This window comes from Trichosurus vulpecula, chromosome 6 (genome assembly GCF_011100635.1).
Source record: "Trichosurus vulpecula isolate mTriVul1 chromosome 6, mTriVul1.pri, whole genome shotgun sequence".
Taxonomy (NCBI): domain Eukaryota; kingdom Metazoa; phylum Chordata; class Mammalia; order Diprotodontia; family Phalangeridae; genus Trichosurus; species Trichosurus vulpecula.
The window spans coordinates 21,492,796-21,636,974 of NC_050578.1; the positions used below are offsets into that span (position 1 = coordinate 21,492,796).

The window sequence follows — 144,179 nt, forward strand, 5'->3', positions numbered from 1 at the left end:
ATATCATAGGAATGGATACAATGAATATTTTTCTTATGAATATGTATATATGTGTAAATTTCTTTTTTTTTTCAAAAAAAATCTAAATATATGACCTCATGAGCTAGAAGGGACCACAAAGATCTAATCCAATTTTCTGATTTGGTGATTACTTACTGTCACTTTTATCTTCTTATATTTATTGTAAATTCTATATTTTTATAAACTTTCATGTATTTGTTTCCCAGAATAAAAAAAAGGAAGAGAGATTTCAATATCAAAGTTACAAGCATTAGAGATAATGCATATTATAGTATAAACTTGTGACAAAATATGAATAATAGGGATTAATTTGTTTTAATTTTCATATCCCATATATGAATTAAATCTGCAATAATTTAATTTCCCTGAAACATGAACTCTTGCCAAAAAGTCCTTCCAATTCTATGAGGTTTAACCAGTCAGCTAATAATAAAGTATAATTTGAAAGCTGACATAAAATATTAAAAATATACAATGAGAGTCTGCAAAATTGACAATTCCACATGATAATATTTGTAAATGAGAGCACAAGGTCAAATTCTTGAAACTTTAAATATCTAATAAGATAAAATGCATTAGTGATAAATGTGAACTCATACAATTAGGTTCTAAAAATCAAGTATACACTTATGGGGGCTATGGAAATGGCAAGACCACAATATTCTTCAAAAAGAATTGAAGATTTGGTAAAATTGCAATTTCTTGAAGTTAGGAAACAAGAAAGGTCAAATATCTACTCTACTCCTTTGCTGTGTGACTTTCAACAATACATATATAGAGGCACACATACACATATGTACAAATACATACACATATATGTCTGTATGTGTGTGTATGTGTGTGTATACACACATACTCAGGGTATCCATTTCCTCACCTGTAAAATGAGAGGATATAAATGAACTAAATGATATTCAATGTCCTTACAAAGTCCAGATCCTACTAACCAATGGATAGAAGTTATGCTGATACATTTTTGTTGTTGAGTCATTTAGTTGTATCTGACTCTTTGTGAACCCATTTGGTGTTTTCTTGGCAAAGATACTGAAGTTTTTTGTAATTTCCTTCTCCAGCCCATTTTATAGATGGGAACCTGAGGTAATTGTGGTTACATGACTTGCCCCAGGTCACAGAGCTTGGAAGGGTCTGAGGGCATATTTGAATTCAGGAAGATGAGTGTTCCTGACTCCAGGCACAGCACTCTAGCCACTGTGCCACCTAGCTGCCCCATTAACTAAATATCACTCACATCTATTCTGGTTTGTCATTTGAACATGGTGGTACTCAGGTCAAAGAAATATGAAGACATTAGAGCCGATTCATTCCTGAAATATGTGTATGTCAAGCTAAATACATGCCATACCATTCTCTTTTGAAGTAAGAATAAAGTGTTCCATACCCTGCAAAATTACAGTACATGAACAAGTCAAATGTACTTTGCAAAGTACTGTGTAAGGATGCAAACTCAATTCTATTTATATTGATTGTGTACAGTGGAAGAAGTTTATTCTTTTTTATTATTATTTTTTAAGGAAAGAAGGGAACCAAAAGCCATTTTTTTTTCTTTCTGTGCTTTTACTGTGGGAATCAGAATATATGTATGAATGGACTGAGGAGTTCTCACATGCATGAAGATAAGTACCTTAGAATGGGAAAATATGGCTGAAGGACCAAACAATTTAAGTATTTTTTGGCTCCACCCTATACTGTGAATCCTCAACTTTTATGGGTAATGCTCCTCAAAAATGTCTGTGAAGTCCAACTTACGGGACTTAGGAGAAATAGGGGCTCAGGTTTCTGTGACTACCCCAAACTGTTATGTTTCTATAGAGATAGCTGAAAATACACTTTTCTGTGTACAGTTCTTGATAGCAAAACATTAATTCTGATAAGATGCATTTTCTTAACATAGTAACCATGAAATAACCCATACAACACAGGGGAGAAGAGAGGCAATGCTTAATACGATGGGAAGAGCAGGTGCATGATGTTAGAAGGACCCAGATGTAAAAAAAAAATGGGGGGGAGGGGCAGCTTGCCATCTCTAATCTCCATTTTGGCTCCATGCTTGCTCTGTTCTCAGAAGAAAAGCAGATACCTGGGATGAATCTTGGCCCGTTTGAGCACCAAACTCCTCTAAGGGCATTCATTCTATCTGCAGGAATATACATATGGGAGTATGCCCTGCCTGGGACACTTACTGACCCGATATGCATTTTACTAAAATCCAAGACTATGCAAAAACACCCAGGACATTTCAAATTTTAGAAATAAACTCAATTAAAATCTCATCTAACATCAACTTATTGATCCCAAACATCAGAGAGAAAATGAATGAAATTAATATTTTGAATCTCCCTTAGCACATTTACATTCTTGGATCTATTTTAATGCAAGTAAACTTTGCAAGTATATTTTCCATGCTTAAATAGTAGCATGTGCACATAAGCACAGAGACACACAGACACATGCGTATCACTACCAAGGATCAGAAATTCAATAGGGTAATTTTCTCAACATAGAATGAGAGTAAGACATTTTGTAATTAACTATTCTTGTCTACTTTAGCTTATGCAGATGTAAGTTATCTAATTGCTGCTTTATTAGCTCAACTTAGATTGGATGTCTTCTAATGGCATCTGCATGGTTTGTGCTTCACTCACATTATAGGACTCATCACTGCAGTCTGTATAGGAAAACTACTTTGTCCTGAGTTTCAATGACAGGAGAAAATTACATACTAAATGTATACACATGAATTCTTATATGTTCGTACATCAAAACTAGAAGTGCTTAGGGAAGTAGGAGCTTGAATAACCTATTCTTTGTATGTTATATTTGCTATGTACATTCATACATATACGTGTGTATAGATAGATCCATGGGTAGATAGATGGATGGAAGGATGGATAGATTAAATAGAGAGATAGACAGAGAGACAGACAGACAGACAGATAGATAAACGTCAAACAAGTTATCATATATGCCTAGATCTTCCGGAAATAAGAATTAATTATAATTCACGAGAACAGTTAACAAAGTCCAGAGAAATTTATTAATTTGTTTACAGCACTTTGAATCTGTAATATAAAAAGTGGTTTGGGGAACAGCTTTGGATTTGTGGATCTATTGATTTCCATGATGCTCTTCATAAAAATAGACAACTGCTTTTGATGCATAAACTGCTACTATGTTACTTGTTTAGTCTATTGATTCATGTGCTCTGACAAAGCCCTATATGCCAGCTGTTCTGGGACTTACTGAAAAATGAGATGTCATTTCTGTGTAGAGAATAAGGAGTGGATTTAAATGTGTAAAGTTAGCTTCATCTTTTGTTTATTATAACTGATTGTTCTTCTAACCAAAGTACCTTCTCTAACAAAAGACTATTACCACTTGGAAAGGAAATGGAAACTGTTTCAGCCAATACAATAACTATTTGAACTACTGGATTAAAATGAAAGGAAATCATTTTTTCTAGGGTCCATGAAACAGCATGTGTCTTTTTATTTAAATGGGTGTCCATGATTTTAATACAGCAACATAAGCTAAAGTTTATTGTCCACAGAAACAAAGCAAAAAAAAATTATTGTAAAAAAAATTCAGTGCCAAAAAATTTCATTCTTTATCATTGACAAAATAAAAGAAAATCACAAGAAACCTTAAGACAAAGTATAAATAATATTGACATATTTTTTACATATCATATGCATATGTATTATATTTTATATAGATTTTATATGTAATATATTACATATAATACATAAATATATTTATTTCATCCATTTATGAAGATTTTGAAGTATATTATCATTATCTTCAAAGCACAGGGCTCTGCATGTACTCATTAATACATATTTATTGAATTAATGAAGGAGGGGATGGATCAGTGGATGATGAGGACATGGCATGTGACAAATATTTAAGTCATATATTATTTGCAAGGATAATATTCACCAAAATATTTATAGCAACCTTTTTTTCCTGCTAAGAAAGAATTAGAGAAAAATAGACACTCAACTGGGGAATGACTAAACAAGTTGTGGTACATGGAAGGAAAAACTACTGACCAATAAAAAGCAATAAATGCATAGAAGCATGGAAAAATATATATAATCTAATTCAAAGGAAAGTAAGTGTAGTAGTAATCAGGGCGGGTCTTTTATATGTTCTTTTTAAGTGCCCTTTATGATTGTGGTCTTTGTTGAATGGGGCAGGTAAAATGCCCTTTTTGTCTTGGAGTATTTCTCAGTAGTAAGACAATGTAGTGGTAATCAGGGCAGGACATTTTTTTCTTCTCCTTTGGAATGCTGAGGTAATTAAGTACCTTTGATGAGTCTTGCCTTTCAAATGTAATGGCCAGCAAAATGGAACTTTTCACTGTTCTTTGTTTGAGTGTTTTTGGGCACTGTGGTAATCAAGTGCCCCAGGGCCCAGAGATGGGTATATAAGATTTGAGATTGGTGTTTGACTTTTGGGGATCACTGATGGAAGGAGTGTTGAGATCCTGGGCAAGCCATTGTAACTGCCTCCTGGCTTTGCTATCCCAGATCCTTTGGTTCTTCTCTGGTGACTATGAATTGTGATTTGTCTGTTTATAGTGTCTCTGTTTGTAATTTGTTTATATTTGCTCTGAAGTTCAGGGTGCTGGCTTTTCCCCCTGAACTAAGTGAATGATGTATGTATGTGTGATTAAAGTGAGATTGTTAAACCCTTAAAGTTGCTGCCTTAGAAAAGCAGATCAAAGAACCTGTGCTGGCAGCTCTTGTTGCTAGTCTTGTTGGGTCTTACACCTCAACAGCTGCTGCTAGCCAAATTTGTTGTTGCAGTAAGGCGAAGTGGGCAATGAACATCCGGGATGCTTACCACAATGTAACTCAAACAACAGCAACAACAAAAGAATGGAAACTGAAGGCTATAAAATTATAACTACCAAAACTTATACTGTAATACAAGGAAAATTAGGAACCCCTGAGTAACCCCTAGCTACTGATGAGCCCCCTAGGATCCGGTGACTCCTTCCTAGAATGTCAATAGATAGGACCATCCCACTGAGAGATAACTTGATAGACCCTTCCTGGGAGATATCCCTGGGACTCTGGGACTCCACCAAGGAATGTAAATGAGATTATCCCACTAGTACAATAACCTGACTGAATCTTTTGATCAGCCAGGACCTTTGTTCCTCTTCCCCCCTACTCTGTACCCCCATATCCTATATAAGCCAAGCCATCACCCCAACACATTTGCCATTGATTTGTGGTGCCGTACCCCGATGGCCGCCGGCTAATAAATTCTCCACTTAAAACTTATACTCTGTGGTGTGTCTCGCTCGCTTCTGGTACAACAATACCAAATAGGAAGTAATGTAAGATATCTCCCATAACTTCTTTTCAGTGGTGGGAGACAGGTGTGTGAATAATTGTTTATGAATGTCAAATTATTTGGATATGTAGGTTAGTTTTCCTGCATTTTTTTTGGCATAAAAGATGGATCTCTAGGAAGCATGTAGGAAATATCTGGATATATAGGTGAGTCAATTATATTATATAAAATATATCAATAAAATAAAATTAATTATTAAAAGAACTGGCATGTATATACTAGGATAAATTTTATGAAATACTTTGCATATATGTTTTAATTTATGCAAAACAGTGACCATCTGACACATTATATCCATCTCACAGATGATGGAAAGGAATCCCATTGAAATCATTTACATTTAGTCTCATTGCTAACATTGGTGGTGAGACTTAAACTCATCCTGATTCCAATTACACCATTCTTTGTCTCATCATTACCCTTAACTTCTCAAAATCAAATCATAGGGCTTTTCTGAAGCATTTGTCATTTCCTCCTCTTAGATATGGAATTATTGTTCTCATATTTATCTGAAAGATTTCATCTTTTTCTTTATATTTCCATGTTTCTTATTGTATAAATAATACAATCATATAAAGACAAAACACACACACACACACACACACACACACACACACACACTTAAGCAGAATTGGAGGTGACATCACAGAACTAGTCCAACATATACTTTGACTAAAATCCCTTTAGCAACATCACTGTCAAAGTATTATTAAGTTATTACGTTTGGGCTTAAAACTCTCCAGTGGTGGAAAATTCACTACTTCTAGAGGTAAGGTTATTCTATATTTGGTATATTTGGATAGCTCTAATGGTTTGGAATGGGGTTTTTGCTTGTTTGTTTTGTATTTGTGTTTGTGTTTTTCTTTATATTGAACCATAATCTACCTATCAGAAATTCCACTAAATTACTCCTAACTTTTGCTATTACTGAAAGTAAGTATTAGTCTTCTTTTATATACTAGTTTTTCAAATTCTTCAACATAGCATCATATCCTCTCTAAGTTTTTACTTATTCAGGCTGAACATTCTTAGTTCCTTTAATTAATCCACTTAATAGAATATTTTTACAGTACTTTGGAGTAGCCAGGTGGCACAGTGGATAGAGTGATGGGCCTAGAGTCAGAAAGACTTATCTTCCTGAATTCAAATCTGGTTTCAGACACTTACCAGCTGTATGACCTTGGGCAAGTCAAATAACACAGTTTGCCTCAGTTTCCTCATATGTAAATAGAACTAGAGATGAAAGGCAAACCACTTCAGCATCCTTGCCAAGAAAACCTGAAATGGGGTCATTAAGAGTTGGACATGATGGAAAAGACTGAATACCAAGTTGCAGTACCTTTGTCTCCCTGGAAGACTTCTTCTGTTCTGTTACTACTACTACTGCTGCTGCTGCTGCTGCTCTGTTACTACTACTACTAGCTAACAATTTTATAATGTTTACTACATGATAGCTACTGTGCTAATCATTTCACAATTATTATTTCTTGCCCCAATTCCAGGAGTGATGTGGTAGGTGCTTTTATTATCAACATTTTATAGATGATGAAACTGAGGCAAACAGAGACTAAGTGATTTGCCTAGGGTCACACAGGTAGTAAGTAGCTGAGACCACATATGAATTCAAGTCTCCTTTGGCTGGTATCTTGCCAAATGAAAAATCTAATAGAGCCCCTAGATCTCAACATATTACCTCATATGGAGTCTGATTAGGGGAGAATACAGCAAGACCACCACTTAGATATGTGACTATGAGTACTCAAGAAATCTAAGATTATATTAGTTTATTTTGTCTCCCATGCTACATGGAAGCCTTATGCAGAGCATGAAATTCATTAAAAATCCTAAATCGCTTTCAAATGAAGAGATTTCTAAAATTCCTCATTTATCTCCTATTCAGTTCCACCTTATTAGTTCTGTTCTACCATTCCAGATTGTAAAGAAGTGTGAGGAGCCTCATTGCATCACTGATGTTATTTGCCATACTTTAAATTTCATAGGGAATAGGGATAACAAGAAGAAGAAGAAAAATGACAATGTTTATATAGCTTTTACTATGGGCCATGCGTGTGCTAAGTACTTTACAATTATTACCTAATTTGAACCTCACAATAATTCTGGGAAGTAAGTGTAATTACTATTATCCCCATTTTGTAGGTGAAGAAACTATAGCAAACAGACATTTAATGACTTGCCCAAAGTTAAAGAGAAATTAAGTATCCGAGGCCTGGTTTGAACTTGGGTCTTCCTGAATCCAAGCCTGACCTTCTGTCTACCTGGTTTTGTTAGTAATAAGATCTCCAAGTAAAGGAAAGACCTTCTATCGTTTTAGCTTGGCACTTTTTCTGTAATATATCACCATTTTGAGTCATCTTAAAATTTTATAAACTTAAGCATCTATGCTTACTTTTATATATATACTAAACGTAATTGTTTTACATGTCTAATAAATTCAAAAATATTGATTAAGAATCAACCAAATTTAAATCTTTAACTGCTCTTGGAAAAAAAATGAAAAACCGAATAACACATAGTACTTATCCTCTTAAGGATCACAGTTTCAACAATTATGAAAGTAAATCATAATAATTACACGAAGGACACAATTATCATCCCACGGGAAGATCAGGAAAAGAACGATACCTTGAATATTAACTATGATTGCAATTATTGAAGCTAATGGTCCATAGCATTGGAATTTGTAAATTATCTAAACAAATTCATTCTCACCTTTGCAATACCCTTTATGATTTATATACTTTTCTGATTTATGTTTGACTTCTACCTGCAGCCTTCTAAAAGAAATTTGGCATTCCAGTTTATGGTCTTTTTCCTTGGTTCTGATATCTCCAAAGCAGAATTTTTTTTTAAAATTTATGCTCATTCTCTATTATTTCTATCATCTGATCATGTTAGTTGCCCTAATTTTCACTTTCCCTTGTCCCTTTTTTATTGTTTATTTTTTGATATTTTATTTGTATTTTTCAAATTTCAGGTAAAAATAATTTTTACACTCATTCTTTAAAATTTTGAGTTCCATTGTTTGGGGAAGTGGAGCTAAGATGGCAGAGTGAAAACAGGGACTTAACAGAGTTCTCTTACAAATTCTGCCAAACACCTTTTTAAAAAGTGAAGCTGAGAAGATGTGAGAGAGGTAGAAGCCACTGAGAGACCAAGTGTGACAGATTTCAAGGCCAGGAGAGTCCCCAGTGTCTACTGGATGGATCTGTTGGCCAGGAGAGCACTGGGCACATGAAACTGCACTGACAACACCAGAGTGGGAGGGGGAAGGGTACCCAGTCACCAGATGAGGTTAGGAAAGCACTGAGCATGAGGAATTAAACCATATCAGAGCTAGAGTGGGAGCAGGCCCAGGGCTGAATTCCTAGCTGCAGTGGCAATCCACAGGCCTCTCAACCCAGAACAAGAGTCTGTTGAAGCAACTGGAGACAGAAACACAAAGACTTCAACCCTGGCATCAGCTACTCTTGAGGCTTTCAGTCAATAATCAAAAGGTTTGAAAGTCATTGTTGAACTTCTGGGAGCCATGATGACCAAATAAAATGTAGGGGTCTCATTCCTCCCTTACTTTAAATGGCCCAGAGAATACTGCCCTGGGAAAAACCCTGGAAGAGAGAAGCCATAAGTGGGGGTTCAGCTGGGGAGGAGGCTGGGGAGACTGGCCCCTCCTGTGGTGGCAGAAGAAGACCAATGAAGGAAGGGAGGCATCCTAGCAGGCTTCACCTCAGCAAAACAGCAGGAGTTCCTGAGCGCCAGGCAGGTGGGGCCCACAAGCACCAAAACCAGGACCCCACACATGTCTTTGCACTGCCAAGGAAAGTAGCGGACACCAGTGCAAACAATGACTGAGACTACCCAAGCCATAGTGCAGCTTTAGGGGAATAGATTTCAGTCAGATGACCCACTCCCCCACAACCCATGTTGTGACCCTGGGGGGAAACTCAGAAAGGCTTCACTGGGCCTTGATCCTTGGCACATACCAGCCACCTTCAGCTCAGCATCAGGTGAGCATTAGCATTATATACCCTCTAGCTGACAAAAGCAGAGGCCACAGTACAAAAAGCCAGTAACCAGGCCCCCAGTTACCAGCACAAGAAGCTTGGGATAGAGCCCCCTTGGCCCCAGAAGCAGAGATCTGCTTTAAGAGACAGGAAAAAGACAACCACCATGAAGAAGCAATCCAAAAAAAAAAACCATTGATTTTTACTATGGAGGCAGGGAGATCAAAATACCAGTGCAGAAGAGGACAGAATTGATGCTATACCCACATATGAAACCTCAAAAGGGAATATGAACTGGCTTCAAGCCCAAAAAGCATTCTTGGAAGACCTCAAGGAGGACTTTAAAAAAGGAACAACAACAACAACAAATAAGAGAGTAAGAGAAAAAATGGAAAACAAATCAGTGATGAGAACAAATCTTTAAAAAGTAAAATTGGCAAAATGGTTAAGGGGGTACAGAATCTAATTGGAGAAAATGACTCCAAGAAAAGTAAAATTAGTCAAATGAGAAGGACATACAGAAGCTAAATGAAGAAAACAATTTGTTAAAAACTAGAATTGGGCAAGTAGAAGCTAATGACTGTATGAGACATCAAGAATCAGTCAAACAGAATCTAAAGAATGAAAAAGTAGAAGTAAATTAAAAAAAAAATCAGAAAAACAACTGACCCGGAAAATAGATCCAGGAGAGATAATCTAAGAAGTATTGGTCTTTCCAGAAAGCCATGATGAAAAAAAAGAGCCTGGACAGTATTTTCCAAAAAATTGTCAAGGGAAAATGCCCCAAGGTCCCAGAACCAGAGGATAAAGTAGTCATCTAAATAATCAACCCATCATCCACTGAAAGAGATCCCAAATTGAAACTCCAAGAAATATTGTAGGCAAATTCCAGAATTATCAGCTCAAAGAGAAAATAGTGGAAGGAGCCAGAAAGAAACAATTCAAATATCATGGAACTATAGTAGGACCTTGCAGCTTCTACATTAAAAGATTGAGGGGTTTAGAATATGGTATTCTGAAAGGCAAAGAAGTTTAGACTAAAACCAAGGATAAACTACCCAGCAAAATGGAGCAAAATTTTTCAGGCAAAGGAGATGGACATTCAATTAAATAAGGGAATTCCAGACCTTCCTGATGAAAAGGCCAGAGCCCAATGGAAAATTTGATCTTCAAATACAAAAGTAAAGAGATAAATAAAAAGGTAAACAGGGAGAAAAAAAGAAAACTTGTTATTCAATAAGGGCAAATTGTTTACATCCTTAGGATTATATAGTTTTACATATGTGTTATATATATACATATGTATAGTATATGTATATATAATATATATTGCATATATTATATATATAAACACATACATACATATATGTGTGTGTATATATATACATATATACATACATATGTGCGTGTATCAATCTTGATAATGGCATAGTTATTACAACAATGAAAAGGGATATCATAGACAGGGGGTATGAGAATAAATTAACTGATACAATGATTAAAAAACATAATTAAGGGGTGCAAAGGGATTGTTCTGGGAGAAGAGGTAAGGAGGAGGTATAAAACAATAAATTACATCACATGATGAGGTACAAAACATATAATAGTTGAGGGAAAGAAAGGAGGGAGAAGAATAGTGTTTGCACTTTACTCTCATAGGATTTGGTTCAAGGAGGGAATAACATGCTCTGATAAGTACAGAAATCAAACTTGTCCTACAGGCAATAAGAGGAGAAAGGGGAAAGAAAAGGGGAGGGATAGTTACAAGGGAGGAAAGAAGTAGTAAAGAGAAAAGGGTAAGATAAGGGAGGGGGATTGTTAGGGAGGGAAAATCGATTGAGATAGTTGAAAAAGCAAAACTCTTTTGAGGAGTGAAAGAGAGAAGGGAGAAATAAAAGTATAAACAGGGAGGGAAATAAGATGGAGAAAAAGACACAGATAGTAATCATAACTATGAATGTTGGGGGATGAACTCTCCCATAAAATGGAGACAGATAGCAGAATGGATTGAAAACCATAATTCTACAATATGTTGTTTACAAGAAACACTTTTGAAACATGATGATACATGCAGGATAAAGGTAAAAGGTAGAATATATTATGCCTCAGGTGAAGTAAAAAAAAACAGGGGTAACAATCCTAATCTCTGACAAAGCAAAAGCAAAGATAGATCTAATTAAAAGAGATAAGGAAGGAAACTATGTCTGCTAAAAGTCACCATAGACAATGAAGCAATATTATTACTTAATATGTATGCACCAAGTACTGTAGCATCCAAATTCTTAGAGGAGAAATTAATGGTGTTACAGGAAGATATAGAGAGCAAAACCATACTAGTGGGGCACCTTAACCTCCCCATCTCTGAACTTGATAAGTCTAACCTCAAAACAAACAAGAAGTTAATTGGCTGAATAGAATTTTATAAAAGGTAGATATAATAGACCTCTGTAGAAAACTGAATGATGATAAAAAAGAATAAACCTTTTTTCTCAGTGGTACATGGTACATACATAAAAACTGACCATGTACTAGGGCCTAAAAACCTCACAATCCAGTGCAGAAAGGCAGAAATAGTCAATGCAATCTTTTCAGATTGTGATGCAGTAAAAATCATTTGTAATAAAGGGCCATGGAAAGATAAACTAAAAACTAATTGGAAACTAAATAATCTAATCCTAAGAAATGAGTGGATCAAACAAAAAAAATCATAGAAACGATCAGTAACTTCATATAATATAAATGCAATTAAAGATCTTCCCCACCTATTCAACAAGGCCTTTTTATTATAACCTCTTACTAGATGGGAGGCCCCAGGCTCACACCATTTTGCTATTTAGGTTATTAGAGGTGTGAAACTCTCAGGGCCCTAAGGAGAGTTGGTAATAACAGAGCCAATTGTGTTTGCACTGAGATCTGGGAAACCAGATGATGGGTAGGACTATATATAAAGAGAGTCCAAAATGTGAGAGAAGCAGAAGTGAGAGCAGCAGAATTGAGAAGAATTGAGAAGTGGACACCCATAAGACATTGAGGCAGCCAGCTTTGAGAGAGACTGTAAAGCAGAGGGTGCAGAGAAGAGGGTTGAAGAGATCAAAGAGCTAAGAATCTACAGCATTGAGAGATTGGAGACTGGAGAATCCAGGTTATCCAAGAGACTGGAAAGACTCTGAGAACTTCAAGGGCTTTCAGTACTGTGGAGAGGACACAGGCAAGCAGACAGTTAGGATTGATGAGTGATTGTTAACAGGAGGGCTCTGTCAGGGGGGAACATTACAAGATGACTTGATTCCATGCTATAATATCATGTTATAATTTCCTTGTTGCTACATTGAGGTGGGCTTATTGGTTTTGGAATATAATTACTCTTATATAAAATTGCAGTTATTGGTCTTGGGGTGGGATTCCCTGGTGTCTAAATAAATATTACACTTCCTCTGCCTTCTACCTAGATAAGTTTTCATACTTTGTGATTCCAAACAATTCAGGCATGTTCATGGTTATTCTTGACAGCATGAATCTTGTCTTACTGATACATTTCATTGAAGAGAATGACAATAATGAGACAGCATACCAGAACTTTTGGGAGGCAGCAAAAGTAGTTCTTAGGGGAAATTTTTTTTTTTTAGATCTACATCCAGTCCTTTTATTTTTTTTAATTTTTTTTTTGGTCTTAGCATATTTTTTTTTTATTTTTAAAATGTGAATGATTTTATTTATACTACTTTCCTAACAGTGTTCAGAGAAAAGCATTTGTCAAACTTAAAGATGGTCTTAGCACATTTTAATTTTCACAATACTTTGAATTACAAATTTTCTCCCCATTTCTACCCTCCCCCCCCCCACTCCAAGATGGCATATATTCTGGTTGCCCTGTTCCCCAGTCAGCCCTCCCCTCTATCACCCCCCTCCACTCTCATCTCCTTTTCCCTTCCTTTCTTGTAGGGCAAGATAAATTTCTACACCCCATTGCCTGTGTATCTTACTTTTTAATTGCATGCAAAAACATTTTTTTGTTTGTTTTTGAACATCTGATTTTAAAACTTTGAGTTCCAAATTCTCTCCCCTCTTCCCTTCCCACCCACCCTCCCTAAGAAGTCGAGCAATTCAACCTAGGCCACTTGTGTATCATTATGTATAACCCTTCCATAATACTCATGTTGTGAAAGACTAACTACATTTTGCTCCTTCCCAACCCATCCCGCTTTATTGAATTTTCTCCCTTGACCCTGTCTCTTTTCCAAAGTGTTTGCTTTTGATTACCTTCACCCCCATCTGCCCTCCCCTCCATCATCCCCCACCTTTTATTTTTTTTTCTTCCTCCCTCTTCTTTCCTGTGGGGTAAGATACACAACTGAGTATGTATGGTATTCCCTCCTCAGGCCAAATCTGATGAGAGCAAGGTTCACTCATTCCCCCCTCACCTGCCCTCTCCCCTCCTCCCACAGAACTGCTTCCTCTTGCCACCTTTATGTGAGATAATCCACCCCATTCTATCTCTCCCTATCTCCCTCTCTCAGTATGATGCTCTCTCATCCCTTAATTTCATTTTATTTCTTTTAGATATCTTCCCTTCATCTTCAACTCACCCTGTGTCACACATATATATACACATAGATATATACATACATACACATTCACTTATATATATACATAAACATATATATATATATATATATATATATATATATATGTATGTATATATATATATATGCATATTCCCTTCAGCTACCATTAGGGGAAATTTTATATCTCAGAATGCTTACATGAATAAAATAAAGAAGGAGATCAATGAATTGGGCATGCAACTGAAAAAGAGCAAATTGAAAATTCACAATTAAATACCCAAATGCCCAAGAAAATGGATGAATATTTACAAAAATATAAATTTCCCAGATTAACAGAAGAGGAAGTAAAATACTTAAATAACTCCATCTGAGAAAAAAAATGAACAAGCCATCAATGAACTACCTAGGAAATAAAATTCTCCAGGGCCAGGTGGATTTGTAAGCAAATTTGCTCAAACATTTAAAGAACAATTAGTTACAATACTTTATAGACTATTTAGGAAAATGGTAAAGAAGCCCTACAAAATTATTTTTATGACACAAATACAGTACTAATTCCTAGCAGGGAAGGCCCAAATAGAGAAAGAAATTTATAGGCCAATATCCCTAATGAATTTAGATGCAAAAATATGAAATAAAATATTAGCAAAAAGACTAAAGCAACTTATTATGATATTAATACACTATGTCCAGGTAGGATTTATTCCAGGAATTCAAGACTGGTTCAATATTAGAAAAAAACTTTTAGCATAATTGACCATATCAACCACAAATCTAGCAGAAACCATATGATTATCTCAATAGATGCAGAAAAACCTTTTGAGAAAACACAACACCCATTCCTATTCAAAACACTAGAAAGCATAGGAATAAATGGAGTCTTCCTTAAAATGATAAAATGATACCTTAAATCATAAGCAAGCATTACATATAATGGGGATAAGCTAGATGCATTTCCAATAAGATCAAAGGTGAAACAAGTATCCTTATCATAACCTCTATTATTCAATTTGGTACTTAAAATGTTAGCTTTAGCAATAAAAGAAAAAGAAATTTAATCGAATAGGGTATAAAAGAATAAACTAAGTTATCACTCATTGTAGATGTTATGATGATTTACTTAGAGAATCCTGGAGAACAAAGTAACAAACTACTTGAAACAATAAATAACTTTAGCAAATTTGCAGGATATAAAATAAACCCACATAAATCAATGGCATTCCTATATAATACAGACAACACCCAACAACCATAGATAAAAAGAGAAATTGCATTTAAAGTTACTGTAGACACTATAAAATGTTTGGGAGTCTACCTGCCAAGACAAACCCAGGAACTATATGAACACAATTACCAAACGTTTCTCACACAAATAAAGTCAGAAATATATCAGTTGCTCATGGTTAGGCTGAGCTAATATAATAAAATGGCAGTTTTACCTAAATTAATTTACTTATTTAGTGCTACACCAATCAAACTACCAAAAATATTTTATAGAGCGAGATAAAATAACAACAAAATCCATCTGGAAGAACAAAAGATCCAGAATATCAAGGGAATTAATGACAAGAAATGCTAGAGAAGGAGGTCTAGACATACCAGATATTAAATTCTATTATAAAGCAGCAATCATCAAAACTACTTGGGACTGGCTAAGAAACTGACTGGTGGATGAGTGGAATAGGTCAGGTTGACAAGACACAGTAGTTAATGAATATAGTAATCTGCTCTTTCATAAACCTCAAGAGTCCAGCTTCTTGGATAAGAACTCACTATTTCACATAAACTGCTGGGAAAACTGGAGAAATAGTATGGCAGAAATTGGGCATAGACCAATATGTTACTCCAAATACCAAAATAAAGTCAAAATGGGCTCATGATTTAGGTATACAGACTGATCCTGCAAACAATTTGGGAGAGAAAGGAATAGTTTATGTGTCAGATGTATGAAGAAGGGAAGAATTTATGAAAAAACAAGTGACGGAGAGCATTAAGAAATGCAAAATGGATAATTTTGATTATATTAAATCAAAGAGTTTCTGTACAAACAAAGCTAATGCAACCAAGATTAGGAAGGCAGCAAAAAATTGGGAAAAAATTTTTACAGTCAGTGTCTTTGACAAAGGCCTCATCTCTAAAATATACAGGGAACTTAGTCAAATTTATAAGAGTAGCTGTCATTCCCCAGTTGAGAAATGATCAAAGTTTATGAATAGGCAGTTTGCAGAGGAAGAAAGTAAAGATATCTATAGTCATGTGTAAAAATGCTTCAAACCACTATTGATTAGAGAAATGCAAATCTAAACAACTCTGAGGTACCACAACTCTCCTCTCAGATTGGCTAACATGACAAAACAGGAAAATCATAAATGCTAGAGAAGAAGTGGGGAAATTGGAACACTATTGCATTGCTGGTGGAGTTGTGAATTGATCCAGGCATTTTGGAGAGCAATTTGAAACTGTGCCTAAAGGGCTATAAAATTGTGCATACCCTTTGACCGTACAATACCACTGCTAAGGCTATATCCCAAAGACAGCATAAAAGGGAGAAAACTTCCTATATGTACAAAAATATTCATAGCAGCTCTTTTTGTACTGGCAGAGAATTAGAAATCAAGGACATGCCCATCAATTGGGGAATGGCTAAACAAATTGTGGTATGTGAATGTAATGTGCTATAATAATGTGCTATTGTGCCATAAGAAATGTGGAGCAGGTGGACTTTATAAAAACCTGGACAGTCTTACATGATCTGATGATGAGTGAAGGGAGCAGAACCAGGACAATATTGTACTCAACTACAGATACATTGCTTCTTTAATGACTAACTTTGATAGACTTGGCTCTTCTCAACAATGTATGCCCCCATTAGTTGTAGGAGTAAATATATTTCTCTGATCGCAATAAAAGGTGAAAAGTGTTTGATAAATCAAATAGGTGGAATTAATGGATTCCCTTTTCCTCTCCACTACCAGAATTCTTCTTTTTTTAAGATTGACTAATTTTTCTTTTTCAAATTTAAAAAAATATATATATTTAATTATTTATTCTTAATTTTAAACATTAACTTCTATAAGATTTTAAATTTTGAATTTTCTCACACACCCTGTCCTTTCCCCTCCCCAAGATGTTGTACAATCTGATATAGGCTCTACTTATACATTCATATTAAAAATACTATCACATTAGTCATGATGTAAAGAAGAATTAGAACTAATGAGAACCACAAGAACGAAGAAACAAAACAACAAAAGAAAAGGAAAGGAAACAGTATGCTTCCATCCACATTCAGACTCCAAAGTTCTTTGTCTGGATGTGGATAGCATTTACCATCATGAATCTTTTGGAGTTGTCTTAGTCGCATTGCTGAGAAGAACCAAGTCTATGAAAGTTAGTCGTCACACAGTGTGGTTGTTACTATGTACAATGTTTTGGTTCTGCTCACTTCACTCAGCATCAGTTCATATAAGTCTTGGCAAGTTTTTCTGAAATCTGCATGTTCATCATTTCTTATAGGACAATAATCTTCCATTGCATTCATATGCCATAACTTGTTCAGCCATTCCCTAATTGATAGATACCCCCTCAATTTCCCATTCTTTGCCACCACAAAAAATGCTGCTAGAAATATTTTTGTACACCTGAGTCCTTTTCTGATTTTTGTGATTTCTTTGGGATACAAACCTAGGAGTGTTATTGCTGGATCAAAGGTATGCATAGTTTTAGAGGCCTTTGGGCATAATTCCAAACTATTCTCCAGAATTTCTGGATCAGTTCACAACTCCAACAATCAACTAAATTTTCAAGAAACGTTTTTCTTTTAGTGATTTCTTCCTCATCAAATTGTGTTATTTGCAAAGATTTGTGTATTCTTCCCAAAGGATATGAGCTTCAAGTTACTGACACTTTTTTGTCTTCATGGAACAAGTGTTGAATAAGGTACATCGTACCACAAGATTTTCAATGTTGTGGGATTTGTGTGTATGTGTGTATGTGTGTGTGTGTGTGTGTGTGTGTGTGTAAATTATGTACAAGAATGTGGAAGGCAAAAAGAGTAGTTTAATTAATTAACAAGTACTTTTAAAGCCTTTACCATTTGGCAATTGGGAGGCAAAGAAAAAGCAAAAAAGCAAAATCTCTCAAAGTTTACATTCCAATGGGGGTGACAACAGATATAAATCAGAAAATACGGTATAAATACAGAATGTATGGAAGATAACTTTAGAAGGTTATGGTAGCATATTATTCAGATTTTGGTTTGAGAATATCTCCTTATCAAGTACTCAAGCAGTAACCACTCAGATGATTCAATCATGCAGATGATGATGGCCCATATCAATGGTTAAAAGTAGAGAAATGGATTAAATGGAAACACCTTAAATACTAGGCAAGTCATCATTCATAAGCCATTACAAAAGGAAGTGAGAAAGTCTGGAGTATGTCAGAATATATATTTCATTCAAATCATAGAGGTCAAACTAATATATTAATTAGGTGATATTTCATTTTCAGCTCACATTCTGAAGAAAATAATTTATAATAAAGTTTCCTAACTGGCCTTGGGATCCTGGACATAAGGCAGAGAACCGAGGTTGGAACCTACACCAAATGTACTCCCTCAGACAAGTAATTTTTCTCATGTATTAGCAGAGTCCTCAAGATTAAATTCTCTCAAGGGTCTTTCATTTCTAAACTTCTGATTTGATAATTTTTAAATCTATGTACAATTTATAAAATGGATTGCTTTAAGCAATTTCTGATAGCAACACAATCAAATATACAGGAAAGTCCTCAAATATAATAATAATGGTACTTTCATGTAGTGATTTAAGATTTGTAAAGCATGTTGTATAGCTTACCTCTTTTGATCCTCATAATAACTCTGTGAGTTAGATAGGCGCTGTTGTTACATCTGTTACAAATACAAATACTGAGGACAAGAGAAGTTACCTGACTGGTTTCAGGGTCACACAACTGCTAAATGTCTGACACAGAATTTGCACCTAGGTTCTCCATATTCCAAGTTCAGCCATACATAAACTATACCTCACTTCCCTTCAGATGTCCAAAACAGAGAGTGGGTAACAGTTCTATATAATTTAGCATTTTACAAATTAATGGTTAGTTTTTTCATTAATGGTTATAATAGACAAATATAGGTCACACATTTGAAGTTAGCTAGAAACACATATACCTGAATTGAAATATATTTTGCAATAATCTACTCATTTGATGGGATTTTTCATATTGATTGTTCTGTTGTACTTTCAAATAGGTTTTGAATCAGCTCTTTTAATGTAATTTGGATATAAATTGCTATAAAAGGTCAGTGAGGCAATGTAGGATATAAAGGTACCAAAGCAATAATAGTGTATTGCATTTCATCAGATAATCATGCATCACACATCCTTCAGAAAAAAATGTTTCAAATAAATAGTAATATATTTATCAACTTTAACTTCAAAATACCTTTTTCCAATGGCATTTAAAGGATTACAAAGTCTGAGAATTAATCAGACTTTATTTCCATGGCAATTACAAGTTATATTTGTTGATTACAGAGTGAATACATCTAGAGTTTCCGTGGATTCCAGTAGAACTTATGGAGTTTTGAACTCTTAAAAAAAGATAAATTTGAATAAAATTATGTGCTCATTCCATAATTAAACTGAGCATTATATGTAAGAACTCAGTATATGATTTAACATTTTGTCAAGTACAAAATGCAAAAAAAAATCCTACAACATTAATCCCAAGGTTACATTATGATGTAAAACAGAATAGAATTAAACATGTTCAATACCTAAAGCACCAAGCGCAGACTTTTGTAATATTCAAACTGGTTTAATTATGTCCATGAGTTTTATAAATAAATTAGAATACATTTTTGTCCTGGCAGCATAGCATAGTAAAAAACGAACCTGAAATGAGCATTGATAGCTTATTCTTCACGCCATCTTTACCCCCATATCTACATAATGTTGGGGTCTTCTCTTGTAACAGGGAAGGTCAGTGTTGAGCTTTTGAATCAGGAAAGCATGAATTCAAATCCTACCTCAAACCTTAATAGGTTTTTGATCCTAGACAAGTGACTTAATCTTTCTAGGCCTCAGAGTCTTCATGTGAAAAAGTAAAGCACTGAACTCAAAGCCCTCTATGATCCTTTATAGTTTAAATTTATGATTTGATGAGATATTCGCTTCATTTCTTAGGTCCTTCATCTACAAGGGACACAATATTTTGTACTTCAGGGAATTATTGTGAACAAAACATTGTGTTCATTTAATATTATAGAAATCTAATTATTATTGGAACACACACATTGTTGGAAGAATATTGAGAACATTAAAAATACATATAAATTATAATCCAAATAAGTTAACAGTTTAAAAAAAAAGAAGTTAAAACTTTCCACATGAGAGATTTTCCTTAAGAGTCTATATTTTTCATAAGGACGAAACACCACACAAAGGCAGATCTGAGCATTTAGAAAAATATTAATTGGTCATGCCAGGATAATGCCAAGCCAATATAATGAATATGATAATTCTACCTAAATTAATATATTTTTTCTGTGACACACCAGTCGAACTATGAAAAAAGTATTTTATAGAGCAAGAAATAGTAATAACAAAATTCATCTTGAAGGACAAAAGTCAAGAATATCAAGGAAATCAAAGAAAAATATAAAAGAACGTGGACTAGCCATACCAGATCTCAAAGTGTATTATAAAGCGGTGATAATCATAATAATCTTATTACTGACTAGAAAATTGACTGGCAAATCAGTGGAATAGATTAGGTACAGAATACATAGCAACAAATAACCATAGTAATCATTTGTTTGATAAATGCAAAGAAACAGACTTTTGGGATAGGAAGTCACACTTCGATAAAAAAAATAATACTGGGAAAACTGGAAAGAAGTTTGGCAGAAAACAGGTTTAGAACAACAATTAATATCCTATACCAAATAAGGTCAAAATGTGTAAATGATTTAGACATAAAGGGTGATAACATAAGCAAATTAGGGTAGTACAGAATATTTTATCAGATAGATCTATAGAGAAGAAAAGAATTTATTAACAAAAATAAGAGAGCAATATAGGATTTAAAATTGGTCATTTTGATTACATTCTATTGAAAGGGTTTTTGCACTAACAAAACCAGTTCAGCCAAAATTAAAAGGAAAGCAGAGCACTGTGGGGTGGGGCAGGGAGGATAGCAAGTTTTTTTTTTTTCTGACAAAGGCCTCATCTCTCAAATTTGAAAACCAATTCAAATTTATAAAAATTCAAGTCATTACCCGACTGATAAATGGTCGAAAGAAAAGAACAGTCAGTATTTGGATTAATAAATCAAAACTATCTATAGTCATATTTTTATAATGTTGTTAATTTATTTTTAGTTTTAACATTCACTTCCAAAAGATTTTGAGTTCCAAATTTTCTCCCCATTTTTCCCCTCCCCCAACCCAAAGACAGCATGTGTTCTCGTTACCCATTCCTCTTATTTGCCCTCCCTTCTATCTACCTCCCCCCTTATCCCCTCCCCTTCTATTTGCTGGTAGGGCAAGATAGACTTCTATACCCCATTGCCTATGTATCTTATCTCCCAGTTGCATGTAAAAACATTTTAAATTAAAATTTATTTATTTTTAGTTTACAACATTCAGTTACACAAATTTTTGAGCTCCTAATTTTCTTCCCCTCCCTTACCTCCCTGCACCATACCCTAGATGGAATGTAATCCAACAATGGTTCTATATACACCTTCACTTTAAACATATTTTCACAAGAGTTAAGTTGTAAAGAAGAATTAAAACCCATGGAATGAATCACAAGGAAGAAGAGACAAAATATAAACAAAAACCAGAGAGAGAGAGAGAGAGAGAGAGCAAATAATTTGCTTCAATCTGCATTCAGACTCCATAATTCTTTCTCTGCAGATAGATAGATTTTTTCCATCATGAGTCTTTTGGAGTTGTCTTAGAACCTTACATTACTGAAAAGAGCCAATTTATCAAAATTAGTCATCACAGAAGCAATGTGTTTGTAATTGTGTACAATGCTCTCCTGGTTCCGCTCCCTTCTCTCATCATCAGATCATATCAGAATCCCCAGGTTCTTAAGAAGTTCATGTGATCCTCGTTTCTTAAAGCATGATAGTATTCCTTTACATTCATATCCCACAACTTGTTTAGGTACTCCCCAAATGATGTGCATCCCCTTGATTTCCTATTCTAAATGACCACAAAAAGAGCTGCAATAAATATTTTTGCACATATGGGTCCTTGATCCACATATATGATCTCTTTGGTAACCAGCCCTAGAAGTGGTATTGTTGGGTCAAAGGGTCTTCACATTTTTATAGCTCTTTGGGCATAGTGCCAAATTACTCTCCAGAATGCTTGCATCAGTTCACTACTCCATGAAAAATACATTAGTGTTCCAATTTTCCTATATCTTCTCAAGCATTTATGAGTTTCCTGTTTTGTCATATTAGCCAATCTGGCAGGTGAGATGTGGTACCTCAGAGTTGTTTTGATTTGTATTTCTCTAATCAATAGTGATTTAGAGCATTTTTCATGTGACTATAGATATCTTAATTTTTTCTTCTGAAAACTGCCTGTTCATATCCTTTGACCAGTTATCAATTGGAAAATGGCTTGTATTCTTAAAAGTTTATTTTGATATATGATGTAAGGTATTGGACTATACCCAGTTTCTGCCATACTATTGTTGAGTTTTCCCAGTATATTGTTTTTTGTCAAATACTGACCTCATATCCCAGAAGCAGGAGTTTTGGGGTAAATCAAACAATAGTTTACTATAATCATTGACTATGGTTTCTTGTGCACCTAAACTATTCCACTGATCCACCACTCTCTTTCTTACCCAGTACTAAGTACTTTTGATTATTGCTGCTTTATAACACAATTTAAGATCTGGTATAGCTAAGCCTCCTTCCTTAGCATTTCTTTTCATTAATTCCCTTGATATCCTGGATCTTTGTTCTTCCAAATAAATTCTGTTATTATTTTAGCTAGCTTTATAAAACAATTTGTTGGTACTTTGATTGGTATGGCACTCAATAAATACACTAATTTAAGTAAAATTGTCATTTTTATTATATTAGCTCAGCCTAACCATGAAAAATTGACTTTTTTCCAATTATTAAGATCTGACTTAATTTGTGTGAAAATTATTTTGAAATTGTGTTCATATAGTTACTGAATTTGTTTTGGCAGTTAGACTCCCAAATATTTTATAGTGTCTATATTAACTTTAAATGGAATTTCTCTTTCTTTCTCTTACTGTTGGGCTTTTTTAGTAATCTCTAACCAAATCATTGTATCGTCTGCAAAGAATGATAATGTAGTTTCTTCTTTGCCTATTCTATTTCCTTCAATATCTTTTTATTTCCCTGTTGCTAAATCTAATATTTCTACTACCAAATTTAATAATAGGGATGATAATAAACATCCTTGTTTCACCTCTGATCTTATTGGAAATGCATCTAGCTTATCACCATTACATGTAATCCTTGTTGATGGTTTTAGGTAGATGCTACTTATAGTTTTAAGGAAGACTCCATTTATTCCGCTCTCTAGTGTTTTTAATAGGAATGGGTGTTGTATTTTGTCAAAAGTTTTTTCTGCATCTATGGAGATAATCATATGGTTTCTGCAAGTTTTGTTGTTGGTATGATCAATTATGCTATAGTTTTTTTAATATTGAACCAGCCTTGCATTCCTGGAATAAATCCTAACTGGTCAATGTATTATTCTTGTGATAAGTTGCTGTAGTCTTTTTGCTATTTTATTTAAAATTTTTCCATCTATATGCATTAGGGAAGTTTGCCCATAACTTTCTTTCACTGATTTCACTCTTCCTGGGTCAGGTATTAATACTATATTTGTGTGACAAAAAGAATTTGTGAAGACTTCTTTTTTGCCTATTTTCCCATATAGTCTATAAAGTATTGGAATTAATTGCTCTTTAAATGTTTGATAGAATTTGCTTATAAATTCATTAAGCCCTAGAAAAATTTTTCCCCTAGGGAGTTCATTCTTGGCTTATTCGATTTCTTTTTCTGAGATGGTGTTATTTATTTTACTTCCTCTTCTGTTAATCTGGGCAATTTATAATTTTGCAAATATTCATCCATTTCCCTAAGATGATCACATTTATGGGCATAAAATTAGGCAAAATAATTCCTAATGAATGTTTCAATTTCCTCTTCATTGGAGCTGAATTCGCCTTTATTTTTCATTTTTGATACTGGTAATTTGGTTTTCTTTTTTTTTTAATCAAATCGACCAAAGGTTTATCAATTTTATTTTTTTTTCATAAAACCAGCACCAAGGTATATTTATTAGTTCAATTGTCTTCTTGGTTTCAATTTGATTAATCTCTCCTTTGGTTTGCAGTATTTCAATTTGGTATTCATGTGAGAATTTTCAATTTCTTCTTTTTCTAGTCTTTTCAGTTGCATGCCCAATTCATTGATCCCCTTTTTATCTATTTTATTCATGTAAGCATTAAGAGGTATAAACTTCCACTAAGAACCACTGTCACTGCATCAGATAAGTTTTGTCATGTTGTTGTCTCTTTATTGTCATTCTCTTGAAGTTATTGATTGTTCCTATGATTTGTTGTTTCACCCACTCGTTATTTAACATTAGATTATTTAGTTTCCAATTAATTTTTAGTCCATCTTTCTATGGTGCTTTATTAGAAATGATTTTTATGGCATGATATTCTGAAAAGCATTCATTGACTCTTTCTGCCTTTCTGCACTGGACTGTGAGGGTTTTATGCCATAGTGCAACATCAATTTTTGTGTATGTGCCATGTAACACTGAGAAAAAGGTATATTCCTTTCGATCGCCTTTCAGTTTTCTACAGAATCTATCATGTCTACCTTTTCTAAAATTCCATTGGCTTACTTAACTTCTTTCTTGTTTATTTTGAGGTTAGACTTATCAAGTTCTGAGAGAGGGAGACTGAGACTCCCCCACTAATATAGTTTTGCTGTCTCTTTCTTCCTGTAACTCCCTTAACATTTCCTCTAAGAATTTAGTTACCAGTTGTTCCATATATGTAAAGTAATAATATTACTTCATTGTCTACGGTGACTTTTAGCAGGATATAGTTTCCTTCCTTATCTGGACTTATTTCTATTTTATTCAAAATCCATATTTGGCCTTGAAGAGTTATACTCAGTTTTGCTGGGTAAATGATTCTTGGTTTTACTCCTAATTCCTTTGACCTCCAGAATATCATATTCCAAACCCTTCAATCCTATTAGTAGAAGCTGCTATATCTTTTGTATATACCATTTAGATGTTGTACTAAGTATATCATTCTTAAGATTAACAAGTATCATCCTCCCATATATAGACATAAAAAAATTTGCCTTTATTGAATAACAAAGTTTTTTTTAACCTTCTTTTTCTGTTTACTTTTTTATGCCTCTCTTGAGTCTTGTATTTGAAGAAGAAATTTTCCACTGGGCTGTGACCTTTTCAACAGGAAGGTTGGAAAGTCTCTCATTTCCCTGAGGGACTTTTCACTATTTCATTTCACTATGCTCAGTTTTTCTGGGTAGTTGATCCATGGTTACAGTCCAAGTTCCTTTGCCTTTCAGAATATCATGTTCCAGTCCCACTGATCTTTTAATGTAGAAGCTGTGTTATCCTGTGTTATCCTGACTATAGTTCTGCAATTTTTTAATTATTTCTTTCTCGCTCCTTCAAGTATTTTCTCTTTGACCTGATAATTCTGTAATTTGACTACAATATTCCCTTGAATTTTCAATTTGGGATCTTTTCAGGGGGTGATTGGTAGATTCTTTCAATGACTATTTCACCCTCTGGTCTAGGGCCTCGGAGCACTTTTCCATGATGATTTCTTGTAAGATATTGGCCAGGCTTTTTTTTTCCATTGTGGCTTTCTAGTAGACCAATAATTCTTAGATTATCTCTCCTGGATCTATTTTCCAAATCAGGTTTTTTTTTCCAATGAGATACTTTACATTTTCTTTCATTCTTTAGATTTCGTTTGACTGATTTTAATGCCTCATAGATTCAATAGCTTCTACTTCCCCAATTCTAATTTTTAACAAATTGTCTTCTTCAGTTAGCATCTATACCTCCTTTCCATTTGTACACTTGTACTGTTCAAGAAGTTATTTTCTCCAAGTTCTGTACCTCTTCATCTATTTCACCAATTTTTTTTCCATTTTGTCCATTGTATTTTTAATAGAATTGGTCTATTTTTCTTTTACCTCTTTTTAAACCTTGGCTTTTAAAATCCTCCTTGAGCTCTTCCAAGAAGACTTTTTGGGTTTGAGACCAGTTAATATTTCTTTTTGAGGTTTCAGATGGGGGTATAATGTCAATGCTATCCTCTTCTGGATTTGTATTTTGATCTTCCGTGTCTCCATAGTAATATTCTATGGTCTTTGCTTTTCTGGTTTGCTTCTTCATGATGATTGTCTTTTTCCTGGCTTTTAAAATAGATCTCTGCTTCTGGGACAGAGGGAGCTATATCCCAAGCTTCTCGTATTGGGAGCTAGGGGCCTGTTTCCTGGCTTTGTGTGCTGTGACCTGTGGTTTTGTCTCCTATATGCTATATAATGCTGCAGCTCACCTGGTGCTGAGCTGGAGCTGGCTCATGTGTGCCAAGGATTGAGGCCACGTGAAGTCTTTCTGAGTGTCCCAGGGGCTTCACTGAAGCTCACACAGTGAGGTGTGGGGGAGGGGAGGTCTGGCTGCTGGAAGTCTCCTCTTAACCTAGGGCTGCTCTATAGCATGGGTAGCCTGGGAAGTCATCTGCATTGATGTCTGACAATCTCCCTGGCTGTGTGTAGGCATGACTTGGGCCTTGGTGTTGATGCTTACTGGCTCCGCCCTTCTGGGGTTCAGAAACTCCTGCTGGTCTGCTGAGGTGGGTTTTACTGTGTAGCCTCCCATTTTTCACTGGTCCCCTTGAGCCACAGGAAAAGGGACCCATCTCCCTAGCTTCCTGTCATAAAAGACTGCTGTACCTCTACTGCTGGCTCCCTTATTTCAGGATTTTTCCTGAAGCAATGTTCTCTGTTTTTTTTTAAGGTGAACTAGGGGAGGGGCATAGTGAGAGAACTTACAGTTTACTCCACCATCATGGCTCTCAGGAGTTCAAAAACTGTTTTAACATTCATTTTTTTAAACAAGAAAATGGCTAAGTTTATGTCAGGGGCAGGCCAAAAAGGAGTGGATGTTGTCATCACCTCCTGAACTTAAATGTAAACAGAAAACACAATGATCTAGGAATTCTCTTTAACTGAGGACATGCAGGCACCAATACAAGCTCACCATGAACACTAAGGCTTAGCTAGTGTTTCTCGCATTATAACCCCAATGACATTCTTTTAAGAAAAACATTTTTTTTTAAGAGGGAAGGATCATAGAATCCTGTTTCTGAGAACAATGTTCAATGTTCACATTTTGACACAAATGATAAGACCAGGGATGGAATCTTTAGCTGCTGCAGTCACTTGGACAGGAAGTCTGGCTATCTTGGGAAGACTCTTCTCTGAGCTCTAGATGCCTGCTCTGGACTCCAAGCCCTGGGATCTGTCCAGACAGAGGACCTTGGCTGCTTCTGGAGGAAGACATTTCTTGTGGGTTCCAAACAACATGTACCAACCACCAGGACTGATGGAGACAGGCATGATTTAGACATAAGCACAGAGTCATTCTAGCTGCCAGGATTAGAGTTACTAAGGAAGAGTAGCTCCTTTATTCTTTCTTCTGTATGAGCTTTTCTGTGCTGAAGCCACCTGTTTTCCAAATAATACTGAATACAACTTTCAAACTCTTTTGGGGTATAATTGTAAACTTGGATGGGAACAAAGGGGTCTAGGTCATCAAAACCATCCTTTCCTAGCAAGTCCTGGGGCAGATAGGCAACTCTGGCTTTAAAGAGAGAGCCAGTCTGGCTCAGACTCACCATGATAGCCCCTCTGTGCCAATCATTGGTTACTATTTTCTTCACATTATGAATAAGTGTCCATTCCTCTGGGGCAACCAGGTTTTTGTCTTCTTTATTCAATGTGGTCCTCCCCCAGAGAGTATTGACACTATTCACCACCACCAGAAGGCAGAAGGAACCCAAAGAACTTTGCCTGTTAAGTTCCTTCATCACAATTCCAACAGCATCACATTTTTCACTCCCTTTAGGCCCTGCTCAACTACTTCTCCAAGGGGTGTGCCCTCCTCTATGCTTTCCCGTTTGTTCCAGATGTACTTCTGTTGGATTTTGATCTGGTTCAGGAACCTCTCATTTGAGGTTTTGAAATTCTTTAGGCAGGTTGTGGCTTTCAGGGGTTGATCATAATGTTCATTGTTGTAGGCAGACTCCAGACAATCCTGACAATTTTCCACCCAACAGTGAGCATCTGGAATGTGCATTATCAGCCAGTTCTGTTTTGCACAGAAATTAACTGTGTGACAAAGAGTAAGAGTTTTTCCTGTGCCCTTCCGTTTCAACAATTAGGCCAGCAGCTGCTGTGGGGGTGTAAAACCAACAACAACCAGCACACAGGTTGTTTTAATCTGCTTTACTAAGGAAAGCAACATTAAGGGGTTAACAATCTTACTTTAATCCAGTGTACACATATCATTCACTTAGTTCAGGGGAAAAGATCAGCCCCCTGAACTTCGAGGCAAATGCAAACAAATTATAAACATCAACACACAGGCCTTGTCTGATTCAAATCTCAATACATAGTTACCAGAGTTTAACAAAGTCTGAACACTGGGGTTTTCTTCAAAGCTGGGGAGCTCGTATAACAACAGCTTGCCTAAAGTCACACATCACTCCTGTTGTGGCTCAGAGCTCTGAAAAAAAAGCCAACCTCTGGTTTTATATATCTTCTTCAGGGTCAAAGGTGAGACACACATGCTACTCACCCATGTGACATAAAATCGTCACAAAAATGCAACTTAAACCCAAATGGTTTAAAAGCCTCTGATGTCACAAATACATCACTCAAACCCATGTAAACTAGACTTTCCCTTGAGGCAAGGTCATCAAAGACTCCTAATTTAATCAAGGAAACAAAGGCCAATTCTTCAAGGGCACTAGGTTGAATAAGTGCTAAGAGCACATCTTGATCGGCAATACACTCTCTTACCCTCCCAATATCTCCTCCCCCTCCCCTTTCCTGTAGGGTAAGGTAGATTTCTGTGCCCAATTGAGTGTGCATGTTATTCCTTCCTTAAGCAAAATCCAATAAGAGTAAGGTTAACTCATTCCCTCTTATCTCTCCCCTCTCCCTCTCTATGTTAAAATTTTTTTCTTGCCTCTTTTCCATGAGATAATTTTCCCCATTCTACCATTCCTTTTCTCATTCTCTCACTGCATTCCTCTCTCACCCTCTTAATTTCTTTTTTTAGAAAACATTGCTTCATATTCAACTCATCCTGTGCCCTCTCTCTCTCTCTCTGTATACATATATATATATATATATATATATATATATATATATATATATATATATGTATATATGTATATGTATATATATATATAATCTAGACCTAGATATATTCCCTCCAAATACCTTCATACTGAAAAGGTCTCATGAGTTATAAATATCATCTTTCCATGTAGGAATGTAAAAAGTTCACTTCAATGAGTCCCTTATGATTTCTCTTTCCTGTTTACTTTTTTATGCTCTCTTTATTCTTATATTTGAAAGTTAGTTTTCATATTTATTTATTTATAAGTTAGTTTTAATATTATTTATTTATTTATATATTATATATAATATACATATTATATATTATATATATATATATTATGTATTTATTATTTTATATTTATTAAGAATGCTTGAAAGCCCATGAAACCCTTTGACTTAGCAATACTACTACTAGGTCTATATCCCAAAAGAGCATAAAAAATGGAAAAGGTCCTATATGTACAAAAATATGTATAGCAGCTCTTTTCTGGTGGCAAAGAATTGGAAATTCAGGCAATGCCTATTAATTGGGGAATGTCTGAACAAACCATGGTGTGTGATTATGATGGAATACTCTCATATTATAAGAAACAATGAGCAGGATGCTCTCAGAAAAACCTGGAAAGCCTTACATGAGCTGATGCAAAGTGAAATGTACTGTATTAAATGTAACAGCAATATTGTAAGATGATGCCCTGTGAATGACTTAGCTATTCTCAGCAATACACTGATCCAAGAGAACTATGAAGGACTTATGATGAAAAATCTTATTCACCCCCAAATAAAGAACTGAGAGTATCTGAATAAAGATTGAAACATACTTTTTTACTTTATTTTTTCTTGAGGTTTTTTTTTTCCTTTAGTCTATGTTTTTTTTTTTTCACAACATGACTGTCATGGAAACCTTCTGCCTGACTACATGTGCATAACCTATATTGAATTGCTTGTCTTCTCAATGTGGCTGGGGATGGGGGAGAGGGGTTGTAAAGGGAGAAAGAGAGAGAATTTGGACCTCAATGTTTTAAAAATCAACGTTAAAAATGGTTTTTATATGTAATTGAAGAAAAATAAAATAAAATATTATATGTCAAAAAGAAGAATGCTTGAAAGTCCTCCATTTTATTGATATCCATTTTTTTTTTCTGCTGAAGAATTATACTCAGTTTTGCTTGGTAAATGATTCTTGGTTTTAATCCTAGCTCCTTTGACCCCTGGAATATTGTATTCCAAGCCCCTCAATCCCTTAATACAGAAGCTGTGTTATCTTGTATTATCCTGATTGTGTTTTCACAATAATCAAATTGTTTCTTTCTGACTGCTTGCAATATTTTCTCCTTGACCTGGGAGCTCTGGAATTTGGCAACAATATTCCTAGGAGTTTTCTTTTGGGGATCTTTTTCTAGAGGTGATTGGTGGATTCTTTCAATTTGTATTTTACCCTCTGGTCCTAGAATATCAGAGAAGTTTTCCTTGATAGTTTCTTGATAATTGATGTCTAGGCTCCTTTTTTTTATCATGGCTTTCAGGTAGACCAATAATTTTTAAATTTTCTCTCCTGGCTCTACTTTCCAAATCAGTTGTTTTCCCAATGAGATGTTTCACATTGTCTTTTATCTTTTCATTCTTTGGGTATTGTTTTATAATTTCTTGATTTTTTCTAAAGTCATTAGCTTGCATTATCTCTAATCTAATTTTTAAGGAATTATTTTCTTCAGTGAGCTGTGGGACCTCCTTTTCCATTTGGTCAATTCTACTTTTTAAGACATTCTTCTCCTCATTGGCTTTTTGGACCTCTTTTGCCCTTTGGGTTAGTCTATTTTTAAGGTATTACTTTCTTCAGCATTTTGGGAGTCTGTTTTAGCTAGCTTTTGCTTCATTTTTCATGATCTTCTTGCATCACCTTCATTTCTCTTCCCAGTTTTTCCCCTACTTCTCTTCTTACTTGATTTTCAAAATCCTTTTTGAGCTCCTCCATGGCCTGCAAACAATTCATATTTTTCTTCGAGCTTTTGGGTGTAGGAACTTTGTTGTCTTCTTCTGGTTGTATATTTTGGCCTTGCTTGTCACCAAATCAAGATTCTGTAGCCTAATTTTTTTTTCCTTTTGTTTGCTCATTTTCCAGGCCAGTGACCCAACTTTTTAATTCCTTGCTAAGGTAGAACTCTGCTTCCAGTGTGGAGCATGTAGTGTCTCAAGCTTCAGAGGTTTTATGCAGTTTTTTTCAGAGATATTTCTAGGGATCTGTAAATTTTCAGTTTTTCTAAGGTTAGATGATCAAAGGAGAGGCGAGTGTGAGGAGGATTCCCTCTCCACAGCCACCACAAGTTGTGCCATGCCTGTACTCCTTCTAGCCCCATGTCTTTGACCCAGATCCAGGCATGACAAAGCAAGTGAATCCTGTTTTAGTGCCAGCAAAGAGATCCCTGAAATTCCTTTCTGATCAGCCACTCAATCCCCCCACTGTCTGTGGGCTGAGAGCTCTAGAAGCAATCACTGCTGCTGCTGCTGTTGCCATCACTGCTACCACACCAGGGGTGGGCCCAGACCATGCTCTTCTCTCACCCAGGTCCAACAGAGCTTTTCCACTGACCTCCTTTGGCATTTGTGGTTTGAGAAGTCTGGAAACTGCCACAGCTGCCAGCGATTCAGTCCCCTGAGGCCTGCTCCAGGTTTACTAGGGCCCAGTCTGTGCTGGCACAGCCCATATTAGACTGAGCTCCTCTCTCAGATTGTTGCAATAGACCTTTCCTATAGACCTACCAAGTTGTCTTGGGCTAGAACTGCTTCATTCTATCATTTTGTGTTTTCTGCTGCTCTAGAATTTGCTAAGAGTCATTATTTAAAGGTATTTAGAGAGGTTTGGGGGATAGCTCAAGCAAGTCTCTGCTTTTACTCCACCATCTTAGTTCCAACTGCTATGGTCATATTTTTTAAAAAAATGTTTTAAATCACTATTGATTAGAGTAATAAAAATTAAAACAACTCAAATTTTAATTTTATTTAATTAAAACAACACTTCTCACATATCAGATTTGCTAATATTACAAAAAAAGGAAAACTATCAATGTTGGCAGGGATGTGAGGAAGTTGGGACACTAATGCACAAGTGGTGGAATGCTGAACTGATTCAACCATTATGGACAGAATTTGGGAATTGTGACTAAAGGATAATAAAATTGCATACTCTTTGACCCAGCAACACCACTACCAGGTCTCTATCACAAAGAGAATAACAAAAAAAGATTTTTTTTTCAAAAGACCTATATGTGCAAAAATATTTATAGCAGCTCTTTTTTTGTAATGGTAAAGAATTGGAAATTTGGGACATGTCCCTTAATTGGGGGATACCTTAAGAAGCTGTGTTATGATTGCAAGAGAATAGTATTGTGCTAAAGCAAATGATGAACAAAATGCTTTCAGGAAAAAAAAAAAAACAAACTAGAAATACTTGTATGAACTAATGCAAAGTGAAGTGAGCAGAACCAGGAGCTCATTGTACACAGTAATAGTAATATTGTATGTTCATCAACTGTGAAGAATTTAGCTATTCCCAGAAATACAAAGATTCAAGACAGTTCTTAAGGACATATGATGAAAAATGTGATCTATCTCCAACTGATAGAATCTACATGCATATAAAAGCATACTTTTTTTAATTTTTCTTGTGTTTTTGATTATTTTTAGCTCTTTTTTTTATCACAACATCACTAATATGGAAATATGTTTTACGTGACTGCACATGTACAATCTTTGTCAAATCACTTATTGGGGGAGGGCAGAGAGAATGAGGAGAGAATTTGCATGCAAAATTATTTTTAAAAGGTTAAAATTGTTTTTACATGTAGTAGAAAAATAAAATATTAAAATTCAAAAAAGATGACAAAATAAAATAAATATCTTTTGTTTAAAAAATAATCTGTACTTTTCTTAAATATAGTTCCAAATTATATAAGATCAGTTTGTTCTTCTGTCTATCTAACTCAAGAAAGAAAAAACCACTAGTATTGTCATTTCATTTATATAGATTTTTTTTGGTTTTGTACGTTCATTATATATGTGTGTATTGTGTATATATATGCATGTATCCATGTATGTGTATAATATATATGTATGTTTTTTATATAATGAACATACTAATGCCATGAATTTATTTGGTTTACATTGTTTCAGTTTCATATATTTGTTTATAACATTGCATACTATACCTATATATAATTAAAATTGAGTTTATGTAACATAAATCACAAATTATATATTATATATATACATGTGTACATGTATATATGTATTGTGCATATACATGCACTTTTATATTTCCTTTCATTGAGTGTCTCAAAAGTATTTTTATAAAGAACACATTTCCAAGAATAAAAGTACTTATTGTATTTTCTCCCTTAGTACTTGAAAAATCCCTTGTAACTGGAGGCTTTCTTGGCAAAGAAGTGAGCACTTCCATTAATAGCCTTTGCTGAATCAAGTGGGCCAATGAATTCCTGTGCCGGCCATTCTTTTCATTGGCTTCATCTAGGAGGCATTTCGAAGTGGAAATTGCTATTAAGAGCTCTCATCTCTCTCACCATACAAAAGAGGCATTCTTAAGGGAATAGAGAAACTATGTAACAGTGGAAGTTGTCTAGATACTGTATTATTTAATGATTATTTTGTACATCAGAAAGGAGGAAGTAGAGGACAAATAACTAAGATTTATATTTATTCTTCAACCCATATGTCTTTTTGCATGTGTCAGCATGAATACCTTGTAAATAACTTGCATTGGCATACTGCTTTGCCATTTACAAAGTGCTTTCCCCTATATTAGCTCTACTATCATAGTCCTTCGAAACCATTTATAGGGCACTGAAATACTCTGAGCAAGATGTTTAAAGCCTATTTACATTATTGTTTTCATGGTTTTGATGGTGATAATTAATAATAAACTTCTTTATGGATGGAGAAGCGGAAGTACAGAGAGGTTAAGTGATTTGCTGATTGCCTTGGAGGCCTCAGCCGTAGAGAGAGTGTTAGACCTCAAGAGTCCCCAGAGTTTCCAACCCATTAAGCCACACCATGTTTCAAATGAAAATATATAAATATAAATACACACACACACGCACACACACAACCTAATTTCCCTGCTGCTAATGATTTTACAACATATGTGTGTGAATGCACTATAGTTATTATCAAGCCTTGTTTTTTAGAGATGTTAAAGAAGAGAAAAAAGTTGGAAAGAAGACAAAATAATTAGTTCATTAAGTTTCACTTATGAATTTACTAAAACATAAATACAGTAAAGAGTTGTATCAATAAAAAATTCCCTTATAATCAAGGCTCTTGCTTTCAGCCTTGACAAAAAATATAAGAAGGTAAAAGGCAAACTTTTAGAACCAATATTATATAGCATACCACAGATTTACAACAGCACTTAATTGAGAAGTACCAAAAATATGAGCTCGCACAGTGTTTATTATTTGTTGACTATAATTATATAATTGTTTCTTAGAGCAAAATGCAGTTTTAAAAACTTTTATATATTAAGGGACCTTCAATAAAAATGTTAAAATCCTACAAGATTCCAATATTGACACAACCCAGATATTTTTGTTTTATCATACCTTAATTATTAACATTAAGAGAAGTATACAAGGAAATGTGTGATCACCAAAGGTTCTTAGCATTGTCATAAAACTAGTCTACCAAAAAGGTAAAATAGAACAGGAAATCCCCTTAGAAGATAAAATCCTCTATTTGTACTTCCTTGAAAATTATATTATGTTCATTTTTTCAAGTCCTACATCATAAAAAAGCCTTCTAAAATTCACTATCACTAGAAATGATTTGATCTAATTCTCAATATAAGAATGCTCAAGCAGAGAAAGAAAACAATCCTGTTGTCCAGATTATGACACACAATTAGTTGGACAGCATATTGAATTGGTCCACCATCATATTCATGTCCAATAGACACTGCAGATAAATTACAGAATAAAATTGGACCAGAGTATGTACTGTAAAAGTTGGGGAAGACCAGAGTGCTTGGAAAAGCTGTGTAGTAGCAAATCATGAAAGACCTTAAAGGAAAATTAAAGCAACTGGAAAGATCTACAGAGCCTACAAATAAGCTATAACGCACTATAAACAATGAAAAAGTATTAGAATGGAAAGAGTGGTAGATTTTGAGTCAAAGAACTTGAGATTAAATCACAGTTTTGATGATAATTAACTGTTAGCACGTGTGCAAATCACTTAAGTACCCTTGGACACTCTATTTTATTTTATTTGTAATGAAGCCTCTAGACTCCATTCTCAGAATAATGTTTTAATATAGTAGAAGGAAATATTAAATTTCAGCTTGTGTTTGACAATAAAGATGCATTATTTCTAACCTAAGTTCACAGACCCCAGGTTAAGAACTTCTCTTTTAGAGTAAATAGATTCTATAGCATAAAGAGCATTGGGTTTGAATAACGGCTCCACCAGTTATGATGTGTGTGATCCTGAAGGAATCACTTCATCTCTCTAGGCCTTAATCTTCTTATGTGTAAAATAAGGTGTTTGACTAGAAAATTTCAAAAACCCCTTCCAATTCAAATTTCAATGATTACATGGGCAAATATCATCAAAATAATATTGAAGAGCAAAAGATTTAATTAAATAATAAGACCTAGTTACATAATTAGGTACATTGAAATTAAGTTTCCTGCAACACTTTCAAAAGAACCAGTTTTCTAAGATTGTTTTCATTCTATTAATATATATGTCCACTGTTTTCACTTTCTACGTTGAAAAAATTATCCCATCACAATCTCCTTATTGAAATGTCGCTGAACAAACATTGTAAACATTTAGTGTTTGATAAGGGAGAGAGGGAGTGGGGAAAGAGACAGAGACAGAGAGAGACACACAGAGAGAAGGAGAGGGAGGGAGGGGGAGAGAGAGAGAGAGAGAGAGAGAGAGAGAGAGAGAGAGAGAGAGACAGAGAGACAGAGAGACAGAGAGAGACAGAGACAGAGAGAGAGACAGAGAGAGAGAGAAAAGGAGGAAGGGAGAAAGAAAAGGAAATGGAGGGAGGCATAGATGGATAGAGAATGAAAGAGGAAGATAGAGAATGGAAGGAAAAAAGGGAGGGAGAGAAAGAAGGGAGAAAGAAAATCCATTTTTGTATGCTTTTCAGATGGGAAAAAATATGTTCATTGACCCAACTTATGAAATTTTCTGAAGACGGACTTAAACAAACAACTAATTCTACTTCACATATACTTTCATATATTTAGAGGATTGGTGTTTATTTAGCCTGTTTTAATGTCTTCCCCACCCAAGTAAAGTATTATTGATTCAGAAATAAGAATGATGCTGTTGTGAAGTAGCTCTTCCTTCATAATCCCTACTGTAAAATCTGTGTACCTTTCCCGGTTCTCACTGGACAGATCCCAAAAACAGGATTGAGAATTTTGATAAACCATCCTTCTATAAGCCATTTTAAAATCAATATGTACCTGTGATAGAACCTGAAATAAGAGTACAGGGTACTTTGTGATCCAGGAGCCAGGTGCTAGTGCAATGGTTATGCCTTTCTGAGGTCAAGAACATTTTGTATTCAATTATTTCTCAAATGATGACAATCTATCTCAATATTTCCAATCTTTCCAAGAGACATTCAGAGACATTAACTGATTAACCATGAGTATTTTCTATACACTTGTGGTTTGAAGTGAAATCTTGTACCATAAAAATGAGATGTTATATTAGATATTTATTCTTGTTGATATTCTCATTGACATAAAAGAGACATGAAGAGCCCAAACACATGATTAGGATAGACAAGGATACAATTAAAGACAAGAGATATCAAGAAGAAAGTCTAAATAATTAGTTTCAAAACAAAGCATTTGTTCTAAAGGAAGAGGAGACAGCAGAATGCATTACTTTGCTTTAACAGGAATCATCATAAATATGGTAAGGGAAAATTTTGGTGAGATTGACAATTTATTCATCTCATTGGAGATGAGTAGAGGATAGTGAAAATAACTAGAGCTGATGATTTGTGTTAATTAAGGGACTGAAGTTTGCAATTATAGTAAATTTTGAAAATCATTAGATAAATGCAGAAAGTTTAGAAACCACAATTCCTGGTCATCAGGCAGCCATCCCCCAAAGGTCTTATAGCTTTAAGAACTTATTATGTAAATGTTTTTTCCACAAAGTATCAGTCTCTGACAGATTATCTTTTAAAAAATACCCTTGTCCACCGTGATAATGGTCCCCTTCCAATGGAAAATCCATCCATAGTATTTCTTCAGCCCTACTCTTCATTCCTATGCTTCTTCTGAAAGATTAAATTTAGAATGTGAGTTCCTGGAGGGAAGAAAGGCTCTTCTTTTGTTTTTGTTTTGTCTTTCACTGTATCTTTAGTGCTTAGTGAAGTACCAGGCACAGTGTAACCACTTAATAAATGCCTGATGACTGATTGGTTCCCCTACAGTTAATAAAACTCCCCTTCTATATTAGAGCTCTTGCTATCACATTTTTTCTACAATCTGATGCTCCCTGAAACCTAGCTTTCTCCTGAAGACAACATAAAACCTGGTTACATGTTTTCTTAGACCCCATCTTCTGCAGGAAACCTTGTCCTCCTAACTAATAGCACCTTTCTTTCTCATATTGCCTAGTATGTACACTCTGTATATCTTGTACCTTTGTCTTTTTCATAAAAATGTAAGCTCCATGGGGCAAAGCAGAGTTCTTGGCCTGTAGTAGAGGCTTAATAAGATATTGGAATTATTATACTACTTGTTTCCACTACTACTTTCAGCCTCTCCCTCTACAATCATTACTCAGAAATCACTGCATTAAAAATTATCCTATTCTATTCACACCCAGTTGCTGTCATCTATAGCTCCTCAAATCCTTCTTTCTCTTCTCTATAAGTTTAGTGCCTGACTGTCATCTCTTCCTCTCCAATCCTTGATGTCTTTGAACATCCTGGCTTCTAATTTCTTCAACTTCCTTCTTTCCAGTATTATTTGGACCACACATAGACATTGTTTTATATTAGACATCCTTTCCTCTAACTCAACTTACACAAGGCACTAAGATTATTAATTATTATGAGTAATTAAAATTTAAGTCTGGTGGTGTCAATAAGGGGACTGGATGATGTGACAATAGAGGCAGAAAAAATGTATGTCTGGGTTTTCCTTTCATAAACTATTCTATTGGTGGTAAAAAAAATCAATGGAAAATAGGAGATTACATTAATGGTATGATGATGATGGATACAGCTTAAAAATAAAATAGGTAAAGCTTATGTCAGAGGTACAAGTGAATTAGTGGACAGTAAGAGAAATGCAAAGATAATGAAAATAGTGTCAATAAAATATTAATACCCAAAAGAAATCAAAAAGTTCAGAGACAAAAAAGTATTATTTTGTTACTAATCTAAAACTGCATGTGAAAAAATTAAAGTATGTAGCAGAAGATCACAGATTTATACAAAATCCTGTGTTGTTAATTTCTGTATACTGGAATGCTTATATTTATCATTTATTCTTGGGTTAATAATTTTAGAAAGGGTGGGAAAAACCATATAGATGAGCCATGTTGTGTACTCCATCAGTGCAACTTCTGCTCCAGTTTGTGGGTGATGGTGTTATGAGGGAGAGTATTGTATAGTAGATGGATTATTGGGAGTGCTCTGTGGTATGAAAATCAAAACACATGAATAAAACATTTTTTCCCTAAAGAAGCTACACTATCACCACAACCCACAAACTCTTCTGAAACAGATAGTCCTAATCACTTAATGCTAAATCTATATATCTCTCATAAGCCTTACATGACAAGGTAATAATGATTGGATTTAGCATTTTCATAAACTCTGCTGTTCTATGCCACCTTAGCTGCCCTGTGATCAGGTATATGAACCTAAAATAAAAGAAACAGGAGGCTGCTTGAACTTGTGGTCAGATGTGGGTACAATGGTCACAGCTTTCAGAGGCCAGCACCACCTTGCATCCAATTAGCTCAAAAATGATGAAAATGTGTTTCGATTCCTACCCTCTCTTGGAGAGAGTGGCCTATGCAGTAATTCATTTAATAAGGCCGTTTCCTCTACTCTCTGACCTTAATCTCCTTTCACTCTACTTCTTTCCATGCCCCAATTGCAACAGAGATACACATCCCCACATGAGGCAAGTGAGAACTTCTGATTGTGATCTGAGAGGTAGAAATATTCTTAAGATATCATATAATAGTCTAGTTAAGTGTCTTATTTTATATAGATGATGACATTGTCTCAAAGAAGTCAAGTGAGCTCACTACTACCTCTGTGACATTTTTATGACTATTTCTGAGGTTTTTCTTCAACATATCATATATAACTTTTGGATCTTTGGTATCCATATATCTCTGTCTCAATGTCTTTGCTGCAGTTGCTCAGCCTCTTTGCCTCTCGACCTTATGTTTCATCCTTCCTGCTTCTGTGAAACTGGTTGCCTTATCCCTTTCCCCAGTATAGCTGGGATTCCAGATTCATTAACAGTATCTGATCTTTCTTACCTACATAACCAAAAGTTTAAATGTATAATACATTATCATGTACACAGACAAATTATAAAGTAAGAAAGTTTTATTAAACTAAGCAAAAATTAAATATCCAAAACAGTGTTGCCTCCCTTTCAAAGTAGACATCTTGGCAAAATAGACATTTATTCTTGTCTTGCTATCATTTGGGAACTTCTCACTAGTGAATGCCCTCAAGGCATTTTTGGAATCACTACAATAAAATATAATTCTTGTCCTTTAGTGGAAGCTTCATTTTTAGAAATGACCAAAAAGTCATGCAAAATTAAACAGATAGAAAAAGGTTGGGTAATCAAAATGTTCACTTAAAAATGTACTTCTAAAGTAATGAGACTAATTTTGGGCGGTGTCTCTAAAATAATTCCCAAGAAAACAAGCCAAAAAAGTTTCTCAATTATTCCAGAAGCATTATAAAGTGTGGCCTCCATTGACAAGAATCATTTGGATATATATGTGCTGATAAGTGTGTTAGTTTTTAAGGGTCAGTCTTGTGATTTTATGGTTCCAAAATCACATATTCACCCAATGTGCGAGGGTATTGGCGAGTGTAATTAATGGTGGTAAAATATCATGTGATATCCAAAGTCAACGTGATTTCTCAAGTTATAAAGCTACTGCTGCCTGGTCGATTTTGAAAGTAGCCACTGTAACAAATCAACCTTATAAAGGGAATGTGACATCTGAGACTAAGGTATTATGGTAGGTTTCCTTTTCTGTTTCTCAGTTTCATTCTTTGCAGATTTAAAATTGGATAATAGTTTTGTGCTGGTAGGTAATTTTGTATATTTTATAGTGCACAGATGTGTCTATGTCTATTTCTGTGTTCAGTGAGACATCAAACTGTTTAACGTAAAGATCCATTTCTGACTTTGGATCAATAAACTACAAAGAAGCATTCAATATTTTTATTAGGACTTCTAAATGATGTAGACATATTTGAATTGTAATTAAGGCTCCAATGCTATTAGGAAGTCATGTTATTTGTTCTCTCCCTTTTTCCTTCATTCTTTCCTTCTTCTTTCTTCTTTCCTTTCTTTCTGATTATTATTTATACTGTTGCAACATCATTAAGTATTATAAAGAAAATAACATAAAGGTATATTTTCATTTCCTTTCCAGACTACCTTGCTTACACATTTATTTGCTTTTATTAGCTTTTAAAAAATTAAATCTTTTATTTATTTTTAGTTTTCAACATTTACTTCCATAAGATTTTGAGTTTCAAAATTTTTACACATCTCTCTCCTCCACTTACCCCAAGATGGCATGTATTTTGATATAGGCACTACATATATATTCATATTAAAATTATTTTCACATTAGTCATATTGTAAGGAAGAATTAGAACCAATAGGAGAAGCCACGAGAAAGAAGAAAGAACCAAAAAAAGAGATAAAGAGAACAAATAATATTCTTCAATCTGCATTCAGACTCCTTATTTCTTTCTCTGGATGTGGATAGCATTTTCTATCATGAAGACTACCATGAATTTCTATCATGAAGACATGGAATTGTCTCAGATCCTTATATTGTTGAGAAGAGCTAAGTCAATCAATGTCTGTTATCACACAATGTGGCTGTTACAATGTACAGTGTTCTGGTTCTGCTCACTTCACTAAGCATCACTTCATGTATGTCTTTCCAGGTTTTCCTGAAATCTGCTTGCTCATCATTTCTTATAGTGCAGTAGTATTCAATTACATTCACATACCGCAACTTTTTTAGCCATTCCCCTATTCATGTATATGCCCTTAATTTCCAATTCTTTGCCACCACACAAAAGGGCTGCAATAAAAATTTTTGTACATATGGGACCTTTTCCCATTTTTGTGATCTCTTTGGGAAAGAGAGCTAGAAGTAGTATTACTGGGTCAAAGGGTATGCAAATTTTTATAGCCATTTTATCATAATTCCCAATTATTCTGCAGAACGGTTTCATCAGTTCACAACTCCCCCAACAATCCTTCAGTGTTCCAATTTTTCCACATCTCCAGTATTTATCATTTTCCTGTTTTGTCATGTTAGCCAATCCGATAGGTGTGATGTGGTACCTCAGAATTGTCTTGATTTACATTCCTCTGATCGGTAGTGATGTAGAGTATCTTTTTCATATGATTATAAATAACTTTAATTTCTTCTTTGGAAAATTGCATGTTTATATTTGACCACTTATCAATCAGGGAATGATATATTCTTATAAATTTGACTTAGTTCTCTATATATTTTAGAAATGAGGCCTTTATCAGACACACTGGTTGTAAAAATTCATTCCCAGTTTTCTGCTTCCCTCCTAATTTTGGTTGCATTGGCTTTGCTTGTGCAAAAACTTTTCAATTTAATCAAAATTAACTGTTTTGCATTTTATAATGTTTTCTATCTCTTGTTTGGTCACAAATTCTTCTGTTCTCTATAAATCTCACAGGTAAACTATTCCTTGCTCTCCTTGTTTGTTTATAGCATCAGCATTTATATCTAAATTGTGTACCCATTTTTACTTTATTTTGGTATACAGTGTAAAATGTTGGTCTATGCCTAGTTTCTGCCATACTATTTTCCAGTTTTCCCAGCAGTTTTTGTCAAATAGTGAGTGCTTATCCCAGAAGCTAGACTCTTTGGGTTTATCAAACATTAGGTTACTTAGTCATTGAGTACTTTGTCTTGTGTATCTAACCTATTACACTGATCCACCACTGTATTTCTTAACCAGTATCAAGTAGTTTTGACGATTGTTTTTATAATACAATTTACGATCTGGTATGGCAAAGCAAGTTTACAAATTTCAATCATCAAATAAATGATAATCTAAACAAGAAATTGCTAAAGAAACCTTGTTACAACAACTTTTTAGGACCTGATCACTTTAAGTCCATGGGGCCATTAAGAAATAGCAACCAAGTGTCTCTTTTATAATCTGCAAGCCTTTTTCTACAAGAAGGAGTAACATGTTTCCTTGACTCAGATGATATATTTAGAAAAGAAATTATGATTTTTTTTCTCTTTTGCTGTAACAGTTAAACATTGCATTTTTCATTGTGATCAGGAATGATGGAATGACTACTGCCCCTCTCTGGCAGCTATGAACAGTTTTCCATGCATTATCTCAATATTTGAATAGTCTTGAAACTTTGGATAGTTCCAACAAGTCATTACTGAGAGCAAAAAGTCATCTGGATATTCTGTTGACTTGAAGGTCTTGTGGACAATTGTCAAAGGAGGATTCAAACTTCAGAAGCTGCCCACAAGCAATCTTGATCCACCAGTAATAAACTGAAGAAATAATCTCTGCTGCTCATTATCAAAACTACTGAGGATCTCAAACAAGTACTTAACAGCTTGACTGTCATTTGTATAGCCACGACTGGGCCTGCAGCATTCCATCAGTGTCTTTGCATCCCAAGTGTCTGCTTTATTGCCACATAGAAGCTGATCCAGTTCCTCAGGATAGAAGTACTGAAGATGGCTGAGTGGGAAGTATTTTTCCCTTAATTCCCTTTAAATTCTGGACCTTTTATTCTTCTAGATGGATATTGTTACTATTTTTCTAGCTCTGTAAAATATTTTTGGTAGTTTGATTAGTGTGGCACTGAATAAGTAAATTAATTTAGGTAGAATATTCATTCTTATTATATTAGCTTGACCTACGCACAAACAACTCATGTTTTTCTAATTATTTACATCTGACTTTATTTGTGGGAAAAAGCATTTTGTAATTGTGTTCATATGGTTCCTGGGTTTGTTTAGGCAGGTAGATGGCCAAATATTTTATAATGTCCAAAGAAACTTTAAATAGATTCTCTCATTCTGTCTCTTGCTGGAAAAGTAGAATTTTAAATAGTGATAAATGTTCTAAATATGCTGGAAGTTGAAACAAGGAACTGGGGATTATGAGTAACTCAAATGAATGGTTTAGTTCACTGATTATCTATTTATTAAATATTCAAATATGCATTACTATAACCTCTATTTTAATACATTTGAAAAGTTAGTCACTTCCTCTTCAACCCACATGTAAAATGATTATTTCAGTCCTGGGTCAAAGTTATTTGATTCTACGTTTATGAAAATATATATTCAATGTCAATATGTAGTTGGCCAACCTTTTGGGAAATCTGTGACATAAGAGATTCACTGGCTCACTGATCCTCAGTTTCTGGTTTGTTTTCATCCTCCCTATCTCCAAAAGAAGGGTATTAGACCAAAAGTTGTGAGACCATGTTAGAAATCCTGGCTCTGACAGCTAATATCATTGTCATCTTAAGCATGTCATTATTTTTACTGGACCTATTTTCTCTTCTGGAAAATAGGAACACCTTGTACTAACTGTTCCACAAGCCTTATTGAAAGAAAAGTTCTTTAAAACCAATGTAAATTGTGAATTCTTATCATCAACATCATCATCATCATCACCCAGTTCTCTGGCAAGCTTTAACTCTTCTGGTATGTGGCACAGAGTCAGGAAGACCTGAGTCCAAATCTAGCCACAGACACTTACTATTGGTTTTTCCAACTGTAAAATGAGGATAATAATGGCACTTACTTTCCAGGATTATTGTGAAGATTAAATGATACAATATTAATAAAGAGTTTAGCACAGTTATTAGGAAATAGTAAGCACTATAAAATGCTATATTGTTAGCTTTATTATTGTGTTATTATTTTTATTACTATTTCATAAGATGTTTCCCAGGCTTACTTCCTCATGCTACCTATTTATGCCCTGAAATTTCACTGAACCACAGGTTTCATTATTTTTTTTTAATTTTACTCACTGGTGCATTAGTAAAGTTCCAGGAAATGAAGTGAGTGATCAGTTGTCTAAGATTGAATAACAAGGGTCAGTTAAGTAAAGTTTAGATAAAGTTATAAATATTTAGCTTATAACAAAATCAAATATTTAGTGAATTTTTCAAGTAATGTCCAGAGTATTCCAGAGTAGAAATTTATAGCAATATTTACCCTTAAATGATTACTAAATCATATGACATCAATCTGTACCCAATTATTACATTTTAGATAATTAGAACTTCAGATAGTGCAAATTTGAATATGAGGCCAGGGGAATTCATTATTCACACTAAATGGGACCTAGGTGTAATCCTAGGGGATTTTTTTCCCTGAAAATTTTACCTTCATTAATTAAAAACAAATATAAAAAAAATCTATTCTAATGAGCCAAGAGAAGGGAAGAGGAGTTATCGAAAAAGGCAGATGTTGATGCACAAAGAACTCATCAGGTAATTTAGATTTTTTAAAGGTATATAAAAGGAATCAGAGACAAGTAACAGAGAAGAAATGGAACAGGAGGGGGCAATGGCATATGTGATCTTAGATTAGCCTCAGGAGCACTAGCATGCAGAACAGGGGCAGGATGGCAAATAATTCAGATGACAAACAAAAGAGAATATTTAGGTATACTGAGAAACTAAAATCAAATAACCTATATGTTATAGATTTTGTGGTGAATAGGCTGCTGGCAAGTGAAATAGAGAAAAGCCAGAGCTACTCCATTCTCCTTTACCTTTTATTTTCCCTTCCAGAGAGAGTAGTCTATTGCTGGTAAGGATTTGAAACTCAAGATGGGTAAAAATATACATATTAAGAAAAGCTCTCTTTGTCAATGATGAGTACAAGTGGCCTGGACATCATGGGTACTAGCATGTGTGATTTTTTAGTCAATGTCAATGAATTTTTGAAAGGTTGTTAGATATTTTATCTTGTTTTCAGGATTAAATAAGAGATTATGTTTAAAAACAAGGGCTTTCACAACAGAAGACAACTTGCTCTCATTAAATTCATTGCACAATTGCTCAAATTCAATCTAGACTTCTACTGTCATCACATTTAATTCTGAGCTAAACTCAAAGTCTATCTGCTAGGCCAATCCAGGAAAGGTGCTCTAATGAATTAACTCAATATGCTGCCTGTCCAACTTCATGCCATAATGCAGGCAAGATGCATTCTTCATAAGCTAAAAAGAAATCCTGTTGAGATTCCTAGGCTTACTTTTTTGAATACCTGTGGGTCTTATTCTAGAGGTACTTTGGAATTGTAGTGCTCAGTGACAGCATCCCAATGTTGTTTGTAAACAGGAGCTTCAACAGTAGTTCATCATCCATAAGAACTATTTCAACTTCTTCCTAACCCAGACCATAAATTAAAAGGAATTTCATATGGATTTACCATTTCTCTTTAGAGTCATAGAATATAGACATAGGATCACTCCTTAGACTATGGGAAAGAATGTTTTAGAATAAGGAAATCAAATCTTTAAAACTAGATTGTTATCCAGAAATATAAAGGTCAATGCTGTATAGAAATGTCATCAATGCCCCAAGTTTTTAGATGTTCTCCTTTTAAGAATTGTAGATATTTTGGAATTTGGCCCTTTGGAATAAGCAGTTACAATTTCTCCAAGCAGTGTTTAACAGTGGTAATGGATCTCCCAGGACAAAAAGGATTAATACAATATTCAATTTCAGTTCCAGTGATTTTCCTTTGGGTCAGATTCTAATCTTAGATGGGAAGCTGTTTTTGCCTCCACTGCTGTGCTCGCATGATTCTAGCCTTGTATAATGAAATATGGCCCCCCAACTAGGCATGCTAATAAAGTCTTATCCCACATAGGAGTGAAAAATTAATTTTCATCTCCTAGCAGAGAGTAGTTTCTGTTTATTTTGTTACATGTGTGTCTGTTGGATGCCTTGGCCCAGTTTTTTTTTTTTTGGCCATGACATGGAATAAAAGAAGAGTTCTTTTATCAAAAGAATTTTTGATTCAACTTTACCTACCTTTTCTTTCCCTAATGCAATCTGTATTGGTTGTTATATCAACTCAAATACCTTGCCTAGGCTCTATATTAAAATACAAAGTTATTAATGGACATATTCTTGATTTCCAAACCTAATCAGAGTGATTCATCAAGGAAAACATAGGATAAAGGCACAAGGGATAACTTATAAAAAACAATAGATTCATAGCTTCCCTATAATTTCTGGAAGTTTTACTTCAAAATAGAAATTTTCTTGTCACTATATTTTCCCTTAAGCCTTGGCTATACAGAAAAAAGAGGAAATATACATAGCTATGTTGATGCAACTATATAGATAGTGCCTAGCACAGTGCCTGGAACATAGTAGGCTCATAATACACATTTACTGATTGACTGATTAACATGACCAACATTTATGAAATAACTATTTTATATAATTTACAATTCTAGATAGGATATTTTAAATAAATATTAACAAAGCAGAGACTGAATTTTTACTTGGAGGATAAACTCATCTCTGTCACAGCAGCAAATCTATCATGATGTATAATTGTTTAGAGACATAACAAAATATTTTTGGCTTTTACTCATAGACATTTGTGTTTGGAATATAGGTAATGCTCTCAATCCATATTTGTTAGAATGTCATCTTATTATTGCTTATATATTACTTTAATGAATTTGTTACATAATCTACTGAATTATTGAAATTTGATATAACCACCAGATTAGAATCGAAGGAGAGAGTTAAAGAGAGTCCAGAAGGACACACAGACAAGTAGGGCAAGGTTGGTAAGAACATATTAAGTTTAATATCTACTTAAATGGAGACTAATGATCTTTATTGGCATATAATAGGGGAAAATAATTCTTTATACTGTTTTAATTTCATCTTCATTAGTAATGTATTCACTCTTTTCATTTTTAATACTAGTGATTTGATTTTCTTCTCTCTTTTTTAAATATCAAGCAATGGATTATCTATTTTATTGCCATTTTTTATTAGAATACCAACTCCTAGGGTTGTTTATTAATTCAATGGTTTTTTGCACTCATTTTTTTTATTAATCTCAGCTTCAATTTTTAGGATTTTAAATTTAGAGTTTAATGGGGAATTTTTAGTTTGTTCCTTTTCAAGTTTTTTTTTAATTAATGATCTTAAATAAATCCTCTTTTTCTGCTCTTTGTATGTAGGGATAGTCACAAATCTATGTAGTGACACTGGACTCACAGTGAAGAAGACTTCATCAATCAATCAAGTAATCAACATGTACTGTTTAAACACCTGCATGTGACAGACACTGGGGGTGAAAACGTAAAGAATAAATAAGTTTAAATCCTACCTCATATGCTTACTAACTGTGCAATGCCTGAAAATTCATTTGATTTCTCTTCACCTCGGTGTACTCATCTGCAAAACTGGGATAATAAGAGAATCTGACTTCCACAATTGTTTTGAGGTATTGAAGAAGTAATATATGTAAAGCACTTTGCAAACTTTAAAGCTTTTAAAAAGATTAACATTATCATCATTAAAAATAAATTAATAATTATCCACAATAATTATTACAATAACATAATTATCACTATTAATAAATTAAAGATAAACAAAAGTAATAATAATGATAATGCTAATAACATTTCAAACTTTAAAAATCAGAAAAGAAAAACATCAGTAAGAGAGTTATGTTCTAATGACCTGGTTTAGATTGCTCACATTGCTGCTCTCTAGCTTGAACAACTTAATTTACCTTCTTGTGCCTCAGTTTCCTCATATGTATCATGAGGAGTTTGGACTAGGTAATCTCTAGAAGCAGTGGTTAGAGTATTTCACTTAGAATCAGAAACACCTGGTTTCACATCTCATCTCAGACACTTACTAGCTATATGATCCTAGCTAAATTGGTTAATGTCTTTAGGCTTCATTTTCTTCATATTTAAAATAAGAGGCTTGGACTTAATGGCTACTAAGATGTCTTTTAGTTCTAAGTCTATGATCCTATGATCCTTTGACCTTAAATCTAATCATGTTTCATCACATAATATATATTATGAGATGCAAGGTATTCTTCAATAATCTGCCAACAGCTATAGTATCATAAGATCTTGGTAAGGATTGTAGGGAGTAATCTAATTCAACTTCCTCATTTCAGAGATGAAACTGAGGCCCAAAGATGCTAACTGACTTGCTCAGAATTTCACAGAAATTAAGCGCTGGAGGCAAAATTCTGGTCCTCTTCTTCCAAACCCATCACACCACACTGACTCCTAGAAACTTTGCTGGTAATCCTTGTTGTGTCACAAACATGTTCATTAACAATATAGGTTATTTCAACTCAGTTTTCACAATAATAAGATGAAGTGTCTCAACTAGATAATTCGGAAGATATTTTCTAGCATTTAAATCACATGGTGAGAAGACCTTCACAATGAATAAATATGTTCAGATGATGTTTATGGAAAGAGAAACTAAAATATGGGATGGGTAAAGGATTTGCCTATGACCATAAAGAATCTTAGTACCAGAACTTGTACTTAGAATTTAGATTTTTTGGTTGAACCCTGTATTCTCCTAATTTTTTTTGGCAAAATTTTGATCATATCCATTGTTGGCTACACTTCCCTTTGGGTGAAATCCAGGACTCTCTCTTGGTTGAGCTGAGTTACTTTGGTCCCAATAAGAGAGCTTCTTTAATCCATTATATATCCTCACATGTGTATTGTAACAACAATGTGGCTTGCTGCTCCTGTGGCTGTTCAATACCAATAAGCACCAGCACACAGAAGGGCTGCCAATATACATTCTTTAATCTGCTTTCCCAGGCAAAGCAATTTTAAGGGGTTAACAATCTCAGTTTAATTAAACATACATATATCACTGACTTAGTTCAGGGGCAAAGATCAGCCCCCCAAACTTCAGGGCAAATACAAAAAGAAATTACCTTGTCTGACCAAGTCACAATAGTTACCAGAGAAGCACCAACATCTGGGTTTCAAAGCATGGGTGGGATGCTATTTCAATGCCTTGCCCAGAGTATTGTCATGCTTTCAAAGAGTGTACCCCCAAAAGTGAAACACTAACCTTCCAATATATATACTCTGCTCAGGGCCCTGAAGACTGGGGCCAACTTTGCATTCAGGTTGTGGGAAAACACTAACACCAGGGTGTGGGAAAGCTTTCCAATCACTAGTACCATATCATATACATATCAATGACTCTCAGTTGTCTAGGTGGTGAGAAACATTCCAAGACAAAAAAGGTCCCACTTTACCTGCCCCATTCGAACAAAAGCCAGACTCATTAAAGATACTTGGTTGCCTTAGCATGCCAAAAGAGAAGAACAGCAAAAAATCCTACCCTATATATTTTTTTCTGATTTCTACTTTTTCTATTAACTTGGATAAATGGGTTCGTTTGTTATTTTCTATGTGTGTTCAATTAGAACTGATGTCTGCCAGGAATATGGTCAAAGCTTGTTTATAAACCTTGGAATACCTTTCTCCCCATTAATGAAACCTAAATAAGGAATTCTGCTTGAACATATGTTTGTGTGTATGTATATACATATATTATATATGTGTGTGTATCCTCTAAAGTAATAATAGTTAAGATAGGAGATAGATATAATACTAGCCCAGTACTCCCTCTCTCTTTGGAGAGCAGAATGGTGGCCTCTGGCCCCAACCTCCTGTTTCTCATTCTGATTGAAATTAAATTTTTCTTTAGAGAAGCTCAGGATGGAGGAGGAACAGCTAGAGATGTCTATTTTTGTCACTCTGCAAGACACACATCTAGATTTTCACAATATAAGCTTATATTGGCAAACAGTATAAAGGAATCAAAAGATCACATAATTTGAAGTTGAAGGTTATGGGTATAAATCCTAGCTCTAATAGCCTCTGTGACTTAGAACAAGTCACTTGATTTATATGAAACACAGTTACCTTATCTGTAAAATGAGAGTGTTAGATTATATGACATCTAATTCTTGGATCTTATGACACTTTGTTCAATGCATTACACTTGACTCTTCGGATAGGTTGGATGGGTACAAAGATAAATAAGGGAAAACAAAAGCAATCAAATTTATATAGTATCTTAAATTTTGTAAACCACTTTATGAATATTATTTCATTTTATTCTCACAACAGCCCTGGGGTGTAGCTTCTCTTATTGTCCCCATTTTATAGATGACAAAACTGAGGTAGACAGAGGTTAAGTGATCTGCCCAGGATCACACATCTAGTAATGGTCTATAGCTAGATTTGAATAAGGGTCTTCCATACTAAAGGTCCAGCACTCTAACCACTTTGCTGCCCATATACTGAAGTATAAAGTATTCAAATACAATACAAAATACATTGGGATGGGTAGTAATTGAGAAATTCCAACAGTACTAAGCTTGCAAGTGAAAGAGATCATAATTTAAGAAGTAGTCATGCTTTTTCTTTTCCAGCTGATTTTTTTGACCTTTTGCCTTTGGTGTAAAACTGGATTTCTGAAACTATGTAGAGATGCCTAAATTATTCTTAATGCTAGGATCTGTGTTTTGTTAGAATCCATTTTTTAGCAGCTAGACTCCAAATTAAGATTTTGTTCATTAAAAACCAAAACAAATCTTTTGATTCTGCATTTTCCCAAAAGTATTTTGTTCATGGAAAGGTTGTTTGGGTTGTTTTTTTTTCTTTTGTTTTCTCAAGAAACATTTTGTTTCCTTAGGCGCAAGGATCCTCCACATTCCCACTTGATTTGTCAGTAGAAAAAGGAGGGGCTTTTTTTCCTGGCATAGCGGGCACAGCAGGTCCTCATTGAGGACTTAATCATGGGCGGCTATTGATTACAAATTAGTCCTGGTTTGGAATCTAAACGATTAGGAAAAGAAATGAATGTGTTTTATGACAATACCCACAAAGTAATGCAGTGGCAATTAAGGAAAATAGAGAGGGCCCATAGATTCTACAGCAAAAAATGGTAAAGTATTAGAACTCTAGGAAAATTAGCTAAAATTGAAAATATTAATATCTACCATTTCTATGGTATTTATAGTGTACAAAGCTCTCTAAATGATCTCATTTTATAATCTCAAAATCTCTATGATGTAGGTACTCTAACTTTTGTTGCCACTTTACAGATAAGGATACTGGCATTCATAGAGAATGGCCAATATTCTCATAGTTGATGTGAGAAAGGGAATTTCGACCAAGGTTTCAACTGACTTTAGCTAGTATTCTTTGTAATATACATTGTATAATGTAGCATGAGGTTGTGGAGAAGATACTGGATTCAAAATCCAAGTACCTGAGTTTGATCTCTTGGCTCTGCCACTAACTACCTTGGTAACCTTGGCTAAATCACTGAACCTTATGGGGCCTCATTTTTTTCTCATCTCTAAAGTGAGTGAGTTGGATGAGATAATCAAGATTCCTTACAGCTCTAAATCTATGATTGGATGATAATGTTCCCTCTCAAGCATATTATGAAGAGAAAGTCTCATCTGTATATCTGCATTTAGTCCCAGCCTTATAAGACAAAGGGAATTAGGTACACAGGTAATAATGTAGCTTAATTTCAGAGGCAGGAGAGCTGCCATGGGCCCTAAACATCTCTCCTGGTATTGTGGCCTTGGCCTGAAAGGCTTCTGTCAGGTCCATCCATTATCATCTTCAAAAATTAAATATACTTATATATTCAACAACCTCAAGAGAGGTTTCAACTGAGGCTGAATAGACAGAGAGTTGAGAGCATGCTACAAAGCTCAGAACAGACAAACTTTGGCAGGTCACATAGAGAAGGGAGTCAGTATAAAAGAAGACAATAAAATGAGGATAAAGACAGGCACATACCAAGGAAGGAGAAATGAACTTTTTGTTTGTTTCATTTCTGGCTTTGAGTTTTTTTGTATTATTGATCTATGTTGGAGCTAGAAAAATCCTTAGAAAAGATCTAGGGCAAATATTTCATACTACAGATTAGGAAATTTAACTTAGTCATTCTACTAACCTAATTTTCACATGAAAGGGATAGGAATCTTAGGACTCAGAGGAAGCTTTAGAAGTTAAACTCAGCAGTAGTATTAATGAAAATCTCATTCAAAAGAACTGTGAAAAAATAGAATTTTGGGGACTCAATAGAATCTTAAAGACAAATCATTAGCAGTGATATTTAAGAATATTCCAAATCATTAATAAAAAGAAAAAAAGATATAAGCAACAACTTAAATACTTGGAGGAATGTATAGTGCTCATGGCTGGGTCATACCAATGAAAGAATTAAAAAAAAACATAATACTACTAAAGTTAATTAACACATTTAATGCAACAAAAAAATCATACAATCAAAGTGATGCTTTAAAAATTTTATAACATAATTATCAAAATTATTGTGGAGGAATAAAATCATGAATATTGAGGTACATGATGAAAAAACATAGGAAAAAAGAAGGAAAGATGCTTCCAGACATTACACTATTTTTATAAAGCAATGACTTACAAAACTAGGGTAAAAATACTAGTTTAAATATAGAAAAGCATATTAACAGAACAGACTTGATGAGAAATTAGCAGATATAAAGGAGATCAATAACCAGTGTTTGATAAACCTAAAAAATAAATTATCTAGAAAATAACTCCCAATTTTAAAAATAATTGCTAGGAGACCTAGCAAGCAGTCTGGCAGAAATTAAGCTCAGACTGACATCTTATATTATTTTTGTTGCTGCTCAGTCATTCAGTCATGTCTGACTCTGTGATCCCATGGACCATAGCACACCAGGCCCTTCTATCCTCCACTGTTTGTCAAAGTCTGTCCAAGCCTATATAATTGCTTCCATGACACTATCTATCCATTTCATGCTCTGCTGTTTCCTTGTTTTGCCTTCAAACTTTCTCACCACCAGGTTCTTTTACAATGAGTCTTATCTCATTATTTGCCCAAAGGATTTAAGCTGCAGCTTCAGTATTTTTCCTCCCAATGAATAGTCTGAATTGATTTCTTTAAGTATTGAATAATTTGATCTCTTTGTTATCCAAGGGACTTTCAAAAGTCTTCTCCAGCATCACTGTCTTAAACCATTCTTTGCAAATGAATTCCAAATGTATAAACAACCTGAATATTCAATATTGTACCCACAAAAAATAGAAGAGATCATATAATTTTCATATCTATGGGTAGAGGATGGATTGTTAACCAAAAAAAATGTACCAAGGTAATTTTAAAAGGGAGAAATTTTGGACTGCCTGATATTGGAAAATTTTACATAAACTGAGTCAACATGTCTAAGATAAAATGAGAAGTTACCAACTGGGAAGGGAAAAATCTTTGTATCAAATATCTCTGACAAGACTTTGACAGCCAAGATAAATAGATGACATGTAGGTATATACCCACATACACATGTATAAATACATGCTTATATAGATCTAAAGGGAGATATAGATATAGGAATAAATATAGAGATCAGATAAAGAGAAATAGATATAATGAAGAACATATTGTCAATGGATAAATAGTCAAAGATGATAAACAGATCTCAAAAAAGAAAATTATTGAAATTATGGATTCTGGCAGAATATTCTAAGTCACTAATAAAATGAGATATACACATCAAAATAACTCTGAAATAATAAAATAATAATGTAATAATATTAATTATTGTGCTAATAATAAATATTAAAAATAAAAATAACAAAATAACACTGTACATTCAGAAAACTGGCCAAGACGCAATTACATTTGATGAACATTTATTAAGCACACCTATGTGCCAGGCACTGTGTTAAGCACTGAGAATTATAAAAGGGGTAAAAGGTAGAACCTGGCCTCAAAGAATTTACAATTTAATGAAGAAAACTCAAAAGAGTCAATGTTGGAGGGGCAGTATAAAGCATACTATTTATTGTTGATGCAGCTATTAATTGGTACAACCATTCTGGAAAGCAATTTGGAGTTATACAAAGTAACTGTTCTTCACTGAAGAGATTTCAGAGCTAGATATATGACCTAAGTAAGTAACTAATAAAAATAAAGAATCTGTGTTCAACAAATATGAATAGCGAAGAGAAGTATTTAATAGCAAAGTATTAGAAGCCATATAAATACTCATCGATGGAGCAATGGCTAAGCAAATTTTATTCTATTGTAACAAAATATGATTGTTGAAATGTTGCTGGTAGTGGTAGTTGCCTTTCACTCTCAAAGGACAAAAGTGACATCACTGTGTTGGAACAAGGTACAATGTGTGCGACTGTGTCTGATCAAACCAATTTTAGCTCAGAAAGCTCTAACACAGGTGAGGCACAAACAGTGCATATAAACGCTTGGAGTGGTGATGTCTCTAAAATTATACATCTCATGCTTCTTTTGAGCTAATGCAATTCTGATTTGCTCATAGACCACAGGGCCTTCTTTGATGCAGGCATGCCATGTTATGCAGTATTATGCCAATGTCTTCCATATCACACAATCGCTTCTAAAGTTCTTCAGAGAGACTTTGAAAGTGTCCTTGCAGCAGTTGTTCTCATAACCATGTGAGTCCTTGCCTTGTGTGAGGGCTCTGTAAGATAGTCTCTTAGGCAAATGTACATTTGACATTTGAACAACTTAGCCAGTTCAAAGGAGTTGTGCTCTTTGTATTAGAGTTTGAACAGTTGTCAGTTTAGCTCAAGAAAGGACTTCAGTGTTTCATACCTTATCTTGCCAGGTGATCTTTGAAAAGGATAGAAATAGAGAGTCACAGACAGATTTACATGAATAGATACAAAGTACAGTAAGCAGCACCAGTAAAATAACATTCACAATGACCATAATGATATAAATGAAAAAAAAACAAACACCCCAAAACATTTGAAACTCAATCTGGCAAAAGAATAAGGGAAAATTTGGGCCCGAAGAAGATATGTGATAAGAATCTTATCCTGTTTCTTCATATATATGTGAGTTGACTTGTATGGAGCATTGCCTGTAATATTTGTTCAATAGTTGATTAGTGCTTTTTTTGTTTTTTTCTGAATTATTTTGTTTTTATCTTCTCCTTAAAAATCTTAGTTATATAATATTGTATGCTCTGGTCCCCCTTTATGCATCCCACTCTTTCAGGATTCTTTTATCTATAGAAATTAAGGTATCTCTATTATCTCAATTGGCCTAACCCTCAATGTTAGTCCCATTGTTAGGAAATGAAAGAGGTGGTGACTAGCATGCCAAATTCATTTAACCACTTTACATTACTAATCATGGAACACTATGGTTTCAGGAGAATTTAAATTCCAAATGTCTTAAAGGCAATGGAAAGTTACACGGTGGGAATGAACAGTCTGTAGCATGTGTTACAGTGGAAAATGCTTCAAGGGACCTATCTTTGAGTTAATGGGAAAAAGGACTAAATATATTGCTTTGGGAAAGGCACTTCATCATGCTTGACCTCAATTTTATCAACCATATATTGAATATGCTAACATTTTACTTATAAAACAATTGATTCTATTGACATATTTTGTTTATATTTCTTCTGGTACTTCCCCTGTATCTTGGAGAGTCATTGTGCTTATACCAATGAAAATCTATTATTTTATAAATAAAATTCTTCTGAAACCATAGTGTTCCATGATTTGCTTCACTGGAATTTGTTGGTGTTATACAAATGAGCTTTTGTGTCAATGGGCAGTTTGGGATCATCAAAAGTATTGCAGTTTTCCAAAAGCACTGATGAAATGTCCACAAAATTCTCTATAAGATAATTCTGAAATCTTTATACAGTTAGTAAAAAAAATCTATTTTCTTCAAGAATTATGTTAAGAACCATACAGAAGAGCTGATGATATGTTTTATACTGGTCAGAATTTTTAAGGTTATGGTTTGAGACAGGAGACAGGCTTCACATTTTAAAGCAATCAAAAGCTTCTGACAGATGTAAGGAGCTGTCCGGATTTGTCCAATAATCAGCTGGGCAATGGTTTCATTTTGTTTCTTAGTAATCTAATGTATTAGCTTTGACCTAAATGACATCAATGTTTCCTGTGATAAAATTTTCTGAACTACAAGTGGATCCTTAAAATATAACGCTCAGTTTATGATATTTTATGTCTGCATATATTACAGTATATATATACACATATAATATATATATTCTTCAGAAATTTAAACTTCAATAGTCCTATCAATATTAATGTGAGATGTTCAAGTAGTTTGCATTTCATGTGCTTTAGTAGGATTAACACTTAAAAATTCTACTTAATTTTTCTTTATTGCTAGAGCATTGAACTTGAGTCAAGAATTGTACTTATATCCTTCCTTTAATATTTACTAGCTATGCAATACTAGGAAAGTGACTTAAATGCTATAATCCTCATTTTTCTCATCTATAAAATGGTGGCAAAATAGTACAACTACATAACTCAAAATCTGCTGTAAAGAAAATACTTTTAAAATTCATAAATGTAGACATGGGAAAGTTGGAAAACTAATTAATTGTTGGTGGAACTGTGACCCGATCCAAACATTCTGTAGAGCAATTTGGAACTAAGCCAAAAAGGCTATAAAAATTTGCATACCCTTTGCCACAGCAATACCACTGCTAGATCTGTATCCCAAAGAGATCATAAAAAGGGAAAAGGACCCACATGTACAAAAATATTTATAGCAGCTCTTTTTGTGGTGGCAAAGAACTGGAAATTGAGGTGATGTTCATCAATTGCGGAATGGACAAACAAGTTGTGGTATATGAATGCAATGGAATACTATTGTGCTATAAGAAATTATGAAAAGGTGGACTTCCGAAAAACCTGGAATGTCTTACATGAACTGATGCTGAGTGAAGTGAGCAGAACCAAGAGAAAATTGTACACATTAACAGCCACATTCTGTGATGACTGACTTTGATAGACTTAGCCCTTCTCAGCAATGCAAACACCTAAAACAATTCCAAATTCTCATGATAGAAAATGTCATCCACATCCACAGAAAGAACTATGGAGTAGGAATTCAGAGTGAAGCAGACTATTTTCTTTTTTGTTTTGTTTTGTTTTGTTTTGTTTTTCTCTTTTTGTTGTGTTCTCCCATTTATTATAATTTTTCTATGCAACATGTCTAAGGTCAAAATGTGTTTAATAGGAATGTACATGTAGAACCCATAGCAGATTGCATGGCATCTTGGGGAAGGAGGAGGAAGGGAGGGAGAAAAAATTTAAAGCTGGTAGAATTGAATGTTGAAAAATAAAAATAATTAAATAAAAAAATAAATTAGCAAAAAAATTATAAATGTAAGCTCTTAATATTATCACTAACAATGAGGTCAAAGAAAATATTAGGAAAGTGACTTAAATACTATAATCCCCATCTATTTTAATAAAAATTAAGATATTCATGGATATAGGCTATATATCTAAAATTGCTGAAGCAAACTTGAACGAGGAATTCTATCAAGCAAAGCAAACTAAAACTAAGCATTTCTTCTTTATCAACCAAGAATTAATATGGGGGAAGGGTTGGAGACAAGATGTCAGAGAGAAGTATGGAAGTTGCCTGAACTCTACCCAGTTTTTCTTGGAAATAACATTAAATCAAGCCTCTAAACAGATTCTGTAGTGACAGAACCCACAAGAAGATGGAGTGAAACAATTTTCCACCTTAAGATAATGTAAGAGGACTTCAGCAAATGTCTTTCTCACTTGAGGAGAAGGGGAACACAGCAGAGCCCAGTGCACACTGTGTCCAGGCAAGCCAGGGGGAGGCTCTTAGCCTGAGCATAGGCCAGCAACCAAGGCCCTTCAGTCCTGGTCCAGCAGGCTAGTGAAACAGCAGTGCAACTGTGAGGCTTCAGGCCCGGCATAGAAGGGAAATTGCAAGCCCTGTAACCCTGACACAACAGGCGTAACCAGGCCAGGCCACTGCAGTGCATGGAGCAAGCTCCAAGTACCTGAGACTCCAGCATGGAAAGCCAGTGACCAGGCCCCTGACTTCAGTGAAAAAGCTTGGGACAGTGCTCCCTGGTCCCCAGGAGCACAGCTGAACTTTTAAAGTCATGAAATAGGCAACAAAAATGGGCATGAAACAGAAAACAGCTCTGACCATAGAAAGCTACTATGGTGACAGGGAAGATCAAAACATAAATTCAGAAGAGGACAATACTGTCAAAATGCCTACATATGAAGCCTCACACGGGAATGTGAATTGGTCTTGATCCCAAAATTTCCTCTTGGAGATATCAGAAAGGACTTTAAAAATCAAGTAAGAGAGGCAAATGAAAAATTGGGAAAAGAAATGAGAATTATACAGGAGAATTATGAAAAAAAGAGTCAACTGCTTCAAAAAGGAAGCACAAACATTGAATGAAAAAAAATTCCTTAAAAATACAATTAGTCAAATGGAAAAAAAATTCAATGAGAAAATCAGTTCCTTTAAAAGTAGAATTGGCCAAATGGAAAAAGGAGGTATAAAAGCTAAATGAAGAAAATAATTTCTTAAAAATTAGAACTGGGCAAATGGAAGCTAACAACTGCATGAGACATCAAAAAACAGTCCAACAAAATTAAAAGAATGAAAAAAATAAAATGTAAACTAATTCATTGGAAAAACAACTAGCCAGGAAAATAGATACAGGAGAGATGATTTAAGAATTTTTGGACTACCTGAAAGCCATTCAAAAAAAAAAAAAGAGACTGGATGGCATCTTTCAAGAAATTGTCAAGGAAAACTACCCTGATATCCTAGAGTCAGAAGGTAAAATAGTCATTGAAAGAATCAGCTGATCACCTCCTTAAAGAAAACCAGAAATGAATACTCCTAGGCATATTGTAGTCAAGTTCCTGAATTAAAAACTCAAGGGAAAATACTGCAGGCAACCAGAAATAAACAATTCATATATCAAGGAGCTATACTTCAGATTACACAGGATTTAGTTGCTTCCATCAGAGGGCTTAAAATATGATATTCTGCAAGGCAAAGGTATCTGGATTACAACTAAGAGTCAGCTAAACAGCACTAATTTTTCAGGGGAAAAGATAGACATTCAATGAAATACAGAAATCAAACTTTCCCAATTAAAAGACCAGAGCTGAACAGAAATTTTGATCTTCAAATACAAGACACCAGAGAAGCATTGAAAAAGATAAACAGGGAAGGAAAAAAAGACATTTAATAAAGTTAAACTGTTTACATCTCTATAGGAAAATATGATGCTTGTAACTCTTGAGAACTGTATCTCCATTAAGGCAGTTAAAAGGGGTATAGATAGACAGAGGGTGTGGGTGTAAGTTGACTTTGTTGTGGTGTTATAAAAAGAATTTAGGGATGGAAAAATTGTACTGGGAGAAGAGGAAAGGTAGAGACAAAATAGGGTAAGTTACATCTCATGAAGAGGTACAAAAGATCTATTATTGTATAGAGAAAAAAAGGAGGTGAACATTGTTTGAACCATACTCTGATTGGATTTGACTCAAAGAGATAATAATATATGAACTCAATGGATATAGAAATTTATTTTACCCTACAAGGAAGTAAAAGGGAAAGGGCAGGATGATAGAAGCGAAGACATACTGAGTGAGGTTGTCTTCATTAAAAAAAAATACCAGTGAGGAGGGACAGAGGGAAAGGAAAGAGAAAAGTAAAAATATGTGGAGAAAGAGGACAGAGGGAAATAGTTAGAAATCATAACTGTGAATGTGAATGGGATGAACTCTCCCATAATGTGGAAGTGGATAGCAGAGTGGATTAAAAAGCACAATCTTACAAAATATTGTATACATGGAAAATATTTGCAGCAAAGAGATACACACTGAATATTTACATATAAAAGGTTGGAGCAGAATATATTATGTATTATATATATTATGTATTATATATATTAAGCATCCAAGAAAAATGTGAGTTGGTCTCCAGTCATGGAAGAGCTCAAAAAGGATTTGGAAAAGCAAGTAAGAGAAGTAAAGGAAAAATTGGGAAGAGAAATGAGAGTGATGAAAGAAAATCATGAAAAGCAAGTTAATGACTTGCTAAAGGAGACCCCAAAAATACTGAAGAAAATAACACCTTAAAAATAGACTAACCCAAATGGCAAAAGAGCTCCAAAAACCCAATGAGGAGAGGAATACCTTACAAGGCAGAATTAGCCAAATGGAAAAGGAGGTGCAAATGACCACTGAAGAAAATACTACCTTAAAAATTAGAATGGAAAAAACAGAAGCTAGTGACTATATTAGAAATTAAGAAATTATAAAATAGAGCCAAATGAATGAAAAAAATGGAAGACAATTGAAATATCTCATTGTAAAAACCGTTAACCTACAGAACAGATCCAGGAGAGATAACTTAAAAATTATTGGACTACCTGAAAGCCAGGATCAAAAAAAAGAACCTAGACATCATCTTTCAAGAAATTACCAAGGAAAACTGCCCTTATATTCTAGAGCCAGAGGGTAAAATAGAAATTGAAAGAATCCTCTAACTGCTTCTTGAAAAAGATCCCAAAAAGAAAACTCCTGGGAACATTATAGCCAAATTCCAGAGTTCCCAGGTCAAGGAGAAAATATTGCAAGTAGCCAGAAAGAAACAATTTGAGTATTGTGGAAACACAATCAAGATAACACAAGATCTAGCAGCTTCTACATTAAGGGATCAAAGGGCTTGGAATATGATATTCTGGAGGTAAAAGGAGCTAGGATTAAAACCAAGAATCACCTACCCAGAAAAACTGAGTATAATGTTCCAGGACAAAATATGGATTTTCAATAAAATAGAGGACTTCCAAGAATTCTTGAGAAAGAAAAGACCAGAGCTGAAGAGAAAATTTGACTTTCAAATACAAGAATCAAGAGAAGCATGAAAAGGTTAACAGTAAAGAGAAATCATAATAGTTGAACTGTTTTGGTTACATTCCTACATGGAAAGATGATATTTGTAACTCATGAAACCTGCTTAAGTATAAGAATAGTTGAAGGGAATGTACATGTATATATAGACAAAGGGCACAGGGTGAATTGAATATGAAGGGATGATATCTAAAAATAAATAAATAAATACATTTAATGGGTGAGAGAGAAATATATTGGCAGAAGTAGAAAGGGAGATATACAATGGCACAAATCACTTCACATGAGTGGCAAGAAAAAGCAGTTCTATTGGAAGGGAAGAGGGGGCAGGCGAAAAGGAATGAATGAATCTTGTTCTCATCAGACTTGACTTAAGTAGGGAATAACATACACACTCAATTGGGTATCTTATTCTATAGGAGAGTAGGGGGGAAGGGGATAAGAGAGAGGAGATGATAGAAGTGAGGGCAGAGAAGGAGATAATCAAAAGCAAAGGGCCAGAGTTCAGAGAATAAAATTGAATAAAGGGGGACAGGATAGGATTGAGAGAAATATAATTAGTCTTTTACAACATGAGTGTTATGGAAGTGTTTTACATAATGATACGTGTGTGGCATATGTTGAATTGCTTGCCTTCTCAAGGAGGGCGGGTGGGGAGAGAAGAAGGGTGAAAATTTGGATCTCAAAGTTCTAAAAACAAATGCTCAAAAAAAGTTGGTTTTTTTTACATGCAACTGGGAAATAAGATATACAAGCAATGGGGTATAGAAATCTATCTTGCCCTATAAGAAAGTGAGAAGAAAGGGGGTAAGAGGGTGGAGTTGGGTGACAAAAGGGAGGGCAGACTAGGGAAAAGGGCAATCAGAATATATGCCACTTTGGGGTGGGAGAGGGTAGAAACGGGGAGAAAATTTGTAACTCAAAATCTTCTGGAAATCAATGTTGAAAGCTAAAAAATATTAAACAAAAAATACAAAGAGAAGAAACTATAAAAAAGAAAGAAAGTGGTGGATTAGTGGAATAGGTTATGTACACAAGACACAGTAGTCAATGGTCATAGTAACCTTGTGTTCATAAATCCAAAGACTCCAACTTCTGGGATAAGAATTCACTATTTCACAAAAACTACAGGGAAAACTGGAAAGTAGTTTAGCAGAAACTAGGCATAGACCACCATTTCACACAATATATCAAGATAAGGTCAAAAAGAGTACATGATTTGGATATAAAAGCTACCACCACAAGTAAATTAGGAAAGCAAGGGATAGTTTGCTTGTCATGTCTGTGAAGGAGGCAGGAATTAATGACCAAGCAAAAGATAGAAAATATTATGAAATGCAAAATTAATAATTTTCAATATATTCAATTAAAAAGATTTTTTTTGCACAAACAAAGCCAATGCAACCAAGATTAAAAGGAAAGCAGAAAGCTGGGAAACAATTTTTACTGCCTGTGTTTCTGATAAAGGCCTCATTTTTAATGTGTCTGTGTGTGTGTGTGTGTGTATGTGTGTGTGTGTGTGTGTGTGTGTGTAACTGAGTTAAATTTATAAGAATACAAATCATTTACCAGATGATAAATGGTGAACAGACAGTTTTCAGATGAAGATATTAAAACTATCTAGAATCATATGAAAAAATGCTCTAAATCACATATTGATTAGATAAATGCACACTAAAACAACTCTGAGCTACCATTTCACACCTATCAAATGGGTTAATATTGTTGCAGTTTAATCTCTGCCCTTTTAGGGCCAAAAACTGTTGGGGTTTCATGATGTGTTGTGGTGGAGCCATCTCAAAGAATTCAGAGTCATACCACCTCTAATCCAAGTATAAGCATTTATTGAGATTGACATCTCTCATTGAGCAGCCTAAGTTCTAAGAGGAACCAGTATGTTCAAAGAAAGCAACATGGATTTTTATAGGTTAAAGATGCAATTACATAACAGAAATTTACATAAAATACAGGAATGTAATTAATATTTAAAAGGCAAGAGGAGTTTGTTAAGGGATTAGGTAATGGAAGAGTAATCCTAGTCTCAGTGAATCTGTGCAGGCACTATTGTAGTGTGGGCCCCTTCTACACTTTGGTGGTTAAGCATTCTGGTCATGTTGCCCCCCAATTGGCTAGCTATTGTGGTCCTGTCTGGTCAAGGTAGATGAGGTTATTGTGATTGCACACCTCTTTCATGGGTAAAGGTCTGTGAGACAGTGCTGAGTTTCTGTTTCTGTTGGAACTAAGAGTTCAGGGACATGCCTGTTGTTCTAGTGAGTGGTGAGGCATAAGTTAGGATATTGGTAGGGGTACTGAGTGGCTAGCTACAGTGGGGAATGAAGGTAGAATATTGGGGCTGGGGGCAGCTCTATTAGGACTCCATCAATATGACAAAAAAGAAAAAAAGTGATAAATGTTGGATAAGATGTGGGAAAATTGGAACACTAAGGTCCTGTTGGTGGAGTTGTGAATTGATCTAACAATTCTGGAGGGCATTTTGGAACTATCCCCAAAGGGCTATAAAACTGTGATCCAGCAAGATCCCTTTGATCCAGCAATACCACTACTAGGTCTGTATCCCAGAGAGATAATAAAAACTGCAAAAAGATCTACATATAAAAAAGGATCTACATAGCAGCTCTTTTGTGGTGGTAAAGAATTGGAAATTTTAAAGGGTGCCCATTAGTTGGGGAATTACTGAACAAGTTGTGGTATATGAATGTAATGCTATAAGAAATGAGCAGGCTGATTTCAGAGAAACCTGGAAAGACTTACATGAATTGATGCTGAGTGAAATGAGCAGAACCAGGAGAACACTGTACACAGAAAGAGCAACATTGTAAGATGATCAACTATGGTAGACTTAGTTCTTCTCAGAAATACAATGATCTAAGACAATTCCAAAAGACTCGTGGTGGAAAATGCTATCCACCTTCAGAGAAGGAACTATGGAGTCTGAACGCAGATCAATGCATACTAGTTTCTCTTTTTTCTTTCTTTCTCATGGTTTTTCCCTTTTGTTCTGATTCTTCTTTCACAGCATAACTAATGTGGAAATATGTTTAATATGATTGTACATGTATGATCTGCATCAGATCGCTAACTGCCCTCATGAGAGGGGAAGTGAAGGAGGGAGGGAGAAAAAAAATGGAACTCACAATTTTGTACATGTGATATTTGTAATCTGTTGACATTCAGTCTTCTGGTAATCATCTTGCCTTACTGGCCACTACTTTTGTTCATGTCGATGTTTAACTTGGAGATGATAAATCTCTGATTAGTCCAGCACTCTGCACCATACCTCACTTACATTAGATTGACTAAAATGACAGAAAAGGAAGATGGCAAATGTAAGAGGAAACAGTTGAATAGGTACATTAATACACTGTTGTTGGTACTATAAGTAGTCCAATCATTCTCAAAAACATTTTGAAACTCTACCCAAAGGACTATTTAATTGTTAGATCCTTTTACCAACCTATACCACTAGTAGCTACAGCCCAAAGAGATCAAAGAAGGACAGGAGTCATGTACAAAAATACTTATAGCAATTCTTTTTGGAGTGTGAAGAACTTAGGGAAGCCCACCAACTGGAGAATGGCTTGCTATGGTATATACATATAATATTATTTTCCTTTTAGAAATCATAAAGGGAATGGTTCTGGAAAAATCTGGGAAGATGTATATGAACTGATGCCAGGTGAAATGAGCAGAACCAGAACAATTCATGCATAGTAATACCAATATTGAAAAGACAAACCATGAAAAACTTGGTAACTCTGATCAACACAGTGACTCAACACAATTAAAAAGGACCCATAGTGAAAGATACCGTCCACTTCTGGATAGAAATATCATGTACTTGGAGCGTATATTGAAACATAATTTTGCCTTGTACTGGATGTTGTTTTGCATGACTTCCTATTTTAATGGACTTTGTATTCCTTGCCTTCTCAATGCATGGGAGGGGGTGTGAGGAAAGATGACAATTTGGAACTGAAAACAAAATTCATGTTTTTTAAGTGGTGGATAAAGAGCAAAGTAATATAAGAATCAATCGCTCTTATGTCAATGGATTTTACTTGTATTTTTCTTATTTGTTACAAGACAAGATCTTTGATTTGGAATGGGAAAGTCAATATTCAGAAGTGACTCTGTTGTTAAAATAAAAAGGTGCCAATAAAATACCTTAAGTAAGAAAATTTTTTGTTTGTATCCCCATTTAACCATTTAGAGCATAAAAGATGTTTATGTAAAGTTTGAGTTCCTTTCATATTTTAATATAAAGTTATATCTGCCATTTTGCCATATTTCTTCAATCTTTTATTTTTCTTGTTCTTTTAATTATATTGTTTTTGTAGTGCTTAATGATTTGTTTTAAAGTAATCAGCACATGTATCTTACCCCTTCTAATTCTTTTGATGATCTGTTTAATGGAATAATTCCTCTCTACTCCACAAATGAGAGAAATATATTATTCTATTTTCTGAAGTTTTCTATAAATGCTTACTTCCAGCTAGAATTCACTGAAACATTTGGAGTGAAATGAGGGTTAAGATTAATTTCCTTCCACATTGTAACCAGTTTGGCCAAGTTCATTTAAAAAATGAATTGTTACCAGTTTTCACTTTATAAAGTATTGACAAACATTAACATTAGACGTGTATTTGGGTCTATTTCTGTCATTTGATTTTTGTTATATTGTTCTATATCTGAATTTTTGACTAGCCATGCAATTTCTTTAATAAATGTTTGTAAAATATTTGAAGGTCAGTAAGTACAGGGTCAGAGAATCATATAATTTCAAATTTGAAAAGGACTTCTGCAGCCCTCTACTTCACCCCATACATGGATGATTCTCCACTAGAATTTGTCTGAGAAGAAGCCATCCAGCTTCTGTTTAAAGACCTCCAAAGAAGGTAATTTGCAATTTCTCCAATTCTGTACATCTCTAATTATTGGGAAGCTTCTTCTTTTTTAACATCATTCCTAAATTTGTCCCTTTGCTATTCTCTCCCTCATTTTTTTCTGGTTCTGCCCTTATAAACTAAATAGAATTTCTCTAGTCTTTCTAATCCTATATGACCATCCTTCAAATACATGAATACAGTTCTCCTGGATATGCACCACTACTCTAAATCTTCTTTTCTTCTTTATAAACATTTCCACTCCCTTCAGCCTTCTCAGCTATCTTGAATTCAAGTCTTTTTAACCTCCTCATGGCTGTTCTCTAAACACTTTCTACTTTGTATCAATACCCTTTTTCAGCCATGGTGATGGAACCTATATTCTAGATCACAACTCATCAGAGCAGAGTACCATTTCTGGAAGTCATGCCATTCTAAATGCAGTCCAATATTATATTAGTTTGTGTTGGCTGTCACCCATTGTTGACTCATAATGAGTTTACTGTACACTAAAATCCCCAGAATCTTTTCAGAACATTTTTTTCTGATCCATGGATACTGTATCATTGATTTTTAGAGGTCCCTTTTTATATACAAGTTCAGTATTTTACGTTTATCTTTATCAATTTGTTTTTTCCTAAATTCAGCCCTATGCTCTACTCTACATGCCAGTCAAGTAGAGGGGGCAACTTTGTAGCCTTTAAGGGAAATATCACCACACCTGCATAATGGAAGATATTTGAACAAAGTTTGTTCTCCTTTGCAGTCAAATTAGAGAAAAAGTAAAATTAAGCACCTCTACTTTCTCCATCTTGTTGATTATCATCATTCCATCCCTCTTAAGGAAAGACCCTTCCCTTTCTTTGATTCTTCTTTTTCTCCTAAAACAAAATAGTTGTTGTGTGTCATTAGTTTCCTCAGCCAACGTTCAGCCCATTTTGAACTTTGCCACACTTGTGATGTGTTTCCCAAACTTTTCTGCATGACTTTCTAATGATAAAATCTCTTTCATTTGTACATTCTTTGAGTTTTTGTGCAGATAACATCTCTATCCTACCTCTATCTGCTACATTTCCTCAGAGGGAAATACTTTGCCAATCTGTAATACTACCTATCCCCTCTTTCCCCATATTGTTTCTTTTGAAAAGCACACTACCATCTAGAGATGAGAGGTACTCTTGGGCTTCACCCTATTAAGGCTCAGTGATTCGGACAAGGAAACATTAGGACTACTGGTTTCTTCTTTACGTTAGTGCCAAAACTTTAGGCATTGGTGTATAGGTGCTTGGAGCCATAAGTTTATTAATGGATCCTTTCTTGTTTTTATTTGTTTGTTTGGTCTCTTGTCAATTACTGGCTATATATGCTGTTAAAGTTCCACCTTTTTTGAGCCTGTTATAGAATATCTGACTAAGAGGGATATAAACAAAAAATTTTCTCCTTCATTCATCCTTTTAGAAAAAGAAACATTAAATTTATTAAATACCTAGCAAATACCTCCTTACCTAGGCTGTTTAGATATACTTTATTTATAGCCAGAAATCAGTCAAACAGAAATTGAAATTTGCAACAATGAAATCCAGATATCATCTTATATGTCACTTTTTAAGCATGCCATTCATGTCCTAAATTATTTTTTCTCTATTAGAACCCAATAAAAAGCCTCTATTGAGGCTTTTAAATGGAGTAGTGCGTTCCTTGAAATTCATGTATGTTTTATGTAAAATACAATTTTCAGATCACGATCTAGGACAAATCTCCTTGATATGTAATTTGTATCACTGTAACATGTAAATCACTTTTGGAAGTAATTTTTTGGTTTTATTGATTTGACACTTCTATAAATATTGAGTATCTATCTATCTATCTATCTATCTATCTATCTATCTATCTATCTATCCATGTATCTGTCTATGCATATATGCATGTATACATATATAATATATATTTCATGAATACAATATAGTGTGATGAAATATCATATTATGTTATACTATACAATACTATACTATATTGTTATATCACATCATATCATAGCATAGCATAGCAGAGCATATTATATGTATGTGTATATATGCATATGTGTGTGCATATGAAATAGATACATACATAGAAATATATAAAACACAGATGAATAAAAGAATACATAGATCATTTCTTTCACTCAATATTAGAATATATACATTCATATATGATTACACATGTATATACACATGTGTATGTGTATACATACATACACACATACATACATACATGGATCTTTATTTACATACCTCAGTATACATGCACTTTTACAAAAAATTTATCATACATTGTGGAATACAAATGTCACAAAAATGTAGGAAAGCAGAAAAACCAAACAGTTTTTATTGATCATAATACAATCTGAATTACATTCAATAAAGGACTCTTTATTGTAGGAGCAGCTAAGTGGCTTAGTAGGTAGAATTTTGGGCCTTGAGTCAAGAAGACCTGATTTCTACTTCATCCTCAGACACTTTCTAGCTGTATTACCCTGGGCAAGTCTCTCAACCCTGTTTGCCTCAGCACCTCATCTGTAAAATGATCTGGAGAAGGAAATGGCAAACCACTCTAGTGTCTTTGCCAAGAAAACCTCAAAACAGGTCATGAATGGATCATGAAGAATTCAACATGACCAAAAACAACCAAAAAACAAGAAAAAGGATTTTTAAAGAATTAGAAAGTAATTGTAAACTAAATTACACAATTTAAAATAATTATTGTGTCAAAGATGAAATTATAGAAACAGTGGAAATTTTCACTAAATAACCATAATTAGAAAACTTGCCAAAACTTATAGAATGCAACTGAAGAAGGTCTGAGAGAATATCTCTATCTATATCTATAAACATACATATATATATAGAAATATGTATAACATGTATATACATATGTACACACATATATCTGTCTTTCATCAACACAATAACAAAATAATGAATTGGGCAGCCATTTTTTAAAAAATCAGAACAACAAATTTTTAAAATCTCCAACTAAACATCAAAGTAGAAACTGTGAAAATTAAAGAGATTAATAATCATTGAATGAAAACATACTATATAATTATTAAATTCATACATATACACAAGCACTTGCTTATTACCTTTCTCTTAGATCCCTCTCTACCCTTCCCTTATTCTTGTTCCCTCAAATTTCTCCTTTAAGTTTAATGTTTTGTAAATGAATTTATTTTTGAAAAAGTACTAATATAAATAGGTAAACAGATAGCCTGATTAAAAATGGAAAGAAGGGGTAAATTTTCATTTAAAAAATGAAAGATGAAAACACATTTGAAAATGAAATAAAAGTAATTGTTAGAAACTATTGTGCCCAATCAATTGCTAACAAAACTTTGAACATAGAGGAAATAAAGACATACATAGAATGTGTCCCAAACACCCAGATTAACAAAAGAAGAAATAGAATGTCTAATTTATCCAATATCAGAAAAAAGTAATTAAATGTTATATGAAATTTCAATGAAAAAGTAACTTCAGAGCCAGATGGATTCATGTGAATTAAACCAAATATTCAAAGAAAAATCAATTCCAATGCTACCTAAATTGTTTGCCATAATAAACTTTTAAACTCTTTCTACTTTGCAAAGGTGATCTTAATACTTAGAAAGACACAAAGCAGAGAAAGAAAGCTACAGATCAATATCTCTAATGATCATTGAATTTAAATAAGTATTGACAAGTAGGACAAAATAACACATTAGAAAAATTGAACTCTATGAACACGTTAGGTTTAAAGCATAAATGCAGAGATTATATAATATATGGAAAACTATTGCTACAGTAAATCATATTAATAATAAAAGTAATAGAAAACCTTTGATTGTAACAGCAAAAGCTGAAAAAGCTTTTGTCAAAATCCAAAATAAATTTACAACAAACAAAACACTTAAATGTACCTTTAGAGTAGATGGAAATATTATTTATCTAAATCCAATGTATGAATATATAAGCATATATGTACATATATATGTGTATTTTTTACTCTACTATGTTACCACCATGTTGACTAAGTTTTGGTTTAATTACACCACATACACAAAGTCCTGAGTCAAAGTGATGAATGATGAAAAATTCACAAATAGCCATGACGATTAACTACAGCTACAAAGACAATTTCATGTGTATTTACTATAGAAAGGACTTCTTATACTACAGAATCAACCCATTAGAATTTAGTATTTATAAACTATTTAATGTGTTGATGGCATTGTATTATGCATTTGAGACATGGTGTTAAAGAAACAATACACTTTCTATCCTCTCTGACAAGCATAAATATATTGATACAAAGTAGAATGTAAGGGCAAACCATATCAACACTAAGCTAAGGTCATCAAATAGCCACTATATAATTAAAAAATAAGACAAATTAGGTTCTCCAACATATTCTGGAATAATTTCAAATTTCAAACTCTCACCACTGAGGCACAGTGACTTTTAGCATTTCCAACATCCATCTAGTATGCTGGACTACATGTTGCATGGAAAAACAGAAAGGGGGCAAGGAAACCCTGGATTTGTCATAAAGAGAACCTTGGTTTCAGTCCAACGGCTCAGTTACTTATTATCTGTGTGAATCATTCAATATCTCTGAGGCTTAATTTCTTCATTTGTACAAAAGTGGATACTAATACTCACAGGTTCCAAATCACAAGATTGTTGTGAGGAAAGTAGGTTATAAATCTTAAAGCATTATGAAAATATGAGGCCTTCTTTCTTGATATCCCTCATTACCCACATTCTGTACTTAATTTCTCATATCCTGTGAACTGAAATCATTATCACAACTCCCATCAAATGAGAGATGTAGTTTTTTTTTTTTTTTCCATTTTATTACAGGGGAAATGGAAGTGAATCAGTGGATTGGACCAAAGACTATAAGGGCCTGGATTGCGACTCTAGAATGCCTTGTTCCAAATCCTATGTTATAATTGTTTCTCCCACGATGTTAAATAAACCACCAACTATGAAAATAAATTAAAATGCACAACTAGAATGCATTGCCAGATTAATATCTATCAATAAAATACTGAAGTTACACCAAATGCAATAAAGTCTATGCAAACTACTCACTCAGTAAGGATTTGCCTTCAGCTAGTTCCTAATAACTTGACACATCATTTGAAACCTTGCCATGTTGTTTAGTCTCTTCCATTTTGCTCATTCCCTTGATGCTATAGCATAGATGATTCAGGAAGAGAAGAAAAAACCTCAATTTGTAAAGGCTTTTTCTATATATTGCAGGCAATTGTTCTTGAAAGAAGGAAAATCCATTTTGCTTTGAAATAATGAAGTCATGGATTTTTAGAATTTCTTTGTGATTACATACACACTCTCTTTTATTTTACATAAGAAATAGAAACCTACAAGATTAGGTGATTTGTCAAAGGTCACATAGCCAGGTCTTAGTCCCTACTTCCTATTGAGGAAATGTGGGGTTCGGAAAATTGAGAATATATTAAGAAAGGAAAAATTCTTAATCACTAAAGATTACCATCACAGTTAAATTGAAATAACTGACAATTTTAAGTACTTAAAATTTGAATACTGTAAAAATAAAACTTGAAATAATACAAAAGATATTTTTAAAATGGAGGTTACTACTTCTAATGCTACCTGTATGACCTTGGGGATGTCATTTTCCCTCTTGTGGCATCACTTTCCTTACATGCACAAAGAGAAGACTGAAACAGATGGCCTCTAAGTCCCTTCCAGGTCTATAGCTTTGAGCCTATGAACTTTCTTTAGGTAGAGAGAAAAGAGGAAAATATTGATTTGTTATAAAATTCACATTGTAGATCTGGAGGAAGAGGAAATGTCTGAGATCAGGATGGTGTCAGGGCAGAAAGGCAGGAAACATTCAAGCTCCAATTTACATAGATAAATATGGTGGTGGTCAATTGCATCTCTAACACATCATCATCCTCAAACAATAGCTTATCTTTAAATAGCTATCATTATGTGCTAGGCATTGCACTAAGTGCTTTACAATTATTATCTCATTTGATTCTCACAACTCTGGAAGGTTGGTGCTATTCTTATCTTTATTTGACATATGAGAAAACTGAGGCTAAAAGAGGTGAAGGCTCTCATAGCTAGTAAGGGTGTGAGGCCATATTTGAACTCAGGTCTTTTGGATGCTAGGACTGGTGCTCTATCCACTGCACCACCTCAGTGTTTCTATAATTTATAGTGAGATCTTAATAAATGTTTCCATTGACAGACTGTGCTGAGGTCAATTTCTGAAGTTCACAGAAGGATCCAGTGGTAGATGGGAGTTATCAAATGAATTTTGGGATTCAAAAGGTATTATCGAGTGTTTTAGGAAAACTCCATGGGGTTAGAGGTCAAATGAGAGCATATAGTCTATGGTCATTTTGTCTTATAAGTTTCTCAGGCTAAAACAGCTTTCTGGAATTGTAGTGATGTCCTAACTAGGACCAATCCTAAATCAATTTTAGACCCAGATAGATTCTAAGTAGTGAAGCTGGGTGGCACAGTGAGTAGAGAGTTGGACCTGGAATGAGGAAGACATGAGTACAAATCCAGCCTCAGACACTTACTCATTGTATGACCCTGGGCAGTCACTTAACACTGTTTACCTCAATTTCCTCATCTGTAAAATGAGCTGGAGAAGGAAATGGCAAACCACTCCAGTATCTTTGCCAAGAAACCCCCAAATAGGGTCATGAAGAGTTGGGTTTGACTAAAAAAATGACTGAACAGCAAGAAGCTAGAAACAAAACCCCGATTAATTTTCTAAAGTCCAGACTCTTAGACAAAGATAAATAAATATACACATAAATAATTGGACTTGTTATGTCATCAGTATAGTGAACTCTGAGTGAGTAATCTTAGCATTTCAAAACTTTACATGAAACTTTAAGTCCTACACAATTGCTTAGAGCAAGAGAGTTTGAATGTCTTACCAACTGTAACACAACAAGCCTGTGTGTTGGAGGACAGACTTGAACACAGGTCTCCTTGATGCTAAGGAATGTTCTCTAACCACTATGCAATACTACTTCAGTTACACGTATCTATCCATTATTTACATATCTAATTTTGAAAGGAGGTATTTACTCTTATAAGTTGTGATATGGCCATGGGGAAAGAAATAAATGTAAAAATGTAGAAATAAATAAAATGCATTCGTGAAAAAAAAATTAAAGATTTCAAACAAATCAAATGGGCATTTCATTCATTTAAAGAAATTCATTTTTCCCTCCAGATCACAGCATCCCCCAAGAACCAAGCAAATTAGGGAACTAATACTCATTAACTAAAATTAGATTTTACTCTATTTAACAGGTGTTTTAGTTTATTTTATCCTCAGGGTAGAACACAAAGCATTCCAAAAGTTAATTGTTCAATAATTGTACAATTTGCACATTAATTTCCAACAGTTGTGCTCACACTGTAGTTCTATTAAATGCATGTCATTTATCTTTGCATTTATTCTATTTACACCTAAGTATAGAGGGATGCTATAACTTGAGAGTGGTTTCATATTAACAGCATGAAATAATCCTGCAGCATAAAACATTCTCTAGGGAAAAGTGTTTTCTAAAACCTAAACATCATTCTCTAGACACATAGTGGGGATTTTGCCCTTGAATTAAGTCAATGAGTTTTCATAGATCAGAAAATAAATAGAATAAAAGCATTTGGAGATTTTCTAACCCAACCTCTCACACTCTGGTGTGAAGCATCATGGTTCTGAGAAACAGCATTGACTTAGGAGTCAAAAAACATTTATTCAAGTCTTACCCTTGATACTTGCTACCTATGTCACCTTGAACAAATAATTTACATCTCAAAGTTTCAGTTTCCTCAACTATAAAATTAAGGAATTAGAAGAGATAGTTTCAGGAGATTCTTCCATCTCTAGGATCATGATTCTATTATCTACTAAAAAGACAAGTGGTAGTGTAATATTGAATCTATGTGCAAATATTCAATGAAAATTGACTATGGAGACTTAAAGTAGATAATAATGAAAAGTGCTTTGAAAACCTATAAATGCTAGAAGTGTTAGCCTTTTCCTGCTAATAGACCTAGTACTTAGGGAGGTAGTTTCAGATACATTAGAAATTTATATTTGTGCTCATACATTAAGTTTATGAACAAAAATAATGTGTCATATCCCAATGCCTCATCCTAGGATGGGGGTCAACCTGAATTCTTGGGGAAAGAATCTGCCAGAAGTGTGCTAAGAAGCTTACCCAATACCAATCTATGTCCAGTGTCCAAGGTCAAGGCACTCAGCATTGGGAGGTAGACCTCCAAATGATGTTTTCTTTCCATGGTAATTGATCATAGAAGGCACACATTAATGCAATCCCTTTGATCTCTGTTATGGTAGTTAATGTAGATTTTGATATGGTAGAAAGAGCAGTTAACTTTTAGTAAAACAACGTTATTTCAAATATTGTCTCTCTTCCCCTTTCTCTCTGGGTGACCTGGGATTAGTCATTTAACCTTTTTAGGGTTGTTTTCTCCACAATAAGAGGAGTTTTGAACTAGATGGCGTAGAAGGTATCTTCTACCTCTAAATCTATGTTCTGATTATAATTCTTTTTCTAACAACTGATAAACTGCTATACTCCTGGAAGAACCATAGGCTCCTTCATATTGTCTGAGTAATTGAAATTAGAAACATAAATAAATTGGAGCTAAATAGGAAAAAAGTAGTGGATTGTGTGTGTTCAGAAATATCTTTTTATCAGACCTGTAATCATCTTGATTTATCGTATTGACATCAAAATCAAACTACTGTCACAAGGACAATGATACTTATCTTCCTATGGAGTTATAGATCTGGAACTGAAAGGGACCTCAGAAGCCATCTTGACTGAAGGTCTTGTTTTCCTGATGAGAGACTTAGGTCCAAAAAGGATACAACATTTACTCAAGTTTATAAAAATAATAAGTGACTAGAAGCAGGTTTCCAACCCTAGCCCTGTTACTCCGGAGTCAATGTTTTGCTTTTTTTCCCCTTTGTTCCATGTTGTTGTCCTCTATGGCAGAATGAAGAGGTAGGGAAATATTTTGAGGAACTTGACATAATTATTTAAATTAAGTGAAGATCTATATGGATTTGCACTGATTTCATTACCAAGGTGAGCATTTTTAAAATGAGATAAATATTTTTGTGGGGAGATAAAGAGGAGCAAAAGAAAGGAAGAGGAAAAAAAGGAAAAGAGATTATCTAATGATTTAATATATTGTAATTATTAGATATTAGTATATTGATAGCTTAAAAATAATAAGAAAAGAGCTTCACTTAATAAAAACTGCTTGTACATAAAGAAGCAAAACAGGGTTTATGGACAGTTTGGACTGAGAAATGAATTGGAGATATGCTAAATACAAATCTTGCAAGAGATTCAAAATGGTGACCCACATTTCTTGGAATACTATGAAGTAATAAAGAGGCAGAAAATGATTATTTATTCATTAAAACTTGGAAAATACGTGGAGAGAAATATTTTTGTTGATATTAAAGTGATGTTGAACCATGTTGAAAACTTCAGAGCTACCTCCTTCAAATGTTTTATAATTTATGTAGGTAAAACTAAAAGAAAAGGAGAGAGAAATTATATAAACTTTGGCAATTGAGGTATAAATATCAAAAAGACTACTGATCTGATGCAGGAAATTTAGGGAGCTGTAACTTTTTAAGTAACAGATGAGTCAGCCAGGAAGCTTTTACTTAAGTCATTGAAAAGCATAAAAACTGTGTATAGGAACCTGAAGAGAAGTACTGAGAGACAAAAGGGACAAATAAACTACTCTATCAGACCTGTGGAAGACTGAAGCAATCAGCGGAGTGACTCCTGATTGCTTGGAGAATTGACTTCCATGCCTAAGAGTTCTCGGTGACCCTAGGTGACCCCTCAACTCCACCTATAGCAGAAAAGGATGAAGATTTTAATCAATGTTGTGGTTTTTTTTTTTTTTTACTTCTTTGCTGCTACTTCTGGCCTAAGAAGGAAACCAAAGTGGGCTTTGCTGCCCCTTGGGCATCATAGAGTGCTGACCCCTTGAGTCAGTCTCATCTGTTTTGTTGTGAGCTCAATTCTGACTAGACAATGTGGCTTCCAGGAGGGCCAATAAAACTGGAAAAGCCAGTGGAGAGAGACTTGAGTCAGAGAAACAAAGCCAAATACTACTGTAATGATCAAGTCTAGAGGTGATGAAAGTCTGTACTACAGCTACAGCTGTCTCTCAGGAAAGAAGGAAATGCATAGAAGCGATATTGTGAAGTTAGAAATGATAGGATTATTTGGCATAAGCAGATATATGGAGTGAAAATTAGGAGTGGAAGATAATACCTAATTTGGAAATCTGTGTGTCTAGGAAGGTGGTAGGGCTCATGACAAAAGTAGTAAAGTTTGGAAAAGGGTAGAGATTTTGGGGAAAAGATAATGAATTCAGTTTTGAATATGTTTAGTTTCAAATGACTTATTAAAATAACTTTAAAAAGCTACGTTCGAATACAACAGAAAAGATCCTTTCACTATCTAAAGAGCGGTAACGATCAACAGTCATACATACACACACACACACACACACACACACACACACACACACACACACGTATATACAAATTATTTTCCTCCAAAGTAACCTAAACTCTTTCAGGGTGGGGCTGTTTCACTCATGTCTTTGGACTTTGTATGTCAAGTACTATGTCTGTCACTTAGTATACACGATAAAAAGTGAATTGAATTGTGTGTGTTGATGTAGTAACGAGTTGCAAATTTGTAGATATAAGTACTAATAAATACTATTAAATGTTTAAGTAGTAACATGAATTTTCAACAGAATGGTAATTTAAATGATAGATAAATATATGGGGATATACACATTAACAGGAAACTAGGGATATTTCTCCATGTGTCCAATTTCCCTTTAAATTATAAGATTTGGTATTCATACAGGATTTACATGACCTCATTTTGTCCTCACAACAATCCAAGATAAGTAAGCAGTGTGGGAATTATAATCCCCATTTTACACATGAGGATATTAAAGTTACAATTTCAAATGATATTTTTGCTCATCAACATATACCAAAGCTTTCAATGAAAATTTCATTTAGGTCTCTTTTGACTGTGAGTCTAGCATTCTGTTCAGTTTATTTTACTGCCTATGTAACACTTTAAGATAGTTGAGAATAAAGCATTTGTTGTCTTTGTACCCTTAGCACCTAATCTTGAACATAATATGCCATTAATAATTCTGTTCTGAGTTTCAACCTGAAGAGGAAGACAATGCAAAAGAAGGTGACAAAAAGAAAAGAAGAAAGATTGACATAGAACATTTTGGCTGAGTATGCTCACATTACATAGAGCTCTTAATTGGGCTTTCGGAATCAATTGAATATTTTGAACTCTGCCTTTGGATATTGTGATAAATTTTTTTAGCAGTTTTAAGAAGACCTTTTGATCTTCTCAAAATGTATTTCTTTTTTTAAAATATAAGTAGCACTTTATTTTTTCAATTATATGTAAAGATAATTTTCAAAATTAACTTTATATGATTTTGAGTTCCAAATTTTTCTCCCTTTTCCTCTCTTTAAGATGGTAAGCAAGTTGATATAAGTTATACACATTAGTCATGTTTTGAAAGCCAGAATAGAATAAAAGGAAAAAATGCAAAAAAAGTGAAAATAGAATGCTTCTATCTGTATTCAGACTCCATAGTTTTCTTTGGATGTGGATAGCATTTTCCATCATGAGCCTTTTGGCGTTGTCTTAGATCCTTGCATTGCTGAGAAGAGCTAAGTCTATGATAGTTGATCACTGAACAATGTTACTCTTACCATTTACAATGTTGTCCTGGTTGGTCCACTCACTTCACTCAGCATCATTTCATGCTGTCTTTTCAGCTTTTTCTGAAATATGACTGCTAGTCATTTCTCCCATCCCCTCCCACTTAATAGTATTCCATTTTTTCCAATTGCATGCAAAGATGGTTTTCAACGTTCACTTTTATGATATTTGTAGTTACAAATTTTTTTCTCCCTCCCCCCCTCCCCAAGAAGGCATACAATCTGATATGTACAATTATATTAAACATATTTCCACATTAGTCGTGTTGTGAAAGAAGAATCAGAAAAAAAGTGTAAAACCACAGAAAAGAAAAAAGAAGAGCAAATAGAATGCTTCAATCTGCATTCAGACTCCAAAACTCTTTTTCTGGATATGGACATCATTTTCCATCATGAGTCCTTTGGAATGGTCTAAGATCATTGCGTTGCTGAAGAGAGCTAAATCTATCAAAATTCATCATCACACAATGCAGCTATTAGCTTGTAAAAAAGTTTCCCTGGTTCTGCTTGCTTTGTTCAGCATCAGTTCATCTAAGTCTTTCCAGGTTTTTTTCTGAAATCTGTCTGCTCATCATTTCTTTATTTATTTTTATTAATTAATTTATTTTTAGTTTTCAGCACTTACTTCCACAATATTTTGTGTTCCAGATTTTCTCCTCATCTCTTCCCTCTCCCCACCCCAAGATGGTGTTCATTCTGATTACACCTTCCCCCAATCTGCCCTCCCTTCTATCTCCACCACCCCACTTCTTTTCTTCCATTTCCTTCTGTTTTCCTGTAGGGCAAGATAGATTTCTATATTACATTGCCTGTATTTCTTATTTCCCAATTGAATGTAAAAATAATTATACACACACACACACACACACATATATACATATATGTGTATATATATATGTATATATATACATATATATATGTGAGTATACATATATTGATAGATACAAACGCACATATAAACATGTATGTTCACACATACATATATACATAAACACATGTATTAATACATACATATATATGCATATACATGCATATATGCATATGTATAAATATATACCCTTATATGTACACACATATACATACACACAGATACACACATACACACACATATATGTGTATGCATATATATATATATATATACACACACACACATACATACACACACACACACACACACACACATATATTCCATCTAACTACCCAAATACGGAGAAAGGTCTCATAAGTTGCAAATATCATCTTTCCATGTAGGAACGTAAACAGTTCAACTTCAATAAGTCCCTTATGTTTTTCTTTCCTGTTTGCCTTTTCATGCTTCCCTTGAGTCTTGTATTTGAAAGTCAAATTTTCTATTCAGTTCTGGTCTTTTCATCAAGAATGCTTGAAAGTCCTCTATTTCATTGAATATCTATTTTTTCCCCTAAAACATTATACTCACTTTTCCTGGATAAGTGATTCTTGGTTTTAATCCTAGCTCCTTTGACCTCCAGAATATCATATTCCAAGTCCTTAGATCCCTTAATGCAGAAGCCATTAAATCTTGTGTTATCCTGATTATGTTTCCAAAATACTTTAATTGTTCCTTTCTGGCTGCTTGCAATATTTTCTCCTTTACCTGGGAATTCTGTAATTTGACTATAATATTCCCGGCAGTTTTAATTTTGAGTTCTCATTCCAGAGGTATTTGGTAGATTTTTTTCAATTTCTATTTTGCCCTCTGGTTCTAGAATATCAGGGCAGTTCTCCTAGATAGTTTCTTGAAAGATGATATCTAGTCTTTTTTTTTTTTCAGGGAGTAAAATAATCTTTAAATTACATCTCTTGGATCTATTTTCCAGGTCAGTTGTTTTTTCCAGTGAGATATTTCACGTTGTCTTCTATTTTTTCCATTCTTTTGGTTCTGTTTTATAATGTCTTCCTTTCTCATAAAGTCATTAGCTTCCATTTGCTTCATTTTAATTTTTAAGTAAGTATTTTCTTCAGTAAGCTTTTTGATCTCCTTTCTATTTCACTAATTCTGCTCTTTAAGGCATTCTTCTTCTGATTGGCTTTTTGGACCACTTTTGCCATTTGAGTTAGTCTATTTTCAAAGTGTTATTTTCTTCAATATTTTTTGGGTCTCCTTCAGCAAACTGTTGACTAGTTCTTCATGATTTTCTTGCATCACTTTCATTTCTCTTCCCATTTTTCCCTCCAATTCTATTACTTGATTTTCAAAATCCTTTTTGAGCTCTTCCATGTCCTGCAACCAATTCATATTTTTCTTGGAGGCTTTGGATGTAGGAGCTTTGTTGTCTTCTTCTGGTTGCATGTTTTGATCTTCCTTGTCACCAAAGTAAGATTCTATAGTCAGATTTTTTATTCTGTTCCCTCATTTTCCCAGCCAATTATTTGACTTTTTAAGCTCTTTGTTAAGGTAGGTCTCTGCTTCAAGGGTGGAGGGTATACTGTAACAAGCTTCAGGGATATTTATGGAGCTGTTTTCAGAAATACTTCTAGGGACCTGTAAATGTTCTGTTCTTCCAAGGTTGTATGATCAAAAGAGAGGTGTGTACTCCTCTCCTGGCTTGTGCTTAGGTCTGTGAGTGACCACAATCACTCTTTTCTGCCTTGGAACTGTGAGGAGGATACTTTGCTGCACCCACATGCTCCACCACACCAGGGCTCTACTTCACCCAAGAACTGCCACCCAGGACTGCCACCCAGATCCAACCATGGTCAAAGCAAGAGAATCCTGCCTCAGTGCCAACAAAGAGATCCCTGCATTTCCCTTCTGATTAGCCACTCAATTCCCCCCACCATGTGTGGGTCCACATTTCCAGAGGCAGCCACTGCTGTTGCTGTCACTCTGGGGCTAGGTCTGGACCATGCTCCTCACTCTCCCAGGTCCAATAGGCTTTTCTTACTGAACTTCTAAGTTGTCTTTGGTGTTTTGGGGTTGAAAAAATCTGAAAACCAACACAGATGCTAGTGATTTATTACCCTGAGGCCTGATCCAGGTTTGTTGAGGGCCCAGTCTCTGCCAGCATGGCCAGCGTTGGTCTGTGCTTCTCTCCCAGCCCAGCACACTAGATCTTTCCTGTTGACCTTCCGAATTGTCTTGGGCTGGAAATTTGTTTCATTCTGTCATTTTGTGGGTACTACTGCTCCAGCATTTGTTTAGAGTCATTTTTACAGGTATTTGGAAAGATTCGAGGGAGAGTTCAAGCAAGTCCCTGCTTTTACTCCACTATCTTGACTCTACCCCCCACCCATCCCAAAAAGTATTTCTAACTATGCTAGTTACATTACAAAATTTTTTTTCTCTGCTGTCACAATTTTAAAATTTTATTATAGATTATCTTCAAAGAGCCATGGCATCTGATTTTCAAAATAGTCTGTTGGTCACGTTAAAAAAATTATGAACATTAAAGAATCATAAATTTAAATTTATTATGAAGTGATTTTTATAAATCTAGACAAATTGAACATGAGATTAATAGTACCTGATGACCTTCTAACTTTTCGAATAACTTGCTAAAAATGTGTATGCCCTTTTATTCCTACCATTTTAATATAATTTCCATTTCATGATGTCAATAAGATACTCCAGACATTTCATATTAAACTTTCTATGTGATTGCAGTCTCCAAGTCTTTGACCTTGTGTCTCAAAATGCAAACAAGTGGAATAGAAATGTATAGAAAAGAAGGATCTGGCACTTTCTCTTCCTTTACATTATAATGCCCAATCTCTCTTGCTGCTCCTTTGTTGGGGTGATTGCATTGTCCATTTATATGGGTGAAATTTGACTCCAGTAAAAAGGTAACAAATTCTTATTGTTTATAACATATGTACATTTAGCCTAGTTGCATCCAATAAAGACTTTAGTAGTTTTTGTAACTGGCAAGCATTCTGTGAGCGATGGGACTTTTTCATATTGTTCCTCTCCTATACATTATGGATTTAGTAGCTCTGAATTAAACAGAAATATAGGTGTTTTATAGGCTTCTCATATGTGCTTTTCTCTCCAAGTCATTTATTTCAAACCTTTTAAATGGAGCAAGTTTATAAAACAAGCTTTAAATATAATGATAAATCAAGAATCCTGCAAAGTAAAGCATTTTTACAGAAATTTTCTAATTTATTTGAAAAAATAGAACTTGTTAAAGAAACAAATTCACATAACTTTTCTATGAAAAGAAAAAAAAATAGACAGCATTATTATTTCCTCTTGTTTAATTATGATTTACAATTATGCATATGCTATTACCATTCAGGTGTTTTCTTGGCATCCATCATATTTCAAAGTTCACACAAGTAAAGCAAGCATTGTATTCTTACTCATTATAACCTGTCCTAAAAAATAGTTTGGAAAAAAATTAAAGCCCTGTTCTTTTCATTTGCACATGATAATGTATTTATTATTATGTTAAAAAGGAAATTTTGAAAGGTGAACAAACTAGGGAGTACAAAAAAGAAGGAAAATGCAAAATAAAATTTCTTATGGTCAGATTTCTTTTCCTTTGATTATACTCTTTTTTTTTTTGCTAACAAATGGAACTGATATACAAGTACAACCTATTTGTGGTTTAGTTTAATTAAGCACTTCTACTGGAATCACTATATTTGCATCATAAATATGATGACTTGAACATTTGATATTGCTAATAATTCTTGTTCTATAGAATGTATTCCTGTAGCATGACTATTAAGATCATGTTTTTGCTTGCACAATTCTTTCTATATCAGATACTTTTTAAAGGATCACTAGTATGAGTGCCAAGCAAACCTAAGCATGACATTTCAAGATGTACTTCAAAATGATAGCAATATCACAACATTAATAAGAGTTTACATTTATGACTGCCAAGCTCTTTAACATATATTAACATATTTGATCCACATGAGAAGCTTATAATGTGAGCATTTACCATATGCAATATCTAGAGAAATAAATTACTGATAAAAAACATTTAAGTAATTTGTCCAAAGTCACAGAACTAGTAAATAATAGAAGTAGGTCTCACTAATGTTATGAACTTCAGCAACTCACTTAATTTATCTAAATTTTTCCATATGAGGGGGCTGAACAAGATGATTTCTTAGATTTCTTCCAGTTGTAAAAATCTTTGATTCTGTAATTTTTAACTCCATTTCAAATGTTTTTTTCACTGCATTTTCCAGTATTGTGAAATTTTTGTATTGTACATTCTTCAAAATTTAATCAAAATCCCATCTCATCCATATATTTATTTGGTGTAGCTAAGGCTTGCTACATATAAGATAAGGCTACATATGATTGCAAAGTACCTTTAGCTGAATGAGATTTGGGTTTCATTTGCCATCCTATTTACTTCTGACTAGAATATTTTAAAGTGAAACACCTCTTCAGAACTCATTAGTTCTTTATAGGTCATTGGATCTAGAGTAAGAAGACTTGGTTTCAAATTGCTACTCAAATCATTTAGTCACTCTGTTAGTGGGCAAGCCATTTAGCATTTGACTCTGTTATTCGTCTATATGATAAGTAGTATCGGAAAGGGTTGTGGTGATAAAAAATACTTTGTAAACCTTGAAGTACCATAACACTGAGAACTACTATCCCTTATTCATGACTTTCAAAGGAATTGTCTTACCTCCTACACTAGCACGTAACCCCAAAGTCATCTTTGATTTTTCACCCTCATTGATCCCACACTTCTAATATGTTGTCAAATCTTGTAGTTTCTGTCCTAAAACATACACCATATATATATATATATATTCTTTTGACTCACAGAAATACAAGTCTAGTTCACACTCTCATAATTTCTTTCAGAAATATTGCAATAATTTATTACATGGTCTTACTTCTTCAAGTCTTTCCTCCCTCCAATCCATTCAACACACAGATACTATAGTTGTTTCTGAAAGTGAAGAAAGGGTGGATGTTATCCTAATGATAAAAGAGTTCCAGTGTCCTCCAGGATCAAATATCAATTTGTCTATTTGGAATTTAAATGTTTTCACAAACTGGCCCCTTCCCACCTTCCTTGTTATCTTAAGCTTTCTTAAGTACATTTGGTTATCTGTTGGCAGTGGACACTGGACTACTTACTATTCCTACAATTTTACACTTCATCTTTCATCTGTGTGACTTTACATATGACCATCCAGAATGTTTTGAATGCTCTGCCTTCCCACTTCCACCTCCTTGTTTTACTGGTTTCCTTCAACACTCAGCTTAAATGGTACCCTTTGAAAAAGACCTTTCCTCATCTCATCAACATGGTGCTATGCTTTCCCCTCTCAAGTTTTCCCATGTCATTCTGTCTCTCTCTCTCTCTCTGTGTCTGTCTCTCTGTCTGTCTCTCTCGCTCTCTCTCTCACTCATTATTCATATTTGTAACACTATTAGACTACAACATATTTAACAGAAGGGGAAGTGTTTTCTTTGTTTCTTTTTTGCCTTCCTTTCTTTCCCCAGAGCTTACCACTGCATTGGCCCTTACCTAACTACCTGATTGACTACTGACATATTTTTTTAATGATTATGTATTTATTTAATATTTTTAGTTTTCAGAATTGATTTTCACAAGAGTTTGAATTACAAATTTTGTCCCCATTTCTACCCTCCCCCCACTCCAAGATGGCAAATATTCTGGTGGCTCCATTCCCCAGTCAGCACTCCCTTCTGTCACCCCACTCTCCCCATCCCCTTTTCCCTTACTTTCTTGTTGGGCAAGATACATTTCTATGTCCCGTTGACTGTATATCTTATTTCCTAGTTGCATGCAAAAACTTTTTAGGAATATCTGTTTTTAATACTTTGAGCTCCAAATTCTCTCCCCTCTTCCCTCCCTGTCCACCTTCCCTAAGATGGCAGGCAATTCCACATGGGCCACATGGGTATCATTAAGCAAAACCCTTCCACAATACTCATGTTGTGAAAGACTAACTATGTTTTGATCCTTCCCATCATATCCCCCTTTATTCAATTTTCTCCCTTGACCCTGTCCCTTTTTGAAAGTGTTTGTTTTTGATTACCTCCTCCCCCTATCTGACCTACCTTCTATTATCCCACCTCTTTTATCTCCTTCCTCCTTCTTTCCTGTGGGGTAAGATATCCAGTTGAGTGTGTATGTTATTCCCTCCTCAGGTCAAAACCAATGAGAGCAACATTCACTCATTCCCCCTCACCTGCCCCCTCTTCCCTTCCTGCTTTTTCTTGCCACTTTATGGGAGTTAATTTACCCCATTCTATCTCTCCCTTTCTCCCTCTCTCAATATATTCCTCTCTCATCCCTTAATTTGATTTTATTTTTTTTAGATAGCATCCCTTCATGTTCAACTCAACATGTGCCCTCTGTCTCTCTATATATGTATCTTCCCTTCAGCTACCCTAATACTGAGGTCTCATGAATTATACATATAGCCTTTCCATCTAGGAATGTGAACAAAACAGTTCAACTTTAGTAAGTGCCTTATTATTTCTCTTTCTTGTTTACCTTTTCATGCTTCTCTTGATTTTTGTGTTTGAAAGTCAAATTTTCTATTCAAATCTGGTCTTTTCACTGAGAAAGCTTGAAAGTCCTCTATTTTATTGAAAATCCATATTTTGCTTTGGATCATGATACTCAATTTTGCTGGGTAGGGGATTCTTGGTTTTAATCCTAGCTGCATTGACCTCCAGAATATCATATTCCAAGCCTTTTCATCCCTTAATGTAGAAGCTGCTAGATCTTGGTTTATTCTGATTGTTTTTCAACAATATTCAAATTGTTTCATTCTGACTGCTTGCAGTATTTTCTACTTGATCTGGGAGCTCTGGAATTTGGTGACAATATTCCTAGGAGTTTTCTTTTTGGGATCTTTGTCAGGAGGCAATCAGCGGATTCTTTCAATTTCTATTTTACCCTCTGGCTCTAGAATATCAGGGCAGTTCTTGATAATTTCTTGAAAGATGATAACTAGACTCTCTTTTTGATCATGGCTTTCAGGTAGTCCAATAATTTTAAAATTACCTCTCCTGGATCTATTTTCCAGGTTAGTGGTTTTTCCAATGAGATATTTCACATTGCTTTTCATTTTTTCATTCCTTTGGTTCTGTTTTATATTATCTTGATTTCTCATAAAGTCTCTAGATTCCACTTGCTCTAATCTAATTTTTAGGGTAGGATTTTTTTTCGGTGGACTTTTGGACCTCCTTTTCCATTTGGCTAATTCTGCCTTTCAAGGCATTCTTCTCCTCATTGGCTTTTTGGAGCTCTTTTGCCACTTGAGTTAGTCTATTTTTAAGGTGTTATTTTCTTCAGTATTTTAGCAAGTCATTGCCTTGTTTTTCATGGTTTTCTCACATCACTCTCATTTCTCTTCCCAATTTTTCCTCTGCTTCTCTAACTTGCTTTTCCAACTCCTTTTTGAGCTCTTCCATGGCCTGAGACCAGTTCATATTTTCCTTGGAGTCTATTGATGTAGGCTCTTTGACTTTGTTGACTTCTTCTGGCTGTATATTTTGGTCTTCTTTGTCACCAAAGAAAGATCCCAAAATCTGAGTCTGAATCTGAGTTCATTTTCACTGCCTGGCCATGTTCCCAACCAACTTGCTTTACCCTTGAGTTTTTCATCGGGGTATGACTGCTTGTAGAGTATAGAATACTTTGTCCCAAGCTTGCGGGGCTGCACTGTTCTTTTCAGAGCTACACAGCCAGCTCTGCCACACCAGCACTCCTCCTCCTCCAAGAACTGCCAACCCAGACTGGACTCAGATCTAAGCTGACTCTGCACTCCCTCTCAGACCCACCACTTAATTCCTCCCACCAAGTGGGTCTGGGGCCAGAAGCAAGTGCAGTTGTAGCTCTGTAGCTTCACCACCTCTGCTGCCCCCAGGGTGGTGACTGAACCACAAACTCATTTTACTCTGCCCCAGCAGCTTTTCCCACTAACCTTCTATCTTGTGTTTGGTGTTTGTGGGTTGCGATGTTTGGTAATTGCCACAGCTCACTGATTCAAGGCACTAGGGCCTGTTCCACCTGGCTCCTGGACTGGTTGTTCCACAAGGCCCATGCTGGACTCTGCTCTGCTCCACTCCCAGGTCTGTATGATAGACCTTACCCCATGACCATCCAGGCTGTCCTGGGCTGGAGCCGTGCTTCCCTCTGCTAGTTCATGGGTGCTGCTGTTCTAGAATTTGTTCAGAGCCATTTTTTATAAGTGTTTGGAGGGACCCGGGTGGGAGCTTATGCAAGTCCCTGCTTTCCAGCCACCATCTTGTCTGTGTCCCCTAACTATTGACATATTAAGTAGCTGTTCTATTAAGTTGCTATTCTACATAAAACACTGTACTAGCTTTTGGAAGATCTCCATCTATCTCTCTATCTGTCTATCTATCTATCTATCTATCTAAATCTGAATGCATATTTGTGCATGTTTATATATACACAATAAAATCACCAAAATATAAATTTAAAAATAAACTAAGAAAAAGCTTTGTGTTAAATTCAGCTAAATCTGTTCATCTAGTGGGTAATCTTTAGTTTAATTGTAAAGAGTTATGATAAAATTTCCCAAAATGGAACGATCTGCTTATATTTTATGGTAATATATACTTAGCAATTATATTGGAATTAACACATTTGAAATTCACTACAAAGGTACTACAAATGAGGAAGTAGACTATCACCTAAGAAAAAAGATGTCAAAAACAAAAACAATATAAGTAACCTGAAATCTAGGAGGAAATCCCATATAAGAAGACACATAATTTTAAAGACATTCAGGGAGCTTTTGGAAATCATTTGGAGAAAGAAACGTACAAAAAGAATGCAAAAGCTCATAGTGCTATTGAAAAAAAATGGCAGAAAAGATAGCAACAGATACAGGGATGCTCTTGCCTTCAAGTTTTTTTAGACTATTATTAAAAAGAAAGTTAAGGAATATTTTTTTCTCTGATAAGTAAGGATTTTATTGTGTGATAAACTTTTCAACCACTTATTACTTTTCTGTGATTTCATTCCAATATGAATCATCCAATGTTTCCACCTCCTCAATGACAAAAAGTCCCAAATCCCATCCCAGAGATTCCTGGAGGGTCTCAAAACATCTGTCCACTCTTATTTCCCCACCTTTCCCAATTAATTCTACTCCACTATTTCTGCTGATACTTCCCCACCCCTTTTCCCCTCTAGGGAAGACCCTGAATCACCTGCATCTCCTCCCTGATTGATAAGAATGGATTCTCATTTTATTTTGACCTTTAGATACACTTCCCAATTCCTTTTTAGAAACTGTTTTGAATTATCAAACACTTTATTTTCCCTCCCACTTCTCCCCACTAAATAAAGGGGGAGAGGAGATTAATAAATATGCCCCGTAAAGAAAAAAAAATTCTTTTTTTTTTGAGAGGAAATCAAAGTAATTTAATTTTGAAATACAACATTATAATGCCTTTTGTTTTGATTTCACCTACATTTCCCTGTACATTTTTTTCTTCCTATGCCACCTCCCAACCTCCCAGAGAGAAATCTCTTATAACAAACAATAACAGTTAAGCAAAATTAACCAATATATCAGAAAAGTCCGACATTATATGTAGTCTTCTATATTTATAGTCTCCCATTTTTTTTTCCTTTATTTATTTTTAGTTTACCACACACGGTTCTACATAGTTTTGAGTTCCAGTTTTTCTCCCCTCCCTCCACCCTCCCTCCCCAAGACGGCATGAAGTCTCATATAACTGTCATGTATAACTTCGCATTGAATTAATTTATGCTCTAGTCAAGTCGTGGAGAAGAATTTTGACCAATGGAATGAATCGTGAGAAAGAAGAAACAGAACCAAAAAAAAAAAAACAAAAAAAAAACAAAAAAAAAACCCCAAAAACAAAAACACAAGAGAAGCAGAAAAGGCGAGCATGTAGTGTGCCTCAGTCTGTATTCAAACTTCGCAGTTCTTTCTCTGAATGAAGATAGCAGTCTCCATCGTGAGTCCCCTGGAGTTGTCCTTGCCCCTTTAGGTTGCTGAGAGAAGCGCAGTATGTCAGGATTGGTCCTCACGGAATCCACATATCTGTGGCTGTGCCCAACGTTCTCCTGGCTCTGCTCCGCTCACTCAGCATTATGTTGTGTAGGTTTTTCCAGGTTGTTATGAAGTCTGCATCATCCCCATTTCTTATGGCACAATAGTATTCCATCACCTTCATATACCACAGCTTGTTCAGCCATTCCCCAATTGATGGGCATCCCTTTGCTTTCCAATTCTTGGCTACCACAAAGAGAGCTGCTATAAATATTCTTGTACATATGGGTCCTTTTCCCGCTTGCGTGATTTCTTTGGGATACAACCCTAGAAGTGGTATTACTGGGTCAAAGGGTATGAACATTTCTATAGCCCTTTGGGCATAGTTCCACACCGCCCTCCAAAATGGCTGGATCAGCTCACAACTCCACCAGCAATGCAACAATGTTCCAATTTCCCCACATCCTTTCCAGCATTTATCATTCTCCTGATTTGTTATTTTAGCCAATCTGACAGGAGAGATGTGGTATCTAAGAGTTGTTTTGATTTGCATTTCTCTAATCAGCAGCGATCCAGAGCATTTTTCCATATGCCTGTAGATAGCTTTAATTTCTTCCTCTGAAAACTGCCTGTTCATATCCTTTGACCATTTCTCAATTGGGAAATGGCTTGTATTCCTATATATTTGGCTTAGCTCCCTGTATATTTTAGAGATGAGGCCTTTATCAGAGATACTAGTTGCAAAGATTTTCTCCCAATTTTCTGCTTCCCTCCTAATTCTTGTTGCATTGGCTTTTTTTGTACAAAAACATTTCAATTTGACATAATCAAAATCATCCATTTTGCATTTTGTAATGCTCTCTATCTCTTGTTGGGTCATGAATTCTTTACTTTTCCACAAATCTGATAAGTAAACTATTCCTTGCTTTCCCAAATTACTTAGAGTATCAACTTGTCTTGTTTTGCACATTTAGTATATCACCTCTTCTTCAGGAGTTGGTAGCACTCTTTATCACTAGTATTCTAGAATCATGGTTGGCCATTGTGTTGACCAGAGCTGTTAAGTCTTTCAAAATGATGTTGTATAAATTCTTCTCCTCATTCTGCTTGCTTGACTCTTCAGCAGTTCATACATATCTTCTCAGGTTTCTTAGAAACCATGCTTTTCATCATTTCATTTAGAAAAATAGTATTGCATTATATTCATATGTCATAATTGTTTTCAACCTTTCTTTAATTATAGGTACTCCCTCAAGATTCAGTTCTTTTCCACCATGAAAAGAAATGTTATAAACAGTATTGTATGTGTGGGTCCCTTCTCATTCTCTTTTAAAAAGTCTTTGGGAGTATAGTCCTAGATTAAAAGAGATATACAGTTAATTCACTTTTTTTTCAATCACAGTTCTAAATAGCTTTCTTAAATATATGGACCAGTTCATCATTTAGTTCCACTAATAATCATTAATGGGCATGTTTTCCCACAGCCCATCCAACATTTGCCATTTTCCTTTTCTTAGTCAACTTTATCCATCTGATGAGTATGAGATTGAACCAGAGATTTGCCTAATTTACATTTCTCTAATGATTATTTATTGAGGGCATTTATAAATGGCTATCAAAAGCTTGGGTTTCTTTCCTTAAGAACTACTTTTTCACAATTTTTCAAATCCACACTGCTGTTCATAATCCTGGGAGCATTCTTTCTGGGAAGGGACCCAGGTAAATGCTAAGGACTTCTGCAAGCACCTTGCCACTGCTACTATGGGTGAACACTTGGGAACTGTGGGCCTTTTCATCCTCTGGATAACAGAATTTTCTACATTTACTCCTACCTCCAATTAAATTGAAAGATCCTTGGGAATGGGAACTTTCTTCTTTTTTATCTGTCTTTGCTCTTGCCACAGTGTTTGTTGGCACATTAGAATCTCTTAACAAATGCTTTTTCCCTCATTCATTTCTGATGTTTAACAAGGTTCAAACTGTCACAGAAGCCTCCCTCATATTGATGACATTCATAAGACTTCTTCAGTATGAATCAACTGATGATGAATAAAATTTGAGTATTTACTAAAAGCTTTCCCCAAATTCTTTGTATTTATAAAATTGTATTCAGTATAAATACTTTGCTACTCAATAAAGGTTGTAAATTACTTTTTATATTCTATACATTTATGTTTTCTCTCCAGTACAAATTCTCAAGTGTCCAATAAGGTTTGAATTCTGAGTCATTGGTTTCCTCAGTTGTTTATATTTCTGGGACTAATTTCCAGTATAATTCAGCAGATGTCCAGTAAGTGTTGAATTCCAAATTAATAGTATCTCTTACTCCCTATATTTTTCTGCCTTCTCTCCATTATGAGCTCTTTGTTGCCAAAAATACATGAGGAGTAGGTGAATACTTTCCTACATTTACAAGGTTTCTCTCCATAATGAATCTTCAGATGATAGACCAAATAAAACTTTTAAGTGAAGGCTTTCTCACATTTGCTGTCTTTTCTCCAGTATGTGTCACTTGATGTACAATAAGGGTTGACCTCTGAATGAAGGCTTTCCTACATTTCTTGCATGCATATGGCTTCTCTACAGTATGAATCATCTGATGTACAATCCAGACTGATCTTTATAAAGACTTTCCTACATTCATTACATTTATAAGGTTTCTCTCCAGTATGAATCCTCTGGTGCAGGATAAGGCTTGAGTTTCAAGAGAATGATTTCTCACATTCATCACATTCGTAAGGCTTCTCTCCAACTTCTCTGATGTAGAACAAGGTTCATGAGTGAAGGTTCAGTCACACTTGTGACACTTATAACATTTCTCTCCACTTTGAATCTTCTGATGCCAAGTCCTTCTCATGCCACTCTCCTTGTTTGCTGCCTCTGGTTCTCTCTTTTCCCATATCCCCCAAAAGTGGAGTGGCAAAGATCCCCACCCCTCTACTTTCACCTCCTGAGATGATTGTTCTCCTGGAATGACCTCATTTGGAGTTGCCTCCATCCTCTCAGTACTAGACTCCAAGTTTTCTGCACTACTATCACTGCTACCCAAGGTTACAGGGCGCTGGTCCATCCACCCAGCCACTCTGACACAGGAGCTGAAGTCAACCATTTTTTGTTTGTTTGCTTGTTTTATACCCTGTGACACAATCTGAGGAATATTTTTTAAGATAATGTAGATCATAAACAGTGAAAATGACTTCATCAAGAAAAGGACATACCAGATGTTTTGTCATGCCTTATGAATTAAAAATTGGTAGATCAGAGCAAAATTATAAATAAAAAAAGAATTTTATGAGTTCCCTCATAAAATTATGAAAAAGGTGGATAACTATGGCTAGATGATAATATAATGGGGGAAATTTAAAATGACCAGATCAAAAGAATGATCATGTTATACTAACAGAAATATGGAAGATGACATAACGCATGGTGCTTTAGCAAATACATTGGACAACATTCTAAGTAACTGTGTGTATTGATGTCCAGTCAAATTTTTAAGATCAATTTTATAGAGATAAATTTTAAGCCTTGGGGGCTGCTGAGTGGTGCAGTGAGTAGAGCATGGGCCCTGCAGTCATGAGTACCTGAGTTCAAAGCAGGCCTCAGACACTTGACACACTAGCTTTGTGACCTTGGGCAAGTCACTTAACCCCAATTGACTTGCTTTCCCCCACCCAAACAAAAAAAAATAAGCTTCAGATTATGGTTCAAAAAATCAACTTCAACTTTTCATGTAAAAAATTTGAGGAGGCTGGCCAGTTAGCAGTTTGTTTGAATAAAACCCATGTTATGAATGAATTGGAGATTAAATATGAGTCATTTGTTTTATATGATATCCAAAACCATTCATTTGAATTTTGGTCAGATTAAGAGAAAGATATTGAACAGAACAAATAGGGAAGTAAAACCTAGTCTCTTTTCCATGGTCAAATATCATCTGGAATATCATGAAAATTCTAGGAGACAAAATATTGGAAGAGCACTAAAAAGATGGAAGGGATCTAGAGAAGAGTAACGAGGGTGATGTGGAGCTTCAAGATGGTGCCACATAAAAATGGATTAAATGAATTAGAAATGTTTGGTATAAATTCTTTTAAGAAAAATAGTTAATTCCATCAAGGTAGTTAGTCAAGTTGCCTTCTCCACATTTATTTTTTAATTCCATTTACACTTGATCATACATCAATTACTATGATAGATAATATACCATAAAATCATATATTGAGTTAGAAGGAAACTAAAAAAACTATCTTGTCTAGACCTTTCAATTTAAAGATGATCTGATACTCAGAGACATGAAGTAATTTGCCAAAGTCACAGAGCAATATATTGCAGAGGCAGAATTCAAACCCAGGACCTATGTAATAGTCCAAATCTGTGATTCTACTACCATCAAGAGAGAAAATACATTATGAAAAAAACTTTGGAAATCTCTTTGTCTTCTTTTCTCCTTCTGCTTCTTCTCCTTCTTCTTTAAGCTGAGTCAAATCTCTTCTTCATAAGATCAAGTCTTAGCTAGCTGATATAGTTTCTTAGCTGTGTTGATGTTAGAGTGACTCATTTACATCTCAAACTTCTTTTTAAAATATAACAAGTTAAGTAAAATAAAGGCATTGTACCATAATGTAAAAGTTTCAGAATCAGAGAAATCTAGTATCATGGCTTATGACCCTTCCACCTACCCCCTTCAAACATCCTTGTATATACTTTTAGCTATTCCTGTTTACTCAGTAATAATACCTTGCTTGTATTGATTAGGTTGAAGCAGTTTTAGTTGAACTCCAATATTTTCTTTTAAAAATTTATTTTGTTTTTAATTTATGGAATAAAAAAGCATGTTTCCAACATAGTACAATAAAAAGGATGATTACACATGTATCTGCTAATCTACTATGCACAACTTGCTATTCCCTTCAAATATACAACAAAATTAACTTGCAAATTCCTTTATTTTCTTCCCTAACAGCACCCACCACCCTAAAGATGGCTAACATTAGACACATATAGGTATAGATGGATAGACTGATAGATATAGATATATGTATATATGTATGCATATGCATGTATATGTTTGTATGCACATGCATATATACACATAGTTATCCTATGCATGCTGTTATTTATCATTTTTCCTCTGCTTTCCTATAGTCAAAATAACTTATTCACTCTAAGTGAATATTTCCTTATTTCATCTAATTTGGTATTGATTTGCATTTTATCTCAGAAGACAGAAGCACAGAATTAGAAGGTGTATGTTGTGAAGAGAATACTTAAAACAACAATATGACAGATAGAAGCAAATATCAAAGTACTTAAAAAACTAACAATTGGAACTATCCATTTATGGATATCTCACAAAGTAACAATGAGTCCCATCTCACTAGAAATCTTCATGCAAAAGCTTCATTATTTACTGTTCATGTCTTGGAGAAGATTCTTGTTCAGGATAGATCAGGGTAGATGACCCATGTAATACCCTCCAATTTTAGATTTTGGGATTCTGGCAAATATATATATATTATATATATATGTGTGTGTGTGTGTGTGTGTGTGTGTGTGTGTGTGTGTGTGTGTTTATGTATATATATGTAATTTATCATTTCTATAAAATTTGGCAATAAATGTTAAGACTCTTCCTGTTGTTAATAAAGGAATAGAGAAGACAGATTTTTATAAAATATTGTGTTTAGCAATTAAATTCTGTTTAGTAACCTATATAGACTTGAATGGGCAGCTAGATGGCTCAGTGGATAGAGCACTAGGCCTGGAGTTAGGAAGACCTGACTCAAAATCTGGCCTCAGATAATTACTAACTGTGTGACCCTGGGTAAGTCACTTAACTTTTGTTTACCTTAATACACTAGAGAAGAAAATGTCAAACCACTCCAGTGTCCACATCTACAATATTGGCATATCAAGGTTCATGGGACTACAAAGAGTCAGACATGCCTAAACAACTGAACAACAATATAGACTTAGTTAAGACAGAGAAACAATAGAAGATGCCACTGGATCTATGTGATGATAGCACAAAATATTTAAGTTGATAAAACAAAATGCAAACTTATAGCCAGTCACCCTTCAAAGTGCCAGTCATATACTGTATATATTAATATAATAGGAAATTCCATGATTGGTTGATTCACAGTGTTATCTTTGAAAAAAAACCTTGAATAGCAACATCAAGTGAAGAATAAAATTGGTAACATATATTCCCAAAAGATGACCACCAGTGTCTGCACAAATGTTTTACTCAAATTTCAAATTGTAAAGAGATTATCCCCTATTAGAGAGGCTCTTCAGGTGCTCGTTTCTATAAGTGACAATATGTTCTTATTTCTTCAATCCCCACAACACTAATGGGGCTTTGTGATAAGACCCATGATCACCCAAAAGAAATCTGCCAAGACATCCACAAAAGAGAAGCCAATTGAGTGAAGAACCCATATTTCCCAGATGATGAAATGCAATTGCACAGACAATGCATTCAGTTAGTTAGCCAGCATTTATATCTTCGAAAATCAAAGCCAATTGATAGTGAGCTGTGACCTGAAATGAATAGGAAGAGAAGATAAGGCTAGATTGCATTTGGGATTTGGGCAGGACTTTGAGTGATTACAAGCTGCTTGCTGCCATTAAAGCTCATTTTATTAATACTGATATTCTCCTGTGGATTCTGTCTGTGACTCATGAAACTCCATTATATCAAAAGAATCAAAATTTCAGTTGTCCCAAAGGGCAATAGAAAGATTCATGATGGGAGTAAGTAAGTTGAACGTATTTCCAATGATAATTTACACAGAAGTGGCAAAAAGGATGTTGTATTTTTAATACATATGATCAGAAACAAAAAAAAATGTATTCTCAGAAAGAGTTTCTCATTCAATCTAAAGATTAGTTTTGAGTTGTGGAGATGAAAAGGTGCTCCTTGAGAGATACAAAGATAGGGCACAAGAGAGAAAAATAATTGTAGTACTAATGTTAAGCTGCTTTTATTACCAGAAAAAATTTTAGGAGATAGATAGATAATTAGATAGACAGACAGATAGGTAGATGATAAAGGGAAAGAAAAAAAAAAATATATATATATATATATACATATATACCCCCATATGTACAGATAGATAGAAATATTTATAACTGATCTAGTACTATGGAATTCTGCTGAAGCTACAGACAAAAAGGAAATACCATAAACTCCATTCTTTGCCTAGATAATGACAAATATAATGTCCTTGAAGGCATGAATGTTTTGGGTTTTTGTTTTGTTTTGTTTGGTCTGTTTGTTTGTATTTGTCTCTTTAGCTAAGCCTACCACAATTCCTGGCACAAAGAAAGTACATATAGTAACATTACCATGCCCTGGTGATCAGAACAATTTCCATATGAAGACAAGGAGATAGGTCAGAAGAGTTCAGTACTGTTCTATCTTTGTTGAGTGCCATTACTGTGTTAGGGCAAAAAAAGCCTACTTTAGTAAATGACCAATGACTGTATTTCTTCATTTCATCCCAATGTAGAGCCTGGGCTAAGAGGGTACTAAAGACACAATCTTGCCTTCCTAGTTCCCCCATAAGAGTGTTAGCCCCATGGGTGAAAGGATAGTAATTTTTCCTTTCTTTGTGTAATTTGGCAGGTACATAGAAGGTAGATTTAAGAAAGGGGCTGAGCTATGTTAATAATAATTTTAAACTGAGAAAGGTAGTTATGAAATGGCTTATCCTGATGTCCTCAATTAGAGAGTACCATTTTGTTACAGTGGGCTGGGTATGAGATCCTAGATTTCCCTAGGAAATATCTCTCCTATGTAGCTCCCAGAAATGTACTAGAAAATGTTTCACAACCAACTAACACACAGGATTCATGTATATATGAATGATTGTCTTAAGATATATATGCTATACAGAATTGTATGTATGCACATATAGAGAGCTATACATACACATACATATAGACACATAGTATATGTATCTATATGTATGTGTATATGAACAGCACACTTTTAAGTTTAGTCTATAGTATTCACATTTTCTCTATTACTTTCTTAAGATTAGAAAACCAACAAAATGATACATTAACATCTGATTTATAGCATTTGCTGATTTTTGAGGTTGAAATAGTCACACCAAAGTATTAACAGTAGGATCTCTGAAGCCGGTAAAAGCTGGCTCCCACTGTATCTTCATGCCCATACAAAAGGGCATTAGCAACATAAGGAGAAGATTTAGAGTTAAGTATTTGTGAGCAATAATATTAAAGCTTGTGAACATAGTCATTAACAGTACAAATTTTAAAAATACAAATGTACATAAGGCTAGGGCAGAGGAAAGCCTTTAAGTTCCTCTCAAATGGATTGTGTTTCTTAGTACTCCTGCTACTGTGGCTAGCGTCCACAACACATATGCAAGTCACAAACACCTCCTAGCTTGCCTGTTTAGAGCTATCATCTCCCCTGGTCTTAAAGAAATGAACTGCATATGGTGCAGACACAGCTTTAGTCATGTTGGTGCCATGGGAAGACCACCACTTCTTTTTCTCTCCTTTTTCTCCTTGAGAATCCCAAAACTCCTATTCATGAAAATGAAAATATAAACATAATTTTAAAAATAATAAACAACAACAACAAGAAAAAAGAAACAAATTCATGGTCTCATCTCCCATTAGTTTTGTCTCTGCCCAAATAGGGAAGAAGTAAAATTCCAAGAACAGACAAGGTTTGTGGCCAGCTAACTCCTTCACAATGGTTACATTTGTATTACCAGTGCTTAATAACCAGCACATAGCAAGCACCTAGTAAATGCTTGTTTACTGACTGCTACAAATCCCAGCTAGTGTTCAACTTACTGCATAATTCTGACCACATACAATAATGTATTTTAGGTTGCAAGCTGCCTTAAGTCCAGCAGACTAATTGTTCTTTATTATCAATATTCTGTGCCTCACTATAGAGCCTCTCCATATTAAATAAATCCAAAGGCTTTCACTTGCTCACTCGCAAAATTGATATTAAATGTACTGTACCAAAATGCTGAGGAAGAACAAAGTTTAAGGGGCATGTGTGATTAACTTCAGTTATGAGAGGTAACCTTATCCAATAAACTTAAGTGTAGGCTATTGTTGATTATTTAAGGGCTAATTGTCCAGAGCTGCTGCCCAAACATTTGCTTCTTTATTTTCCTGAACTATTTTTTTTTACCATTTTCCTACTCCTTAGCATCTTTATGGAGAACGGACAAGAAAAAAAAAATTGAACTCAAATTTTGGAAGGGACCTCGAAGAAAGAACAGAAAGGGACTTACTGAGGCTCTTCAGTTGTGTTGGACTCTTCCTGACCCTATTTTGTGGTTTTCTTGGCAAAGACACTGGAGTGCTTTGCCATTCCTTTCTGCAGATCATTTTACAGATGAATAAGGACTTGAAACTTTGACTTCAGAGCCACCACCATTTCCTTCTTACTTCTCAAATCAGTTTATTTTATTGCTAGTCAATCACTCTGATTAAGATATTTACTTGGGCCAAGATGGTGGCTGGAAAGCAGGAACTAGCGTGAGCTCCCCACCAAGTCCCTCCAAAAACCTATAAAAATGGCTCTGAACCAGTTCTAGAGCTGCAGAATACACAAAATGGAAGAGGGAAGCAGGGCTCCAGCCCAGGACAGCCTGGATGGTTGATGGGTGAGGTCTATTGTGCATGGAGCTGGGAGCGGAGTAGAGTGGAGCAGAGCCCATCATGGGCCGAGCAGACCAAGCAGACCAGGAGCCGGGTGGAGCGGGCCCTAGCACCCTGAATCAATGAGCTGCAGCAGTTACCAGACTTCTCAACTGACAAACACCAAAGACAACAGAGAAGGTTGGTGGGAAAAGCTGCTGGGGAAAGGGTGACAAAGTTCGCATTTCATCCACTGCCCTGGGGGCAGCGGAGGTGAGTCAGCTACAGAATTACAGCTGCAAATGCTTCTGGCCCCAGGCCCACCTGGTGGGAAGAATTAAGTGGCACATCAGAGCAGGAGTGCAGAGCCTGGTGAAGATCTAAGTCCAGTCCAGGTTGGGGGATCTTGGGGAAGGAGGAGTGCTGGTGTGGAAGAGCTGGCCGTAATAGCTCTGAAATCCACAGCGCATCCCCCCAAGCTTGGAACATAGTTCGCTTTACTCTACAAGCAGTCATACCCAACTGAAAAATTCAAGGGTCAAGTAAGTTGGCTGGAAACATGGCCAGGCAGCACAAACACACCCAGGTTCAGTCTCAGACTTTGGAATCTTTCTTTGGTGACAAAGAAGACCAAAACATACAGACAGAAGAAGTCAATGAAGTCAAAGAGCCTACAACAAAAGCCTGCAAGAAAAACATGAACTGGTCTCAGGCCATGGAAGAGCTCAAAAAGGATTTGGAAAAGCAAGTTAGAGAAGTAGAGGAAAAATTTGGAAAAGAAATGAGAAGGATGCGAGAAAACCATGAAAACAAGTCAATGACTTGCTAAAGGAGACCCAAAAAAAATACTGAAAAATACGCTGAAGAAAACAACACCTTAAAAAATAGACTAACTCAAATGGCAAAGGAGCTCCAAAAAGCCAATGAGGAGAAGAATGCCTTGAAAGGCAGAATTAGCCAAATGGAAAAGGAGGTCCAAAAGACTACTGAAGAAAATGCTACCTTAAAAATTAGATTGGAGCAAGTGAAAGCTAGTGACTTGATGAGAAATCAAGATATTATAAAACAGAACCAAAGGAATGAAAAAGTGGAAGACAATGTGAAATATCTCATTAGAAAAACCACTGACCTGGAAAATAGATCCAGGAGAGATAATTTAAAAATTATTGGACTACCTGAAAACCATGATCCAAAAAAGAGCCTAGATATCATCTTTCAAGAAATTATCAAGGAGAACTGCCCTGATATTCTAGAGCCACAGAGCAAAATAGAAATTGAAAGAATCCACAGATGGCCTCCTCAAATAGAGATGAGGCTTTTATGAGAAAAACTGGTTGTAAAGATTTTTCCCGGTTTTCTACTTCCCTCCTAATCTTTGTTGCATTCAATTTAAGGTGGTAAAAATTATCCATTTTGAATTTTGTAATACTTTCTATCTCTTGTTGGGTAATGAATTCTTCCCTTTCCCATAACTCTGACAGGTAAACTACTCCTTGCTCTCCCAAATTGCTTATAGTATCAGCCTTTATTCCTAAATCATGAACCCATTTGGACTTTATTTTGCTATACAGTGTAAAATATTGGTCTATGCCCAGTTTCTGCCATATTATTTTCCAATTTTCCCAGTAGTTTTTGTGAAATAGTGAATTCTTAACCCAGAAGCTTGATTCTCTGGGATTATCAAAGAGTAGATTGCTACAGTCTTTGTCTTGTGTACCTAACATATTCCACTGTTCCACCACTCTTTTTCTTAGCCAGTACAAACTACTTTTGATGACTATTGCTTTATAATACAGTTTAATATGTGGTATGGCTAGGCCACCTTCCCTAGCATTTCTTTACGTTAATTTCCTTGATAATCTGGACCTTTGTTTTTCCAGATAAATTTTGGTGTTTTTTTTTATCCAGCTCTTTAAAAAAAATTTTGGTAGTTTGATTGGTGTGGCACTGAATAATTGAATTAATTTTGATAAAATTGTCATTTTTATTACATTAGCTTGGCCTAACCACAACCAACTCATGTTTTTTTTTTCCACTTACTTAGATCTGACCTGATTTTATTTGTGTGAAAAGTGTTTTGTAATTGTGTTCATATACACCTTTTGTTTGTCTTAGCAGGTAGTCTCCCAAATATTTTACAATGTCTACAGTAATTTTAAATGGAATTTCTCTTTCTATCTCTTACTGTTAGGCTTTGTTAGTAGTATATAGGAATGCTGAGGATTTATGTGGGTTTAATTTATATCCTGAAACTTTACTAAAGTTGTTTATTTTTTCAAATAGTGTTTTAATTGATTTTCTAGGATTCTCTAAGTAAATTATCATATCATCTGCAAAGAGTGATAAACTACTTTATCACTTCTTTGCCTATTCTAATTCCTTCAATTTCTTTTTCTTCTCTTATTGCTAAAGCTAACATTTCCAGCACCAAATTGAATAATAGGGGTGATAATGGACATCCTCGTTTCACCCCTGATCTTATTGGGAATGCATTTAGCTCATTTCCATTACATATAATGTTTGTTGATGGTTTTAGGTAGATGCTCTTTTTAATTTTAAGGAAGACTACATTTATTCCTATGCTTTCTACTATTTTTTAATATGAATGGGTGTTGTATTTTGTCAAAAGCTTTTTCTGCATCTATTGAGATGATCATATGGTTTCTGCTCATTTTGTTGTTGATATGATCAATTATGCTTATAGTCTTCTTAATATTGCATTCCTGAAATAAATCCTACCTGGTCATAGTGTATTATTCTCGTGATAAGTTGCTGCCATCTTTTTCCTAATATTTTATTTAAAAATCTTACATCAATATTCATTAAAGAAATTGGTCTATAATTTTCTTTCTCTGTTAGACTCTTTCTGGTTTAGGTATTAGTACCATATTTGTGTCATAAAAACAATTTGGTAGGACTCCTTCTTCAGCTATTTTCCCACATAGTCTATAAAGTACGGGAATTATCTGTTCTTTAAATGTTTGATAGAATTCACATTTTTAAATCTAGCTATGGAGATTTTTTTCCTAGGGAGTTCATTGATGTATGTTCAATTACCTTTTCTGAGGTGTGGTTATTTAGGTATTTTGCTTCCTCTTCTGTTAAATTGGGCAATTAATGTTTTTGTAAATATTCATCCATTTCCCTAAGGAAACTTCGTGGGCATACAATTGGGCAAAAATAATTCCTAATAATTGTTGTAATTTCATCTTCATTGCCAAATTTTATAGAAATGATAAATTACATATATATATATATATATATATACACACATAAACACACACACACACACACACACATATATATATATATATATATATATATATATATATATATATATATATATATATATATATATTTGAAACTGGTAATTTGGTTTTCTTCTTTCTTTTTTTAACCAAATTGACCAAAAGTTTATCAATTTTATTGTTTTTTTCATAAACCAGCTTTTAGTTTTATTTACTAGTTGAATAAGTTTTTATTTCCATTTTATTAATCTCTCCTTTGATTTTCTGTATTTCCAATTTGGTGTTTAATTGAGGATTTTGAGCTTTTTTTCTAGTTATTTTCAGTTGCATGCCCAATTCAGTGATCTCCATTTCATCTAGTTTATTCATGTAAGCATTTACATATATAAAACTTCCCCTAAGAACTGCTTTTGGTCCATCCCATGAGTTTTGATATGTTGTTTCATTATTGTTTTTCTCTTGAATGAAGTTACTGTTTCTATGATTTGTTCTTTGACCCACTCATTCTTTAGGATTAGATTATTTAGTTTCCAATTAATTTTTAGTTTATCTTTCCATGGTGCTTTATTGCAAATAATTTTTATTTTCATCATGATCTGTGGTGCAAAAGGATGCATTGATTATTTCTGCCTTTCTGCACTGGATTGTGAGATTTTTATGGTCAGTTTTTGAGTATGTGCTACATACTCCTGAGAAAGAGGTATATTCCTTTTTATCCCCATTCAGTTTTTTCTAAAACCTTTTTCTAAAATTCTATTCACCTCCTTAACTTCTTTCTTGTTTATTTTGAGGTTAGATTTATCAAGTTCAGAGACTAGTATAGTTTTGCCATTTATTTCTTCCTGTAACTTCCTTAACTTCTCCTCTAAGAATTTGTATGCTATATCACTTGGTGCATATATGTTAAGTTCTGGTATTGCTTCACTGTCATTGATGCCTTTTAGCAGAATATAGTCTCCTTCCTTATCTCTTTTATTTAGTTCTATCTTTGCTTTTACTTTGTCTGGGATTAGGATTGCTACCCCTCTTTTTTTTTTTTTTTACTTAGCTGAAGCACAATCTATCCTCCTCTAGCTTTTTGTCCTTTACCCTGTATGTATCCCCTTGTTTCAAATGTACTTCTTGTAAACAACATACTGTAGGATTATGGTTTTTAATTCATTCTTCTATCTGCCTCTGTTTTATGGAAGAGTTCATCCCATTCAAATTCATAGCTGTAATTACTATCTGTTTCTTTTTCTCCATCCCATACCTCCCATTTATGCTTTTATTTCTCCCTTCTCCCTTCCACTCCTCAAAAGAGTTTTGCTTTTGACTGCAGCCTTCCTCAGTTTACCCTCCCTATTGATTCACCTCCATTATCTTTCCCTTTTCCCCTTACTACTTCTTCCCTCCCTTCTGCCTACCCCTCCTTTTTCTTTATCCTTTCCCCTCCTCCTGCTGGTAGGATGTTTGATTTCTATACTCATGAGAATATGTTATTTCCCTCCTTGAACCAGATTCATCAAGAGCAAAGCTCAAATACTGCTCTTCTCCCTCCCTTCTTTCCCTCTACTATAAAATATTTTTGTGCCTCTTTATATGATGTAATTTACCCTTTTCTGCCATTGCCTTACATCTTCTCCCGGAACAATCCTTTTGCACCCCTTAATTACCTTTTTTATCATCCCATCAGTTACTTTATACTGACACCCTCAGTGTATGTATATCCCTTTCAATTGTCATAATAAAATACTATAGTATGTTTAAAGCAAGATTGTTAATCACTTAAAGTTGCTTTCCTTAGAAAAACAGATCAAAGAACCTGTGCTAACAGACTTTCTGTGTGCTGGTGTGTTTGGCCTTACACAGCCACAGTATCTGCAAGCAGTATTGTTGTTACATTTTCCCAATTTTTCCTCTTTCTTCTTAGTTGATTTTCAAAATATTTTTTGAACTCTTTCATGGCCTGAGACCAATTCATATTTTTCTTGGATGCTTTGGATATTGGAACTTTGACTTTGTTGTCTACTTCTAAGTGTGTGTTTTGATCTTCCTTGTCAGCATAGTAATTTTTGATGTCAGTTTTTTTTTTTTCTTTCTGTTGTTTGCTCATTTTCCCCGCCCATTAGTCAAATTTGAACTTTTGTTAAAGTAGGGCTCTGTTTCCAGGGTGGAGGTCCCAGGTCCCCAAGCTCCAGGAGTTTTGCACAGCTGTTTTTAGAGATCCTTCAAGAGACTTGTAAGTTTTTGTTTCTTCAAGGTTGTATGATATAAGGAGAGGTATTTACTACTCTCCTGGCCTGTGCTGTGGTCTGTGAGAAGCCACAAGCACTTTTTTCTGCTCTGGACTTTTGAGAGGCCCCGCCCCCCCATCCTGTCCCCTGCTACTGCAAGCTCGACTGTGCTAGTGCTCTTCCTTGCCTTGGGACTGCCACCCAGGACTGGGACCCAGATCCACATATGGCCAAGGAAACAGAGTCCTGCCCAACAGCTAGCAAAAATACTCGAAAAAGAACACTTGTTTTACCCCTTTATCTTCTATGGGCTAAGAGCTCCAGAAGTAGGCAGTGCTGGTGATGATTGTGTCACTCCCAAAACCTACTCCTGGTTTGCTGGGGCTGGGGCTGGGACTGTGCTGACTCAGCCTGTGCTAGGCTGCACTCCTCTTTCATCCTAGTGCAAAAGACCTTTCCTGCGAATCTTCTAAGTTGTCTTGAACTGGATATTTGTTTCCCTCCATCTTTTTCTGGGTTCTGTTGCTCTATAATATGTTTAGAGTCATTTTTAAAGTTATTTGGACGGGTTTGGGGGAGAGCCCTGCCTTACTCCACCATCTTTGCTCTGCCTTTTTCTCTGAAAGCTAAAGTAATATGACTGACTGGTTGCTAATGAGAGACCACCAGTATGGGTTCATGAGCAACATTATTAGGAATCCAGTTCCTCAGTTTTACCTACATGTCCCTGAATATGGATGAATTGCATTTGTCTAGAAACTTGGCCCACTAGTAACTTTGTTTCAAAGAATTGGCCCCAGAGTGGGAATTATATATATCCAGAAAATGGAAAAGAAAGAAACAATAAGTAAGGGAAAAACTGAGGGGAAAAAAGAAAAAAAAGGGAAGAATTACAGGAGGAGGAGTAATAAAGTAAACGAAAATAGTAGGAGGTTCTTATGGTAGGTAGTAAATGGTAGGAAGTCATTAGGAATTATGCAGGGTGGAGTGGCTCCTAGCTTTTCCTTATGTAAAGATTTTATTACTTTATCTTTTCACTTCTCTTCACTTTTTCCAGAGGAATAACATGTTCCAATGATTTCATTTTTCTCTTTAGTGAAGCTTCTAAATGAGCACTGCTTCTGCTTTTTCTAGGTCGAAGGCACATCTCTATCGGTTCCTCAGAGGCTATCCTTGATAAAGTAGGACAAAGAGGAATGTTACCTCCTTCCCTGAGGCCTAAAGGCTGTGAATTTCTGTGAGAATTCCACTGAATTGCTTTCATCAGTCTCTCTTTGGGGAAAACAGAATAAACAAGTAAACAAAAAACTAAAACATACAAGATCTGTTTCTATAAAAGGAAGTCACTGAATCTCTCTATGAGCTTCTTAATTTGTTCTGACAAGGTGAATGCTTTACTATGCCGAACATCCAATTGATTTTCACTTCCATACTTTACAGCTGTTGAGATTATATGATGAACTCCATGCGTCGGGGTGCGGTGGCCCAAAACAAAGTGAGATTTCTCCTGTTTTCTCTCCTTGGGCTTGAAAACCCTGTGCCCCAAAGCCATCAGCTGACATTCCTAAGCCAGGTGTTAGTTACCTGTTAAAATGTGGATATTAACTTAATGGAAAAAAAAACACTCTATTAAAAGAACACCCAAGCTATATACATAAATGCAAAGATTAATCATTTTCTATTAAAAAGACTTTATGATGCTATTTCACAATAGCTACCACCCATTACTTTACCATCTTCCATGCTTTTTTTAATTTCTTCTTCTACAAAACTTTTGACCTCAACTTGAACCTACCTGTATTCCTATAAATTAATTTCCCTAAGCCTGTAAAATCCAGCACTGAAATCTATAAAAGACTACTCAGTACCACATGTGAAGATATTGATCAGAGAAGATGAGGCTCCATGCGGTCCTCAGAAAGGTCATCGAATCCATTCTCCTGCCATCTTGTGAGTTTCAACTCAGCTTTTCCAGAAAGGATTGCATTTATTTTTAAAAATCTTCAGGATAAGAAAATTCAAAGTCTCAATTTTAGTGATTGATAGGATCATAAAACATTAAAACTTAAGGAGACCTTAGAGATTATCATATATTTATTTTATATCTTAGGAAACTGAGGCTGAGATGAAATACTTAGGCAGGTAGCAAGCAGTTAAACTAGTGTTCAAACTGAGGACACTTTCTATTATGCCTGCTTTAAAGAAAATTTCACTTATTGGTCTTATTCAAAAATATGCCTCATTCTGCAAGCTGAGTCCCTCATCTCTCTTGGGAGGTACATGGCATGATTCATTTTCATTCTTCAGGAATCATGAACGGTCATTAAATTTATCACAGTTCTCCTAACTTTCAAACTTGTTTGTCACTACAATGATGTTATTATATTTTTTCCTTCTCACTATACTCATTTCATTTCTCATAAATTTATAAATATCTTCAAAGCTAAGCTTCTTTCATGTCATTATTATGTCATAGTATTCTTTATATGTTTCTTCTGGTATTTAATTCCTTCTTTACTTTTAAGTAAACATAGTTTTACTAACAAAGGAGTACTCTTCTGAAATCCTTTAAAGTTTAAAATATATTTGCCTTATGTTGTTGCTCTCTAAATGTCCAAGAAGCTACATGAGGCCAAGGATTGCATCTTATTAATTATTTATCCTCCGTAGAGCTCAGAGCAATTTTTTTTTTCCTTTCCAAGAGTGGGGTTTTTATAAAATATTTCTTGAATTGTTAACAAGTAAATGAGATGACAGCTAGTAAGAATTCTATTTATAAGGACACTGTTGGCTTATCCATAATTATTGGCTTAATAAATATTCTCATTTCACTGGACTTTATTTATACAATGTTTTTGACCCTTACAGATGCATTTTTAGGTATTAGTAATAATGTCAAATGATCAATCAATGAAGATTTATTAAGTACTTGCCATGTACCAGCGATTCTTCTAGCCATGAAGGATATGAGTAACAAGAAGGAAATAATCCCTATGATTCAATGTATTAGGAACATGCATGTCTTTCTATGTTTAGGTGTATATGTGTACGACATATATGTATATACTTTATGTATATGCACTATATGTCTATAGGCATACGTTTATAAACATGTCTGTATATATTATGTATATTCACATGTATATTTATGTGTGTAAATGTGTAAAACATCTATATATACATAGGTACTGAAGATAAATAAAACCATCATCATTACCTTGAAGGAACTTATTTTTTTTAATGTTAAAGTAAATCTTTCATTCACATCTGATTGTCTCCCACTTTGAACTTCCCTGGAGCCCCCCAATTAGAATGTAAGCTTCTTGAAGACAAAGACCACACGATGTTTTTGTCTTTGTTTTTTAATTTACCTTTATATTCCCAGTGTTTAGCATAGTGCCTGGCAAAGTGCAAGTGCTTGAAAAATGATTATTAACTAATTGTGTCAAGTATGTCTTCAAATAGGCACGGCCCATTCGCCAGATGATTAAAATTTAACATTTTTAAAAGGCACCTTTTTGAATCTAATTAAAGGTTTCTCCTGCTCTGTTGTTTGGAATGGGGGTAGAAAGTGATAATTGCAGTGCTCACTCTTAAAAGAAATTAATCTTTAATGATAATGCTAGTAATAGCTAGCATTCAAAGTTTTACAAAGTGTTTCCCATAGATTATCTCATTTGTTCTTCCCAACAATCCTGTAAAGTAGTTCCTTTTTGTTTTTATTTTTGTTTATTATTATTATTATTATTATTATTATTATTATTATTAGTTATTCCCATTTTAAAAGATAAGAAACTAAACTGAGAGAGGTTAAGTGACTTGTCTAGGGTAATAGAGTAAAGGAAATATCTTAAGTAAGTGATCAAGGCACTTGACTTCAGTTCTTGATTCCAGGTCTGAAGCACTATACTCTGTGTTCCCTAGCTACCCTTTAAATACTCAAGGTCAGAGTGTTATCAGTTATGATTATGCAGCATACAAGAACTACTTTTAGATTTTCTAGTTTTTGAGACTCAGGTGTTGACAAGTTAACAATACACTTCTTTTTGTTACAATGTACTCAATTAATATTGAAAAAAATATATTAATAATGTAATACAAACATTTAGGAGAAATGGAAGACAGTATAGCATATTGACAAGATCATTGAACTTAAAATCAGAAAACCCAGTTCCGGGGGCGGCTAGGTAGCTCGGTGAGTAGAGCATGGGTCCTGGATTCAGGAGGACCTGAGTTCAAATCCAGCCTCAGACACTTGACATATGTACTAGTTGTGTGACCTTGGGCAAGTCACTTAACCCCAGTTGCCCTGCCCAAAAACAAAAACAAAACAAAACAAAAAAAAGAAAACCTAGTTCTAGTCTCATCTCTGATACTTACTAACATGACATTAGGTAATCATTCAAGATTTCAGTTTCCTCATCTTTAAAAGGAAAGAGATGGATTAAATGATCCCAAAATTTCCTTTAGGTGTAATGATCAATAAATACAAGATACAGTACAACTTTTTACATGCCTCTTACAATGTCTGCACCTGCATTTCTTCATGTGGAGGTGAAGAAACTGGAATTGATATTCTCTAAGTTCCTCTCTACTTCTAAAATCTTACCATTGAATGTGAGGAATCTACAGGAAAAATTTTCTTATGTAATAGTTTCATATGTCAAAATTGACATGGAAAAATAACAAGGATAGTTCTATACCCTGGAAAGGAAATAAGTCATAAAACTACAAAGATAATCAATGTAATCAATAATAATCAATTCATTTGTAGCATTCTCACCCAGGTACTGCCAAAAAAAATAGAGGAAAGTTTGTCCTCCACCTATATTATACATAGTCCTGCTATGGAGAGTATACTAGCACAGAAGAACACGTGCATGAGTTTTAAGCTATACTATGAGAGGGGGCACAATCACAGGTCCATTTAAATAGGGGAATATAAAAATCCTCAGCCTATTTTTTCCACTTAATTGTATTGTATTTTTTTTTTGCAATTACATGTAAAGATAGGTTTTAACATTCACTTTTATAAATTTTGAGTTCCAGTTTTTTTTCTCCTTCCCTTCCTCCACTCTCCCTCTCCCCTCCCCCTGCCTCAAGACTACAAACAATCTGATATAGGATATATATGTACAATCATATTACTCATATTTCTGCATTAGTTATGTTGTAAAAGAAGAATCAGAACAAAAGGGAAAAAATGAGAAAGAAAAAAGCAACAAAAAGAGAGATAAATAATAGTATTCTTCAATCTTCATTCAGATTCCATAGTCCTTTCTCTGGATGTGATAGCATTTCCCATCATAAGTCTTTTGCAATTGTCTTAGATCATTGTATTGCTGAGAACAGCTAAGCCTATCAAAGTTCATCCTCACACCATGTTGCTATGACTGTGTATAAAGTTCTTCTGGTTTTGCTCACTTCACTTAGCATCAGTTCATCTTAGTCTTTCCAGGTTTTCTGAGAGCATGCTGCTGATCATTTCATATAGCACAACGGTATTATATTGTATTTATGCACTACAATTGGTTCAACCGTTCTCCAATTGATGGACATCCCCTCAATTTCCAATTCTTTGCCACCATAAAAAGAGCTGCTATGAATATTTTCGCACATGTGGGTCCTTTATCCATTTTATATCCACAGCCTATTAAAATTTGAAAAATTATCAGAAGAATGTTAGACAATAGTAGAGGGCTTAAGGTATTTTAGACAGAATTAAGCTGTTAATGTTTGCAATCACAAAAATAAACACATGCATGTAATCACATATTATATATATATATATATATATAAATGTATATTATATACATATTTTTTTCAAGAGAATAATTTCTGTTACACTCTGTGTGCAAGAATTGAAGTATTTTGTCTGAGTGAAATCTAAAGTTCTGCTTTTTTCCCCTTTTCTTTCCAGATAAGAGCTTCTTACAAATCAGCATCAAATGATGCACAAAAATCCCCAAGTATCCTAAAGAGGAAAAAATTACATAGGTAAATAGATAAATCTTTAGTGCATTTGTCTTTATGGGAGCAGCTCCTGCTGTTGGTCTCTAACCTGTACGGCATTAGTCTTCTCTAAATTGCCAGGGGTGTCCCACAGCTCAATGATAAATAGGAATCACTGGGAGAAACAACATTACTTCTAACACACAGGAATTTCCAGACAGACACAAGGCTTTAAGACAAATATATAGACAAAATACATTAGTTGCAATAGTAGCATATTTCACTCAGGGTCCCTGCACAGAGACATTATACCAGCTGTGCAAATAAGTAACTTCATGTCAGTCATTAAGGAATAAATACACTGCAAAAAGATTGTCTAAACCTTGAAAGGAGACGGAAAGATCTATTTGTGGAGGTGCCTTATTTGAAATCAGCAATTTATCCCTGAATGTACATGTGCGTACACACATACATGTACATATATATATATGTATATATACACACACACATACATATGTATGTATTTTTGTATGCATGTGTGTATGTATGTGTATATGTATATATGGTATGTATATATGTGTATAAATATATGTATATATGCATATTTGTATATGTATATACACACATATATACATATATGTGTGCATGTATGTTTATCTATGTGCACATGTTCACATATGTGCATGTATGTATATGTGTGTATAGATGTGTGTATGTAGATTTCTTTACACATGCATGCATATGTACATATGCACATACTCACATATAGACATAAACATACATGCACACATATATGTAGTGATTTAGTTATTTCACATTGTTTGTGGTGACATGTCTCATTTGTTATACAATTAAGAGATATGAACAGCAAATGGAGTGTCAGAGGAAAGCCATGTAATGGTAACCAGGACAGGACTTTTTGCTGTTCTGTTTTGTGATGCTAAGTATATCAATGCCTTTAAGGAGTCTGGCCTTTGTTTGAATGGGGAAGATAAAGTGGGATTTTTTTCTTTTGGAGTGCTTCTCAGCACTAAGCAATTGGTAGTCATTGATATGCACATGATATGGTGCTAGTGGTTGAAGAACTTTCCCGCACCCTAAATGCTAAGTTGGCCCCAGCCCTCAGGGTCCTGAATAGGGTATAAGAACTCTGAGGTTGGCATTTTGCCTTTGGGGGCATACTCATTGAAAGAGTTTAGGTGATGAGACTCTGGGCAAGCCGTTGAAGCAGCCCCCCTGGCTTTCATAACCCAGATGTTAGTGCTTCTCTGGCAAATATATGTTGCTATGGATAGACTTGTTAGTGTTATTTGCTCTGTTTATATAATATATGCTTGTAATTTCCATTTATATTTGCTCTGAAGTTCAGGGGATTAATCTTTCCCCCTGAACAAAGTGAATGATAGATGCATGTTTAATTAAACTGAGATTGTTAACCCCTTAAAGTTGCTTTCCTTAGAAAAGCAGATCAAAGTACCTGTGTTGGCAGCCCTTCTGTGTGCTGGTGTTATTACTGGTGGTACTGGTGCTGGTTTTCAACAGCCACAGTGGGTGCTAGCACCATTGTCGTTAGAGGCCATTGAGAGCATGTTTTCTTTGAGAAAATCTTTCACAAGTTCAACCATTTATTGCTGGATATATTGTGGAGAAATTTACCTCTCAAATGCTCTTGAATGGTTTCTTATAGCTAGCAAGAACCCTTGTCTTTTTATATTGTGTAATCAATATGGACTCCACAGTGAATATTGAAATTATTTTTCCCCCTTTAATTCTTCTCCAGAAAGAATACCTCTGTATTACCAGTTTCCCTTTTTGATTGTGAGGGACAAAGGAGAGTTGGAAGACTTAATGTGATAAAGAATTACAGCAAACCAAGTATCCTCATGGTGGCAGGGATAAATTTAGCAGGAACCTGAGTCAGGAGATGTTATGTATCCAATAGATAATGATAATGATGATGAACATTTTGTCATGATGTCAAGCACTTGGTGGGTGGCATTTACCTTTCTGCAACCTCTTTATGAAATTTAGTAATGGGGGGGGGGCAGAGCCAAGATGATGGCTGGAAAGCAGGGACTAACATGAGCTCCCCCCCTGGAACTGCAGAACCCACAAAATAGCAGAGGGAAGCAGGGCTCCAGCCCCAGACAGCCTGGATGGTCTCTGGATGAGATCTATCCCACAGGGATCTGGGAGCAGAGCAGAGAGGAGCAGAGCCCAGCATGGGCGGCGGGACCAACCAGACCAGGAGCCAGGTGGAGTGTGCCCTAGCACCCTGAATCAGTGAGCTGCAGTAGTTACCAGAATTCTCAACCCACAAACACCAAAGACAACAGAGAAGGTTAGTGGGAAAAGCTGCTGGAGACAGAGTGAAAAAAGGAGATCACCATTGGGCTACTGGCCCCGGGGGCAGTGGAGGTAGGGCAGTTACAGAAGTACAGGTGCAGTTGCTTCTGGCCCCAGGCCAACCTGGTGGGAGGAATTAAGTGGCACAGCAGAGCAGAAGTGAAGAGCCTGCTAGAAATGGGGGAAGGAGGAGTGCTGGTGTGGCAGACCTGGCACATCCCCCCAAGCTTGGAACATAGTTCTCTTAACTCTACAAGCAGTCATACCCCACTGAAAAATTCAAGGGTCAGGTTAGTTGGCAGGGAATATGGCCAGGTAGCAAAAATGCACCCAGATTCAGTCTCAGACTTTGGATTCTTTCTTTGGTGACAAAGAAGACCAAAACATACAGACAGAAGAAGTCAATGAAGTCAAAGAGCCTACAACAAAAGCCTGCAAGAAAAACATGAACTGGTCTCAGGCCATGGAAGAGCTCAAAAAGGATTTGGAAAAGCAAGTTAGAGAAGTAGAGGAAAAATTGGGAAGAGAAATGAGAAGAATGTGAGAAAACCATGAAAAACAAGTCAATGACTTGCTAAAGGAGACCCCAAAAAAATACTGAAAAATATGCTGAAGAAAACAACACCTTAAAAAATAGACAAACTCAAATGGCAAAAGAGCTCCAAAAAGCCAATGAGGAGAAGAATGCCTTGAAAAGCAGAATTAGCCAAATGGAAAAGGAGGTCCAAAAGTCCACTGAAGAAAATACTACCTTAAAATTTAGATTGGAGCAAGTGGAAGCTAGTGACTTTATGAGAAATCAAGATATTATCAAATAGAACCAAAGGAATGAAAACATGGAAGATAATGTGAAATATCTCATTGGAAAAACCACTGACCTGGAAAATAGAACCAGGAGAGATAATTTTAAAATTATTGGACTATCTGAAAGCCATGATCCAAAAAAGAGCCTAGATATCATCTTTCAAGAAATTATCAAGGAGAACTGCCCTGATATTCTAGAGCCACAGGGCAAAATGGAAATTGAAAGAATACATTGATCACCTCCTCAAATAGATCCCAAAAAGAATCTCCTAGGAATATTGTTGCCAAATTCCAGAGCTCCAAGATCAAGGAGAAAATATTGCAAGCAGCCAGAATGAAACAATTTGAGTATTGTGGAAATGCAATCAGAATAATCCAAGATCTGGCAGCTTCAACATTAAGAGATCGAAGGGCTTGGAGCTAGGATTAAAACCAAGAATCATCTACCCAGAAAAACTGAGTATCATGTCCCAAGGAAAAATATGGATTTTCAATGAAATAGAGGACTTTCAAGCTTTCTCAGTGAAAAGATCATAGCTGAATAGAAAATTTGACTTTCAAACACAAGAATCAAGATAAACATGAAAAGGTAATCAAGAAAAAGAACAAGAAAAAGAAATTGCAAGGGACTTACTAAAGTTGAACTGTTTACATTCCTACATGGAAAGATGATGTGTATGATTCATGAGACCTCAGCGTTAAGGTAGCTGAAGGGAATATGCATATATATGTATATGTTTACATATATATGTGTATGTGAGTGGGTATGTGTATATATATATATATATATGTGTATGTGTGTGTATATGTGTATATACATAGAGAGAGAGAGAGAGAGAGCAGGCACAGGGTGAGTTGAAGATGAAGGGAAGATATCTAAAAGAAATAAAATCAAATTAAGGGATGAGAGAGGAATATAGTGAGAGAGGGAGATAGGGAGAGATAGAATGGGGGAGATTATCTCGCATAAAGGTGGCAAGAGGAAGCAGTTCTGTGGGAGGAGGGGAGAGGGCAGGTGAGGGGGGAATGAGTGAATCTTGCTCTCATCAAATATGGCCTGAGGAGGGAATACCATACATACTCAATTGGGTATCTTACCCCTCAGGAAAGAAGAAGGAAGAAGATAAAAAAGGGGGGATGATAGAAGGGAGAGCAAATGGGGGTGAAGGTAATAAAAAACAAACACTTTCGAAAGGGGACAGGGTCAAGGGAGAAAATTCAATAAAGGGGGATAGGTTAGGAAGGAGCAAAATATAGTTAGTCTTTCACAACATGAGTATTGTGGAAGGGTTATACAGAATGCTACACATGTGGCTTATGTTGAATTGCTTGACTTCTTAGGGAGGGTGGGTGGGAAGGGAAGAGCGGAGAGAATCTAGAACTCAAAGTTTTAAAAACAGATGGTCAAGAACAAACAAACAAAAAAAAAAGTTTTTGCATGCCACTAGAAAATAAGATACACAGGCAATGGGGCACAGAAATTTATCTTGCCCTACAAGAAAGGAAGGGAAAAGGGGATGAGAGGGGAGTGGAGTGACAGAAGGGAGGGATGACTGAGGAACAGGGCAACCAGAATATATGCCATCTTGGAGTGGGGGGGAGGGTAGAAATGGGGAGAAAATTTGTAATTCAAAGTCTCGTGAAAATCCACACTGAAAACTAAATACATAAAAAAAACCAGACATTTAAAAGCAAAAAAATATATAAAATGCCTATGGAACATCGAATTTGAAATATTCACTAAGCAATTGGTAATGAGGAACTGGAATTTAGAGTTGATCCTAGGACTGAATATATAGATATGGGGGTCATCTTTATAGAAATGGGAGCTGATGTACTCAACTCCTTCCCTGCAGGTCTCCCCAGTCCTTAAAAAAACAAAAGAAAATAGGAATGGCTGAATAAGTTGTGGTATATGAATATAATGGAGTACAATTGTTCCATAAGAAATGATCAACAGGCAGATTTCAGCAAAACTGGGAATGATTTACATGAACTGATACTGAGTGAAATGAGCAGAACCAAGAGAAAATCGTACACAGTAACAGCAACTTTGTGTGATGATCAGCTATCGTAGACTTAGCTCTTCTTGGAAATGCACTGATCTAAGACAATTCCAAAAGACCCCTGTTGGAATATGCTATCCAGAGAAAGAACTATGAATTCTGAATGCAGATCGAAACATACTTATTTTTTTATCTCTTTTTTTTCTTTCTTGTGTTTTTTCCCTTATGTTCTAATTCTTCTTTCACAACATAACTAATGTGGAAATATGTTTAATATGATTGTATGTGTATAGCCTATATCAGATTGCATGCTGTCTTTAGAAGGTGGGAGGGAAAGAAGGGGGAAAAATTTAGAACTCAAAATCTTATAAAAGTGAATGTTGAAAGGTAATAATTAATTAAAATAAAAAAACAAAATTAAAATATTAAAATAAAAATAAAATAAAATTTAGTAATGTTGAATATTTACGTTAGGATTTTTATGATGTTTAGTGGATAGGAATGTGAGTAAAGAAAAGGATCATATTTGGTTTTGTGTACGTGATATTTTCACACAAGAAAGTATGTGTTAATGTTTTCAAATATAGTCTAATCATAGAAGCTCAAGGAATTTTGTTCCTTCTGTCTCCCTCTGTCTATTTTCTGCCTCTGTCTGTCTTTGTCTCTCTTTCTATCTCTCTCTGTTTTTCTGTCTCTCCCTTTCCCTCTGTATTGGTAATTAAGGTGGGCTTTTAGCAATTATTCAATCAAGTGCCCTTGAAGAGTTTGGCTTTTGTTTCCTTGATTAAATTAGGAGTCCTTAATGACCTCCTTGCCTCAAGGGAAAGCTTAGTTTACTTTGGTTTGAGTGACATTTTTATGACATCAGAGGCTTTTAGATCACATTGGTTTAGGTCGCATTTTTGTGACACTTTTAGGTCATGTGGGTGAGTCACATGTGTGATTTACCTTTGACCCTGAACAAGATATATAAACCCAGAGGTTGGTGCTCTCCCTTAGGGCTCTGAGCCACTGAAGAGGTGGGGCATGACTCTGGGCCAGCCACTGTTAAGAGCTCCCCAGCTCATGAACTCAGATGTTCATGCTTTTTGGTAACTATGAACTGCGATTTGGTCTGTTTATATTGTGTTTGTAATTTGTTTGTATTTGCTCTGAAGTTCAGGTTGCTGGCTTTTCCTGATGAACTAAGTGAGTTTTTATGTATATGTTGAATTAAAATAAGACTGTTAACCCCTTAACATTGCTTTCCTTAGTAAAGCAGATCAAAAGAACCTGTGCTGGCAATGTGTTCTTGTTGGGCTTACGTTGGTCTTTCACCACCACAACAGCTGCTAGCCACATTGTTGCTACACCCTCTTCTCTCTCATTTGTCAAATGTCACTATTCCATGCCTATGTTTCAGCTACCAACATTGAATGATATAAATGATTAAAAATGGCATTATTATTGACAATATTAAAAAAAACATACTTCTGAATTGTCTTCAACTCTCATCCCAGTCCGGATGTTGTTTAGTCATTTTTCAGTGGTGTCAGACTCTTCAGGACCCCATTGGTGGTTTTCTTGTCAGAGATACTGGATGAGTTGACCATTTCTTTCTCCAGATGAGGAAACTGAGGAGAAAGGGATAGTGACTTGCCCGTGGTTACACAGCTAGGAGGTGTCTGAGAGTAGATTTGAACTCAGCAAGATGAGTCTGCCTGACTCCAGGCCCTGTGCTTTATCCACTGTGTCCCTTAATTGCACCTCCCTCCCCAACCCGATGATAAAATTCATAATCATTTCCTTTGTGGAAACTCATTGTTTCCACCTCATGATGCATTCACCTGATCTCCATCCCCAAATGACAAGAGGATTGACTGTTCTCTGAACACCCTTCATCTCATGCTTTTGCATCTTCTGAGGAAAAGCTAACATGGAGCTTGCACTTGCAGAGAATGATTTCCTTCTCCACTAATGCAAAACAAAAGAAACAAATAACAACAAAAATAATATTAAAAAAAAAACTCTTCCACTTTCTGCTATGCCTCTCCCCTGAAGGATAATCATGTTCATTAAAAATACAAGACATTCCTCAATTAATAAGTGGTCAAAGGATATAAACTGGCAGTTTTCAGAGGAAATTGAAATTATCCATAGTCAAATAAAAATGCTCTAAATTACTATTGGTCAGAGAAAGGCAAATTAAAACAACTCTGAGGCACTACCTCACATCTGTTAAAAATGCTGGAGGGGATTAGGGAAAATAGGTACTCTAAGGGACTTTTGGTGGAGTAGTGAACTGATCCAATCACTCTGGAGAACAATTTGGAACTATGCCCAAAAGTGTATACACCATTGTCTATACCCTTTGATCCAGCAATACCGTAGATAGCTCTGTATCTTAAAGAGATCAAAGCAGAAGGAAAAGGATCTATTGTACAAGAAGAGTTATAGCAGGTCTTTTTGGGGTGGCAAAGAATTAGTAATTGAGAGGATGCTGATCAGTTGAGAGTGGCTCAACAACTTTTAGCATATGATTGTGATGAAGTACTGTGGTTCTATGAGAAATGATGAGGGAGTGATTTCAGAAAAAAAGAAAAAAACAACGTGGCAAGACCTATACGAACTGATGTACAATGTAACGAGAAGAATTGGTAGATCATTGTGTACAGTGACAGCCATGTTCTAATGATCAATTGTGAAAGACTTGCCTACTCTGATCAATATAATGATCTAAATTAATTCCAAAGGACTCATGATAAAAAAAAAAAAAAACAAAACTCTATGCATCTCCAGAGAGAGAAATGATGAACTGTGAGTGCAATCTGGTGTATAATTTTCTCACTTTCTTTTTCTTTTTGAATAAGCTAATATGAAAATATTTAGCATGATTATACATGTATAATGGATATCATCTTGATTGCCTTTGCAGTCGGTGTGGGAGCAGTGGGAGGAAGAGAAATTTTGGAACTCAAGATTTAAAAGGAAAAGAATGTAAAATATAGTAAAAAAAAAAAAAAGAAAGAAAGAAAGAAAAAAAGAAAGAAAGAAAAAGACTATGAAATCCTAGCAATTAGCCAACTGTTCCTAAATATGACCCAACTGCAAATTTGACCTATGGTAGGCAATTTGTCACAGGCCTAGAACTTTCATGAAATCTTCCTCTTTGCAAGCTTAATCCTCATCCAAATGGGCGTCATCTATGAACTACCTCTTTCTTTTTTATGCTTCCCTTCAGTCTCCTTTTTAAATGTCATATTTTCTATTCAGCTCTCATTAAATATCAATTTTCCCTATTTTGCCACTTTTCCCAAGTTGTTAATTCTCTTTTCATAAATTTCTTGTATCACTCATTTATTTTACTAATTTTTCCTCTACCACTTATCTTTTTTCTTTAATTCTTCCATAAATCCTTTTTGGATTTGGAAACAATTATTATTTTTCTTTGAGGTTTTTTTGGGGGGTGGGGGGGTGCTGTTTTCAAGTTGTTTTTTTCTAGCTATTTATGTTGTAGGGATTTTTTTAAAATTTTGTTCAGTTATTTTTTTCAGTCTCTTTCTTTACCTTGAACTTTATGTTCAAAGTTGGATTCTGCTCATTTGGGCATGGAGAGGCCCTGTGTCGAGTTTCAGACTTTTTTGTAATGCTGTTTTCAGAACTAATTCCGGGGGTCTGTAAGTTTTTGATGCTTACAAGGTGGTATTGTTCTGGAAAAGATGTAGGCATTGCTTTCCCAGTCTACACTGTACCCAGGAAGGGTCTCTGCTCCTCTGCAGCTGCAAGTACTAATACTCCTCTTGGTCCTAGAATTGTGATCAGTTCCCCTATTATTCTGCAGATGCAAATGCTAGAACTATGATCAAAATTATAAAGTCTTTCACAATTCATTGTCTTTAAAATCTTGTTGCTGCTGTGTAAATTGTTTTCCTGGTTTTATTCACTTCACATTGTTTCAGTTCATAGAAGTTTTACCAGGAGTTTTTGAAACTATCTCCTTAATCATTTCTTACAACACAATAGTATTCCATCACATTCTGATAAAATAACTCATGGAACAGCAGAGTAAGCTGCTATAAATATTTTTGTACATTTTTGCCTTTTTCTTTGATCTCTTCAGAGTGTAGTTCTAATAGTGTTACTATTGGGCCAAAGCATACAGTTTTATAGCTTTTTGCATGGTTCTAAATTGCCCTTCAGAATGGTTAGATTAGTTCAAAGATCCATTAATAGGATACGTCTTCTTGCCTCCCCAAAATTTTTAATTTTCTTCTTCTTTCACCTTAGACAATGTTATGAATGCGGGAAAGTATCTCAGAATTATTAAAAATGGCATTCCTTCAATTGTTACTAATTTCAAGCATTTAATAGATTTGATTTCTCTTTCCAAAAATTATCTGTTTATATCCTTTGACTAATTATCAACTGAAAAAGTCCTGTTATTGCTTAGAAATTTAACTTAGTTACATAAATATTTGAGAAATGAGATATTGTAAACATATTGTGAAGAATTCCTTTATCAGTTTACTGCTTTTCTTCTAATTTTGTCTGTATTTATTTCATTTATGCAAAACTTTTTTTTTAATTTTATGTAATCAAAATTATACATCTTACCTCCCTTGAACCTCCCTATCTCATTTGTAATGGACTTTTCCATTATTCTTCAACCTGACAGTCAATTTATTCCATACTCCATTAATTTACTTGTAATATCACATTTTATATCTAAAACAAGACCTGGTTTTTTTTGAGATTTTCTTGGTACCATCTTATGCCTAGTGTCTGCCATACTACTTTACAGTGGTTCCTGACACATTAGCAGGGATCTTTGAGTTTATCAAACTTTAGGTTAATGTGTTCATTTGCTTCTGAATTTTGCATACATAAACAGTTCCACTGATTAACCACTATATTTGTGTGAGGGATTTTGTAATCGTGTTCACATAGTTTTTGAATGTATTTTGGAAGGTGGACTCCTAATTATTTTATTTTATTTTATTTATTTTTTTTTTCTCAGCCAAGGGAAAAGACAAAGTTTATTAGGGATTCACCATAATGGGCTGTCTTAAGAAATCCCCCCTTCCCCCCTGTGATGCCTGTTTCCACAAGCGGGCCAGATTCAACCTACTGAATTAGATTGAATCTGAGCGCCTTCATGGAGGCAAGATGGCGATTATACACACAAAGACTGTAGGAGGGATTGAGGGGTGGTCTGGGGCGACCAGAGGAGTGGTTTAGGGAGGGTCTTTAGGGGAAGTCCAAGGAGGGCAAGGTGTGGTAATGGGATTAAGGGTGGGAAGTAGCTGCACAACAAAGGGCAACAAAGGGCGAGGCTAGGTAGAGATCTGGGCCCAAGGACAATGTGAGGCTTGCGGCCCTAGGGGAAGGCCAGATCCAATTGGAAGATGCTGTCTGCAGTTATTTTAAATGGATTTTCTCTTCCTAGCTCTTCCTGCTGGATTTAGATCATAATATATTGAAATATTAATGATTTTCATGGATTTATTTTATATGATGTAACTTTATTGAAGTTGTTAATTGTTTCAACTAGTTTCTTAGTTGATTCTACAGGGTTATTTATGGAAACTAACACATTATCTGAAAAAAAAAAGTTACAGTTCTTTTTTCTTGCCTACTCTTATTTCTTTGATTCCTTTTTTCTTGTATTATTGAAATAGCTGGCATTTCTACTGCAGTACTGGATAATAATCCTTTATTTAATACTTTGAATTTTCCCCTATGACAGATAATGCTTACTCTTGGTTATAGATACTACTGATCATTTAATGAAATGTTCCATTTATTCCTATGCCTTCTATTCTTTTTCAATAGGATTGAGTATTGCATTTTGTTAAATAACATCTTCTACATATATTAAAATAAATATATTATTTTTATTGTTTTTATTATTGATATGGAAAATTATGCTCATAGATTTCTTAACATTGAATCATCCTGCATTCCTGGTATAAATTCAGCCTGGTCATAATTTATTATCTTTGTGAAATATTGTTGTAATCTTCTTAGTAGCAATTTATGTAAAAATTTTGAATCGATATTCATTAGAGAAAATTGTCTATAGATTTTTACCTTGTCCATTTTTTTCTCCCTTATTTAGCTATCAAAATCATATTTATATCATAAAGTGAATTTAATATGACTCTTTCTTTACCTGTTTTCTAAATGATTTATATAATATAATTAATTATATGGTAAATTTCATTTATAAATCCATATGGCTCTTCTTTTTTCCCCTAGAGATTTCATCAATAATTTGTTCAATTTATTTACCTAAGACAAAGCTAAGTATTCTATTTCCTCTTCAGGTATACTGGAAAATTTATATTTTAGAATATTTATCTATTTAATTTAGATTGCTAGTTTAATTGTCATATACTTGGGCAAAATAGTTTCTAGTAGGGGTAGCTAGGTGGCGCAGTGAGTAGAGCACAGGCCCCGGAGTTAGGAGGACCTGAGTTCAAATCCAGTCTCAGAAACTTGACACACTTACTGTGTGACCTTGGGCAAATCACTCAACCCCAATTGCCTTGCCTTCCCCCTTCCAAAAAATAGTTTCTGTTAAATAATTTCATCTTCATTGGTTGTCAAACTTTTTAAATTTTTGATACAGGTAACTTTTTTTTCTTTTTTAAAATAAAATTAACCAATGGTTTATTTATTTTATTGTTTTCATTCATAAAACTCCCTACTAGTTTTATTTATTAGTTCAATTTTTAACATCCAGTGTTCTTAATTTCTCCTTTGATCATCAGGATTCTTATTTTGGTGACTAATTGGGGGTTTTCCATTTTTTCTTTTTCTAGCTTTATTTTGTTCTTTGTTTTGTTTTGCTTTTAGTTTTTTTTTGCCCAATTTGTTGATCTGTTCTTTCTTCTTTTTTGATATAAGCATTTAGAGACGTAAATTTTCCCCTAGGTGTTGGATTGACTGAATCCCCAAAACATAATATGGTGCCTTGCTATCATTATCTTTAATGAAATTATTGGTTGATACTATGATTTGATTGTTGACCCATTCATTCTTTGGGATGAAATTACTTAGTTTCTAATTAATTTTTAATCTATGCTTCAAAGGTTTTCTGATGGATGTAATTTTTACTCCATTATTATTAGAAAAGATGAATTTAATATTTCTGCATTTATGCATTTTGTGAATTTCTATAACGCATGTTCAATTTTTGTGAAATTAAAATTTGCAGATGAGAAACAGGGATATTCCTTTATATTCTTATTTAATATTCTCCAAAAATCTATAATACTTAAATTTTCTAAAATTCTATTCATCTCCACTTATTTCTTCTTCATTTTATGGGTATTTTATTTAGTTCTGAAGAGACAAACTGAAGTTCCCCACCAATGTAATTTTTCTGACTATTTCTCACTATAACTCATTTAAATTGTCCTTTAGGAATTTGAATGACATGGCATCTTAAGCCTATGTCTTCAATATTGAAATTAATTCATATTCTATGGTATCTTTTCATAAAATGTAGTTTCCTGGATTATCTCTTTCAATTTGGCTTATTTTTGCTCTTGTTTCTTTCTAAGATAATTATAGCTACCCTTGCTCTTTTTTCTTCACTTTGGCTAAAGCATAATAGTTTCTCCAGGCCCCTTTTTAAAATTTATTTATAGCTTTCTTTTTCAAGTATTTTTTCCTTTAAACCAGGGCTTCTTAAATTTTTTCCAATAAGGACTCCTTTTCACTCTTTGGCAGTGTTCCTTAGCACTGCGTGGGCATGACAGCACGTGCAGTGCAAAGTGTGCATGTCATGTGTTCAAAACCAGAGCTGCAGTGCAATTGCACAATATAACATGGGCAAGCACTGCCAGAAACACCTCACATTCTTTATGTGTTTAATTTGGAATTAATTTTTGGCCCTTTCATGTTCAGAAACGTTTTACTATCACCAAATTTTTTGCAACCCCATATGAGGTCATGACCCACAGTTTACAAAGCATTGCCTTAAAGCACATGTTGTGAGACTCAGGTTTCTAATCTATTCTGCTATTCTCTTATGTTTTATGAACTCGTTCCATTCACATTCCAAGTTGTGAATGCTAACCATGTATTTCCCTCCATCTTATTCATGTATATTTTCCTGATTTTAACCTCATCCCTTCCTCATGAGTTTATTTTGCTTCTGACCACTGCCTCCCTTAAGCTGTTCTCCCTATTATATTACCACCAACCCTTCTTTTAATCCTTTTCCTTTTCACTACTTTGTTGGTGGAAAATAAATTTCTGTACCCAACCCTGTGCATACATATCCTTCTCTTCTTCAACCAGTTCTGATGAAAGTGAGCTTCAAGCAGTCCCCACTCTCTTCTTTTCCCTGTTCTGCAAAGTCTTCTTCATGTGGCTATTGATGAGATAATTTTCTACTTTTTTCTCTCTCACTTCCTCCTTCTTCCAGTGTATCCTTCTTTTTCACCCTTCTATACTTCTTTTGAAATCAGTCAAACAAAATATTCTCACATCCAGCCCTCTGTCTATATAGATTTTTTTCTTGCTACCCAAATGATAATAAGAAAATCTAAAGGATTTCATGTATCATCTTCCCATATAGAAATGTAAAGAGTTGTGTTGGCGATCAAAATGGACTCTTAGAACTCAGTTCAACCAAGTGCCCTTGAAGGGTTTGGCCTTTGTTTCCTTGATTAGATTGGGGGTCCTTGGTGACCTCCTTGCCTCATGAGAGGGCCTAGTTTACATGGGTTTGAGTGGCATGTTTGAGACATCAGAGGCTTTTAGACCACATGGGTTTAAGTCACCTCTTTGTGACAATTTTAGGTCATGTGGGTGAGTCCCATGTGTGACTCACCTGTGATCCTGAAAAAGATATAAAACCATGGGTTGGCTTTCTCTTTTTCAGAGCTCTGACCCACAAGCAGTGGTGGTGTGTGTGACTCTGGGCCAGCCCTAGTTATGAGCCCCTGGGCTGAACTTAGATGTTGGTAACTATGAATTGTATTTGGCCTGTCTGTCAATGTTTGTAATTTGTTTGTATTTGCTCTGAAGTTCAGGGTGCTGGCTTTTTCCCTTGAACTAAGTGAATGGTATTTGTATATTGAATTAAAGGAAGCCTGTTAACCCCTTAACGTTGCTTTCCTTAGTAAAGCAGATCAAAAAACCTGGGCCTTTGCAGCATTCTGTGAGCTGGTTGTTTTTGATTTTACACCCCCACAGCAGCTGCTAGCTGGATCGTTGAAACACGAGTTTAACCTCATTAAATCCTTTATGATTTCTCCCTCATTTTCACTTTGTAACACTGCTCTTTAGTTTTGTGTTTAAATGCTAAATTTTCTATTCAGCTCTAGTGTTTTCATCAGGAATGCTTGGAAACTTTCTAATAAATTAAATACTTATTTTCCTTTTGTAGGATTATACTCAGTTTTGCTTAGTAGGTTATTTTTGGTTGTAAGCCTACCTTTTTTTGTCTTTCAGTATGTCATATTCCAAGCCCTCTGCTCCTTTAAAGTGGAAGCTGCTACATCTTCTCTGATCCTGACTATGCCTTAACAGTATATGGATTATTTCTTTCTAACTGCCCTTGACCATGGAGTTCTATGTTTTGGTGATGATATTCCTCGGACTTTTCATTTGGGGATTCATTTCAGAAGGTGACGGGTGGATTCTTTAAACTTCTAATTTGTTCTCTGTTTCTAAGGTATCTGGGAAGTTTTGCTTTATAATTTCTAAAAATATGATTTGTAAGCTTTTTGTTCTTATTCATGGCTTTCTGGTAGTCCAATGATTCTTAAATTATCTCTCTGTTCTATGTTACATGTCACTTGTTTTTTATATGGGATATTCCATGTTTTATTCAAAATTTCTTTCAAAATTTATACTTTTTCTTGTGTTTTCTTGATGGCGTATATAGTCTTTATCTTCCCCATGGCCAATTCTAATTTCAAGTGATTATTTTCTTCAGTGATGTTTTATACTTCTTTTACCATTTGGCTAAGTCTGGGTTTAAAGAGTACGTTCATTTTTTTTGTTTGTTTGTTTCTCTTTTACCAAGTAGATTCTTTATGGAGTTCTCATTTCCTTTCTAAATTTTCCTTTACCATGGTTATTTGATATTTAAAAACTTCTTTTTGTTTTTTTCTTTATTATTTTCTAGGTATTCTTGCTGAACAGTTTTGTAGGTGTTTTCAAATGGTTTTCTTCTTTTGAATTTGCGTCTTCAGCTTCCCTTTCCTCACAGTACCTTTTTATGGTCAGGTTCATTGTTGCTGTTGTTGCTGCTGCTGATGTTTTCTCATCTTTCCAGCCTACTTCTTGATTTTGTACTTCATGTTAGATTTGGCTTCTGCTCAGCTCTGGACTGTGGGGGATGTGGGGTGGTAACAGGCCTGAGTTTCTGTCCTTTATATCTCTCTACTCTTTTGACAATTCATTCTGGGAACCTGTAAGTTTTTGTTGCTTCCATCTAGGGAGAGGTCTTATTTCTTTTCTGGTCTATGTTCTAGTCTTTACAAAGGTAGGACCCTTGCTTGTGACCATGACTGCTCCTCTTACTCTGGAATTATGATTCAGAACAAGATAATAGGTGACAGAGCTGCTAAATGACACTTGATCCTGCATCTGTTGCTGGTGTAGGGGTCCCCTGGGATTACTTTCTGCCCAAGATTTTAGTCCCCTTATTGTCCCTGGCCACTAGCTATTCCTTACAGTTGCTGCTATAGCCATAGTGTAGTGCTGCTGCCAATACCTAAGACTTTTCTGCTGTACAGTGCTCCTGACCAGTGTCTACCCCAGTGTCATGAGACACTTCTATCTTTTTTCATAAGATGTTTTGGGATGAAAAAATTTATGTACTGCATGTTTTCTTCTTTCTGGAGTAAAATTTGGTTCATCATATTTTTAGTACATTGCCAAAGTAGATTTTTGCAGGCTGTGGCAAATTTGTTCAGTTCTCACTCTGCTTTGTTGACTTTGTCATCCCCATCATTTGGAATCACAAAAGATGATTTGAAATAATTATACCTGGATATTTATCACATCTAAAAATATTATCAATTGTTTTCTGTTTTGTTGTATTATGTATTTCATTATTCAAAAATTACATATTCAATTACTACTACCAGAATACTTAAGGTCAACAGATTAGATTGTTTCTCCATACATGAACAGTTTGTTGCTAACCTGAAGAGAAAGTTGAGTCAACATAGTTGGCAACATTGGAGCATAGAAGGAGTGGGCAGCTTTTGGAGATTAGGTGTACAGCATTGTATTTGTTCATGTGGACCAAAACACTCTCAAACATTAAGACTATTTATGAAAATGATGGGGAGATTCAGAAGCTGCTAAATGAAAAATAAGAACTCTACAGGGTTTACCAGCAGGATAGTTCATCTATATCAAAGAAGGCAGAATCTAATTCTATCAAAAGTAAAGTACAAGGGAAACTTAGTGAGATGCAGGATTCTTGACTGAGTAAGAAGGCAGATGAAATTCAGTTTTAAACTGATAGTAACAATCCAGAGTGCTTTTATGATGCCCTCAAGGATATTTATGGGCCAAAGACCTATTCGGGGCTGATGGAGCCACATTGTTTAGAGATAAGGACATGTCCTAGAAAGATGGGCTGAACACTTCCATAGTGTTCTCAACAGACTATAATCGGTCAATAATGAATCCATTGACCATTTAACTCAGGTTGAAGTCAATCCCTCCCTAGTTGAAGTTCAAACTGAAGAAAAGGCTTTGAATGCCACTAGGCTCTCTTCTAGTGGCAAAAGCACTTGGTTCTGATTCTATTTCAGCTGAGAGTCACAAAGTAGGGGCTCCATTGCTCATACAAAAGCTGACTGAAATTTTCTGGGCTATATGGCAAGAGGAGGTTATCCCCCAGGAGTTCAAGGATGCCTCCATTGTCCGTCTCTATTAAAGTAAAGAGATTGTCCTGTGACAGTCATAGAAGAACTTCTCTCCTGGATATTGGTGGCATTATTCTTGCCAGAGTCCTCCATAATAGTCTGATCCTCCACCTGGAAGATGGTCATGTACCTGAGAGCCAGTGTGGCTTCAGAAATGTCCGAGAAACAGCCAATATGGTGGTTGTTGCCAAACAACTCCAGGAGAAATGACAAAGGCAGAACAGAGGTCTGTACACAATGTTCGTATATCTCGCCAAGGCCTTTGATACAGTCAGTCGTGAGGGCTTATGGAAAATTATGTCAAAATTTGGTTGCCTGGAGTTCTTCAGTATTGTACATCAATTTCATGATGGAATACTTGCCCATGTTCTCAATAGTGGATAGCATTCTCATGTTTTCCCAGTTACCAATGGAGTGAAATGAGGCTGTGTGCTTGTTTCCATGCTTTTTAGCATGAATTTTTTAGCCATGTTATAGAATGTCTTCAATAATAATGAACATGGCATCAAGGCCAGCTATTGCCCTGCTGGCAAATTCTTCAACCTGAAAAGGTTACAAGCCAAGATCAAAGTGCTGGTGCATGATTGTGTACTCAGTGCACCCTCTGAACCTGAGATGCAACAAAGCATGGATGAATTCTCTGCTGCTTGTGCTAATTTTGGCATAACAATTCACACCAAGACAACACAGCTACTCCTTCAGCCAGCACTACAGGGTCCATATGTGGAACTATTGGTTGCAGCAAATGAAGAAGTTTTGAATGCTGTGGATAAGTTCACTTACCTTAGCAGTATACTTTCTAGGGATGTATACTTTGATAATGAGGTTGACACACATATTGCCCGAGCTAACCCAGTGTTTGGGAGACTCCAAAGAAAAGTTTGAGAGATAAGAGGGATTAGATTGATCACCAAAGTGAAGGTCTTTAGAGCTGTTGGTCTGACTTCATGAAACCTGGACAGTATACCAGCACCATGCCAGGAAACTGAATCACTTCCATTTGAATTATGTTAGGAAAATTCTGAAGATCACCTGGCAAGATAAGGTACCAGGCACTGAGGTCCTTTCTTGAACTAAACAAGCACTCAAACTCTACTGCAGAGAGTGCAACTACAATGAACTGGCCACATTGTTTAAATGTCAAATGTATGTTTGCCTAAAAGACTATTTTATGGAGAACTCACACAGAGCAAGCATTCACATTGTAGTCAGAAGAAGCAAAACAAGGACATTTTCAAGATCTCTCTGAAGAACTTTGGAATTGATTGTGTGACATGGGAGAAACTGGTACAAGACCACCCAGCATGGCGTGCCCTCATCAGAGAAAGGGCTCTTCCTTATGAGCAAAGCAGAATTGAATTAATTCAAAAGAAATATGTGACGCATAAATTTAGAGAACCCACCCTAAATGTTCACATGAATTATTTGTGCCTGACCCATGGTAGAGCCTTCCTAGCTCATATTGCTCTGATCAGCTGTAGTCAGATATATTCTTACTTGACTCTAACATAGTGATGTCATTTTGGTCCTTTTCAAGAATGAAGGACAGCAGCCAACCAACTAGTTAAACCTTTTGCAGTTCAGTGGCACAATCCTTTTTTTTCAGGGATCTGGCCAATGGATTGTAAAATACCAGGACAATGGATATGAAGATTAAACAGTTCTTGATTTTGAGAAGACTAAAATCAATCTTGTATCAATTAAAAAAATGATTCTAGTTACAATTAATTGATTTTGATCTGTAACTGCTTAAGTCATGGTTCTCCTCTCAGAACTTGGTTCAGAATTTAACTGGTATATAAGGATTTAAATTTAGAAATCTGTTTCTCTTGCTAATCACTATACTATTCTTGCCTCAAGTAATTTAGCTAACCTTGGTGGATGTGTGTGAATACAAGGAACTCTGGTGTAGTATCCTTACTCTAACAAGTTAGCCATCAAAGATGTCTAGTTTGCTATCCCAAAAGGGCAGGTCTGTTACCTTTTGACCTTTCACCTGGACTTAAACAATGAGCATTTCTTAGTCTCAGTAGGGGTGGGTGGAGAAGAAGGATAGTTGTTAGCCTCTATTTAGCAAACTTCCAAAAAAATCATATTTTTCCATGATCCTCAACTCTGTAAGCAATCATATTGCCCTCAACTCCAGTCACCCACTCTGTTCTGTTCTTTGGTCTATACCCAAAACCTACAAAAGATAAGTTGTCCTTTTGCTCAGGGTCTTTGGCCAGAGGCAAAACCTTGAGCCCTTTTGTTGGCAGGAAGCATGCCCCAGTTAATAAAAGTTATCTTGTTTGCAAAAAAAAAAATTGCCTCAGTTTGAGGTTTTGTTAAATGTCAATTGTGACAACCTTCAATAGGGGACAAAGAGAGAGCACTCAATCAGTCAATAAATATTTATTAAACATGTATCATATACTAAGTTCATTATTAGGCACTGGGGATATGAATAAAAAGAATTACACAAACCTTATTTGTCTATTCCATAAGGGAAGCAACATGTGCATATATACACAGTAATAAATAAATTTGAGTGTGTCAGGGACTGAAGGCCCTAAAAGTTAAGAGGTTCAAGAAAAGTTTCATGGAGTGATACTTGAGTGGAACTGAAGGATTAGAAAGATTCTGTGAGGTATAAGTAAAGGGGGATAACATTCTGAGAATGAGGATACAGTACAAATGCATTAGATTGAGATATGAATTGCCTTACAACAGGGACAGGGTGATGGTCACTTCGGGTGGACCATAGAGAACAGTGATATGAATGAGGTTTTATGAGACTGGAAAGATAAGTACATGCCAAGCCATAAAGGGCTTTAAAAGACAAACAAGAGTTTTATGTTTTATTCTAGAGACAATAAGGATCTATTGCAATTTAGTGAGTAGGAGAGAGAAGTGGTGATATCTGTATTTAAGGAGAAGCAGCTATGGGGAGAATGGACTGTAAGAAGATGGGATTGAAGCAGAGAGAACATTTAGAGTATCTTGAATAAGTCTAGGCAAGAAGCGAGAATAGCATGGACTTAGGTAGTGTCTGTTTCAGTAGAGTAGAATGAAAGACATTTCAAAGGCAAATATGTCAAGATTTTTCAATTCTTTGGTTATATGGTAATTCTTTGGTTACCAACTATTTGGTAAGAGAGAATGAAAAGTTGAGATCACAATGGTGTTGAGAATCTGGAAGAATGGTGGTATATGAACAAAATTTAAAAGTTAGGGAGAAAGGTGGGAGATAGAACAGTAATAAGTTCTATATTGTACTTGCTGAGTTGGATACATCTGGGAAAGAGTTTCAAATGTTCAATTGTCATTTGGTGGATGGTGTGGGACAGATGGTGAAGGGTTGAGTCAGTATATAGAGATATTTTCTCTGAGCCATTTATATATAGATAAATGGTTAAGTGAAGAAAGTTGATGTAATCACCAAAGAGACAGTAGAGATAGAAGAGAAGAAAGTTAGACTTCTCTGGACAGAGATTTAGGGAACATCCAAAGTTATGGGCATGATAGGAAGAGAAGTAGAAAAACAGGTTGAAAGAGAACCAGGTGAGGATAAAGTACAAAAACCCAGAATTGAGAGTCAATATAGGAGGAAGGGTGTTCAAAAGCACCAAGTGAAACAGAGAGGTCAAGTAGGGTAAGGAATGAGAAAAGACCATTGAATAGTCAATTAAGGGAACATTATTAAATTCAGAAAGAGCAGTTTCAGTTGAGATACAAGGCCTGAAGCCAGACTGCAAAGGGAACTCAGAGTTGCTGAGATTATTCCATTATTATTCTCTAATTGTATAAAGGTTTAGAAACCTGAATCCTCCTCTTCTATTTATACTGTGACCCAAACAAAGTTGCCTTACCTCCAAAGGCTTTATCTTCTAAAAATGGAAGTGATCTTTTCTAGCCAGAGAAAATTAAAATCTTTAAAGAATATGCTACTTATTCAAGGGGAGTAGGGGATTAACATAAACAGTAAAGAAGCAAAAGTGAATATCATTGGACATTTTGTTTTGATGCATCTAATTAGTCATAAAGGAAGAAATATTATCTGTACTGCATCTTCCTCTATATCTTTCAATATAGAGAGGTGCTAGTGCTCTTTAAACACCCACACACCCCTTTGGTATCCACCTGGCATTCAACTCTCATCTGTGTCCCCCAAAAGCTGTAGAATATGCAGCAGCTACACCCCTGTAAATAATCTCAGCTGATAGGCTAAACCAGGTTGAGGATAACCAATGTGCCTCAGACACATTAGTGAGTTAGGAATAACCTAGGCATGTGAAAACTTTCCCAGTGAAACAGACAGTTAAAAATATTTGTTCCAATAACCATAAAGGTGGCTGAAGCAGATGTTATGGAGCACTTAGAACTTGATTAGGCATCTAAGATGCCAAGGTCATCCACTGCATCTCACCATAGCTAGTCATCCTGACTTTTTTCTTGCTACTTGACTGATGACTGGGAGAGTAAGGTATTGACTTTGTGCAATTCTGTCACACTTAAATCCAGTTTACTCACTAGTCAAGACATCACTCTGATGTCATTGGTCCTCTTTAAAAGAGAGGTAAAAATAACATAAATATCTTTCAATCTATCTATTATCTATATATCATTTCTCTATCAATCACCTATTTATGATTTAGCTAGCTCTTATCATCATCTATCTCCTTGGTTTGCTTTAAGTCCTAATTATATTCCCATATTTTACTAGAAGCCTTCTACAATCCTTAATTCTAGTGCCTTCTCTCAGTTAATTTTTCCTAGCTACCTGTATACAAATTACTTTGTATGCATTTTTATATTATAAACAATAAATATATAAATTACCAACAGATATGTAAATACAAAATATATAACTAAATGTAAATATATAAATATATACATGTAATTTATATTACTTTGTTATACATATGTATGTATGTAAGTATGTATATGTGTGTATAAATACATATGTTTAAGTATTGTTTCTCCTATCACATTGTAATCTCCTTGAAGGCAGAGACTGTCTTTTGCCTCTTTTTTTGTCCCCTGAGCTTAGCATAGTGTCTGGTAGGTACTTAATAAACGTTTATTAATTGATTGATTTTTGCTCAATGATCAAAATATCTATTTATCTAACATTTATTTCTTATCTATCTGTTTATCCATTTATATTGTTATTTTTTCTCATTTATGAAAAGCAACTAGTTAACTAAATTTGTGACCTTTGGGAAAGATATTCTGTATTGTGTATGAATCAGTTTCTTCATTTGTAAAATGAGGAAAGTGGATTAAGTTTGTCTAGCTCCAAATATGAGTTTATGAGGTTGGAAACCTATAGCTTTTCATTTAAAAATAATACTAAACCTTTGAGATATTTTCTAATTTTTTAAACCATATTATCCTTTGCACAAGTCTATATTTAAACTAATGAATAACAAACTTTATGTTCATTTGATTTAAAGGCTCTTCATGCATTCAAGTACCTATATGTCAGATATCATACGAGTATGTAGAGATAAAAAGATACAGTGTCATCTCTTGTCTATTGGGGAAAAGACATTGGACTACATAAAATATGTGCTGCATATGCCAAAATCACTGACATGTAACCAATTCTTGTGGCTAAACTATGTGTATACAGATAAATAAATGCAAAGTACAGACAAAGTAAAAAGAAAGTTATTTGGGGAAATGGACTGTTCCTATTTCTCCATTTCTTAGTGCTCTAATAAATTTCGTAGTATGCTATGTATATATTCAGGGGTTGTTAAACTATACTCAGAGGGCTAAATCCAGTCCACAGTCTATTTTTCATGGCCATCGAGTTAAGAATGGCTTTTGTTATTTATCAATCTGTATTGTACTTTTAAATACAGTAAAATGTTTTTATATTAAAAAAATTCTTAACTATTAGGGCCACACAAAAATAGGTGAGTTAGGCTAAGAGGTGGGTGGTATTTTGATGATGCCTGATATAGTGCCCAGAGCATTAGACTTGTAATCAGGAAAATGTAAAATACCTAATGAGAAAAACAAATCAGCTGGAAAATAGATCCAGGAAAGACAATATCAGAAACATTGGACCACCTGAAAGTCAGGAGGACTTGGCCAGCATCTTTCAAGAAATTGTCAAGGGAAACTGCCCTGATGTCCTGGAACCAAAGGGCAAAATAGGCATTAAAAGAATCCCCTTATCACCTCAGAAAAAAGATCCTAAAATAAAAACTCCAAGGAACATTACAGCCAAATTTCAGAACCCCCAGGAAAAAAAATATTACAAGTAGGCAGAAAGAAACAGTCAAATATCAGGGAGTCACAATCAGGATTACACAGGACATGGCAGATGCAACACTAAAGAATCAGAGGTCATGGAACATCATATTCCAGAAAACAAAAAGGTAGGACTACAAACAAGAATCACTTATTCTGCAAAATTAAGCATAATAGAGCAACGGGAAAATGGTAATTCAATGAAATATAAGGATTTCAAGCTTTTATAAGTATAAAACCAGAACTAAACCAAAATTGGACCTCCAAAATCAAGACCCAGCAGAAGCACAAACAGGTAAGAAGAGAAAACATTCAATAGAGATTCAATAGAGTCAGATGATTTACATCCATACATGGGAAGATGATACTTGTAATTCTTAAAATTTGTACTACTAATAGAGCTAGAAGGAATATACATTGACAGAGAGTATGGGTGTAAGTTGAATTTGAAAGAATGACATAAACATATTGAGGCATGAGAAAGAGGAATACAGTGGATGCAGAAGGGAGAGGTAGAATGTACTAAATTATTTCATGTGAAGAGGAGCAAAAGACATGTTACAGTGGAAGGGAAGATGGAAGGGTGGGCAAGAGGTATCACTTGAACCTTACCCTCATCAGTATTGGTTAGAAGAGTGAATCATATATACATTCAGTTGAATATAGAAATCTATCTTACCCAACAAGGATGTAGGAGTGAAGGAAATCAAGTAAGTGGAGAGTGGGGACTGACAAAAGAGAGGGCAGATAGGAGAGGTGGCAGACAGAAGGAAAACACTGATGAGGAAGGAAAGAGGAAAAGGAGAAAGAGGACAGACAGGAGGAATAAATATTGAACCAGCTCTGTATTCCTGGCATAAATCCTACCTGGTCATAGTGTATTATCCTAGTGATAAATTGTTGTAATCTCTTTGTTAATATTTCATTTAAAATTTTTTCATCAATATTGATTAGTGAAATTGGTATATAATTTTCTTTCTCTGTTTTGACTCTTCTTGGTTTAAGTATCAGATCCATATTTGTGTCATAAAAGGAATTTTGTAGGACTCTTTCTTTGCCTATTTTTCCAAATAATTTATAGAGTATTGAAATTAATTGTTCTGATACTGGGCATCCCTGCTTCACCTCTTTTTATTGGGAAGCCTTCTTGTTTATCCCCATTACAGATAATGCATCCTCATGGTTTTAGATACTACTTATCATTTTAAGAAAAGATCCACTTATTACTCTGCTCTCTAATGTTTTTGATAGGAATGAGTCTTGTATTCCATTCCCATTCAGTTATAATTACTGTGTGTTTCTCTCTATCCTATTTTCCCCCTTTTCATACTTTTCACTGTCTCCTTTCACCCTCTTCCTCCTTATCAGTGTTTTCCTTCATTTACCCTTTTCTATCTCCTCCTTTCCTCTTCTCCCATTACAATTCCTTTGCACTCTTTAATTAGGTTTTTTATCATTACATCAACTAATATATATCCACAGCCTACATATATCCCTTTTAAATATCATAATAAAGATACAATTCTCAAGATTTACAAGTATCATCCTCCCATGTAAACAGTTTGCCCTTATCGAATAACATATTTTTCCCCTGTTTACCTTTTTTATGTCTTTCCTGAGTCTCGTATTTGAAGATCAAAGTTTCCAGAGAGGTCTGACCTTCCTTCAACAGGAAGGTCTCTAAGTCCCCTATTTCACTGAATATCCATCTCCTTCTCTGAAATATTATATTCAATTTTGCTGGGAGTTGATCCTTGGTTGTACTCCAAGCTCCTTTGCCTTATGGAATTTCATATTTCAATCCCACTGTTCTTGTAATGTACGAGCTGCAAGGTCCTCTATGATCCTGACTGTAGTTCCATGATATCTGAATTGTTGATTTTTGTCTGCTTGCAGTATTTTCTCCTTCACCTGATAATTCTGGAATTTAGCTACAATATTCCTTGGTGTTTTCAATTCGGGCTCTCTTTCAAGCCATGATTGGTGAATTCTTTCTATGACTATTTTACCCTCTGTTTCCAGGACCTTAGGGCAGATTTCCTTGATGATTTATTGGAAGATAATATCCAGGCTCTTTTTGTCTTTATGGATTTCTGGTAGATCAATAATTCTTAAATTATCTCTCCTGGATCTATTTTCCAGGTCAGTCCAGTTTCCAGTTGGTCATTTTCCAATGAGATATTTTATGTTTTCTTCTATTTTTTCATTCTTTTTATTTTGTTTGACTGATTCTTCATACCTCATATAGTCATTAACCTATACTTGCCCAATTCTAATTTTTAACAAATTGTTTTCTTCAGTTAGCTTTGCACCTCCTTATCCATTTAGCCAATTATACTTTTTAAGGAGTTATTTTCTTCAATGATGTTTTTCCACTTTGTCGATTGTATTTTTAAAAGAATTGATCAATTTTTATTCTATCTCTCTAATTTGACTTTTAAAATCCTTCTTGACCTCTTCCAAGAATACTTTTTGAGCTTGAGACCAGTTCATATTCCCTTTTGAAGTGTGAGATGCAGGTATAGTGTCAATGCTGCCCTCTTCTGAATTCGTACTTCGATCTTCCCTGTCCCCATAGTAAGAATCTATTGCCATTTTTAAAGTCTATGTGTGGGCCAAGATGGCGGCTGGAAAGCAGGGACTAGCGTGAGCTCCCTGCCGAGTCCCTCCAAAAACCTATAAAAAATGGCTCTGAACCAATTCTAGAACTGCAGAACCCACAAAATAGCAGAGGGAAGCAGGGCTCCAGCTCAGGACAGCCTGGATGGTCTCTGGGTGAGGTCTATCCCACATGGAGCTGGGAGCGGAGTGGAGGAGAGCCCAGAGTGGGTGGTGCAGGCCAACCAGATCAGGAGCCAGGTGGAGTGTGCCCTAGCACCCTGAATCAGTGAGCTGCAGCAGATACCAGACTTCTCAACCCACAAACACCAAAGATAACAGAAAAGGTTAGTGGGAAAAGCTGCTGGGATCAGAGTGAAAAATGGAGTTCCCGGTTTGGCCACTGTCCCTGGGGCAGCAGAGGTGGGGCAGCTAAAGAACTACAGCTGCAGTTGCTTCCGGCCCCAGGCCCACCTAGTGGGAGGAATTAAGAGGCGGATCAGAGCAGGAGTGAAGAGCCTGCTGAAGATCTAAGTCCTGTCCGGGTTGGGGGTTCTTGGGGAAGGAGGAATGCTGGTGTAGCAGAGCTGGTGCATCCCCCCAAGTTTGGAACATAGTTCTCCTGTACTGGTCCCCTTCAGCCACAGCAAAAGGCACCTTTCCTGTAAATGCCCTAGCCTCTTGAGCTAAAAGATTGCAGTCTTTCTGGCTCCACCATTTCAGGATTTTTCCTGGGGAAACATCCTCTAGGTTTTTCAAGGTCAACAAGGGAAGGTGAGACTTCCTATTTACCCTTTCATGTTGGCTCCCTTAACTTTAAATTGGCAACTTTCAAACATTCAGCCTGTGGACTGATAGCCCCAGGAGTAGCTGCTGCTGCTGCTGCTACTGCTGCTGCTGCTGCCACCACTGCTGCAGCTGCAGGGCCTATGTAGGACTAAGCTTCTCTTTCACCCAATTCCAACAGCACCCCTCACCTCCCCAGTAAAGACAGGTCTTGGAATTGCCACCATCACCAGCCATTCAGTCCTGCTTTGCTATGGTCAGGTCCGTGCTGATGCAGCCTGCACACTAGACTGTGCTTATCTCCCAGTCCGGTGCAACAGATCTTTTCCTATAGACTTTCCAGGTTGTCCTGGGCTGGAAATCTGCCACATCCTGTCTCTTTGTGGATTCAGCCTCTCTAGAATTTGTTTAGATTCACTTTTTAGAGGTATTTGAAGGACTTTGTTAGAGAGCTCAGGTGAGTCCCTGCTTTCACTCCAGCATCTTGGCTCCACTCCAGAATTCATTTTGAGGGGTAATTTAAAGTCTTTTTCAGAGAAATTGGGGAGAATTCAGGCAAATTCCTGACTTTACCATCTTCTACGTATAAGAAACTTATTTGATCTTGTGGGCAAACTTTTCTTTTAGATGTTTTGGAGTTATTTTCCTTTACTAGATTTGTTGTTTTTTTTTTAATTTTTTTTTGAGTATTGATGGGCTTTTCATCATTTGGGGGGTTTTTGGTTATGTGTTTAGTCATTTTTCTAGCTATCTGTTTAGACCTAAAGGGAGTTGTTGGCTTACCTAGGGCAAAGTCTTGGCAGGTCCTTACCCTTGCTCTGACCTGAATGGTCTGTAATGTACTCTGGGTGACCCCTCTACCCCACCCTTAAGCCTTATTGCTAGTGTCTTTGAGCACCGAATCTATGTTCCAAACTTCTGGTTTAGTTGGGCAAAGGGCTTTAAGGAGAAGTAGGCTGAGTCTTAGACTAGCTTTAGGTGTATTTCTCTGCTGGCTAGGCCAGGAGCTCCTTCTGTAATAAGCTTTGGGCAAGGAGACCAATTTTGGGAGTCCTCACATTCTGCCTTTGATGTTTTTTGTAATCACAGTTCACCTAAATAAAATAGCATATAGAGGCGATATTCAAACCTAAGACCTTTTCAAATCTAGATCTTTTTCATCTACACCACACTGTTTCCTCTATTGCCGCAGAGCTCTAAATTCGCCTAGGCACAATCAAGGGAGGACATGGGCTTGGGATATAAGATTTATGCCTAAAGGAGAATAGAAACAGGTAACATAACAAAATTATAAGGGCAAGACAATCCAACACAGACATGAAACAGCCCTCAATCTTAATCTATTCCTCTTTCTTTCCTTCCAAGCAAAAACACTTGAGAGAATCTTCCCATGAAAGTTACAAGAGCCTCCTCTCTTATCGAGCTTATTATTCCTGTTTCTTTCTCTTGGGGTTCTTATTTGCTTCTAGTTACATTTCAATGTTTTGAATTAAATCACTGTCTTAACTGTGTAGGGCTCTCACCTCTGAGATTACCTTAAAAAATTCTCTTGACAACTGCGATTATCTCTATTTTAAGACTCCTTAGGTACTCTCTCCTCACTGTTTTCCTATGTTTCCTTCAATCAGCAATTTCACATTTGAATGTTCAGGTTCTAATTGTATTTTCAAGACAATAGAGGGTTAGGTGCTCAGTGTAAGTGGCTGATCCCAAAAGAAGACTGTTTATCAGTGGTAGAAAACAAAACATGAACTATACATTAAATTTGAATGGAAATCACACAGACTCATGGGAACAACTGAGCAGAGGGTGGTTTTAAGATCATATCATTTGAAAGGTGGGTGGAAAGGGTTTTGTGAAGGGTATCTTGTATGAATATGTGATGGATGTGAAGTCAGTGAAAAAAATCACATACTTGCCCTTGGGTTACCTTAAAGCTAAATTATGATTTTAAAAACTAATCTTTTCTGGGTGAAGCTTTCTGCATTAACTTTTGATATCTAGAGTTTTTCCTCTTCCTTTAACTACAGTTTTAAGCTACAGCAGATCTGAAATTACAAACATTTTTCCCCTTGTGAATCAGAGAACCACTTGAAAACATATGTTTTTGTCTAACTAGGGGATGAAGATCTATTAACTTTTTCTTCATTTCATCTTTAAATTCTTTATCATCTCCTTCCACTACTCCTTTTCTAGAAATGAAAGTGGATTGTTTTAAAATTGCAAATTAAGATGAAATGATTTCCCCTCATATCACTTCTGTATAAAGATACTTTTTAAAATTAGAGTTTCAATTGCTCACACTTGTGGTTGGCATCAGAAAAAAAAATGAGAATACTAAATTGAACTCTCCATTTCTGGTCAGAAAATTGTTCTGTTTTCACATATCTCCAATTGAGCTTTGTTTAGGGGAAAATGGAGTGACCAAGGGTAGCCCAGCTGGTCAGTATAAAGAGACAAGGAGAATTGATTGGCTAAACTAGCAAATAGATAATGCAATTGTTAGATAATTAAAAGGATTTAATAACTGTAGAAAACAAATTGAGAAAAAAGGTAATGATTATGCCAGATTTTATCAGGATTAATGCCATTTCACATTCTGAAGAACAATATTGAATATTAAGCCCTGTTTTCAAAATGAAATCTTGTGGATAAAGAAATCCATATAGCATGACAAAATTAGGTATTGAAAGGAGAGCTTGTGCAAATTGGAGGGAATACCTAAAATGCTGGCTAATTCAAGCAGATGATTTTAAAATATGCATATTTAATTGTGAAAAGCTATCTTCACTACTTCACTCAGAAGATAATAAAAAAAAACCTCAAACCCAAATAAAACTTTGAGATACCTCCCTATCAACTTTCTACCCCTCAGTATAGAAGTTGTTTCCTAGCAGAAATTATAAACATTATCTGAACAAATTCAAGCTATTTGTTTATGAACATTAACACACTAGCCTTTCTCATCTTGTCTAATGAATAATACATGAAGAAGCTTTACCAACAATACAAAATACTACAGAATGGAATATGTAGAAAGGAAAGTTTGTTAGTACGAGAATAGCATATTCTCATGTATTGGATTGAGGTTTGCAATCTCAGCATTATTGACAAATAAATATGTAATGTAATGGACCGGAAAGAAAAACATCTGCTTCTGTCCCTAGTTACATCTTTAACCTTGGCTCAAGTAGGGGAATTAGGACTATTTTCAATCTTGGACTCAATCTGGTTTCTACCCTCACTAGAAATTTTCTATTTTTCATCTAAGTTACTTAAACAAACATTTAAGCATACATGGGGGGGAGGGTGCGGTGAGTACTCTAAAAAAAATAGTAAATGGTTATCGAATGAAGACTGACTAGTCAGAAAGTCAGAAGACCTTCCTTTAAATCCAGGTTTTGATATTTATGAACGGCATGGTGTTGGGCAAGTCATTTAACATCTCTGAGATTCAGTTTATTTATTGGCAAAATATATTTAATGATACATGTGTTGCTTCCTTGGCAGGGATATTGTGAGGAAAGACTATGTAGATGTTAGTGTTTGCAAACAAAGATGAGATATTTTTTGAGGACTTAAGAAAAAATTTATATGAGACCTTGAATAGAGGTTGAACAATGAACCATAGAATCTATCATTCTTTCAACAAAGCTTTCAAAATAAAATGAAATGTGAAATATTATTCATTTATTCATTTAATCTATAAACAATGGTTTATACCTATGTGAAGTATAATGTGGTCCTGAGAAACACTGTTTTTTCTTTTCTTTCTTTTTTTCCTTTTGTCAAATTTATTTTGAGGAAAACTCATAGGTATTGGACCACCAGCAACATGGGTTTTTGTTAGTTTCAATTTCTAGCTAAAAACAAACAAAAAACCCACTATCTTGAGATCTGGGCTGGAAGAGGATATCTTCAGAATTCTGGAAGTTTTGAATTAGTCCACTAGATGAGAGAGTATAGAGATTAAGCAGCTGCAACAGCAACAAAGGATGATGTATTTAACATGATGATTAGGTTTAAGCATTCAGTTGCTGAAAGTTTTTGATCCTCACTGACTTTATTTAATGAAAAACTTTCTAGGGAGGATAAGACTAGAAATTCCTAAGAAAATCCAAAAGGCTGGTGAATTATTTCCTTTCTAGTGTCTTTCCTAGATTTACCTACAGAAAGTATGGACATTTAAATTCTAATTGCTGATTTATTCTTGCTAAACTGTTTCTTGCTGTTCGATTAGTACTTCAAACTGGTTTTGGCTGAATAAAAATAGCATCACTTTGGATTCTTCTCCATATATGTCACTAATTGTATGGTGAGACCAGAACCAGAGAAAGACTTTAGCTATTTGAATGCACACAAAATTGTTTGCAAGTTGGGACCCTCATCTCTGGCAAAAAAAAATGTTAAGAAATTCTTCTCTAATTGGGAGCTTGAGGGATTATTATTTTTATTAATAATCTGTGTCAATATGCTTCCCAAAACAGCAGGCAAAGAGGACTATGTCAATCTTTTGACCATTGTTGTGGGCTAAAACACAAGAGCATATCTTATAGCCCTAGCAATTTTGAAAAATCTTGGGTAATTTCCACCCCTCCCAGTATCAGGAAAGAAGTAAGAAGAAGAAAGGCAATGGTCAAAGAAAAGCCCTGAAATGGGAGAAAGTAGTCATTGTCTTTAAAAATCTAGCTTTGCCCTTCCCAAGTTGTGTTTGTCCTTCATTTTCAAAGAGGACCATGGCATCAGGGAAATGATGATATGACTTGCAGTTGACTTTGATTTGAGTGAGGGAGGGATGTGCAAGGTCACCAGCTTCACTTTCTCCTCCAGGGCCATTTGAATCCAGTGACTAGGTATTACTTCCTCAAAACCCATAGGGTGGGCAGCAGGCACTATCCTGAAGCAATAGGAAGGTTCTTTCCCAAATTTCTCTTACTCCACCACTGGTAGAGGACTTGAAAAGTTAACTTTATAAAGCATTTATTTGCTTGTTTGTTTTTTTTTTCCCCTTGGGGCGGGGGCAGGGGGGAAAGAGTCATAACTAATATGTTTAATAAGACTAATAAGTTTTAATAGTTTGAAGTTAAACTAACAAATTCAGTACTTTAGTCAACTATAAGATTTGATCTAGTTACAAGAGACATGAAGGAAAACTTAGAACAATTAAACACTGGTTCAAAATATATTTTGTATTTATTTTACATATAAATGCATGGGTACATGTTGCCACCCCCAACAGAATATAAAGTCCTTGAGGGAGGAAACATTTTTTTTTCATTGTGTCATTAGCACCTAGTCCTTAATAAGTACTTCGTGATTGTTTGATTTATGTTGGTTGGACTTTCAAGCAAAAGCTGGTCCCAGAGGGGGCAACACCTGAGTTCATGTTCCTTTTTGAGTGTCTGACCTAGGCCAAATTAAAGAGAAATTGAGCACCTACTCAGGGGACCCGACCAAATTTATAGAAGAATAATGCCAGTGACGACCAGGAGAGAGACCCTCCTATGATTGTCACAGGACAATCTATTTCCTTACAATTTGACCTAATCTGGGCAATAACAGTCATTATTTTTACCTCATGATCCATCAAGGAAAAGAGGATGATTTGGGACTATGCACAGAAACATGGTGATTCAACCAGGTGAGCAACTGTCCCAGATTATCCCCCAGGGCAGTTGGCATCCCTCCTCTGGTCCCTCCTGGGATTATCTTGATGATGCAGATCGGGAGAGAATAGTCTGTGTTATCACCTAGCTCTTAGAAGGCATGAAAAGTGGCCTAAAGAAACAAGTGAGATATGACAAATTAAAAGAAAATATACAAGGTCAGATGAGAACCCTTCTCTCTTTAGGAATAGGCTGGGAGAGGCTCTAAGAAAACATACTGACTTGGATCCTGAATCTCCTACAGGAACCATAGTTTTAAGCATGCATTTTATTTGCCAATTGGCTCCAGACATCAGCTGAAGGCTTCAGAAATTAGAACAGTGCCTTCCAACCCCCTTAAAAGAGATAATGATGACTGCTTTTAAGGTCTTTAATAACAGGGACAAAGCACTTGCAGATAAGCCATTCCCTAAAATGATCTATCTGCAGTACTAGCCTTGAGTCTTCCAGCAGAACAAGTTTCAGAGCCAAGGGATATGCAGCAGGTCTGTCTATACATTAATATGTCCTTAAATATTCAAAGGCTCTTCAATAATTTTATACCATTAACCAGAAATCTATTTTGTTATTAGGAAAAATTACCACATTGCAACACTCAATTGAGCTTATATAGTTCCCTTCAACTTCTGTGTTAGAAAATGAAGTGCTACCTACACTGGTTACATGAGCTATAAGTTGTCCAATATTTAAATCTTTCATTCTGTGACAATGGGCACATGCTTGAGCCCACAAATACTTTAAGTGAAACTTGAACTATCAGTCATAGAAAGAACCATAGGGATCACTTTTTATTTCATTTTAATTATTCATTTCTTTAACTCCAAATACTTTATTAATTCACAAAACTTTGACTAGTGAGGACAGTTGCAAAACACAATTAATAAGTAAAAATCTGATTTTCTTCTTGAAATAGTGCACTTAATATTAAGGTACTTCTATCAATTTTCACATTTCCATCCTTCAAGTGCTTTCAAAATATTTACTTATTTTAGTATTTTAGGGTGTTGTTAGTTGATGGCTTGGTCAGGTGTATAACAGGAAAAATAACAAACATTTTCTGACCAAACTTTTGTTTTTTTTGGTGGGGTCTGGGGAGGCGAAGGAGTTTGAACAGGAAAAATGGTTGCCATTTTATCACTGTCATCCCCAATTCATGGGGAATTTTGTACTTTGGATTTGCCCTTTTATTTGCAATCAATTTAGCATCTTTACTACCACTGAGACTATCTAGCTCTAGATTTTGAATCTTAGGGTGACTGTCTCTTTGATGTTTTTAATCACAACTGACTTCCCTTAACTTTTCTACCATTATGCTCTTTGTCTTTGTCTTAGTGGACCATGATAATTTATTTGTTCCATGAC

At 35.1% G+C, this 144,179-nt stretch overlaps 1 protein-coding gene across 1 annotated transcript; it reads right to left on the minus strand.

Annotated features, from left to right (window-relative positions):
* Positions 1–27,738: 27,738 nt before the first annotated feature.
* LOC118853341 (28S ribosomal protein S29, mitochondrial-like) lies at positions 27,739–119,344 on the minus strand. The gene is given in 6 exon segments (XM_036763359.1): positions 27,739–27,918; positions 27,991–28,202; positions 28,205–28,517; positions 92,364–92,564; positions 97,847–97,984; positions 119,183–119,344. Coding segments are annotated over 6 exon segments (1,206 nt in total).
* Between the last annotated feature and the right edge of the window lie 24,835 nt (positions 119,345–144,179).